This window comes from Dendrobates tinctorius, unplaced genomic scaffold, assembly GCF_039654945.1.
Source record: "Dendrobates tinctorius isolate UK_male_01 unplaced genomic scaffold, ASM3965494v1 ptg000125l, whole genome shotgun sequence".
Lineage (NCBI taxonomy): Eukaryota > Metazoa > Chordata > Amphibia > Anura > Dendrobatidae > Dendrobates > Dendrobates tinctorius.
Window position 1 is genome coordinate 33,302,968 of NW_027361793.1, and position 144,179 is coordinate 33,447,146.

Below are 144,179 nucleotides of genomic sequence, written 5' to 3' on the forward strand. Positions count from 1 at the left end.
TTTGCTATTGGGCTCTATTGAATAATGAATGTTTTGAATTTTCTCCAAAAGTAAAGTAGTTGCAAACTCATGCTTTTAGAGACTTGTTTGGGCTCATGAGAGGAGTAGAAAAACATCAAAAATTTCAGTCCTGCATGATTCTACCAAGAAATGTGTGTTCATTCAAACCGCTGGTTTTTGATAGTTTGGGCCCTATTGAATAATGAATGTTTTGAATTTTCTCCAAAAGTAAAGTAGTTGCAAACTCATCCTTTTAGAAACTTGTTTGGGCTGTTGAGAGGAGTAAAAAACCATCAAAAATTTCAATCCTGCATGATTTTACCAAGAAATGTGATTCTTCATTCAAAACCTGATTTTTGCTATTGGGCTCTATTGAATAGTGAATGTTTTGAATTTTCTCCAAAAGTAAAGTAGTTGCAAACTCATGCTTTTAGAGACTTGTTTGGGCTCATGAGAGGAGTAGAAAAACATCAAAAATTTCAGTCCTGCATGATTCTACCAAGAAATGTGTTCATTCAAACCGCTGGTTTTTGATAGTTTGGGCCCTATTGAATAATGAATGTTTTGAATTTTCTCCAAAAGTAAAGTAGTTGCAAACTCATCCTTTTAGAAACTTGTTTGGGCTGTTGAGAGGAGTAAAAAACCATCAAAAATTTCAATCCTGCATGATTTTACCAAGAAATGTGATTCTTCATTCAAAACGCTGGTTTTTGCTATTGGGCTCTATTGAATAATGAATGTTTTGAATTTTCTCCAAAAGTAAAGTAGTTGCAAACTCATGCTTTTAGAGACTTGTTTGGGCTCATGAGAGGAGTAGAAAAACATCAAAAATTTCAGTCCTGCATGATTCTACCAAGAAATGTGTGTTCATTCAAACCGCTGGTTTTTGATAGTTTGGGCCCTATTGAATAATGAATGTTTTGAATTTTCTCCAAAAGTAAAGTAGTTGCAAACTCATGCTTTTAGAGACTTGTTTGGGCTCATGAGAGGAGTAGAAAAACATCAAAAATTTCAGTCCTGCATGATTCTACCAAGAAATGTGTGTTCATTGAAACCGCTGGTTTTTGATAGTTTGGGCCCTATTGAATAATGAATGTTTTGAATTTTCTCCAAAAGTAAAGTAGTTGCAAACTCATCCTTTTAGAAACTTGTTTGGGCTGTTGAGAGGAGTAAAAAACCATCAAAAATTTCAATCCTGCATGATTCTACCAAGAAATGTGATTCTTCATTCAAAACGCTGGTTTTTGCTATTGGGCTCTATTGAATAATGAATGTTTTGAATTTTCTCCAAAAGTAAAGTAGTTGCAAACTCATGCTTTTAGAGACTTGTTTGGGCTCATGAGAGGAGTAGAAAAACATCAAAAATTTCAGTCCTGCATGATTCTACCAAGAAATGTGTGTTCATTGAAACCGCTGGTTTTTGATAGTTTGGGCCCTATTGAATAAGGAATGTTTTGAATTTTCTCCAAAAGTAAAGTAGTTGCAAACTCATCCTTTTAGAAACTTGTTTGGGCTGTTGAGAGGAGTAAAAAACCATCAAAAATTTCAATCCTGCATGATTTTACCAAGAAATGTGATTCTTCATTCAAAACCTGATTTTTGCTATTGGGCTCTATTGAACAGTGAATGTTTTGAATTTTCTCCAAAAGTAAAGTAGTTGGAAACTCATGCTTTTAGAGACTTGTTTGGGCTCATGAGAGGAGTAGAAAAACATCAAAAATTTCAGTCCTGCATGATTCTACCAAGAAATGTGTGTTCATTGAAACCGCTGGTTTTTGATAGTTTGGGCCCTATTGAATAATGAATGTTTTGAATTTTCTCCAAAAGTAAAGTAGTTGCAAACTCATCCTTTTAGAAACTTGTTTGGGCTGTTGAGAGGAGTAAAAAACCATCAAAAATTGCAATCCTGCATGATTCTACCAAGAAATGTGATTCTTCATTCAAAACGCTGGTTTTTGCTATTGGGCTCTATTGAATAATGAATGTTTTGAATTTTCTCCAAAAGTAAAGTAGTTGCAAACTCATGCTTTTAGAGACTTGTTTGGGCTCATGAGAGGAGTAGAAAAACATCAAAAATTTCAGTCCTGCATGATTCTACCAAGAAATGTGTGTTCATTGAAACCGCTGGTTTTTGATAGTTTGGGCCCTATTGAATAATGAATGTTTTGAATTTTCTCCAAAAGTAAAGTAGTTGCAAACTCATCCTTTTAGAAACTTGTTTGGGCTGTTGAGAGGAGTAAAAAACCATCAAAAATTTCAATCCTGCATGATTCTACCAAGAAATGTGATTCTTCATTCAAAACGCTGGTTTTTGCTATTGGGCTCTATTGAATAGTGAATGTTTTGAATTTTCTCCAAAAGTAAAGTAGTTGCAAACTCATGCTTTTAGAGACTTGTTTGGGCTCATGAGAGGAGTAGAAAAACATCAAAAATTTCAGTCCTGCATGATTCTACCAAGAAATGTGTGTTCATTGAAACCGCTGGTTTTTGATAGTTTGGGCCCTATTGAATAATGAATGTTTTGAATTTTCTCCAAAAGTAAAGTAGTTGCAAACTCATCCTTTTAGAAACTTGTTTGGGCTTTTGAGAGGATTAAAAACCATCAAAAATTTCAATCCTGCATGATTTTACCAAGAAATGTGATTCTTCATTCAAAACCTGATTTTTGCTATTGGGCTCTATTGAATAGTGAATGTTTTGAATTTTCTCCAAAAGTAAAGTAGTTGCAAACTCATGCTTTTAGAGACTTGTTTGGGCTCATGAGAGGAGTAGAAAAACATCAAAAATTTCAGTCCTGCATGATTCTACCAAGAAATGTGTGTTCATTCAAACCGCTGGTTTTTGATAGTTTGGGCCCTCTTGAATAATGAATGTTTTGAATTTTCTCCAAAAGTAAAGTAGTTGCAAACTCATCCTTTTAGAAACTTGTTTGGGCTGTTGAGAGGAGTAAAAAACCATCAAAAATTTCAATCCTGCATGATTCTACCAAGAAATGTGATTCTTCATTCAAAACCTGATTTTTGCTATTGGGCTCTATTGAATAATGAATGTTTTGAATTTTCTCCAAAAGTGAAGTAGTTGCAAACTCATGCTTTTAGAGACTTGTTTGGGCTCATGAGAGGAGTAGAAAAACATCAAAAATTTCAGTCCTGCATGATTCTACTAAGAAATGTGTGTTCATTCAAACCGCTGGTTTTTGATAATTTGGGCCCTATTGAATAATGAATGTTTTGAATTTTCTCCAAAAGTAAAGTAGTTGCAAACTCATCCTTTTAGAAACTTGTTTGGGCTGTTGAGAGTAGTAAAAAACCATCAAAAATTTCAATCCTGCATGATTCTACCAAGAAATGTGATTCTTCATTCAAAACCTGATTTTTGCTATTGGGCTCTATTGAATAATGAATGTTTTGAATTTTCTCCAAAAGTGAAGTAGTTGCAAACTCATGCTTTTAGTGACTTGTTTGGGCTCAGGAGAGGAGTAGAAAAACATCAAAAATTTCAGTCCTGCATGATTCTACCAAGAAATGTGTGTTCATTGAAACCGCTGGTTTTTGATAGTTTGGGCCCTATTGAATAATGAATGTTTTGAATTTTCTCCAAAAGTAAAGTAGTTGCAAACTCATCCTTTTAGAAACTTGTTTGGGCTGTTGAGAGGAGTAAAAAACCATCAAAAATTTCAATCCTGCATGATTCTACCAAGAAATGTGATTCTTCATTCAAAACGCTGGTTTTTGCTATTGGGCTCTATTGAATAATGAATGTTTTGAATTTTCTCCAAAAGTAAAGTAGTTGCAAACTCATCCTTTTAGAGACTTGTTTGGGCTCATGAGAGAAGTAGAAAAACATCAAAAATTTCAGTCCTGCACGATTCTACCAAGAAATGTGTGTTCATTCAAACCGCTGGTTTTTGATATTTTGGGCCCTATTGAATAATGAATGTTTTGAATTTTCTCCAAAAGTAAAGTAGTTGCAAACTCATCCTTTTAGAAACTTGTTTGGGCTGTTGAGAGGAGTAAAAAACCATCAAAAATTTCAATCCTGCATGATTCTACCAAGAAATGTGATTCTTCATTCAAAACCTGATTTTTGCTATTGGGCTCTATTGAATAATGAATGTTTTGAATTTTCTCCAAAAGTAAAGTAGTTGCAAACTCATGCTTTTAGAGACTTGTTTGGGCTCATGAGAGGAGTAGAAAAACATCAAAAATTTCAGTCCTGCATGATTCTACCAAGAAATGTGTGTTCTTTGAAACCGCTGGTTTTTGATAGTTTGGGCCCTATTGAATAATGAATGTTTTGAATTTTCTCCAAAAGTAAAGTAGTTGCAAACTCATCCTTTTAGAAACTTGTTTGGGCTGTTGAGAGGAGTAAAAAATCATCAAAAATTTCAATCCTGCATGATTCTACCAAGAAATGTGATTCTTCATTCAAAACGCTGGTTTTTGCTATTGGGCTCTATTGAATAATGAATGTTTTGAATTTTCTCCAAAAGTAAAGTAGTTGCAAACTCATGCTTTTAGAGACTTGTTTGGGCTCATGAGAGGAGTAGAAAAACATCAAAAATTTCAGTCCTGCATGATTCTACCAAGAAATGTGTGTTCATTGAAACCGCTGGTTTTTGATAGTTTGGGCCCTATTGAATAAGGAATGTTTTGAATTTTCTCCAAAAGTAAAGTAGTTGCAAACTCATCCTTTTAGAAACTTGTTTGGGCTGTTGAGAGGAGTAAAAAACCATCAAAAATTTCAATCCTGCATGATTTTACCAAGAAATGTGATTCTTCATTCAAAACCTGATTTTTGCTATTGGGCTCTATTGAATAGTGAATGTTTTGAATTTTCTCCAAAAGTAAAGTAGTTGCAAACTCATGCTTTTATAGACTTGTTTGGGCTCATGAGAGGAGTAGAGAAACATCAAAAATTTCAGTCCTGCATGATTCTACCAAGAAATGTGTGTTCATTGAAACCGCTGGTTTTTGATAGTTTGGGCCCTATTGAATAATGAATGTTTTGAATTTTCTCCAAAAGTAAAGTAGTTGCAAACTCATCCTTTTAGAAACTTGTTTGGGCTGTTGAGAGGAGTAAAAAACCATCAAAAATTTCAATCCTGCATGATTCTACCAAGAAATGTGATTCTTCATTCAAAACCTGATTTTTGCTATTGGGCTCTATTGAATAATGAATGTTTTGAATTTTCTCCAAAAGTAAAGTAGTTGCAAACTCATGCTTTTAGAGACTTGTTTGGGCTCATGAGAGGAGTAGAAAAACATCAAAAATTTCAGTCCTGCATGATTCTACCAAGAAATGTGTGTTCATTCAAACCGCTGGTTTTTGATATTTTGGGCCCTATTGAATAATGTATGTTTTGAATTTTCTCCAAAAGTAAAGTAGTTGCAAACTCATCCTTTTATAAACTTGTTTGCGCTGTTGAGCGGAGTAAAAACCCATCAAAAATTTCAATCCTGCATGATTCTACCAAGAAATGTGATTCTTCATTCAAAACCTGATTTTTGCTATTGGGCTCTATTGAATAATGAATGTTTTGAATTTTCTCCAAAAGTAAAGTAGTTGCAAACTCATGCTTTTAGAGACTTGTTTGGGCTCATGAGAGGAGTAGAAAAACATCAAAAATTTCAGTCCTGCATGATTCTACCAAGAAATGTGTGTTCATTGAAACCGCTGGTTTTTGATAGTTTGGGCCCTATTGAATAATGAATGTTTTGAATTTTCTCCAAAAGTAAAGTAGTTGCAAACTCATCCTTTTAGAAACTTGTTTGGGCTGTTGAGAGGAGTAAAAAACCATCAAAAATTTCAATCCTGCATGATTCTACCAAGAAATGTGATTCTTCATTCAAAACGCTGGTTTTTGCTATTGGGCTCTATTGAATAATGAATGTTTTGAATTTTCTCCAAAAGTAAAGTAGTTGCAAACTCATGCTTTTAGAGACTTGTTTGGGCTCATGAGAGGAGTAGAAAAACATCAAAAATTTCAGTCCTGCATGATTCTACCAAGAAATGTGTGTTCATTGAAACCGCTGGTTTTTGATAGTTTGGGCCCTATTGAATAATGAATGTTTTGAATTTTCTCCAAAAGTAAAGTAGTTGCAAACTCATCCTTTTAGAAACTTGTTTGGGCTGTTGAGAGGAGTAAAAAACCATCAAAAATTTCAATCCTGCATGATTCTACCAGGAAATGTGATTCTTCATTCAAAACGCTGGTTTTTGCTATTGGGCTCTATTGAATAATGAATGTTTTGAATTTTCTCCAAAAGTAAAGTAGTTGCAAACTCATGCTTTTAGAGACTTGTTTGGGCTCATGAGAGGAGTAGAAAAACATCAAAAATTTCAGTCCTGCATGATTCTACCAAGAAATGTGTGTTCATTCAAACCGCTGGTTTTTGATAGTTTGGGCCCTATTGAATAATGAATGTTTTGAATTTTCTCCAAAAGTAAAGTAGTTGCAAACTCATCCTTTTAGAAACTTGTTTGGGCTGTTGAGAGGAGTAAAAAACCATCAAAAATTTCAATCCTGCATGATTCTACCAAGAAATGTGATTCTTCATTCAAAACGCTGGTTTTTGCTATTGGGCTCTATTGAATAATGAATGTTTTGAATTTTCTTTAACAATAATTTTTATTAGAATTTTCAGAATAGTAGGCAGAATGTAAAATTTACACTTGTACAGACTCATCTAAGTAAGTTATTGTACTGATGTAAAAAAAAAAAAAAAATATGAATACATCACAATATGATGACAATTCAATAATATATCAACATTGAGAGTAAATGTAGTAAACATTAAACAAATAGTACCAGAAAGAAACAATAAAAAGAAAGGTAAATTTAGGCACTTGAATATGTGAAATATTGGCACATCATAAACCATAAGAAATAAAATATGAGTTCAGGATATGAAATCCTTTTCTATTTTAGACTTTAGTTCCATCCATTTATACCATCTGTCATCAAATATTTTAATTAAGCCTTTATTAATATAGTGAATCTTCTCGTAGACACAATGTTTGTCTACCAGTAAAATGAGGGTGACAATGTCTGGAGGTTGCTTCCTGTTCCAACCCTTCGCTACAAGGAAGGCTGCAGACATAAGGATATGAGCCGCCAGAAATTTATTTCTTTTAAATCTATGTATGTCTATTAGTAACAAGGCTAGAGCAGGTTGTGGTTGAATACACCAATTGCATATGAGTGAAAGCAAATCGAACACCCTGGACCAGTACAACTTCAGCACAGGGCATCCCCAAAAAACATGTAATAAATCTGCCTGAGATCCACAGTTACGCCAACACATTCCAGATCCCCCCCCTCCAAAATGTTTCAATCTATTTGGAGTAAGGTAATATCTATGAATTAATTTGTAATGCGTTTCTAGTATATTCATACATCTTGTGGATTTGATTGCAATTTTAAGAGAGGAGATCCACTGGGGACCATATATCTGTCTCTGTAATGTGGTTTCCCATTTTTCAAAGCATCCTTCATTGGTGAAGGTGTCTTTGTTGGTCAGGCTATTATATAAGGGTCTAAGATAACTCTTATGTCTAGATGACATATTAAATAGAAAATTGTTAATAGTAAGGTCAATTGGAACCACTCTAAAAAGGTATTTCTTATATTTGTTGTATTCTTCCTTGAGTAGGAGATATGTCATATACTCCGAATTGGGAACCCCAAATCTGTTCTTTAATAACTCAAAGGGTATGACTCTGTTTTTGTCTATCAAGTCATCTACAAAGGTGATCGGAAATTTGGTCCAGCTGTCAAATATAGGTCTTAGAGAAGTCCTGACAGGAGACAGATAAGGGAGTCTCAACCTCTCGAGTGAAAAAGAGGAAGAGCTAGTCTTTCTTTTGCATACATACGACCAGCACAACATAGAGGCCTTAAGTATGGGATTATCTATTTTCATAATTTCCCTTCTATGTAGAAGGAAGTAGGTTATGAATAAAACTGGTTCCCTATTGGGCATCATATCCCTTTCAATATTTGGCCACCCCAGGTCTGTCTGTTCCACAAACCAGCCTTTTGTCAGTTCAGTCATAGTGGCATAATAATATGCCTCAAGATCCGGTATGGCCACCCCCCCTTTCTCCTTGGATTTAAGTAGAGTGCGCTTTTTCACTCTAGGTTTCCCATTGTTCCAAATAAATTTATTCATCTGGTGTGTTAGTTTTTGTATATACTGTACAGATATAGGCAGAGGGACGTTCCTGTATAAAAATAGGACTTTGGGTAGGCAGAACATCTTATATAGCACTATTCTGCCCATCCATGTGGCTGGGGTCTTCGACAGTTCCTTCAACTTAATGTCGAGAGACTGTAGAAGGTGATCCATGTTTACCTCACTCATATGCATGGGGTTACCTGTGAGCCAAATTCCTAAGTACGGTATCCTGGTACAGTCCCAATTAAAGGGATACTTGTCTCTTAGTTGCTGTTTCGTAGAGGCTGAAAGGAAAAGTGATAGAACATTAGTCTTTTTTACATTTAATTTATAGTATGAAACTGAGCCAAATAAATTTATGATATCCCATATCTTTTCCAGGGAATCAATTGGATTTGTGAGTGTGAGTATAATGTCATCTGCATAGAGGTTAATCTTATGCTCTGAATCTTTCAATTGTACACCGTGTACTTCACCAGAATCCCTTATCATTTGAGCCAAGGGTTCCAGGCCCAGGATAAAAATTATTGGGGATAGAGGACATCCCTGTCTTGTCCCATTAGTTATAAAAAATGTATCTGACATCGTGTTGTTGACCAGCACAGAGGCAGATGGCCGAGAGTATAAAGCTCGAATACTTCTCATCATCTCCCCACCAAAACCCATTTTCTCCAAAACTGTAAAGGCATAGGCCCAATTGATCCGGTCAAAGGCCTTTTCAGCGTCAAGAGCCACAAACAAACTGGAAATCCTATTTTTGTAGCATGAATATAAGTGATGCAGGACACTTCTAGAACTGTCTGAAGTTTGCCTAGATTTTACAAAACCGACTTGATCGGGATGTATAAGGAATGGAACAACGTCCTGTAATCTTTCTGCTAATATTTTTGCGTAGATCTTGATATCCACATTTAGGAGAGAAATAGGCCTATAGTTTTCGATTTTGGTCAAATCTTTATCTGGTTTGGGAATCACCACTATCGTGGCTCTCAGCATATCTGTGCTGCACTTTCCTTCTGATTTAATAAAATTCAGGGCATTAGTTAAGTGTGGGATGAGTTCCTTTGTAAATTCTTTATAATACTCTATAGGAAAGCCATCTGGACCTGGAGCCTTGTCATTTTTAAGATTATTCATCGCAAAAGAGACCTCACCCTCAGTAAAGGGTGCGTCAAGTGACTCCTTCTGCTTTAGAGACAAAGATCCCAGCTTTACTTTTTCCAAAAAATTATTTATCATCTCTGGTGAAGGAGAGGGATGAGCTCCATTGTTTCCTATGTTATATAATTTAGAATAGTAGCTCTCAAAGGCTAGGGCTATCTCTTTGGGTTTTTCTATAGTCTTTGAGCTTTGGGTTATTTTTTTGATTGGATGTTTTTTATTTATGGGTTTAAACCTATTTGCCATATTTTTGGAGAACTTATTATTATTAACATAAAACCCTGCCCTATTAAATAAAGTCTTTTTCTCATATAAGTTGATGAGGAGATTCCTAAGTTCCAGTCTGAGGGAGTACAATTCATTATATTTAGCAAAATTTTTGTCTGCTTTAGCTTGGGATTCTAATTTTTGGATCTGTTCTAACAACATCCTCTGTTGGCTCTCTCTTGCCCTTTTTTGTCTCGAAGCAACTTGGATCAGATGACCCCTAATGACACATTTGTGTGCTAGCCACAATGTTTCAGGTGTAATTTCTTGGGAACAGTTCTCTTTGAAGTAGTTCATTAAGACATTCTTTGCTAATGATATGTTTTCTGGGGAGTCAACAGTGAATTTACTATATCTCCAATTGTATTGTTTTGGGATCATGGAGGAAGTATGTAAGGTCAGTAGGATTGGGGCATGGTCTGACCATGTAATAGGACCAGTCTGGAAGTCTATGTATGAGTCTAGTAGCGAGAAGCTAGTGAACACATGATCAATCCTAGTGTAAGACTTGTTATGTGGACAAAATCTTGTGTATTCTTTTGAGGTAGAGTTCAATATCTTACAGCTGTCATGCAAATTAGAATCTCCCAACCATCTTCCCAGATTCACGCTTCTATAATATGGGGCATCAGATGAGCAATCAGTATTTGGGTCAACTATACAATTAAAATCTCCTCCCCAGATTATGTGACCTCTACTAAAATTGGACAATTTCTTCTTGACCTTATTTAGAAAACTAATTTGCCGGACATTAGGGGTATATACGTTTACCACTGTATATTCCACACCCTCCAAAGTAAAATTAATAGCAAGTTGTCTACCATTGCTGTCCCTATATATATCTGAGACCACTATTGGCAAATCTTTGTGGAAGGCGATGGCCACCCCAGCTTTTTTCTTTCCCTCAGTGTTAGAAAAGAAAATCTGAGGGAAGTCCTTATTTTTGAGTCTTGTGTTATCAATTTCTAAAAGGTGTGTTTCTTGTATCATTGCTATGTTGGCCTTCAATTTTTTAATCTCCTTCCACAAAGCAAATCTCTTGAATGGGCTATTGAGCCCATTTACATTAAATGACAGTACCCTCAATTCCATAATGTGTCAGGAAGGAAAAAAAGCATTAGATGATTCACTGAAACAGAACATTTCACCCGAAAATACATCCAAAAGACAGTGGGTTTCCTTAGTGATTTTTTGTTAGTGCCTGGTGTGCCTGTAAACAAAAACATGTTACAACCTAGAACAGAACAAAACTTATAAACTAGACAAATTTAGATTTCTCAAAAGAAATGGTACCGAGAGAATGTCTCTCAGTTATCACGTGGGGAGTGAAAAAGAGAAAGTTCAGGCCTAAAGCCAGGGTCAGTACCCACCAAGTCTATTTTCTTTACTTTTGCGTATTCCAGGACTGGGAAAGGCGTCTTTGCTGCTGCAAGGGGATATTCCTTTCTTGATTGTAGAATGATGATGATGGTGGAGTCTCCAGTGGAGGGATACCTAAATCTTGGAAAAAACTATTACAGTTATCAATATTAGACAAGGCAAAAGTGGTATTCTCTTTCATGACTAGAATTTTTGTAGGGAAACCCCATCTGTATAAAATCTTGTGTTTCCTCAGATGTGCAGTGATTGGAAAGAAGTCTCTCCTTTTCTGTAGGGTAGCTTTTGAGAAGTCTGCAAAAATCTTGATATCCTCGTATGGCCTTGGTAATATAGGTGATTGCTTACTTCTCCTCAGAATGTCCTCCTTTGTCAGGAAATAATGAAAATATGCAATGACATCTCTTGGGGCTCTGTCTGGGGCATATTTGGACTTGGGGAGTCTGTGTATACGTTCCATCAATAGGTCCCCTTTAGAGGCCCCTGGAAGTATTGTATGGAGCATCTTTTGCACATATGCATTAAGGTCTCTGTCTTTGACATTTTCAGGTATTCCCCTGAATTTAAGGTTGTTCCTTCTACTTCTGTCTTCTTGCTCTATCAACCTTGATTTTAAGAAGACAACCTCTTTTTCTAGGGCATAGTGTTCATCTATCAAATTATTATGGGATTTAACCAATTCTTCCATTTTAGATTCAAGATGGTCCACTCTCTGGCCTAGACCGTCTATGTTATTTTGGAGATTTGTATTATAGCCCTCCAGTTGTTTCTGAAATGTCTTTGCTAGAAGGCATAGCATGTTTTTAATAAATATTTCTGAGGCTGTATTACTGGTAGCCTCCACCTCTGTTAAAACGTGTAAAATGTTCTCCGGTATGGGATTATCAGAAGGACAGGAGTCCTCAATTTGTAATTCCTGTTGCATCTCAGCTGAGCTGCTGCTAAATCTGCGGCTAGTCACTGAGAAAGGAGACATTTCCCTCTGTAATGGCGTTAGAGGAGTATCTGACACATTGGAGATGTCAGGACAGGATGAGGAACCCCTTAATACATTTGTCTCCTCCATATCAGCGGTCAGCGGTGCTGCTGCACCATAATTCACAAGCTGCGCTGTATTTTTGCTTAATTTACGCAAATTGCGTATCTGTTGCGTAGTCTCGCTTGTCCCCCGGTCACTCTCGCGAGATCTCGCTCCTTTCACCTCAGCGCTACTTTTAATGTGTAAATTAGCGCTTCTATTAGCCTGCAGAGCGGCGGTTTTAGCTGGGGCAGGGGTAGACTTACCCCCTGACTTGAATGCTGCATGCTTCAGCCGCTGTGGCGTCCTTTGCCGCTGTGTACCGCTCAGGCTGGGGCTGCAGGCTGTGGCTGCTGCTGTGAGGCGGGCGCCATCTTGGCTCCTCAGCATGAGGGGAGAGCGCTCTGTTTTCTTTCCTTTTTCTGCTTTTTTACTGAGCAGATTCATAGTGTGGGGGCACCGCTGGTGTCTATGGAGGTTCCCACAAGTTTTCAGCCAGTCCTGGCTTGTAAATCGCTTGTTAATAGCGCTTGGTAGGCTGTCCTGTGGAGGAGCTCAGAGCTCAGGCTTCCATTCAGCTCAGACGCTGGCCACGCCCCCAATGTTTTGAATTTTCTCCAAAAGTAAAGTAGTTGCAAACTCATGCTTTTAGAGACTTGTTTGGGCTCATGAGAGGAGTAGAAAAACATCAAAAATTTCAGTCCTGCATGATTCTACCAAGAAATGTGTGTTCATTGAAACCGCTGGTTTTTGATAGTTTGGGCCCTATTGAATAATGAATGTTTTGAATTTTCTCCAAAAGTAAAGTAGTTGCAAACTCATCCTTTTAGAAACTTGTTTGGGCTGTTGAGAGGAGTAAAAAACCATCAAAAATTTCAATCCTGCATGATTTTACCAAGAAATGTGATTCTTCATTCAAAACCTGATTTTTGCTATTGGGCTCTATTGAATAGTGAATGTTTTGAATTTTCTCCAAAAGTAAAGTAGTTGCAAACTCATGCTTTTAGAGACTTGTTTGGGCTCATGAGAGGAGTAGAAAAACATCAAAAATTTCAGTCCTGCATGATTCTACCAAGAAATGTGTGTTCATTCAAACCGCTGGTTTTTGATAGTTTGGGCCCTATTGAATAATGAATGTTTTGAATTTTCTCCAAAAGTAAAGTAGTTGCAAACTCATCCTTTTAGAAACTTGTTTGGGCTGTTGAGAGGAGTAAAAAACCATCAAAAATTTCAATCCTGCATGATTCTACCAAGAAATGTGATTCTTCATTCAAAACGCTGGTTTTTGCTATTGGGCTCTATTGAATAATGAATGTTTTGAATTTTCTCCAAAAGTAAAGTAGTTGCAAACTCATGCTTTTAGAGACTTGTTTGGGCTCATGAGATGAGTAGAAAAACATCAAAAATTTCAGTCCTGCATGATTCTACCAAGACATGTGTGTTCATTGAAACGGCTGGTTTTTGATAGTTTGGGCCCTATTGAATAATGAATGTTTTGAATTTTCTCCAAAAGTAAAGTAGTTGCAAACTCATCCTTTTAGAAACTTGTTTGGGCTGTTGAGAGGAGTAAAAAACCATCAAAAATTTCAATCCTGCATGATTCTACCAAGAAATGTGATTCTTCATTCAAAACGCTGGTTTTTGCTATTGGGCTCGATTGAATAATGAATGTTTTGAATTTTCTCCAAAAGTAAAGTAGTTGCAAACTCATGCTTTTAGAGACTTGTTTGGGCTCATGAGAGGAGTAGAAAAACATCAAAAATTTCAGTCCTGCATGATTCTACCAAGAAATGTGTGTTCATTGAAACCGCTGGTTTTTGATAGTTTGGGCCCTATTGAATAATGAATGTTTTGAATTTTCTCCAAAAGTAAAGTAGTTGCAAACTCATCCTTTTAGAAACTTGTTTGGGCTGTTGAGAGGAGTAAAAAACCATCAAAAATTTCAATCCTGCATGATTTTACCAAGAAATGTGATTCTTCATTCAAAACCTGATTTTTGCTATTGGGCTCTATTGAATAGTGAATGTTTTGAATTTTCTCCAAAAGTAAAGTAGTTGCAAACTCATGCTTTTAGAGACTTGTTTGGGCTCATGAGAGGAGTAGAAAAACATCAAAAATTTCAGTCCTGCATGATTCTACCAAGAAATGTGTGTTCATTCAAACCGCTGGTTTTTGATAGTTTGGGCCCTATTGAATAATGAATGTTTTGAATTTTCTCCAAAAGTAAAGTAGTTGCAAACTCATCCTTTTAGAAACTTGTTTGGGCTGTTGAGAGGAGTAAAAAACCATCAAAAATTTCAATCCTGCATGATTCTACCAAGAAATGTGATTCTTCATTCAAAACGCTGGTTTTTGCTATTGGGCTCTATTGAATAATGAATGTTTTGAATTTTCTCCAAAAGTAAAGTAGTTGCAAACTCATGCTTTTAGAGACTTGTTTGGGCTCATGAGATGAGTAGAAAAACATCAAAAATTTCAGTCCTGCATGATTCTACCAAGACATGTGTGTTCATTGAAACGGCTGGTTTTTGATAGTTTGGGCCCTATTGAATAATGAATGTTTTGAATTTTCTCCAAAAGTAAAGTAGTTGCAAACTCATCCTTTTAGAAACTTGTTTGGGCTGTTGAGAGGAGTAAAAAACCATCAAAAATTTCAATCCTGCATGATTCTACCAAGAAATGTGATTCTTCATTCAAAACGCTGGTTTTTGCTATTGGGCTCGATTGAATAATGAATGTTTTGAATTTTCTCCAAAAGTAAAGTAGTTGCAAACTCATGCTTTTAGAGACTTGTTTGGGCTCATGAGAGGAGTAGAAAAACATCAAAAATTTCAGTCCTGCATGATTCTACCAAGAAATGTGTGTTCATTCAAACCGCTGGTTTTTGATAGTTTGGGCCCTATTGAATAATGAATGTTTTGAATTTTCTCCAAAAGTAAAGTAGTTGCAAACTCATGCTTTTAGAGACTTGTTTGGGCTCATGAGAGGAGTAGAAAAACATCAAAAATTTCAGTCCTGCATGATTCTACCAAGAAATGTGTGTTCATTGAAACCACTGGTTTTTGATAGTTTGGGCCCTATTGAATAATGAATGTTTTGAATTTTCTCCAAAAGTAAAGTAGTTTCAAACTCATCCTTTTAGAAACTTGTTTGGGCTGTTGAGAGGAGTAAAAAACCATAAAATATTTCAATCCTGCATGATTCTACCAAGAAATGTGATTCTTCATTCAAAACGCTCGTTTTTGCTATTGGGCTCTATTGAATAATGAATGTTTTGAATTTTCTCCAAATGTAAAGTAGTTGCAAACTCATGCTTTTAGAGACTTGTTTGGGCTCATGAGAGGAGTAGAAAAACATCAAAAATTTCAGTCCTGCATGATTCTACCAAGAAATGTGTGTTCATTGAAACCGCTGGTTTTTGATAGTTTGGGCCCTATTGAATAATGAATGTTTTGAATTTTCTCCAAAAGTAAAGTAGTTGCAAACTCATCCTTTTAGAAACTTGTTTGGGCTGTTGAGAGGAGTAAAAAACCATCAAAAATTTCAATCCTGCATGATTTTACCAAGAAATGTGATTCTTCATTCAAAACCTGATTTTTGCTATTGGGCTCTATTGAATAGTGAATGTTTTGAATTTTCTCCAAAAGTAAAGTAGTTGCAAACTCATGCTTTTAGAGACTTGTTTGGGCTCATGAGAGGAGTAGAAAAACATCAAAAATTTCAGTCCTGCATGATTCTACCAAGAAATGTGTGTTCATTGAAACCGCTGGTTTTTGATAGTTTGGGCCCTATTGAATAATGAATGTTTTGAATTTTCTCCAAAAGTAAAGTAGTTGCAAACTCATCCTTTTAGAAACTTGTTTGGGCTGTTGAGAGGAGTAAAAAACCATCAAAAATTTCAATCCTGCATGATTCTACCAAGAAATGTGATTCTTCATTCAAAACGCTGGTTTTTGCTATTGGGCTCGATTGAATAATGAATGTTTTGAATTTTCTCCAAAAGTAAAGTAGTTGCAAACTCATGCTTTTAGAGACTTGTTTGGGCTCATGAGAGGAGTAGAAAAACATCAAAAATTTCAGTCCTGCATGATTCTACCAAGAAATGTGTGTTCATTCAAACCGCTGGTTTTTGATAGTTTGGGCCCTATTGAATAATGAATGTTTTGAATTTTCTCCAAAAGTAAAGTAGTTGCAAACTCATCCTTTTAGAAACTTGTTTGGGCTGTTGAGAGGAGTAAAAAACCATCAAAAATTTCAATCCTGCATGATTCTACCAAGAAATGTGATTCTTCATTCAAAACGCTGGTTTTTGCTATTGGGCTCTATTGAATAATGAATGTTTTGAATTTTCTCCAAAAGTAAAGTAGTTGCAAACTCATGCTTTTAGAGACTTGTTTGGGCTCATGAGATGAGTAGAAAAACATCAAAAATTTCAGTCCTGCATGATTCTACCAAGAAATGTGTGTTCATTGAAACCACTGGTTTTTGATAGTTTGGGCCCTATTGAATAATGAATGTTTTGAATTTTCTCCAAAAGTAAAGTAGTTTCAAACTCATCCTTTTAGAAACTTGTTTGGGCTGTTGAGAGGAGTAAAAAACCATAAAATATTTCAATCCTGCATGATTCTACCAAGAAATGTGATTCTTCATTCAAAACGCTCGTTTTTGCTATTGGGCTCTATTGAATAATGAATGTTTTGAATTTTCTCCAAATGTAAAGTAGTTGCAAACTCATGCTTTTAGAGACTTGTTTGGGCTCATGAGAGGAGTAGAAAAACATCAAAAATTTCAGTCCTGCATGATTCTACCAAGAAATGTGTGTTCATTGAAACCGCTGGTTTTTGATAGTTTGGGCCCTATTGAATAATGAATGTTTTGAATTTTCTCCAAAAGTAAAGTAGTTGCAAACTCATCCTTTTAGAAACTTGTTTGGGCTGTTGAGAGGAGTAAAAAACCATCAAAAATTTCAATCCTGCATGATTTTACCAAGAAATGTGATTCTTCATTCAAAACCTGATTTTTGCTATTGGGCTCTATTGAATAGTGAATGTTTTGAATTTTCTCCAAAAGTAAAGTAGTTGCAAACTCATGCTTTTAGAGACTTGTTTGGGCTCATGAGAGGAGTAGAAAAACATCAAAAATTTCAGTCCTGCATGATTCTACCAAGAAATGTGTGTTCATTGAAACCGCTGGTTTTTGATAGTTTGGGCCCTATTGAATAATGAATGTTTTGAATTTTCTCCAAAAGTAAAGTAGTTGCAAACTCATCCTTTTAGAAACTTGTTTGGGCTGTTGAGAGGAGTAAAAAACCATCAAAAATTTCAATCCTGCATGATTCTACCAAGAAATGTGATTCTTCATTCAAAACGCTGGTTTTTGCTATTGGGCTCGATTGAATAATGAATGTTTTGAATTTTCTCCAAAAGTAAAGTAGTTGCAAACTCATGCTTTTAGAGACTTGTTTGGGCTCATGAGAGGAGTAGAAAAACATCAAAAATTTCAGTCCTGCATGATTCTACCAAGAAATGTGTGTTCATTCAAACCGCTGGTTTTTGATAGTTTGGGGCCTATTGAATAATGAATGTTTTGAATTTTCTCCAAAAGTAAAGTAGTTGCAAACTCATCCTTTTAGAAACTTGTTTGGGCTGTTGAGAGGAGTAAAAAACCATCAAAAATTTCAATCCTGCATGATTCTACCAAGAAATGTGATTCTTCATTCAAAACGCTGGTTTTTGCTATTGGGCTCTATTGAATAATGAATGTTTTGAATTTTCTCCAAAAGTAAAGTAGTTGCAAACTCATGCTTTTAGAGACTTGTTTGGGCTCATGAGATGAGTAGAAAAACATCAAAAATTTCAGTCCTGCATGATTCTACCAAGACATGTGTGTTCATTGAAACGGCTGTTTTTTGATAGTTTGGGCCCTATTGAATAATGAATGTTTTGAATTTTCTCCAAAAGTAAAGTAGTTGCAAACTCATCCTTTTAGAAACTTGTTTGGGCTGTTGAGAGGAGTAAAAAACCATCAAAAATTTCAATCCTGCATGATTCTACCAAGAAATGTGATTCTTCATTCAAAACGCTGGTTTTTGCTATTGGGCTCGATTGAATAATGAATGTTTTGAATTTTCTCCAAAAGTAAAGTAGTTGCAAACTCATGCTTTTAGAGACTTGTTTGGGCTCATGAGAGGAGTAGAAAAACATCAAAAATTTCAGTCCTGCATGATTCTACCAAGAAATGTGTGTTCATTCAAACCGCTGGTTTTTGATAGTTTGGGCCCTATTGAATAATGAATGTTTTGAATTTTCTCCAAAAGTAAAGTAGTTGCAAACTCATGCTTTTAGAGACTTGTTTGGGCTCATGAGAGGAGAAGAAAAACATCAAAAATTTCAGTCCTGCATGATTCTACCAAGAAATGTGTGTTCATTGAAACCACTGGTTTTTGATAGTTTGGGCCCTATTGAATAATGAATGTTTTGAATTTTCTCCAAAAGTAAAGTAGTTTCAAACTCATCCTTTTAGAAACTTGTTTGGGCTGTTGAGAGGAGTAAAAAACCATAAAATATTTCAATACTGCATGATTCTACCAAGAAATGTGATTCTTCATTCAAAACGCTCGTTTTTGCTATTGGGCTCTATTGAATAATGAATGTTTTGAATTTTCTCCAAATGTAAAGTAGTTGCAAACTCATGCTTTTAGAGACTTGTTTGGGCTCATGAGAGGAGTAGAAAAACATAAAAAATTTCAGTCCTGCATGATTCTACCAAGAAATGTGTGTTCATTGAAACCGCTGGTTTTTGATAGTTTGGGCCCTATTGAATAATGAATGTTTTGAATTTTCTCCAAAAGTAAAGTAGTTGCAAACTCATCCTTTTAGAAACTTGTTTGGGCTGTTGAGAGGAGTAAAAAACCATCAAAAATTTCAATCCTGCATGATTTTACCAAGAAATGTGATTCTTCATTCAAAACCTGATTTTTGCTATTGGGCTCTATTGAATAGTGAATGTTTTGAATTTTCTCCAAAAGTAAAGTAGTTGCAAACTCATGCTTTTAGAGACTTGTTTGGGCTCATGAGAGGAGTAGAAAAACATCAAAAATTTCAGTCCTGCATGATTCTACCAAGAAATGTGTGTTCATTGAAACCGCTGGTTTTTGATAGTTTGGGCCCTATTGAATAATGAATGTTTTGAATTTTCTCCAAAAGTAAAGTAGTTGCAAACTCATCCTTTTAGAAACTTGTTTGGGCTGTTGAGAGGAGTAAAAAACCATCAAAAATTTCAATCCTGCATGATTCTACCAAGAAATGTGATTCTTCATTCAAAACGCTGGTTTTTGCTATTGGGCTCTATTGAATAATGAATGTTTTGAATTTTCTCCAAAAGTAAAGTAGTTGCAAACTCATGCTTTTAGAGACTTGTTTGGGCTCATGAGATGAGTAGAAAAACATCAAAAATTTCAGTCCTGCATGATTCTACCAAGACATGTGTGTTCATTGAAACGGCTGGTTTTTGATAGTTTGGGCCCTATTGAATAATGAATGTTTTGAATTTTCTCCAAAAGTAAAGTAGTTGCAAACTCATCCTTTTAGAAACTTGTTTGGGCTGTTGAGAGGAGTAAAAAACCATCAAAAATTTCAATCCTGCATGATTCTACCAAGAAATGTGATTCTTCATTCAAAACGCTGGTTTTTGCTATTGGGCTCGATTGAATAATGAATGTTTTGAATTTTCTCCAAAAGTAAAGTAGTTGCAAACTCATGCTTTTAGAGACTTGTTTGGGCTCATGAGAGGAGTAGAAAAACATCAAAAATTTCAGTCCTGCATGATTCTACCAAGAAATGTGTGTTCATTCAAACCGCTGGTTTTTGATAGTTTGGGCCCTATTGAATAATGAATGTTTTGAATTTTCTCCAAAAGTAAAGTAGTTGCAAACTCATGCTTTTAGAGACTTGTTTGGGCTCATGAGAGGAGTAGAAAAACATCAAAAATTTCAATCCTGCATGATTCTACCAAGAAATGTGTGTTCATTGAAACCACTGGTTTTTGATAGTTTGGGCCCTATTGAATAATGAATGTTTTGAATTTTCTCCAAAAGTAAAGTAGTTTCAAACTCATCCTTTTAGAAACTTGTTTGGGCTGTTGAGAGGAGTAAAAAACCATAAAATATTTCAATCCTGCATGATTCTACCAAGAAATGTGATTCTTCATTCAAAACGCTCGTTTTTGCTATTGGGCTCTATTGAATAATGAATGTTTTGAATTTTCTCCAAATGTAAAGTAGTTGCAAACTCATGCTTTTAGAGACTTGTTTGGGCTCATGAGAGGAGTAGAAAAACATCAAAAATTTCAGTCCTGCATGATTCTACCAAGAAATGTGTGTTCATTGAAACCGCTGGTTTTTGATAGTTTGGGCCCTATTGAATAATGAATGTTTTGAATTTTCTCCAAAAGTAAAGTAGTTGCAAACTCATCCTTTTAGAAACTTGTTTGGGCTGTTGAGAGGAGTAAAAAACCATCAAAAATTTCAATCCTGCATGATTTTACCAAGAAATGTGATTCTTCATTCAAAACCTGATTTTTGCTATTGGGCTCTATTGAATAGTGAATGTTTTGAATTTTCTCCAAAAGTAAAGTAGTTGCAAACTCATGCTTTTAGAGACTTGTTTGGGCTCATGAGAGGAGTAGAAAAACATCAAAAATTTCAGTCCTGCAAGATTCTACCAAGAAATGTGTGTTCATTGAAACCGCTGGTTTTTGATAGTTTGGGCCCTATTGAATAATGAATGTTTTGAATTTTCTCCAAAAGTAAAGTAGTTGCAAACTCATCCTTTTAGAAACTTGTTTGGGCTGTTGAGAGGAGTAAAAAACCATCAAAAATTTCAATCCTGCATGATTCTACCAAGAAATGTGATTCTTCATTCAAAACGCTGGTTTTTGCTATTGGGCTCTATTGAATAATAAATGTTTTGAATTTTCTCCAAAAGTAAAGTAGTTGCAAACTCATGCTTTTAGAGACTTGTTTGGGCTCATGAGATGAGTAGAAAAACATCAAAAATTTCAGTCCTGCATGATTCTACCAAGACATGTGTGTTCATTGAAACGGCTGGTTTTTGATAGTTTGGGCCCTATTGAATAATGAATGTTTTGAATTTTCTCCAAAAGTAAAGTAGTTGCAAACTCATCCTTTTAGAAACTTGTTTGGGCTGTTGAGAGGAGTAAAAAACCATCAAAAATTTCAATCCTGCATGATTCTACCAAGAAATGTGATTCTTCATTCAAAACCTGATTTTTGCTATTGGGCTCTATTGAATAATGAATGTTTTGAATTTTCTCCAAAAGTGAAGTAGTTGCAAACTCATGCTTTTAGTGACTTGTTTGGGCTCATGAGAGGAGTAGAAAAACATCAAAAATTTCAGTCCTGCATGATTCTACCAAGACATGTGTGTTCATTGAAACGGCTGGTTTTTGATAGTTTGGGCCCTATTGAATAATGAATGTTTTGAATTTTCTCCAAAAGTAAAGTAGTTGCAAACTCATCCTTTTAGAAACTTGTTTGGGCTGTTGAGAGGAGTAAAAAACCATCAAAAATTTCAATCCTGCATGATTCTACCAAGAAATGTGATTCTTCATTCAAAAAGCTGGTTTTTGCTATTGGGCTCTATTGAATAATGAATGTTTTGAATTTTCTCCAAAAGTAAAGTAGTTGCAAACTCATGCTTTTAGAGACTTGTTTGGGCTCATGAGAGGAGTAGAAAAACATCAAAAATTTCAGTCCTGCATGATTCTACCAAGAAATGTGTGTTCATTGAAACCGCTGGTTTTTGATAGTTTGGGCCCTATTGAATAATGAATGTTTTGAATTTTCTCCAAAAGTAAAGTAGTTGCAAACTCATCCTTTTAGAAACTTGTTTGGGCTGTTGAGAGGAGTAAAAAACCATCAAAAATTTCAATCCTGCATGATTCTACCAAGAAATGTGATTCTTCATTCAAAACCTGATTTTTGCTATTGGGCTCTATTGAATAATGAATGTTTTGAATTTTCTCCAAAAGTAAAGTAGTTGCAAACTCATGCTTTTATAGACTTGTTTGGGCTCATGAGAGGAATAGAAAAACATCAAAAATTTCAGTCCTGCACGATTCTACCAAGAAATGTGTGTTCATTCAAACCGCTGGTTTTTGATATTTTGGGCCCTATTGAATAATGAATGTTTTGAATTTTCTCCAAAAGTAAAGTAGTTGCAAACTCATCCTTTTAGAAACTTGTTTGCGCTGTTGAGAGGAGTAAAAACCCATCAAAAATTTCAATCCTGCATGATTCTACCAAGAAATGTGATTCTTCATTCAAAACCTGATTTTTGCTATTGGGCTCTATTGAATAATGAATGTTTTGAATTTTCTCCAAAAGTAAAGTAGTTGCAAACTCATGCTTTTAGAGACTTGTTTGGGCTCATGAGAGGAGTAGAAAAACATCAAAAATTTCAGTCCTGCATGATTCTACCAAGAAATGTGTGTTCATTGAAACCGCTGGTTTTTGATAGTTTGGGCCCTATTGAATAATGAATGTTTTGAATTTTCTCCAAAAGTAAAGTAGTTGCAAACTCATCCTTTTAGAAACTTGTTTGGGCTGTTGAGAGGAGTAAAAAACCATCAAAAATTTCAATCCTGCATGATTTTACCAAGAAATGTGATTCTTCATTCAAAACGCTGGTTTTTGCTATTGGGCTCTATTGAATAATGAATGTTTTGAATTTTCTCCAAAAGTAAAGTAGTTGCAAACTCATCCTTTTAGAGACTTGTTTGGACTCATGAGAGAAGTAGAAAAACATCAAAAATTTCAGTCCTGCACGATTCTACCAAGAAATGTGTGTTCATTCAAACCGCTGGTTTTTGATATTTTGGGCCCTATTGAATAATGAATGTTTTGAATTTTCTCCAAAAGTAAAGTAGTTGCAAACTCATCCTTTTAGAAACTTGTTTGGGCTGTTGAGAGGAGTAAAAAACCATCAAAAATTTCAATCCTGCATGATTCTACCAAGAAATGTGATTCTTCATTCAAAACCTGATTTTTGCTATTGGGCTCTATTGAATAATGAATGTTTTGAATTTTCTCCAAAAGTAAAGTAGTTGCAAACTCATGCTTTTAGAGACTTGTTTGGGCTCATGAGAGGAGTAGAAAAACATCAAAAATTTCAGTCCTGCATGATTCTACCAAGAAATGTGTGTTCTTTGAAACCGCTGGTTTTTGATAGTTTGGGCCCTATTGAATAATGAATGTTTTGAATTTTCTCCAAAAGTAAAGTAGTTGCAAACTCATCCTTTTAGAAACTTGTTTGGGCTGTTGAGAGGAGTAAAAAATCATCAAAAATTTCAATCCTGCATGATTCTACCAAGAAATGTGATTCTTCATTCAAAACGCTGGTTTTTGCTATTGGGCTCTATTGAATAATGAATGTTTTGAATTTTCTCCAAAAGTAAAGTAGTTGCAAACTCATGCTTTTAGAGACTTGTTTGGGCTCATGAGAGGAGTAGAAAAACATCAAAAATTTCAGTCCTGCATGATTCTACCAAGAAATGTGTGTTCATTCAAACCGCTGGTTTTTGATAGTTTGGGCCCTATTGAATAATGAATGTTTTGAATTTTCTCCAAAAGTAAAGTAGTTGCAAACTCATCCTTTTAGAAACTTGTTTGGGTTGTTGAGAGGAGTAAAAAACCATCAAAAATTTCAATCCTGCATGATTCTACCAAGAAATGTGATTCTTCATTCAAAACCTGATTTTTGCTATTGGGCTCTATTGAATAATGAATGTTTTGAATTTTCTCCAAAAGTGAAGTAGTTGCAAACTCATGCTTTTAGAGACTTGTTTGGGCTCATGAGAGGAGTAGAAAAACATCAAAAATTTCAGTCCTGCATGATTCTACCAAGAAATGTGTGTTCATTGAAACCACTGGTTTTTGATAGTTTGGGCCCTATTGAATAATGAATGTTTTGAATTTTCTCCAAAAGTAAAGTAGTTGCAAACTCATCCTTTTAGAAACTTGTTTGGGCTGTTGAGAGGAGTAAAAAACCATCAAAAATTTCAATCCTGCATGATTCTACCAAGAAATGTGATTCTTCATTCAAAACCTGATTTTTGCTATTGGGCTCTATTGAATAATGAATGTTTTGAATTTTCTCCAAAAGTAAAGTAGTTGCAAACTCATGCTTTTAGAGACATGTTTGGGCTCATGAGAGGAGTAGCAAAAACATCAAAAATTTCAGTCCTGCATGATTCTACCAAGAAATGTGTGTTCATTGAAACCGCTGGTTTTTGATAGTTTGGGCCCTATTGAATAATTAATGTTTTGAATTTTCTCCAAAAGTAAAGTAGTTGCAAACTCATCCTTTTAGAAAGTTGTTTGGGCTGTTGAGAGGAGTAAAAAACCATCAAAAATTTCAATCCTGCATGATTTTACCAAGAAATGTGATTCTTCATTCAAAACCTGATTTTTGCTATTGGGCTCTATTGAATAGTGAATGTTTTGAATTTTCTCCAAAACTAAAGTAGTTGCAAACTCATGCTTTTAGAGACTTGTTTGGGCTCATGAGAGGAGTAGAAAAACATCAAAAATTTCAGTCCTGCATGATTCTACCAAGAAATGTGTGTTCATTGAAACCGCTGGTTTTTGATAGTTTGGGCCCTATTGAATAATGAATGTTTTGAATTTTCTCCAAAAGTAAAGTAGTTGCAAACTCATCCTTTTAGAAACTTGTTTGGGCTGTTGAGAGGAGTAAAAAACCATCAAAAATTTCAATCCTGCATGATTCTACCAAGAAATGTGATTCTTCATTCAAAACGCTGGTTTTTGCTATTGGGCTCTATTGAATAATGAATGTTTTGAATTTTCTCCAAAAGTAAAGTAGTTGCAAACTCATGCTTTTAGAGACTTGTTTGGGCTCATGAGAGGAGTAGAAAAACATCAAAAATTTCAGTCCTGCATGATTCTACCAAGAAATGTGTGTTCATTGAAACCGCTGGTTTTTGATAGTTTGGGCCCTATTGAATAATGAATGTTTTGAATTTTCTCCAAAAGTAAAGTAGTTGCAAACTCATCCTTTTAGAAACTTGTTTGGGCTTTTGAGAGGAGTAAAAAACCATCAAAAATTTCAATCCTGCATGATTTTACCAAGAAATGTGATTCTTCATTCAAAACCTGATTTTTGCTATTGGGCTCTATTGAATAGTGAATGTTTTGAATTTTCTCCAAAAGTAAAGTAGTTGCAAACTCATGCTTTTAGAGACTTGTTTGGGCTCATGAGAGGAGTAGAAAAACATCAAAAATTTCAGTCCTGCATGATTCTACCATGAAATGTGTGTTCATTCAAACCGCTGGTTTTTGATAGTTTGGGCCCTATTGAATAATGAATGTTTTGAATTTTCTCCAAAAGTAAAGTAGTTGCAAACTCATCCTTTTAGAAACTTGTTTGGGCTGTTGAGAGGAGTAAAAAACCATCAAAAATTTCAATCCTGCATGATTCTACCAAGAAATGTGATTCTTCATTCAAAACCTCATTTTTGCTATTGGGCTCTATTGAATAATGAATGTTTTGAATTTTCTCCAAAAGTGAAGTAGTTGCAAACTCATGCTTTTAGAGACTTGTTTGGGCTCATGAGAGGAGTAGAAAAACATCAAAAATTTCAGTCCTGCATGATTCTACCAAGAAATGTGTGTTCATTGAAACCACTGGTTTTTGATAGTTTGGGCCCTATTGAATAATGAATGTTTTGAATTTTCTCCAAAAGTAAAGTAGTTGCAAACTCATCCTTTTAGAAACTTGTTTGGGCTGTTGAGCGGAGTAAAAAACCATCAAAAATTTCAATCCTGCATGATTCTACCAAGAAATGTGATTCTTCATTCAAAACCTGATTTTTGCTATTGGGCTCTATTGAATAATGAATGTTTTGAATTTTCTCCAAAAGTAAAGTAGTTGCAAACTCATGCTTTTAGAGACTTGTTTGGGCTCATGAGAGGAGTAGCAAAAACATCAAAAATTTCAGTCCTGCATGATTCTACCAAGAAATGTGTGTTCATTGAAACCGCTGGTTTTTGATAGTTTGGGCCCTATTGAATAATGAATGTTTTGAATTTTCTCCAAAAGTAAAGTAGTTGCAAACTCATGCTTTTAGAGACTTGTTTGGGCTCATGAGATGAGTAGTAAAACATCAAAAATTTCAGTCCTGCATGATTCTACCAAGACATGTGTGTTCATTGAAACCGCTGGTTTTTGATAGTTTGGGCCCTATTGAATAATGAATGTATTGAATTTTCTCCAAAAGTAAAGTAGTTGCAAACTCATCCTTTTAGAAACTTGTTTGGGCTGTTGAGAGGAGTAAAAAACCATCAAAAATTTCAATCCTGCATGATTCTACCAAGAAATGTGATTCTTCATTCAAAACGCTGGTTTTTGCTATTTGGCTCTATTGAATAATGAATGTTTTGAATTTTCTCCAAAAGTAAAGTAGTTGCAAACTCATGCTTTTAGAGACTTGTTTGGGCTCATGAGAGGAGAAGAAAAACATCAAAAATTTCAGTCCTGCATGATTCTACCAAGACATGTGTGTTCATTGAAACGGCTGGTTTTTGATAGTTTGGGCCCTACTGAATAATGAATGTTTTGAATTTTCTCCAAAAGTAAAGTAGTTGCAAACTCATCCTTTTAGAAACTTGTTTGGGCTGTTGAGAGGAGTAAAAAACCATCAAATATTTCAATCCTGCATGATTCTACCAAGAAATGTGATTCTTCATTCAAAACGCTGGTTTTTGCCATTGGGCTCTATTGAATAATGAATGTTTTGAATTTTCTCCAAAAGTAAAGTAGTTGCAAACTCATGCTTTTAGAGACTTGTTTGAGCTCATGAGAGGAGTAGAAAAACATCAAAAATTTCAGTCCTGCATGATTCTACCAAGAAATGTGTGTTTATTCAAACCGCTGGTTTTTGATAGTTTGGGCCCTATTGAATAATGAATGTTTTGAATTTTCTCCAAAAGTAAAGTAGTTGCAAACTCATCCTTTTAGAAACTTGTTTGGGCTGTTGAGAGGAGTAAAAAAAAATCAAAAATTTCAATCCTGCATGATTTTACCAAGAAATGTGATTCTTCATTCAAAACCTGATTTTTGCTATTGGGCTCTATTGAATAGTGAATGTTTTGAATTTTCTCCAAAAGTAAAGTAGTTGCAAACTCATGCTTTTAGAGACTTGTTTGGGCTCATGAGAGGAGTAGAAAAACATCAAAAATTTCAGTCTTGCATGATTCTACCAAGAAATGTGTGTTCATTGAAACCGCTGGTTTTTGATAGTTTGGGCCCTATTGAATAATGAATGTTTTGAATTTTCTCCAAAAGTAAAGTAGTTGCAAACTCATCCTCTTAGAAACTTGTTTGGGCTGTTGAGAGGAGTAAAAAACCATCAAAAATTTCAATCCTGCATGATTCTACCAATAAATGTGATTCTTCATTCAAAACGCTGGTTTTTGCTATTGGGCTCTATTGAATAATGAATGTTTTGAATTTTCTCCAAATGTAAAGTAGTTGCAAACTCATGCTTTTAGAGACTTGTTTGGGCTCATGAGAGGAGTAGAAAAACATCAAAAATTTCAGTCCTGCATGATTCTATCAAGAAATGTGTGTTCATTCAAACCGCTGGTTTTTGATAGTTTGGGCCCTATTGAATAATGAATGTTTTGAATTTTCTCCAAAAGTAAAGTAGTTGCAAACTCATGCTTTTAGAGACTTGTTTGGGCTCATGAGAGGAGTAGAAAAACATCAAAAATTTCAGTCCTGCATGATTCTACCAAGAAATGTGTGTTCATTGAAACCGCTGGTTTTTGATAGTTTGGGCCCTATTGAATAATGAATGTTTTGAATTTTCTCCAAAAGTAAAGTAGTTGCAAACTCATCCTTTTAGAAACTTGTTTGGGCTGTTGAGAGGAGTAAAAAAAAATCAAAAATTTCAATCCTGCATGATTTTACCAAGAAATGTGATTCTTCATTCAAAACGCTGGTTTTTGCTATTGGGCTCTATTGAATAATGAATGTTTTGAATTTTCTCCAAAAGTAAAGTAGTTGCAAACTCATGCTTTTAGAGACTTGTTTGGGCTCATGAGAGGGGTAGAAAAACATCAAAAATTTCAGTCCTGCATGATTCTACCAAGAAATGTGTGTTCATTGAAACCGCTGGTTTTTGATAGTTTGGGCCCTATTGAATAATGAATGTTTTGAATTTTCTCCAAAAGTAAAGTAGTTGCAAACTCATGCTTTTAGAAACTTGTTTGGGCTGTTGAGAGGAGTAAAAAACCATCAAAAATTTCAATCCTGCATGATTCTACCAAGAAATGTGATTCTTCATTCAAAACGCTGGTTTTTGCTATTGGGCTCTATTGAATAATGAATGTTTTGAATTTTCTCCAAAAGTAAAGTAGTTGCAAACTCATGCTTTTAGAGACTTGTTTGGGCTCATGAGAGGAGTAGAAAAACATCAAAAATTTCAGTCCTGCATGATTCTACCAAGAAATGTGTGTTCATTGAAACCGCTGGTTTTTGATAGTTTGGGCCCTATTGAATAATGAATGTTTTGAATTTTCTCCAAAAGTAAAGTAGTTGCAAACTCATCCTTTTAGAAACTTGTTTGGGCTGTTGAGAGGAGTAAAAAACCATCAAAAATTTCAATCCTGCATGATTTTACCAAGAAATGTGATTCTTCATTCAAAACCTGATTTTTGCTATTGGGCTCTATTGAATAGTGAATGTTTTGAATTTTCTCCAAAAGTAAAGTAGTTGCAAACTCATGCTTTTAGAGACTTGTTTGGGTTCATGAGAGGAGTAGAAAAACATCAAAAATTTCAGTCCTGCATGATTCTACCAAGAAATGTGTTCATTCAAACCGCTGGTTTTTGATAGTTTGGGCCCTATTGAATAATGAATGTTTTGAATTTTCTCCAAAAGTAAAGTAGTTGCAAACTCATCCTTTTAGAAACTTGTTTGGGCTGTTGAGAGGAGTAAAAAACCATCAAAAATTTCAATCCTGCATGATTCTACCAAGAAATGTGATTCTTCATTCAAAACGCTGGTTTTTGCTATTGGGCTCTATTGAATAATGAATGTTTTGAATTTTCTCCAAAAGTAAAGTAGTTGCAAACTCATGCTTTTAGAGACTTGTTTGGGCTCATGAGAGGAGTAGAAAAAAATCAAAAATTTCAGTCCTGCATGATTCTACCAAGAAATGTGTGTTCATTGAAACCGCTGGTTTTTGATAGTTTGGGCCCTATTGAATAATGAATGTTTTGAATTTTCTCCAAAAGTAAAGTAGTTGCAAACTCATCCTTTTAGAAACTTGTTTGGGCTGTTGAGAGGAGTAAAAAACCATCAAAAATTTCAATCCTGCATGATTCTACCAAGAAATGTGATTCTTCATTCAAAACGCTGGTTTTTGCTATTGGGCTCTATTGAATAATGAATGTTTTGAATTTTCTCCAAAAGTAAAGTAGTTGCAAACTCATGCTTTTAGAGACTTGTTTGGGCTCATGAGAGGAGTAGAAAAACATCAAAAATTTCAGTCCTGCATGATTCTACCAAGAAATGTGTGTTCATTCAAACCGCTGGTTTTTGATAGTTTGGGCCCTATTGAATAATGAATGTTTTGAATTTTCTCCAAAAGTAAAGTAGTTGCAAACTCATGCTTTTAGAGACTTGTTTGGGCTCATGAGAGGAGTAGAAAAACATCAAAAATTTCAGTCCTGCATGATTCTACCAAGAAATGTGTGTTCATTGAAACCGCTGGTTTTTGATAGTTTGGGCCCTATTGAATAATGAATGTTTTGAATTTTCTCCAAAAGTAAAGTAGTTGCAAACTCATCCTTTTAGAAACTTGTTTGAGCTGTTGAGAGGAGTAAAAAACCATCAAAAATTTCAATCCTGCATGATTCTACCAAGAAATGTGATTCTTCATTCAAAACGCTGGTTTTTGCTATTGGGCTCTATTGAATAATGAATGTTTTGAATTTTCTCCAAAAGTAAAGTAGTTGCAAACTCATGCTTTTAGAGACTTGTTTGGGCTCATGAGAGGAGTAGAAAAACATCAAAAATTTCAGTCCTGCATGATTCTACCAAGAAATGTGTGTTCATTCAAACCACTGGTTTTTGATAGTTTGGGCCCTATTGAATAATGAATGTTTTGAATTTTCTCCAAAAGTAAAGTAGTTGCAAACTCATCCTTTTAGAAACTTGTTTGGGCTGTTGAGAGGAGTAAAAAACCATCAAAAATTTCAATCCTGCATGATTCTACCAAGAAATGTGATTCTTCATTCAAAACGCTGGTTTTTGCTATTGGGCTCTATTGAATAATGAATGTTTTGAATTTTCTCCAAAATTAAAGTAGTTGCAAACTCATGCTTTTAGAGACTTGTTTGAGCTCATTAGAGGAGTAGAAAAACATCAAAAATTTCAGTCCTGCATGATTCTACCAAGAAATGTGTGTTCATTGAAACCGCTGGTTTTTGATAGTTTGGGCCCTATTGAATAATGAATGTTTTGAATTTTCTCCAAAAGTAAAGTAGTTGCAAACTCATCCTTTTAGAAACTTGTTTGGGCTGTTGAGAGGAGTAAAAAACCATCAAAAATTTCAATCCTGCATGATTTTACCAAGAAATGTGATTCTTCATTCAAAACCTGATTTTTGCTATTGGGCTCTATTGAATAGTGAATGTTTTGAATTTTCTCCAAAAGTAAAGTAGTTGCAAACTCATGCTTTTAGAGACTTGTTTGGGCTCATGAGAGGAGTAGAAAAACATCAAAAATTTCAGTCCTGCATGTTTCTACCAAGAAATGTGTTCATTCAAACCGCTGGTTTTTGATAGTTTGGGCCCTATTGAATAATGAATGTTTTGAATTTTCTCCAAAAGTAAAGTAGTTGCAAACTCATCCTTTTAGAAACTTGTTTGGGCTGTTGAGAGGAGTAAAAAATCATCAAAAATTTCAATCCTGCATGATTCTACCAAGAAATGTGATTCTTCATTCAAAACGCTGGTTTTTGCTATTGGGCTCTATTGAATAATGAATGTTTTGAATTTTCTCCAAAAGTAAAGTAGTTGCAAACTCATGCTTTTAGAGACTTGTTTGGGCTCATGAGAGGAGTAGAAAAACATCAAAAATTTCAGTCCTGCATGATTCTACCAAGAAATGTGTGTTCATTGAAACCGCTGGTTTTTGATAGTTTGGGCCCTATTGAATAAGGAATGTTTTGAATTTTCTCCAAAAGTAAAGTAGTTGCAAACTCATCCTTTTAGAAACTTGTTTGGGCTGTTGAGAGGAGTAAAAAACCATCAAAAATTTCAATCCTGCATGATTTTACCAAGAAATGTGATTCTTCATTCAAAACCTGATTTTTGCTATTGGGCTCTATTGAATAGTGAATGTTTTGAATTTTCTCCAAAAGTAAAGTAGTTGCAAACTCATGCTTTTAGAGACTTGTTTGGGCTCATGAGAGGAGTAGAAAAACATCAAAAATTTCAGTCCTGCATGATTCTACCAAGAAATGTGTGTTCATTGAAACCGCTGGTTTTTGATAGTTTGGGCCCTATTGAATAATGAATGTTTTGAATTTTCTCCAAAAGTAAAGTAGTTGCAAACTCATCCTTTTAGAAACTTGTTTGGGCTGTTGAGAGGAGTAAAAAACCATCAAAAATTTCAATCCTGCATGATTCTACCAAGAAATGTGATTCTTCATTCAAAACGCTGGTTTTTGCTATTGGGCTCTATTGAATAATGAATGTTTTGAATTTTCTCCAAAAGTAAAGTAGTTGCAAACTCATGCTTTTAGAGACTTGTTTGGGCTCATGAGAGGAGTAGAAAAACATCAAAAATTTCAGTCCTGCATGATTCTACCAAGAAATGTGTGTTCATTGAAACCGCTGGTTTTTGATAGTTTGGGCCCTATTGAATAAGGAATGTTTTGAATTTTCTCCAAAAGTAAAGTAGTTGCAAACTCATCCTTTTAGAAACTTGTTTGGGCTGTTGAGAGGAGTAAAAAACCATCAAAAATTTCAATCCTGCATGATTTTACCAAGAAATGTGATTCTTCATTCAAAACCTGATTTTTGCTATTGGGCTCTATTGAATAGTGAATGTTTTGAATTTTCTCCAAAAGTAAAGTAGTTGCAAACTCATGCTTTTAGAGACTTGTTTGGGCTCATGAGAGGAGTAGAAAAACATCAAAAATTTCAGTCCTGCATGATTCTACCAAGAAATGTGTGTTCATTCAAACCGCTGGTTTTTGATAGTTTGGGCCCTTTTGAATAATGAATGTTTTGAATTTTCTCCAAAAGTAAAGTAGTTGCAAACTCATCCTTTTAGAAACTTGTTTGGGCTGTTGAGAGGAGTAAAAAACCATCAAAAATTTCAATCCTGCATGATTCTACCAAGAAATGTGATTCTTCATTCAAAACCTGATTTTTGCTATTGGGCTCTATTGAATAATGAATGTTTTGAATTTTCTCCAAATGTAAAGTAGTTGCAAACTCATGCTTTTAGAGACTTGTTTGGGCTCATGAGAGGAGTAGAAAAACATCAAAAATTTCAGTCCTGCATGATTCTATCAAGAAATGTGTGTTCATTCAAACCGCTGGTTTTTGATAGTTTGGGCCCTATTGAATAATGAATGTTTTGAATTTTCTCCAAAAGTAAAGTAGTTGCAAACTCATGCTTTTAGAGACTTGTTTGGGCTCATGAGAGGAGTAGAAAAACATCAAAAATTTCAGTCCTGCATGATTCTACCAAGAAATGTGTGTTCATTGAAACCGCTGGTTTTTGATAGTTTGGGCCCTATTGAATAATGAATGTTTTGAATTTTCTCCAAAAGTAAAGTAGTTGCAAACTCATCCTTTTAGAAACTTGTTTGGGCTGTTGAGAGGAGTAAAAAAAAATCAAAAATTTCAATCCTGCATGATTTTACCAAGAAATGTGATTCTTCATTCAAAACGCTGGTTTTTGCTATTGGGCTCTATTGAATAATGAATGTTTTGAATTTTCTCCAAAAGTAAAGTAGTTGCAAACTCATGCTTTTAGAGACTTGTTTGGGCTCATGAGAGGGGTAGAAAAACATCAAAAATTTCAGTCCTGCATGATTCTACCAAGAAATGTGTGTTCATTGAAACCGCTGGTTTTTGATAGTTTGGGCCCTATTGAATAATGAATGTTTTGAATTTTCTCCAAAAGTAAAGTAGTTGCAAACTCATGCTTTTAGAAACTTGTTTGGGCTGTTGAGAGGAGTAAAAAACCATCAAAAATTTCAATCCTGCATGATTCTACCAAGAAATGTGATTCTTCATTCAAAACGCTGGTTTTTGCTATTGGGCTCTATTGAATAATGAATGTTTTGAATTTTCTCCAAAAGTAAAGTAGTTGCAAACTCATGCTTTTAGAGACTTGTTTGGGCTCATGAGAGGAGTAGAAAAACATCAAAAATTTCAGTCCTGCATGATTCTACCAAGAAATGTGTGTTCATTGAAACCGCTGGTTTTTGATAGTTTGGGCCCTATTGAATAATGAATGTTTTGAATTTTCTCCAAAAGTAAAGTAGTTGCAAACTCATCCTTTTAGAAACTTGTTTGGGCTGTTGAGAGGAGTAAAAAACCATCAAAAATTTCAATCCTGCATGATTTTACCAAGAAATGTGATTCTTCATTCAAAACCTGATTTTTGCTATTGGGCTCTATTGAATAGTGAATGTTTTGAATTTTCTCCAAAAGTAAAGTAGTTGCAAACTCATGCTTTTAGAGACTTGTTTGGGTTCATGAGAGGAGTAGAAAAACATCAAAAATTTCAGTCCTGCATGATTCTACCAAGAAATGTGTTCATTCAAACCGCTGGTTTTTGATAGTTTGGGCCCTATTGAATAATGAATGTTTTGAATTTTCTCCAAAAGTAAAGTAGTTGCAAACTCATCCTTTTAGAAACTTGTTTGGGCTGTTGAGAGGAGTAAAAAACCATCAAAAATTTCAATCCTGCATGATTCTACCAAGAAATGTGATTCTTCATTCAAAACGCTGGTTTTTGCTATTGGGCTCTATTGAATAATGAATGTTTTGAATTTTCTCCAAAAGTAAAGTAGTTGCAAACTCATGCTTTTAGAGACTTGTTTGGGCTCATGAGAGGAGTAGAAAAAAATCAAAAATTTCAGTCCTGCATGATTCTACCAAGAAATGTGTGTTCATTGAAACCGCTGGTTTTTGATAGTTTGGGCCCTATTGAATAATGAATGTTTTGAATTTTCTCCAAAAGTAAAGTAGTTGCAAACTCATCCTTTTAGAAACTTGTTTGGGCTGTTGAGAGGAGTAAAAAACCATCAAAAATTTCAATCCTGCATGATTCTACCAAGAAATGTGATTCTTCATTCAAAACGCTGGTTTTTGCTATTGGGCTCTATTGAATAATGAATGTTTTGAATTTTCTCCAAAAGTAAAGTAGTTGCAAACTCATGCTTTTAGAGACTTGTTTGGGCTCATGAGAGGAGTAGAAAAACATCAAAAATTTCAGTCCTGCATGATTCTACCAAGAAATGTGTGTTCATTCAAACCGCTGGTTTTTGATAGTTTGGGCCCTATTGAATAATGAATGTTTTGAATTTTCTCCAAAAGTAAAGTAGTTGCAAACTCATGCTTTTAGAGACTTGTTTGGGCTCATGAGAGGAGTAGAAAAACATCAAAAATTTCAGTCCTGCATGATTCTACCAAGAAATGTGTGTTCATTGAAACCGCTGGTTTTTGATAGTTTGGGCCCTATTGAATAATGAATGTTTTGAATTTTCTCCAAAAGTAAAGTAGTTGCAAACTCATCCTTTTAGAAACTTGTTTGAGCTGTTGAGAGGAGTAAAAAACCATCAAAAATTTCAATCCTGCATGATTCTACCAAGAAATGTGATTCTTCATTCAAAACGCTGGTTTTTGCTATTGGGCTCTATTGAATAATGAATGTTTTGAATTTTCTCCAAAAGTAAAGTAGTTGCAAACTCATGCTTTTAGAGACTTGTTTGGGCTCATGAGAGGAGTAGAAAAACATCAAAAATTTCAGTCCTGCATGATTCTACCAAGAAATGTGTGTTCATTCAAACCGCTGGTTTTTGATAGTTTGGGCCCTATTGAATAATGAATGTTTTGAATTTTCTCCAAAAGTAAAGTAGTTGCAAACTCATCCTTTTAGAAACTTGTTTGGGCTGTTGAGAGGAGTAAAAAACCATCAAAAATTTCAATCCTGCATGATTCTACCAAGAAATGTGATTCTTCATTCAAAACGCTGGTTTTTGCTATTGGGCTCTATTGAATAATGAATGTTTTGAATTTTCTCCAAAATTAAAGTAGTTGCAAACTCATGCTTTTAGAGACTTGTTTGAGCTCATTAGAGGAGTAGAAAAACATCAAAAATTTCAGTCCTGCATGATTCTACCAAGAAATGTGTGTTCATTGAAACCGCTGGTTTTTGATAGTTTGGGCCCTATTGAATAATGAATGTTTTGAATTTTCTCCAAAAGTAAAGTAGTTGCAAACTCATCCTTTTAGAAACTTGTTTGGGCTGTTGAGAGGAGTAAAAAACCATCAAAAATTTCAATCCTGCATGATTTTACCAAGAAATGTGATTCTTCATTCAAAACCTGATTTTTGCTATTGGGCTCTATTGAATAGTGAATGTTTTGAATTTTCTCCAAAAGTAAAGTAGTTGCAAACTCATGCTTTTAGAGACTTGTTTGGGCTCATGAGAGGAGTAGAAAAACATCAAAAATTTCAGTCCTGCATGTTTCTACCAAGAAATGTGTTCATTCAAACCGCTGGTTTTTGATAGTTTGGGCCCTATTGAATAATGAATGTTTTGAATTTTCTCCAAAAGTAAAGTAGTTGCAAACTCATCCTTTTAGAAACTTGTTTGGGCTGTTGAGAGGAGTAAAAAACCATCAAAAATTTCAATCCTGCATGATTCTACCAAGAAATGTGATTCTTCATTCAAAACGCTGGTTTTTGCTATTGGGCTCTATTGAATAATGAATGTTTTGAATTTTCTCCAAAAGTAAAGTAGTTGCAAACTCATGCTTTTAGAGACTTGTTTGGGCTCATGAGAGGAGTAGAAAAACATCAAAAATTTCAGTCCTGCATGATTCTACCAAGAAATGTGTGTTCATTGAAACCGCTGGTTTTTGATAGTTTGGGCCCTATTGAATAAGGAATGTTTTGAATTTTCTCCAAAAGTAAAGTAGTTGCAAACTCATCCTTTTAGAAACTTGTTTGGGCTGTTGAGAGGAGTAAAAAACCATCAAAAATTTCAATCCTGCAAGATTTTACCAAGAAATGTGATTCTTCATTCAAAACCTGATTTTTGCTATTGGGCTCTATTGAATAGTGAATGTTTTGAATTTTCTCCAAAAGTAAAGTAGTTGCAAACTCATGCTTTTAGAGACTTGTTTGGGCTCATGAGAGGAGTAGAAAAACATCAAAAATTTCAGTCCTGCATGATTCTACCAAGAAATGTGTGTTCATTGAAACCGCTGGTTTTTGATAGTTTGGGCCCTATTGAATAATGAATGTTTTGAATTTTCTCCAAAAGTAAAGTAGTTGCAAACTCATCCTTTTAGAAACTTGTTTGGGCTGTTGAGAGGAGTAAAAAACCATCAAAAATTTCAATCCTGCATGATTCTACCAAGAAATGTGATTCTTCATTCAAAACGCTGGTTTTTGCTATTGGGCTCTATTGAATAATGAATGTTTTGAATTTTCTCCAAAAGTAAAGTAGTTGCAAACTCATGCTTTTAGAGACTTGTTTGGGCTCATGAGAGGAGTAGAAAAACATCAAAAATTTCAGTCCTGCATGATTCTACCAAGAAATGTGTGTTCATTGAAACCGCTGGTTTTTGATAGTTTGGGCCCTATTGAATAAGGAATGTTTTGAATTTTCTCCAAAAGTAAAGTAGTTGCAAACTCATCCTTTTAGAAACTTGTTTGGGCTGTTGAGAGGAGTAAAAAACCATCAAAAATTTCAATCCTGCATGATTTTACCAAGAAATGTGATTCTTCATTCAAAACCTGATTTTTGCTATTGGGCTCTATTGAATAGTGAATGTTTTGAATTTTCTCCAAAAGTAAAGTAGTTGCAAACTCATGCTTTTAGAGACTTGTTTGGGCTCATGAGAGGAGTAGAAAAACATCAAAAATTTCAGTCCTGCATGATTCTACCAAGAAATGTGTGTTCTTTGAAACCGCTGGTTTTTGATAGTTTGGGCCCTATTGAATAATGAATGTTTTGAATTTTCTCCAAAAGTAAAGTAGTTGCAAACTCATCCTTTTAGAAACTTGTTTGGGCTGTTGAGAGGAGTAAAAAATCATCAAAAATTTCAATCCTGCATGATTCTACCAAGAAATGTGATTCTTCATTCAAAACGCTGGTTTTTGCTATTGGGCTCTATTGAATAGTGAATGTTTTGAATTTTCTCCAAAAGTAAAGTAGTTGCAAACTCATGCTTTTAGAGACTTGTTTGGGCTCATGAGAGGAGTAGAAAAACATCAAAAATTTCAGTCCTGCATGATTCTACCAAGAAATGTGTGTTCATTCAAACCGCTGGTTTTTGATAGTTTGGGCCCTATTGAATAATGAATGTTTTGAATTTTCTCCAAAAGTAAAGTAGTTGCAAACTCATCCTTTTAGAAACTTGTTTGGGTTGTTGAGAGGAGTAAAAAACCATCAAAAATTTCAATCCTGCATGATTCTACCAAGAAATGTGATTCTTCATTCAAAACCTGATTTTTGCTATTGGGCTCTATTGAATAATGAATGTTTTGAATTTTCTCCAAAAGTGAAGTAGTTGCAAACTCATGCTTTTAGAGACTTGTTTGGGCTCATGAGAGGAGTAGAAAAACATCAAAAATTTCAGTCCTGCATGATTCTACCAAGAAATGTGTGTTCATTGAAACCACTGGTTTTTGATAGTTTGGGCCCTATTGAATAATGAATGTTTTGAATTTTCTCCAAAAGTAAAGTAGTTGCAAACTCATCCTTTTAGAAACTTGTTTGGGCTGTTGAGAGGAGTAAAAAACCATCAAAAATTTCAATCCTGCATGATTCTACCAAGAAATGTGATTCTTCATTCAAAACCTGATTTTTGCTATTGGGCTCTATTGAATAATGAATGTTTTGAATTTTCTCCAAAAGTAAAGTAGTTGCAAACTCATGCTTTTAGAGACTTGTTTGGGCTCATGAGAGGAGTAGAAAAACATCAAAAATTTCAGTCCTGCATGATTCTACCAAGAAATGTGTGTTCATTGAAACCGCTGGTTTTTGATAGTTTGGGCCCTATTGAATAATGAATGTTTTGAATTTTCTCCAAAAGTAAAGTAGTTGCAAACTCATCCTTTTAGAAACTTGTTTGGGCTGTTGAGAGGAGTAAAAAACCATCAAAAATTTCAATCCTGCATGATTTTACCAAGAAATGTGATTCTTCATTCAAAACCTGATTTTTGCTATTGGGCTCTATTGAAGTGAATGTTTTGAATTTTCTCCAAAAGTAAAGTAGTTGCAAACTCATGCTTTTAGAGACTTGTTTGGGTTCATGAGAGGAGTAGAAAAACATCAAAAATTTCAGTCCTGCATGATTCTACCAAGAAATGTGTTCATTCAAACCGCTGGTTTTTGATAGTTTGGGCCCTATTGAATAATGAATGTTTTGAATTTTCTCCAAAAGTAAAGTAGTTGCAAACTCATCCTTTTAGAAACTTGTTTGGGCTGTTGAGAGGAGTAAAAAACCATCAAAAATTTCAATCCTGCATGATTCTACCAAGAAATGTGATTCTTCATTCAAAACGCTGGTTTTTGCTATTGGGCTCTATTGAATAATGAATGTTTTGAATTTTCTCCAAAAGTAAAGTAGTTGCAAACTCATGCTTTTAGAGACTTGTTTGGGCTCATGAGAGGAGTAGAAAAACATCAAAAATTTCAGTCCTGCATGATTCTACCAAGAAATGTGTGTTCATTGAAACCGCTGGTTTTTGATAGTTTGGGCCCTATTGAATAATGAATGTTTTGAATTTTCTCCAAAAGTAAAGTAGTTGCAAACTCATCCTTTTAGAAACTTGTTTGGGCTGTTGAGAGGAGTAAAAAACCATCAAAAATTTCAATCCTGCATGATTCTACCAAGAAATGTGATTCTTCATTCAAAACGCTGGTTTTTGCTATTGGGCTCTATTGAATAATGAATGTTTTGAATTTTCTCCAAAAGTAAAGTAGTTGCAAACTCATGCTTTTAGAGACTTGTTTGGGCTCATGAGAGGAGTAGAAAAACATCAAAAATTTCAGTCCTGCATGATTCTACCAAGAAATGTGTGTTCATTCAAAACGCTGGTTTTTGATAGTTTGGGCCCTATTGAATAATGAATGTTTTGAATTTTCTCCAAAAGTAAAGTAGTTGCAAACTCATGCTTTTAGAGACTTGTTTGGGCTCATGAGAGGAGTAGAAAAACATCAAAAATTTCAGTCCTGCATGATTCTACCAAGAAATGTGTGTTCATTGAAACCGCTGGTTTTTGATAGTTTGAGCCCTATTGAATAATGAATGTTTTGAATTTTCTCCAAAAGTAAAGTAGTTGCAAACTCATCCTTTTAGAAACTTGTTTGGGCTGTTGAGAGGAGTAAAAAACCATCAAAAATTTCAATCCTGCATGATTCTACCAAGAAATGTGATTCTTCATTCAAAACGCTGGTTTTTGCTATTGGGCTCTATTGAATAATGAATGTTTTGAATTTTCTCCAAAAGTAAAGTAGTTGCAAACTCATGCTTTTAGAGACTTGTTTGGGCTCATGAGAGGAGTAGAAAAACATCAAAAATTTCAGTCCTGCATGATTCTACCAAGAAATGTGTGTTCATTGAAACCGCTGGTTTTTGATAGTTTGGGCCCTATTGAATAATGAATGTTTTAAATTTTCTCCAAAAGTAAAGTAGTTGCAAACATCCTTTTAGAAACTTGTTTGGGCTGTTGAGAGGAGTAAAAAACCATCAAAAATTTCAATCCTGCATGATTTTACCAAGAAATGTGATTCTTCATTCAAAACCTGATTTTTGCTATTGGGCTCTATTGAATAGTGAATGTTTTGAATTTTCTCCAAAAGTAAAGTAGTTGCAAACTCATGCTTTTAGAGACTTGTTTGGGCTCATGAGAGGAGTAGAAAAACATCAAAAATTTCAGTCCTGCATGATTCTACCAAGAAATGTGTGTTCATTCAAACCGCTGGTTTTTGATAGTTTGGGCCCTTTTGAATAATGAATGTTTTGAATTTTCTCCAAAAGTAAAGTAGTTGCAAACTCATCCTTTTAGAAACTTGTTTGGGCTGTTGAGAGGAGTAAAAAACCATCAAAAATTTCAATCCTGCATGATTCTACCAAGAAATGTGATTCTTCATTCAAAACCTGATTTTTGCTATTGGGCTCTATTGAATAATGAATGTTTTGAATTTTCTCCAAAAGTGAAGTAGTTGCAAACTCATGCTTTTAGTGACTTGTTTGGGCTCATGAGAGGAGTAGAAAAACATCAAAAATTTCAGTCCTGCATGATTCTACCAAGACATGTGTGTTCATTGAAACGGCTGGTTTTTGATAGTTTGGGCCCTATTGAATAATGAATGTTTTGAATTTTCTCCAAAAGTAAAGTAGTTGCAAACTCATCCTTTTAGAAACTTGTTTGGGCTGTTGAGAGGAGTAAAAAACCATCAAAAATTTCAATCCTGCATGATTCTACCAAGAAATGTGATTCTTCATTCAAAAAGCTGGTTTTTGCTATTGGGCTCTATTGAATAATGAATGTTTTGAATTTTCTCCAAAAGTAAAGTAGTTGCAAACTCATGCTTTTAGAGACTTGTTTGGGCTCATGAGAGGAGTAGAAAAACATCAAAAATTTCAGTCCTGCATGATTCTACCAAGAAATGTGTGTTCATTGAAACCGCTGGTTTTTGATAGTTTGGGCATTATTGAATAATGAATGTTTTGAATTTTCTCCAAAAGTAAAGTAGTTGCAAACTCATCCTTTTAGAAACTTGTTTGGGCTGTTGAGAGGAGTAAAAAACCATCAAAAATTTCAATCCTGCATGATTTTACCAAGAAATGTGATTCTTCATTCAAAACGCTGGTTTTTGCTATTGGGCTCTATTGAATAATGAATGTTTTGAATTTTCTCCAAAAGTAAAGTAGTTGCAAACTCATCCTTTTAGAGACTTGTTTGGACTCATGAGAGAAGTAGAAAAACATCAAAAATTTCAGTCCTGCACGATTCTACCAAGAAATGTGTGTTCATTCAAACCGCTGGTTTTTGATATTTTGGGCCCTATTGAATAATGAATGTTTTGAATTTTCTCCAAAAGTAAAGTAGTTGCAAACTCATCCTTTTAGAAACTTGTTTGGGCTGTTGAGAGGAGTAAAAAACCATCAAAAATTTCAATCCTGCATGATTCTACCAAGAAATGTGATTCTTCATTCAAAACCTGATTTTTGCTATTGGGCTCTATTGAATAATGAATGTTTTGAATTTTCTCCAAAAGTAAAGTAGTTGCAAACTCATGCTTTTAGAGACTTGTTTGGGCTCATGAGAGGAGTAGAAAAACATCAAAAATTTCAGTCCTGCATGATTCTACCAAGAAATGTGTGTTCTTTGAAACCGCTGGTTTTTGATAGTTTGGGCCCTATTGAATAATGAATGTTTTGAATTTTCTCCAAAAGTAAAGTAGTTGCAAACTCATCCTTTTAGAAACTTGTTTGGGCTGTTGAGAGGAGTAAAAAATCATCAAAAATTTCAATCCTGCATGATTCTACCAAGAAATGTGATTCTTCATTCAAAACGCTGGTTTTTGCTATTGGGCTCTATTGAATAGTGAATGTTTTGAATTTTCTCCAAAAGTAAAGTAGTTGCAAACTCATGCTTTTAGAGACTTGTTTGGGCTCATGAGAGGAGTAGAAAAACATCAAAAATTTCAGTCCTGCATGATTCTACCAAGAAATGTGTGTTCATTCAAACCGCTGGTTTTTGATAGTTTGGGCCCTATTGAATAATGAATGTTTTGAATTTTCTCCAAAAGTAAAGTAGTTGCAAACTCATCCTTTTAGAAACTTGTTTGGGTTGTTGAGAGGAGTAAAAAACCATCAAAAATTTCAATCCTGCATGATTCTACCAAGAAATGTGATTCTTCATTCAAAACCTGATTTTTGCTATTGGGCTCTATTGAATAATGAATGTTTTGAATTTTCTCCAAAAGTGAAGTAGTTGCAAACTCATGCTTTTAGAGACTTGTTTGGGCTCATGAGAGGAGTAGAAAAACATCAAAAATTTCAGTCCTGCATGATTCTACCAAGAAATGTGTGTTCATTGAAACCACTGGTTTTTGATAGTTTGGGCCCTATTGAATAATGAATGTTTTGAATTTTCTCCAAAAGTAAAGTAGTTGCAAACTCATCCTTTTAGAAACTTGTTTGGGCTGTTGAGAGGAGTAAAAAACCATCAAAAATTTCAATCCTGCATGATTCTACCAAGAAATGTGATTCTTCATTCAAAACCTGATTTTTGCTATTGGGCTCTATTGAATAATGAATGTTTTGAATTTTCTCCAAAAGTAAAGTAGTTGCAAACTCATGCTTTTAGAGACTTGTTTGGGCTCATGAGAGGAGTAGAAAAACATCAAAAATTTCAGTCCTGCATGATTCTACCAAGAAATGTGTGTTCATTGAAACCGCTGGTTTTTGATAGTTTGGGCCCTATTGAATAATGAATGTTTTGAATTTTCTCCAAAAGTAAAGTAGTTGCAAACTCATCCTTTTAGAAACTTGTTTGGGCTGTTGAGAGGAGTAAAAAACCATCAAAAATTTCAATCCTGCATGATTCTACCAAGAAATGTGATTCTTCATTCAAAACGCTGGTTTTTGCTATTGGGCTCTATTGAATAATGAATGTTTTGAATTTTCTCCAAAAGTAAAGTAGTTGCAAACTCATGCTTTTAGAGACTTGTTTGGGCTCATGAGAGGAGTAGAAAAACATCAAAAATTTCAGTCCTGCATGATTCTACCAAGAAATGTGTGTTCATTCAAAACGCTGGTTTTTGATAGTTTGGGCCCTATTGAATAATGAATGTTTTGAATTTTCTCCAAAAGTGAAGTAGTTGCAAACTCATGCTTTTAGAGACTTGTTTGGGCTCATGAGAGGAGTAGAAAAACATCAAAAATTTCAGTCCTGCATGATTCTACCAAGAAATGTGTGTTCATTGAAACCACTGGTTTTTGATAGTTTGGGCCCTATTGAATAATGAATGTTTTGAATTTTCTCCAAAAGTAAAGTAGTTGCAAACTCATCCTTTTAGAAACTTGTTTGGGCTGTTGAGAGGAGTAAAAAACCATCAAAAATTTCAATCCTGCATGATTCTACCAAGAAATGTGATTCTTCATTCAAAACCTGATTTTTGCTATTGGGCTCTATTGAATAATGAATGTTTTGAATTTTCTCCAAAAGTAAAGTAGTTGCAAACTCATGCTTTTAGAGACTTGTTTGGGCTCATGAGAGGAGTAGAAAAACATCAAAAATTTCAGTCCTGCATGATTCTACCAAGAAATGTGTGTTCATTGAAACCGCTGGTTTTTGATAGTTTGGGCCCTATTGAATAATGAATGTTTTGAATTTTCTCCAAAAGTAAAGTAGTTGCAAACTCATCCTTTTAGAAACTTGTTTGGGCTGTTGAGAGGAGTAAAAAACCATCAAAAATTTCAATCCTGCATGATTCTACCAAGAAATGTGATTCTTCATTCAAAACGCTGGTTTTTGCTATTGGGCTCTATTGAATAATGAATGTTTTGAATTTTCTCCAAAAGTAAAGTAGTTGCAAACTCATGCTTTTAGAGACTTGTTTGGGCTCATGAGAGGAGTAGAAAAACATCAAAAATTTCAGTCCTGCATGATTCTACCAAGAAATGTGTGTTCATTCAAAACGCTGGTTTTTGATAGTTTGGGCCCTATTGAATAATGAATGTTTTGAATTTTCTCCAAAAGTAAAGTAGTTGCAAACTCATGCTTTTAGAGACTTGTTTGGGCTCATGAGAGGAGTAGAAAAACATCAAAAATTTCAGTCCTGCATGATTCTACCAAGAAATGTGTGTTCATTGAAACCGCTGGTTTTTGATAGTTTGGGCCCTATTGAATAATGAATGTTTTGAATTTTCTCCAAAAGTAAAGTAGTTGCAAACTCATCCTTTTAGAAACTTGTTTGGGCTGTTGAGAGGAGTAAAAAACCATCAAAAATTTCAATCCTGCATGATTCTACCAAGAAATGTGATTCTTCATTCAAAACGCTGGTTTTTGCTATTGGGCTCTATTGAATAATGAATGTTTTGAATTTTCTCCAAAAGTAAAGTAGTTGCAAACTCATGCTTTTAGAGACTTGTTTGGGCTCATGAGAGTAGAAAAACATCAAAAATTTCAGTCCTGCATGATTCTACCAAGAAATGTGTGTTCATTGAAACCGCTGTTTTTTGATAGTTTGGGCCCTATTGAATAAGGAATGTTTTGAATTTTCTCCAAAAGTAAAGTAGTTGCAAACTTATCCTTTTAGAAACTTGTTTGGGCTGTTGAGAGGAGTAAAAAACCATCAAAAATTTCAATCCTGCATGATTTTACCAAGAAATGTGATTCTTCATTCAAAACCTGATTTTTGCTATTGGGCTCTATTGAATAGTGAATGTTTTGAATTTTCTCCAAAAGTAAAGTAGTTGCAAACTCATGCTTTTAGAGACTTGTTTGGGCTCATGAGAGGAGTAGAAAAACATCAAAAATTTCAGTCCTGCATGATTCTACCAAGAAATGTGTGTTCATTGAAACCGCTGGTTTTTGATAGTTTGGGCCCTATTGAATAATAAATGTTTTGAATTTTCTCCAAAAGTAAAGTAGTTGCAAACTCATCCTTTTAGAAACTTGTTTGGGCTGTTGAGAGGAGTAAAAAACCATCAAAAATTTCAATCCTGCATGATTTTACCAAGAAATGTGATTCTTCATTCAAAACCTGATTTTTGCTATTGGGCTCTATTGAATAGTGAATGTTTTGAATTTTCTCCAAAAGTAAAGTAGTTGCAAACTCATGCTTTTAGAGACTTGTTTGGGCTCATGAGAGGAGTAGAAAAACATCAAAAATTTCAGTCCTGCATGATTCTACCAAGAAATGTGTGTTCATTGAAACGGCTGGTTTTTGATAGTTTGGGCCCTATTGAATAATGAATGTTTTGAATTTTCTCCAAAAGTAAAGTAGTTGCAAACTCATCCTTTTAGAAACTTGTTTGGGCTGTTGAGAGGAGTAAAAAACCATCAAAAATTTCAATCCTGCATGATTCTACCAAGAAATGTGATTCTTCATTCAAAAAGCTGGTTTTTGCTATTGGGCTCTATTGAATAATGAATGTTTTGAATTTTCTCCAAAAGTAAAGTAGTTGCAAACTCATGCTTTTAGAGACTTGTTTGGGCTCATGAGAGGAGTAGAAAAACATCAAAAATTTCAGTCCTGCATGATTCTACCAAGAAATGTGTGTTCATTGAAACCGCTGGTTTTTGATAGTTTGGGCCCTATTGAATAATGAATGTTTTGAATTTTCTCCAAAAGTAAAGTAGTTGCAAACTCATCCTTTTAGAAACTTGTTTGGGCTGTTGAGAGGAGTAAAAAACCATCAAAAATTTCAATCCTGCATGATTTTACCAAGAAATGTGATTCTTCATTCAAAACGCTGGTTTTTGCTATTGGGCTCTATTGAATAATGAATGTTTTGAATTTTCTCCAAAAGTAAAGTAGTTGCAAACTCATCCTTTTAGAGACTTGTTTGGACTCATGAGAGAAGTAGAAAAACATCAAAAATTTCAGTCCTGCACGATTCTACCAAGAAATGTGTGTTCATTCAAACCGCTGGTTTTTGATATTTTGGGCCCTATTGAATAATGAATGTTTTGAATTTTCTCCAAAAGTAAAGTAGTTGCAAACTCATCCTTTTAGAAACTTGTTTGGGCTGTTGAGAGGAGTAAAAAACCATCAAAAATTTCAATCCTGCATGATTCTACCAAGAAATGTGATTCTTCATTCAAAACGCTGGTTTTTGCTATTGGGCTCTATTGAATAATGAATGTTTTGAATTTTCTCCAAAAGTAAAGTAGTTGCAAACTCATCCTTTTAGAAACTTGTTTGGGCTGTTGAGAGGAGTAAAAAACCATCAAAAATTTCAATCCTGCATGATTCTACCAAGAAATGTGATTCTTCATTCAAAACGCTGGTTTTTGCTATTGGGCTCTATTGAATAATGAATGTTTTGAATTTTCTCCAAAAGTAAAGTAGTTGCAAACTCATGCTTTTAGAGACTTGTTTGGGCTCATGAGAGGAGTAGAAAAACATCAAAAATTTCAGTCCTGCATGATTCTACCAAGAAATGTGTGTTCATTCATAACGCTGGTTTTTGATAGTTTGGGCCCTATTGAACAATGAATGTTTTGAATTTTCTCCAAAAGTAAAGTAGTTGCAAACTCATGCTTTTAGAGACTTGTTTGGGCTCATGAGAGGAGTAGAAAAACATCAAAAATTTCAGTCCTGCATGATTCTACCAAGAAATGTGTGTTCATTGAAACCGCTGGTTTTTGATAGTTTGGGCCCTATTGAATAATGAATGTTTTGAATTTTCTCCAAAAGTAAAGTAGTTGCAAACTCATCCTTTTAGAAACTTGTTTGGGCTGTTGAGAGGAGTAAAAAACCATCAAAAATTTCAATCCTGCATGATTCTACCAAGAAATGTGATTCTTCATTCAAAACGCTGGTTTTTGCTATTGGGCTCTATTGAATAATAAATGTTTTGAATTTTCTCCAAAAGTAAAGTAGTTGCAAACTCATGCTTTTAGAGACTTGTTTGGGCTCATGAGAGGAGTAGAAAAACATCAAAAATTTCAGTCCTGCATGATTCTACCAAGAAATGTGTGTTCATTCAAAACGCTGGTTTTTGATAGTTTGGGCCCTATTGAACAATGAATGTTTTGAATTTTCTCCAAAAGTAAAGTAGTTGCAAACTCATGCTTTTAGAGACTTGTTTGGGCTCATGAGAGGAGTAGAAAAACATCAAAAATTTCAGTCCTGCATGATTCTACCAAGAAATGTGTGTTCATTGAAACCGCTGGTTTTTGATAGTTTGGGCCCTATTGAATAATGAATGTTTTGAATTTTCTACAAAAGTAAAGTAGTTGCAAACTCATCCTTTTAGAAACTTGTTTGGGCTGTTGAGAGGAGTAAAAAACCATCAAAAATTTCAATCCTGCATGATTCTACCAAGAAATGTGATTCTTCATTCAAAACGCTGGTTTTTGCTATTGGGCTCTATTGAATAATGAATGTTTTGAATTTTCTCCAAAAGTAAAGTAGTTGCAAACTCATGCTTTTAGAGACTTGTTTGGGCTGTTGAGAGGAGTAAAAAACCATCAAAAATTTCAATCCTGCATGATTCTACCAAGAAATGTGATTCTTCATTCAAAACGCTGGTTTTTGCTATTGGGCTCTATTGAATAATGAATGTTTTGAATTTTCTCCAAAAGTAAAGTAGTTGCAAACTCATGCTTTTAGAGACTTGTTTGGGCTCATGAGAGTAGAAAAACATCAAAAATTTCAGTCCTGCATGATTCTACCAAGAAATGTGTGTTCATTGAAACCGCTGTTTTTTGATAGTTTGGGCCCTATTGAATAAGGAATGTTTTGAATTTTCTCCAAAAGTAAAGTAGTTGCAAACTCATCCTTTTAGAAACTTGTTTGGGCTGTTGAGAGGAGTAAAAAACCATCAAAAATTTCAATCCTGCATGATTTTACCAAGAAATGTGATTCTTCATTCAAAACCTGATTTTTGCTATTGGGCTCTATTGAATAGTGAATGTTTTGAATTTTCTCCAAAAGTAAAGTAGTTGCAAACTCATGCTTTTAGAGACTTGTTTGGGCTCATGAGAGGAGTAGAAAAACATCAAAAATTTCAGTCCTGCATGATTCTACCAAGAAATGTGTGTTCATTGAAACCGCTGGTTTTTGATAGTTTGGGCCCTATTGAATAATGAATGTTTTGAATTTTCTCCAAAAGTAAAGTAGTTGCAAACTCATCCTTTTAGAAACTTGTTTGGGCTGTTGAGAGGAGTAAAAAACCATCAAAAATTTCAATCCTGCATGATTCTACCAAGAAATGTGATTCTTCATTCAAAACGCTGGTTTTTGCTATTGGGCTCTATTGAATAATGAATGTTTTGAATTTTCTCCAAAAGTAAAGTAGTTGCAAACTCATGCTTTTAGAGACTTGTTTGGGCTCATGAGAGGAGTAGAAAAACATCAAAAATTTCAGTCCTGCATGATTCTACCAAGAAATGTGTGTTCATTGAAACCGCTGGTTTTTGATAGTTTGGGCCCTATTGAATAATGAATGTTTTAAATTTTCTCCAAAAGTAAAGTAGTTGCAAACATCCTTTTAGAAACTTGTTTGGGCTGTTGAGAGGAGTAAAAAACCATCAAAAATTTCAATCCTGCATGATTTTACCAAGAAATGTGATTCTTCATTCAAAACCTGATTTTTGCTATTGGGCTCTATTGAATAGTGAATGTTTTGAATTTTCTCCAAAAGTAAAGTAGTTGCAAACTCATGCTTTTAGAGACTTGTTTGGGCTCATGAGAGGAGTAGAAAAACATCAAAAATTTCAGTCCTGCATGATTCTACCAAGAAATGTGTGTTCATTCAAACCGCTGGTTTTTGATAGTTTGGGCCCTTTTGAATAATGAATGTTTTGAATTTTCTCCAAAAGTAAAGTAGTTGCAAACTCATCCTTTTAGAAACTTGTTTGGGCTGTTGAGAGGAGTAAAAAGCCATCAAAAATTTCAATCCTGCATGATTCTACCAAGAAATGTGATTCTTCATTCAAAACCTGATTTTTGCTATTGGGCTCTATTGAATAATGAATGTTTTGAATTTTCTCCAAAAGTGAAGTAGTTGCAAACTCATGCTTTTAGAGACTTGTTTGGGCTCATGAGAGGAGTAGAAAAACATCAAAAATTTCAGTCCTCCATGATTCTACCAAGAAATGTGTGTTCATTGAAACCGCTGGTTTTTGATAGTTTGGGCCCTATTGAATAATGAATGTTTTGAATTTTCTCCAAAAGTAAAGTAGTTGCAAACTCATCCTTTTAGAAACTTGTTTGGGCTGTTGAGAGGAGTAAAAAACCATCAAAAATTTCAATCCTGCATGATTCTACCAAGAAATGTGATTCTTCATTCAAAACGCTGGTTTTTGCTATTGGGCTCTATTGAATAATGAATGTTTTGAATTTTCTCCAAAAGTAAAGTAGTTGCAAACTCATGCTTTTAGAGACTTGTTTGGGCTCATGAGAGGAGTAGAAAAACATCAAAAATTTCAGTCCTGCATGATTCTACCAAGAAATGTGTGTTCATTGAAACCGCTGGTTTTTGATAGTTTGGGCCCTATTGAATAATGAATGTTTTGAATTTTCTCCAAAAGTAAAGTAGTTGCAAACTCATCCTTTTAGAAACTTGTTTGGGCTGTTGAGAGGAGTAAAAAACCATCAAAAATTTCAATCCTGCATGATTTTACCAAGAAATGTGATTCTTCATTCAAAACCTGATTTTTGCTATTGGGCTCTATTGAATAGTGAATGTTTTGAATTTTCTCCAAAAGTAAAGTAGTTGCAAACTCATGCTTTTAGAGACTTGTTTGGGTTCATGAGAGGAGTAGAAAAACATCAAAAATTTCAGTCCTGCATGATTCTACCAAGAAATGTGTTCATTCAAACCGCTGGTTTTTGATAGTTTGGGCCCTATTGAATAATGAATGTTTTGAATTTTCTCCAAAAGTAAAGTAGTTACAAACTCATCCTTTTAGAAACTTGTTTGGGCTGTTGAGAGGAGTAAAAAACCATCAAAAATTTCAATCCTGCATGATTCTACCAAGAAATGTGATTCTTCATTCAAAACGCTGGTTTTTGCTATTGGGCTCTATTGAATAATGAATGTTTTGAATTTTCTCCAAAAGTAAAGTAGCTGCAAACTCATGCTTTTAGAGACTTGTTTGGGCTCATGAGAGGAGTAGAAAAAAATCAAAAATTTCAGTCCTGCATGATTCTACCAAGAAATGTGTGTTCATTGAAACCGCTGGTTTTTGATAGTTTGGGCCCTATTGAATAATGAATGTTTTGAATTTTCTCCAAAAGTAAAGTAGTTGCAAACTCATCCTTTTAGAAACTTGTTTGGGCTGTTGAGAGGAGTAAAAAACCATCAAAAATTTAAATCCTGCATGATTCTACCAAGAAATGTGATTCTTCATTCAAAACGCTGGTTTTTGCTATTGGGCTCTATTGAATAATGAATGTTTTGAATTTTCTCCAAAAGTAAAGTAGTTGCAAACTCATGCTTTTAGAGACTTGTTTGGGCTCATGAGAGGAGTAGAAAAACATCAAAAATTTCAGTCCTGCATGATTCTACCAAGAAATGTGTGTTCATTCAAACCGCTGGTTTTTGATAGTTTGGGCCCTATTGAATAATGAATGTTTTGAATTTTCTCCAAAAGTAAAGTAGTTGCAAACTCATGCTTTTAGAGACTTGTTTGGGCTCATGAGAGGAGTAGAAAAACATCAAAAATTTCAGTCCTGCATGATTCTACCAAGAAATGTGTGTTCATTGAAACCGCTGGTTTTTGATAGTTTGGGCCCTATTGAATAATGAATGTTTTGAATTTTCTCCAAAAGTAAAGTAGTTGCAAACTCATCCTTTTAGAAACTTGTTTGGGCTGTTGAGAGGAGTAAAAAACCATCAAAAATTTCAATCCTGCATGATTCTACCAAGAAATGTGATTCTTCATTCAAAACGCTGGTTTTTGCTATTGGGCTCTATTGAATAATGAATGTTTTGAATTTTCTCCAAAAGTAAAGTAGTTGCAAACTCATGCTTTTAGAGACTTGTTTGGGCTCATGAGAGTAGAAAAACATCAAAAATTTCAGTCCTGCATGATTCTACCAAGAAATGTGTGTTCATTCAAACCGCTGGTTTTTGATAGTTTGGGCCCTATTGAATAATGAATGTTTTGAATTTTCTCCAAAAGTAAAGTAGTTGCAAACTCATCCTTTTAGAAACTTGTTTGGGCTGTTGAGAGGAGTAAAAAACCATCAAAAATTTCAATCCTGCATGATTCTACCAAGAAATGTGATTCTTCATTCAAAACGCTGGTTTTTGCTATTGGGCTCTATTGAATAATGAATGTTTTGAATTTTCTCCAAAAGTAAAGTAGTTGCAAACTCATGCTTTTAGAGACTTGTTTGAGCTCATTAGAGGAGTAGAAAAACATCAAAAATTTCAGTCCTGCATGATTCTACCAAGAAATGTGTGTTCATTGAAACCGCTGGTTTTTGATAGTTTGGGCCCTATTGAATAATGAATGTTTTGAATTTTCTCCAAAAGTAAAGTAGTTGCAAACTCATCCTTTTAGAAACTTGTTTGGGCTGTTGAGAGGAGTAAAAAACCATCAAAAATTTCAATCCTGCATGATTTTACCAAGAAATGTGATTCTTCATTCAAAACCTGATTTTTGCTATTGGGCTCTATTGAATAGTGAATGTTTTGAATTTTCTCCAAAAGTAAAGTAGTTGCAAACTCATGCTTTTAGAGACTTGTTTGGGCTCATGAGAGGAGTAGAAAAACATCAAAAATTTCAGTCCTGCATGTTTCTACCAAGAAATGTGTTCATTCAAACCGCTGGTTTTTGATAGTTTGGGCCCTATTGAATAATGAATGTTTTGAATTTTCTCCAAAAGTAAAGTAGTTGCAAACTCATCCTTTTAGAAACTTGTTTGGGCTGTTGAGAGGAGTAAAAAACCATCAAAAATTTCAATCCTGCATGATTCTACCAAGAAATGTGATTCTTCATTCAAAACGCTGGTTTTTGCTATTGGGCTCTATTGAATAATGAATGTTTTGAATTTTCTCCAAAAGTAAAGTAGTTGCAAACTCATGCTTTTAGAGACTTGTTTGGGCTCATGAGAGGAGTAGAAAAACATCAAAAATTTCAGTCCTGCATGATTCTACCAAGAAATGTGTGTTCATTCAAACCGCTGGTTTTTGATAGTTTGGGCCCTATTGAATAATGAATGTTTTGAATTTTCTCCAAAAGTAAAGTAGTTGCAAACTCATCCTTTTAGAAACTTGTTTGGGCTGTTGAGAGGAGTAAAAAACCATCAAAAATTTCAATCCTGCATGATTTTACCAAGAAATGTGATTCTTCATTCAAAACCTGATTTTTGCTATTGGGCTCTATTGAATAGTGAATGTTTTGAATTTTCTCCAAAAGTAAAGTAGTTGCAAACTCATGCTTTTAGAGACTTGTTTGGGCTCATGAGAGGAGTAGAAAAACATCAAAAATTTCAGTCCTGCATGATTCTACCAAGAAATGTGTGTTCATTCAAACCGCTGGTTTTTGATAGTTTGGGCCCTTTTGAATAATGAATGTTTTGAATTTTCTCCAAAAGTAAAGTAGTTGCAAACTCATCCTTTTAGAAACTTGTTTGGGCTGTTGAGAGGAGTAAAAAACCATCAAAAATTTCAATCCTGCATGATTCTACCAAGAAATGTGATTCTTCATTCAAAACCTGATTTTTGCTATTGGGCTCTATTGAATAATGAATGTTTTGAATTTTCTCCAAAAGTGAAGTAATTGCAAACTCATGCTTTTAGAGACTTGTTTGGGCTCATGAGAGGAGTAGAAAAACATCAAAAATTTCAGTCCTGCATGATTCTACCAAGAAATGTGTGTTCATTCAAACCGCTGGTTTTTGATAGTTTGGGCCCTATTGAATAATGAATGTTTTGAATTTTCTCCAAAAGTAAAGTAGTTGCAAACTCATCCTTTTAGAAACTTGTTTGGGCTGTTGAGAGGAGTAAAAAACCATCAAAAATTTCAATCCTGCATGATTCTACCAAGAAATGTGATTCTTCATTCAAAACCTGATTTTCGCTATTGGGCTCTATTGAATAATGAATGTTTTGAATTTTCTCCAAAAGTAAAGTAGTTGCAAACTCATGCTTTTAGAGACTTGTTTGGGCTCATGAGAGGAGTAGAAAAACATCAAAAATTTCAGTCCTGCATGATTCTACCAAGAAATGTGTGTTCATTGAAACCGCTGGTTTTTGATAGTTTGGGCCCTATTGAATAATGAATGTTTTGAATTTTCTCCAAAAGTAAAGTAGTTGCAAACTCATGCTTTTAGAGACTTGTTTGGGCTCATGAGATGAGTAGTAAAACATCAAAAATTTCAGTCCTGCATGATTCTACCAAGACATGTGTGTTCATTGAAACAGCTGGTTTTTGATAGTTTGGGCCCTATTGAATAATGAATGTTTTGAATTTTCTCCAAAAGTAAAGTAGTTGCAAACTCATCCTTTTAGAAACTTGTTTGGGCTGTTGAGAGGAGTAAAAAACCATCAAAAATTTCAATCCTGCATGATTCTACCAAGAAATGTGATTCTTCATTCAAAACGCTGGTTTTTGCTATTGGGCTCTATTGAATAATGAATGTTTTGAATTTTCTCCAAAAGTAAAGTAGTTGCAAACTCATGCTTTTAGAGACTTGTTTGGGCTCATGAGAGGAGTAGAAAAACATCAAAAATTTCAGTCCTGCATGATTCTACCAAGAAATGTGTGTTCATTGAAACCGCTGGTTTTTGATAGTTTGGGCTCTATTGCATAATGAATGTTTTGAATTTTATCCAAAAGTAAAGTAGTTGCAAACTCATCCTTTTAGAAACTTGTTTGGGCTGTTGAGTGGAGTAAAAAATCATCAAAAATTTCAATCCTGCATGATTCTACCAAGAAATGTGATTCTTCATTCAAAACCTGATTTTTGCTATTGGGCTCTATTGAATAATGAATGTTTTGAATTTTCTCCAAAAGTAAAGTAGTTGCAAACTCATGCTTTTGGAGACTTGTTTGGGCTCATGAGAGGAGTAGAAAAACATCAAAAATTTCAGTCCTGCACGATTCTACCAAGAAATGTGTGTTCATTCAAACCGCTGGTTTTTGATATTTTGGGCCCTATTGAATAATGAATGTTTTGAATTTTCTCCAAAAGTAAAGTAGTTGCAAACTCATCCTTTTAGAAACTTGTTTGGGCTGTTGAGAGGAGTAAAAAACCATCAAAAATTTCAATCCTGCATGATTCTACCAAGAAATGTGATTCTTCATTCAAAACGCTGGTTTTTGCTATTGGGCTCTATTGAATAATGAATGTTTTGAATTTTCTCCAAAAGTAAAGTAGTTGCAAACTCATCCATTTAGAAACTTGTTTGGGCTGTTGAGAGGAGTAAAAAACCATCAAAAATTTCAATCCTGCATGATTCTACCAAGAAATGTGAATCTTCATTCAAAACCTGATTTTTGCTATTGGGCTCTATTGAATAGTGAATGTTTTGAATTTTCTCCAAAAGTAAAGTAGTTGCAAACTCATGCTTTTAGAGACTTGTTTGGGCTCATGAGAGGAGTAGAAAAACATCAAAAATTTCAGTCCTGCATGATTCTACCAAGAAATGTGTTCATTCAAACCGCTGGTTTTTGATAGTTTGGGCCCTATTGAATAATGAATGTTTTGAATTTTCTCCAAAAGTAAAGTAATTGCAAACTCATCCTTTTAGAAACTTGTTTGGGCTGTTGAGAGGAGTAAAAAACCATCAAAAATTTCAATCCTGCATGATTCTACCAAGAAATGTGATTCTTCATTCAAAACGCTGGTTTTTGCTATTGGGCTCTATTGAATAATGAATGTTTTGAATTTTCTCCAAAAGTAAAGTAGTTGCAAACTCATGCTTTTAGAGACTTGTTTGGGCTCATGAGAGGAGTAGAAAAACATCAAAAATTTCAGTCCTGCATGATTCTACCAAGAAATGTGTGTTCATTGAAACCGCTGGTTTTTGATAGTTTGGGCCCTATTGAATAATGAATGTTTTGAATTTTCTCCAAAAGTAAAGTAATTGCAAACTCATCCTTTTAGAAACTTGTTTGGGCTGTTGAGAGGAGTAAAAAACCATCAAAAATTTCAATCCTGCATGATTCTACCAAGAAATGTGATTCTTCATTCAAAACGCTGGTTTTTGCTATTGGGCTCTATTGAATAATGAATGTTTTGAATTTTCTCCAAAAGTAAAGTAGTTGCAAACTCATGCTTTTAGAGACTTGTTTGGGCTCATGAGAGGAGTAGAAAAACATCAAAAATTTCAGTCCTGCATGATTCTACCAAGAAATGTGTGTTCATTGAAACCGCTGGTTTTTGATAGTTTGGGCCCTATTGAATAATGAATGTTTTGAATTTTCTCCAAAAGTAAAGTAGTTGCAAACTCATCCTTTTAGAAACTTGTTTGGGCTGTTGAGAGGAGTAAAAAACCATCAAAAATTTCAATCCTGCATGATTCTACCAAGAAATGTGATTCTTCATTCAAAACCTGATTTTTGCTATTGGGCTCTATTGAATAATGAATGTTTTGAATTTTCTCCAAAAGTAAAGTAGTTGCAAACTCATGCTTTTAGAGACTTGTTTGGGCTCATGAGAGGAGTAGAAAAACATCAAAAATTTCAGTCCTGCATGATTCTACCAAGAAATGTGTGTTCATTGAAACCGCTGGTTTTTGATAGTTTGGGCCCTATTGAATAAGGAATGTTTTGAATTTTCTCCAAAAGTAAAGTAGTTGCAATATCATCCTTTTAGAAACTTGTTTGGGCTGTTGAGAGGAGTAAAAAACCATCAAAAATTTCAATCCTGCATGATTTTACCAAGAAATGTGATTCTTCATTCAAAACCTGATTTTTGCTATTGGGCTCTATAGAATAGTGAATGTTTTGAATTTTCTCCAAAAGTAAAGTAGTTGCAAACTCATGCTTTTAGAGACTTGTTTGGGCTCATGAGAGGAGTAGAAAAACATCAAAAATTTCAGTCCTGCATGATTCTACCAAGAAATGTGTGTTCATTGAAACCGCTGGTTTTTTATAGTTTGGGCCCTATTGAATAATGAATGTTTTGAATTTTCTCCAAAAGTAAAGTAGTTGCAAACTCATCCTTTTAGAAACTTGTTTGGGCTGTTGAGAGGAGTAAAAAACCATCAAAAATTTCAATCCTGCATGATTCTACCAAGAAATGTGATTCTTCATTCAAAACGCTGGTTTTTGCTATTGGGCTCTATTGAATAATGAATGTTTTGAATTTTCTCCAAAAGTAAAGTAGTTGCAAACTCATGCTTTTAGAGACTTGTTTGGGCTCATGAGAGGAGTAGAAAAACATCAAAAATTTCAGTCCTGCATGATTCTACCAAGAAATGTGTGTTCATTGAAACCGCTGGTTTTTGATAGTTTGGGCCCTATTGAATAATGAATGTTTTGAATTTTCTCCAAAAGTAAAGTAGTTGCAAACTCATCCTTTTAGAAACTTGTTTGGGCTGTTGAGAGGAGTAAAAAACCATCAAAAATTTCAATCCTGCATGATTTTACCAAGAAATGTGATTCTTCATTCAAAACCTGATTTTTGCTATTGGGCTCTATTGAATAGTGAATGTTTTGAATTTTCTCCAAAAGTAAAGTAGTTGCAAACTCATGCTTTTAGAGACTTGTTTGGGCTCATGAGAGGAGTAGAAAAACATCAAAAATTTCAGTCCTGCATGATTCTACCAAGAAATGTGTGTTCATTCAAACCGCTGGTTTTTGATAGTTTGGGCCCTTTTGAATAATGAATGTTTTGAATTTTCTCCAAAAGTAAAGTAGTTGCAAACTCATCCTTTTAGAAACTTGTTTGGGCTGTTGAGAGGAGTAAAAAACCATCAAAAATTTCAATCCTGCATGATTCTACCAAGAAATGTGATTCTTCATTCAAAACGCTGGTTTTTGCTATTGGGCTCTATTGAATAATGAATGTTTTGAATTTTCTCCAAAAGTAAAGTAGTTGCAAACTCATGCTTTTAGAGACTTGTTTGGGCTCATGAGAGGAGTAGAAAAACATCAAAAATTTCAGTCCTGCATGATTCTACCAAGAAATGTGTGTTCATTCAAACCGCTGGTTTTTGATAGTTTGGGCCCTATTGAATAATGAATGTTTTGAATTTTCTCCAAAAGTAAAGTAGTTGCAAACTCATCCTTTTAGAAACTTGTTTGGGCTGTTGAGAGGAGTAAAAAACCATCAAAAATTTCAATCCTGCATGATTCTACCAAGAAATGTGATTCTTCATTCAAAACGCTGGTTTTTGCTATTGGGCTCTATTGAATAATGAATGTTTTGAATTTTCTCCAAAAGTAAAGTAGTTGCAAACTCATGCTTTTAGAGACTTGTTTGAGCTCATTAGAGGAGTAGAAAAACATCAAAAATTTCAGTCCTGCATGATTCTACCAAGAAATGTGTGTTCATTGAAACCGCTGGTTTTTGATAGTTTGGGCCCTATTGAATAATGAATGTTTTGAATTTTCTCCAAAAGTAAAGTAGTTGCAAACTCATCCTTTTAGAAACTTGTTTGGGCTGTTGAGAGGAGTAAAAAACCATCAAAAATTTCAATCCTGCATGATTCTACCAAGAAATGTGATTCTTCATTCAAAACCTGATTTTTGCTATTGGGCTCTATTGAATAATGAATGTTTTGAATTTTCTCCAAAAGTAAAGTAGTTGCAAACTCATGCTTTTAGAGACTTGTTTGGGCTCATGAGAGGAGTAGAAAAACATCAAAAATTTCAGTCCTGCATGATTCTACCAAGAAATGTGTGTTCATTGAAACCGCTGGTTTTTGATAGTTTGGGCCCTATTGAATAATGAATGTTTTGAATTTTCTCCAAAAGTAAAGTAGTTGCAAACTCATGCTTTTAGAGACTTGTTTGGGCTCATGAGATGAGTAGTAAAACATCAAAAATTTCAGTCCTGCATGATTCTACCAAGACATGTGTGTTCATTGAAACCGCTGGTTTTTGATAGTTTGGGCCCTATTGAATAATGAATGTTTTGAATTTTCTCCAAAAGTAAAGTAGTTGCAAACTCATCCTTTTAGAAACTTGTTTGGGCTGTTGAGAGGAGTAAAAAACCATCAAAAATTTCAATCCTGCATGATTCTACCAAGAAATGTGATTCTTCATTCAAAACGCTGGTTTTTGCTATTGGGCTCTATTGAATAATGAATGTTTTGAATTTTCTCCAAAAGTAAAGTAGTTGCAAACTCATGCTTTTAGAGACTTGTTTGGGCTCATGAGAGTAGAAAAACATCAAAAATTTCAGTCCTGCATGATTCTACCAAGAAATGTGTGTTCATTCAAACCGCTGGTTTTTGATAGTTTGGGCCCTATTGAATAATGAATGTTTTGAATTTTCTCCAAAAGTAAAGTAGTTGCAAACTCATCCTTTTAGAAACTTGTTTGGGCTGTTGAGAGGAGTAAAAAACCATCCAAAATTTCAATCCTGCATGATTCTACCAAGAAATGTGATTCTTCATTCAAAACGCTGGTTTTTGCTATTGGGCTCTATTGAATAATGAATGTTTTGAATTTTCTCCAAAAGTAAAGTAGTTGCAAACTCATGCTTTTAGAGACTTGTTTGAGCTCATTAGAGGAGTAGAAAAACATCAAAAATTTCAGTCCTGCATGATTCTACCAAGAAATGTGTGTTCATTGAAACCGCTGGTTTTTGATAGTTTGTGCCCTATTGAATAATGAATGTTTTGAATTTTCTCCAAAAGTAAAGTAGTTGCAAACTCATCCTTTTAGAAACTTGTTTGGGCTGTTGAGAGGAGTAAAAAACCATCAAAAATTTCAATCCTGCATGATTTTACCAAGAAATGTGATTCTTCATTCAAAACCTGATTTTTGCTATTGGGCTCTATTGAATAGTGAATGTTTTGAATTTTCTCCAAAAGTAAAGTAGTTGCAAACTCATGCTTTTAGAGACTTGTTTGGGCTCATGAGAGGAGTAGAAAAACATCAAAAATTTCAGTCCTGCATGTTTCTACCAAGAAATGTGTTCATTGAAACCGCTGGTTTTTGATAGTTTGGGCCCTATTGAATAATGAATGTTTTGAATTTTCTCCAAAAGTAAAGTAGTTGCAAACTCATCCTTTTAGAAACTTGTTTGGGCTATTGAGAGGAGTAAAAAACCATCAAAAATTTCAATCCTGCATGATTCTACCAAGAAATGTGATTCTTCTTTCAAAACGCTGGTTTTTGCTATTGGGCTCTATTGAATAATGAATGTTTTGAATTTTCTCCAAAAGTAAAGTAGTTGCAAACTCATGCTTTTAGAGACTTGTTTGGGCTCATGAGAGGAGTAGAAAAACATCAAAAATTTCAGTCCTGCATGATTCTACCAAGAAATGTGTGTTCATTCAAACCGCTGGTTTTTGATAGTTTGGGCCCTATTGAATAAGGAATGTTTTGAATTTTCTTCAAAAGTAAAGTAGTTGCAAACTCATCCTTTTAGAAACTTGTTTGGGCTGTTGAGAGGAGTAAAAAACCATCAAAAATTTCAATCCTGCATGATTTTACCAAGAAATGTGATTCTTCATTCAAAACCTGATTTTTGCTATTGGGCTCTATTGAATAGTGAATGTTTTGAATTTTCTCCAAAAGTAAAGTAGTTGCAAACTCATGCTTTTAGAGACTTGTTTGGGCTCATGAGAGTAGAAAAACATCAAAAATTTCAGTCCTGCATGATTCTACCAAGAAATGTGTGTTCATTGAAACCGCTGGTTTTTGATAGTTTGGGCCCTATTGAATAATGAATGTTTTGAATTTTCTCCAAAAGTAAAGTAGTTGCAAACTCATCCTTTTAGAAACTTGTTTGGGCTGTTGAGAGGAGTAAAAAACCATCAAAAATTTCAATCCTGCATGATTTTACCAAGAAATGTGATTCTTCATTCAAAACCTGATTTTTGCTATTGGGCTCTATTGAATAGTGAATGTTTTGAATTTTCTCCAAAAGTAAAGTAGTTGCAAACTCATGCTTTTAGAGACTTGTTTGGGCTCATGAGAGGAGTAGAAAAACATCAAAAATTTCAGTCCTGCATGATTCTACCAAGAAATGTGTGTTCATTCAAACCGCTGGTTTTTGATAGTTTGGGCCCTTTGAATAATGAATGTTTTGAACATTCTCCAAAAGTAAAGTAGTTGCAAACTCATGCTTTTATTTTCCAATAATTTTTATTAGAATTTTCCAAGTTTTAAACAAACATAAAAGGAAGGGAGGATAGGAAGGGTAACAGAGGAAAGAAAGGGAAGGGAAAACAATAGAAAACTCAATGAGAGTACCTTGTTTATGCATGAATATAAAAAATGTCAGTACATTTAAACAATGGCGTGAAGCCACATAATCATCATCCAAAACTTAAGCTAAATTCTAATTTAAAGCTATACTTAAAAACTAAACACCAGACTCTAAAATATGAAATATGAAGTATAGTCTCACCTGGATTCGTCAAAGCCTAAAAGCAGATTTCTAGAGGTATCAGTTAAGTAATGAAAAGCTTGTTCCATACGCCCCATTTCTTATTGTACTTGACCAAATAATTGTTTTGTACGGCAAAGCGCCTTTCTAGTGCACTGTGAACCAAAAGATTATGGAATATATCATCAAATTTTGGAGGATCAATTTTCCTCCAATGTGCTGCTATGGAGTTTTTTACTACTGATATAATATGTGCTATCATAAGATTCGATGGAAAATCTAGATGTTCCAGATCCAGGAGCAAAAGAGCCATACTAGGAGATATAACTAACCTTCTACCTAAAAAAGTATTTATATGAGCCGAAACCTTTCCCCACAAGCTCCTAAGGTTTGGGCATCCCCAAAATATGTGGAATAAATTCCCTACCGATCCACACTCTCTCCAGCATAAGTTGGAAGTGCCACGATTTATAAAAAACAATCTCGATGGAGTATAATACCATCTTGCAACTAGTTTATAGTAGGATTCGCGTAACGACATCGAGAATGATGAGGTATAAGAAAGTTTGAGGGCATCTTGCCATTTTTCTAGTGAGGGAGATATGTTTAAATCAGTCTCCCAACGTTTCATATATGCTGTTTTTAATATAACTGTATCTCTATTAAAAATTTTGTATATATTTTTTAAGTTCCAGACGCTTCTCTTTTCTAAGTTTCCGATGAATAAGGCCAATAAGTCCAAATTTAGTGGTTTAAGGTTAATGAATTTTTTAATATGATCTTTAAGAACAATGAAGAAAAAGATTTCTGAAGAAGGAAGATTAAACTTTAATTTAATTTCACTGAATGAACAGAAAGTCCCATTATACAAGTCTCCTATTTTCTTAATGTTGCATGTAGACCAGATATCTGGAATTGAAAGCTTATAGATGATTGACAGTAAGGATAACGGTACATTATTTAATTGTCTTATTTTATTCCAATTCCTTCCCGGCCGAATAAAGCTTTTCCAGGCCAAAAGTATAGCTTGGAATATGGGATGTGAAGGTAGATTTTGCTTATAGCCAAGAATATTATTATAAAAAATATCATAAAGTAGGTTATTGTTACTTTGATTCTCTTCCAATACCACCCACGCCGGAGACTTAGTTTGTTTAAACCAAAGAAGGCTGGCTTTAATTAACAAGGCATGGTAATATGCCATAATATTCGGCAATCCCAGACCTCCATTTTCTTTGTTTTTATAAAGAACGTTTGAGGCAATTCTGGGTTTTTTATCATCCCAAATAAAAGAGTTGATTAAAGCCTGGATTTTAGACAAATGGGCTGATGGAATATTGATAGGGAGGGTTCTAAATAAATATAATATTTTAGGCAAAATGAAAGACTTTACGGCCAGTATCCTTCCAAATAAGGATAGAGTAATTCGCTTAAAATTTGTAAAGTCTATAGTAATAGTTTTGATTAGGTTATTAATATTGATTGGGATAATTGACTGGAATTTATTTGTCAATATTATCCCTAAGTATCCAACTTCTTCCTCTTTTCCTGAAAAGTTTGAGAGACTCTCAAGCCGGTCTTTTTCCTGACAATTTAAATTAAAAGACAGAATCTTTGACTTTGAGTGATTGATTTTAAAATATGAGATATTCGAGAATTCCTTCAAATCCACCATCAATGCCACAATAGAGATCTCTGGGTTCAAAAGAGTCAATACTATATCGTCTGCGAACAAACTGATTTTAAAAGAACGTTTTAACATTTCAAGGCCATGGATATTTGGATTAGATCTAATTTTTTCTGCTAATGGTTCTATTGCTAAAACAAATAGAAGTGGGGAAAGGGGACACCCCTGTCTCGTACCATTTGAGATGGAAAATAACTTTGACAGGTGGTTGTTAGTATAAACTTTTACGCATGGTTCTGAGTATAAGGCCATAATCGAGGATATGAGTGTATCATTAAATCCAAACTTCAAAAGCACCCTTACGAGATAGTTCCAATCTAGCCTATCAAAAGCTTTCTCGGCGTCTAATGTAACCAGAACCGAAGGAGCAGTAGAGAATTTTGCAGCGCTCAATATATTCAAAATCCTTCTGGTCCCATCAGACGCCTGGCGACCCTCAACGAATCCAATCTGGTCATCTTTAACTAAGGAAGGAAGAATCTTCTTTAATCTCTCGGCCCATATTTTTGAGTATAACTTGACATCCCCATTGATAAGTGAGATTGGCCTGTAACTTTGAACCCTATCAGGGTCCCCCCCTTCCTTAGGTATCATAACTATAGTCGCTTCCAACATTTCCTTTGGGAAGGAACCCTGACAGGAAGCCAAATTGAATATATTTACCAAATGGGGAGTCAGAAGCTGTTGAAAGGTCTTATAGTACTCATTAATGAATCCATCAGGCCCTGGTGACTTTTGAGCCTTGAGTTTATTAATTGCATCAACGATTTCATCTGTGGAGATAGGCCTATTTATATGTTCTAATTCCAGAGAATCAATCTGGGGAAGATTTAATTTATCTAAGAATGCGCCTATTGATACAATATCGGGTTGTGGTGTATCAGAATCTGTAGATAGATTGTACAGACCTTGAAAGAAATCTGCGAAGGTATTCGCAATGTCAGAAGGATGAGTTTTGATATCCCCACTATTGGATTTGACTCTAATTATTCTCTTACTAATCCTATCTTGTTTAAATCTTCTCATCATATAAGCAGTCGGTTTATTAATAGATGAATAAAGTTTGAATTTCGAGTTTCTGATAGCCGCGTCATATTCAGTCATAATTAAAATTTTCAATTCTTGTCTTAATTTCAAGATTTCTAGTTGGACCTCCGAAGATGGAACCGATAAACTATGTTGGGAATCCTCTTTTAATTTTATTTGAGATTGGAGGTTTTTAATTTTCTGTCTCCTAATTTTTTTTAATTTGGATGAAAGTTGGATTAAGTGTCCCCTCAACACTGCCTTATGGGCGTTCCAGAGAATAAACGGGTTCACATCATCAATATCATTTTCTTTAAAAAAATTGGAAATTGTATCTGAAATAATTGTTCTATGTTCCGGATTCTTAAACAGAGAAGAATTGGCCTTCCAAAGGAATGTATTTTCTGAGTATGCTCCTATTTCAAATTCTGCTATAATAGGAACATGATCCGATATAGATTTCCCCAGAATATTGATACTTTTAAATTTGGAGATAGCAAAGACATCAGTAAGTATTAGATCTATTCTAGACGATGTCTTGTGCGTATCTGAGTAATGGGTATATTCGCATGAGGAAGTGTTCAAACAGCGAAATATGTCAAAGAACTCGTGTGAAACTAACCAGTTGTTAAGGGAAGGTGCTTTATAACGGACCAGAGAAGAGGAATCCATTTTGCTATCAGGGACTATATTGAAATCCCCCGCAAGGATAATCATCCCTCTCCTAACTTTGTCGATCTTGCCCATTAACCTGTTCAGATATGATATAGTCTTTTTGTTTGGTGCGTATATATTGACTATTGTGCAGAGTGTATGATTTAAATGGCAGACTAAAATATGGTATCTTCCTTGTGGATCTATAAATTCTTCTATCAACTCAAATGGGATATTGTTTTTTATGAGCGTAATAACCCCCGCTTTCTTTTTTCCTTGAAGAGATTGGAACATGTGTGGGAATTTCTTATCCTGAAAATAAGGATGATTTCCCCTAGCAAACTTAACTTCTTGCAGACATACAATGTCTGCTTTATTATATTCAATTTCTTTCCATAGAGCATGTCTCTTATAAGGGATATTTAAACCCCTAACATTAAAGGACAGAATTTTAAGTTTCATGCTATTACTACTTTAATACAAGAGAAAAGGTAGGCCGAATCCAAGTGAGACCCTTGACAAACACACAACAGGTACCAAACAGTAGAAGTGTAACTACAATACGAATAAAGAATAAAGAACAAGTAAAAATCAAAATAAAAAGTTCAAAAATAAACTCAAATGAGTTTCCCTGGAGGAATCCAATCTAGAAGGATTCTCACCTAGTTTGGGGTTAATAAAAAAAGTGGTTAAACTCCTACTCAAACACCTATGTTTATGAAATCTTCCCATTTTTAAGGATCATGGAGGCACCAAAAGATAGTAATACGAGAAAAGAAAAAGAAACTATGTCCTATTACTAATAAGCTCAACCAATACCCTCTTGAAATGATTGGACAAATAACATAGCTTCATCTGGCGTGAAAAAAGGAATTGTTTTCCCTCTATACCAGACCAAAAGCTTAGCAGGGAAGCCCCATCTGTACGATATCCCAAGATCCTTTATTTTTGTGTTTACTTCTCTAAAAGATCTCCTAAAATCCATAGTTGCCTTGGAAAAATCTCCGAAAACCTTTATGTTGGCATAGGGATCTGGAAAACTTCCACTATCTTTAATGTAAGATAATATTTTTTCCTTAGTTTCATAATAGTGCATATGGAGGATAGTGTCTCTTGGTTTATCAACGGACAGGCCTCTAGGACGAGGAATGCGATGAATTCTATCAATCCTAAATTCCGAGTCCGGTAAGTCAGGAAGAGCCTTTCTAAATATTGTTTTTGTGTATCCCAAAAGGTCATCCTGCAGAATATTCTCAGGGATGCCTCTTATTTTAAGGTTGTTCCTCCTACTCCTATCCTCCACATCCATCAACTTAGTCTTCACTGTCTGTAATTCCATTTTGAGTTCGGAGTTCTGTTTGAGTAGGGTATCCGTTTTATTCTCAACTACCAAAATTCTATTTTCACTCTTTTCTAATCTCTGAGTAAAGGTTTTACTTATTTCGCTGAGTGTCTTATTTTGATCCTCAAACCCCCGAGTAATAGATTCATTAAACATTTTACAGAATCTGGCCATAAAACCTTCTGTCACTCCTTTCTCGGAGGCCAGGAGTTCATCTGGTTCAATAGGAGTGAATCCTTTTTGTGAAATCTGTGGGGATAACGAGCGATCTTTTTTAGAGCGCTGTCTATTAGGGCTGCTGTCCGGTGAGGAATAATCTGAATTATCCTCAGATCCAGCTGTTATCGATCTCCCTTCATCGTCCCTTGAGTTAGGACCTTTTCTTTTGGCAGACCTAGAGGTGTCCATTTCCTCTGGATTAAGTTCCCTATTCATGGGGATCTGTATGGGATGATTTAAATCTAAATTTTTACTTTCTACTTCCTTCTTTGAAGGTTTATTTGGGGGTGCTATGAGAGATTGAGTATTCTGTGGGTTTCTCTTTAATGGAGACCTTGATTTAATAGGACTTAGCAGATTAGGTAAATCCTCAAAGGTCCTATTATATGACTTATTTTGATTTTGTTTTCCCTTTTGATTTTTATTTATGGAAGGTTCATCCATCTTAAAAACGGGTTTAAATTTAACTCCCCCTCCTGCCATCTTATCACTAAGGTGATTAAGTGTGTGAAGAGTTGATACCAGATCTAGTGTGTATATAATGCTTAACACTAAAAGAATACAGAAAATTATCTGAACCCCACACCAGTACTCTTAGTAATAATTTAGGATTCTCTCATACGCAACCTTATGTTATATTCTTGAAATATTCTGATATTTTAATAAAGTATTAACCGTTATTCTCTTTTGATTCTTCCCCCTTCTTGAAATATACTAACAGATCTAAACCAAGATCTCCTCTTTGACCTCACCAAATCAGCAGCAGTATTGAAGAGGCATAGAATTAACCAATTATCTGCAAGGTTATTCCTAAAAACCTTCCCCCTATGTCCGAATTTTAATTAAGCTCCAGAAACTTTGGAGCAGTTTCACAGAATCCTCCCCACACCTCTCCCACTTTAAGCTCCAAATAGATAACAGTATTAATATATATATATAGAAAAAAAAAAACGATTTGTGTCAGTAAAGCAATTCACCCCTTAATTTACCTCAATCAACTAAACGTACCAATATGACCAGACACACCAGATTAATAGTCAGATACCAGTAAGCTTCCAATTTGTAGACCACTTACTCTAAATAAACAAATAGAAAGAAAGGAATAGCGTCACAGATCTTCCACCGAAACACTGCAGACCTCCGTTTACCAGCCGCTGAAATCTACAGTAGAAGTCTTATATAGTAGCTAAAAAAGAGTATAAAACATATGGGCCAGACTGCTAACTAAGTAGCTAAAGAAAAATATAATGTGATTTAAATTATTAACATAAAATATACTACCCGTACTTCTCACGTGTCACGACTAATATTTAGTCATTAAGTGAACGGGCATAAAACATATATTGCCTACACCTTATACATAAAATATATTACTAATAAAATAACCAAAATTAAAAATTATTATATGTGGCTTAGGTTGTTAATTATGAGGATAGAGGTACCGCGTAGTACCTGCAGTTTTTATTGTCAAGGAAGAATCTACGAATAATATATATTATATACTGCTCATATTCTGCACATTAATTAACTTATTAATCGTAAAACATATATAGCTTATGCCGCTACCCGGTGTCAAAGTATAAACACTAATATAGGGTCTATATTATTTCTTAGTACCTATAGCTCCAAAACCTCAGTGCCTGTTAGTAACATATGACAGCGTTGAATATATCTTTCCTGGATCACCGATGAGTCCTGCCGGAGCCCTTATCTCCAACACCGCCGGTAATCCTAGGTGTATTCTTCGCCAATCCTCGACTTAGCCCACTGCACCAGTTCCAGAACCACTCAAAATAAGTTCCGGTACTTGCTCCCACTGATCAGGTCCACAGGAGAAACGTAGCACCGCAGGGGGATCGCAGCACTGCAAGATCGCGATGGTCAACAGACAAGCAATCAAGTCCAGCTCCAGACTCTCTTTCTCCCCAAAATCCACACCAGGAAGGTCCCAGGAATCCGACCTAGCAGCGCCACACAATAATCCAAAATCCGCAGTGAGCCCAAGCGCCGGCCACGGCTGTCAATCAAACACCCGCTCCTGCTTCTTCAACCCCGCCAAGGATTTTAGGCGATAACTCCTCCAATTTTCCACGGATCTCTGCGTGCCAGGTCTCGATCTTTTCAGGATGAGCCTCCAGATCCTACCAAACAGGCTCCCCCGGGATCAGGACCACCAGTGGAGTACCGCAAAATGAAAACCGCAGAGGGTCCAATATTACCGCGGCCGCTGCAGACACACTTCAAGTCCTGTTCTTCTCCCTCCCCGATCGTCACTCACCACTGCAGAATATAGGAGTGGAGCCAGGCACCGATGATTTTATGCTTTCCTCCTGAGTTCCTCTCTTCTCTTACAGGCAAACAGCAGTTTAAAACATGGCCAGTGATAAGATCTGACCGGGAATTCCCCTATTCAGCTTAACACAGGAAAACAGCAGCCTCTCCTCATAAGCTGTAGCGCTGTTAATCTGATTCAATCTTCAGTGTTAATTGTTGATAATCTTCTTCTAAAGCCTCCTCTTCTTTAAAGCAGATGGCTGATTGCATACAGACCTGATATGGATCTCCAGGGGATGATAAGAGCCGCCATAGTATCACCAGTCTCTGAGACTTGACCGGGATTTCCCCTCCTCTGCTCAGCGCGGGAAAACAATGCCACTTTTCCTTATCTGCTGTATCTCTGCTGTCTGTGGCTCAAACTCATTGTTCTTGGTGTCAAAGTAATCAAGGCAGCGTCCAGAGTCTTAATCCAATTAAGGTTTCTTGATTGAAGAATTTCTGTCGCTTTAATGTTGCTTCAAGAAGGTGGTTGAGCAGGAGCCCCAAGCTAACACGTCCTCACTCCTTCATAGCTCAGGCCACGCCCCCCAAACTCATGCTTTTAGAGACTTGTTTCGGCTCATGAGAGGAGTAGAAAAACATCAAAAATTTCTGTCATGCATGATTCTACCAAGAAATGTGTGTTCATTGAAACCGCTGGTTTTTGATAGTTTGGGCCCTATTGAATAATGAATGTTTTGAATTTTCTCCAAAAGTAAAGTAGTTGCAAACTCATCCTTTTAGAAACTTGTTTGGGCTGTTGAGAGGAGTAAAAAACCATCAAAAATTTCAATCCTGCATGATTCTACCAAGAAATGTGATTCTTCATTCAAAACGCTGGTTTTTGCTATTGGGCTCTATTGAATAATGAATGTTTTGAATTTTCTCCAAAAGTAAAGTAGTTGCAAACTCATGCTTTTAGAGACTTGTTTGGGCTCATGAGAGGAGTAGAAAAACATCAAAAATTTCAGTCCTGCATGATTCTACCAAGAAATGTGTGTTCATTGAAACCGCTGGTTTTTGATAGTTTGGGCCCTATTGAATAATGAATGTTTTGAATTTTCTCCAAAAGTAAAGTAGTTGCAAACTCATCCTTTTAGAAACTTGTTTGGGCTGTTGAGAGGAGTAAAAAACCATCAAAAATTTCAATCCTGCATGATTCTACCAAGAAATGTGATTCTTCATTCAAAACCTGATTTTTGCTATTGGGCTCTATTGAATAATGAATGTTTTGAATTTTCTCCAAAAGTAAAGTAGTTGCAAACTCATGCTTTTAGAGACTTGTTTGGGCTCATGAGAGGAGTAGAAAAACATCAAAAATTTCAGTCCTGCATGATTCTACCAAGAAATGTGTGTTCATTGAAACCGCTGGTTTTTGATAGTTTGGGCCCTATTGAATAAGGAATGTTTTGAATTTTCTCCAAAAGTAAAGTAGTTGCAATATCATCCTTTTAGAAACTTGTTTGGGCTGTTGAGAGGAGTAAAAAACCATCAAAAATTTCAATCCTGCATGATTTTACCAAGAAATGTGATTCTTCATTCAAAACCTGATTTTTGCTATTGGGCTCTATAGAATAGTGAATGTTTTGAATTTTCTCCAAAAGTAAAGTAGTTGCAAACTCATGCTTTTAGAGACTTGTTTGGGCTCATGAGAGGAGTAGAAAAACATCAAAAATTTCAGTCCTGCATGATTCTACCAAGAAATGTGTGTTCATTGAAACCGCTGGTTTTTTATAGTTTGGGCCCTATTGAATAATGAATGTTTTGAATTTTCTCCAAAAGTAAAGTAGTTGCAAACTCATCCTTTTAGAAACTTGTTTGGGCTGTTGAGAGGAGTAAAAAACCATCAAAAATTTCAATCCTGCATGATTCTACCAAGAAATGTGATTCTTCATTCAAAACGCTGGTTTTTGCTATTGGGCTCTATTGAATAATGAATGTTTTGAATTTTCTCCAAAAGTAAAGTAGTTGCAAACTCATGCTTTTAGAGACTTGTTTGGGCTCATGAGAGGAGTAGAAAAACATCAAAAATTTCAGTCCTGCATGATTCTACCAAGAAATGTGTGTTCATTGAAACCGCTGGTTTTTGATAGTTTGGGCCCTATTGAATAATGAATGTTTTGAATTTTCTCCAAAAGTAAAGTAGTTGCAAACTCATCCTTTTAGAAACTTGTTTGGGCTGTTGAGAGGAGTAAAAAACCATCAAAAATTTCAATCCTGCATGATTTTACCAAGAAATGTGATTCTTCATTCAAAACCTGATTTTTGCTATTGGGCTCTATTGAATAGTGAATGTTTTGAATTTTCTCCAAAAGTAAAGTAGTTGCAAACTCATGCTTTTAGAGACTTGTTTGGGCTCATGAGAGGAGTAGAAAAACATCAAAAATTTCAGTCCTGCATGATTCTACCAAGAAATGTGTGTTCATTCAAACCGCTGGTTTTTGATAGTTTGGGCCCTTTTGAATAATGAATGTTTTGAATTTTATCCAAAAGTAAAGTAGTTGCAAACTCATCCTTTTAGAAACTTGTTTGGGCTGTTGAGAGGAGTAAAAAACCATCAAAAATTTCAATCCTGCATGATTCTACCAAGAAATGTGATTCTTCATTCAAAACGCTGGTTTTTGCTATTGGGCTCTATTGAATAATGAATGTTTTGAATTTTCTCCAAAAGTAAAGTAGTTGCAAACTCATGCTTTTAGAGACTTGTTTGGGCTCATGAGAGGAGTAGAAAAACATCAAAAATTTCAGTCCTGCATGATTCTACCAAGAAATGTGTGTTCATTCAAACCGCTGGTTTTTGATAGTTTGGGCCCTATTGAATAATGAATGTTTTGAATTTTCTCCAAAAGTAAAGTAGTTGCAAACTCATCCTTTTAGAAACTTGTTTGGGCTGTTGAGAGGAGTAAAAAACCATCAAAAATTTCAATCCTGCATGATTCTACCAAGAAATGTGATTCTTCATTCAAAACGCTGGTTTTTGCTATTGGGCTCTATTGAATAATGAATGTTTTGAATTTTCTCCAAAAGTAAAGTAGTTGCAAACTCATGCTTTTAGAGACTTGTTTGAGCTCATTAGAGGAGTAGAAAAACATCAAAAATTTCAGTCCTGCATGATTCTACCAAGAAATGTGTGTTCATTGAAACCGCTGGTTTTTGATAGTTTGGGCCCTATTGAATAATGAATGTTTTGAATTTTCTCCAAAAGTAAAGTAGTTGCAAACTCATCCTTTTAGAAACTTGTTTGGGCTGTTGAGAGGAGTAAAAAACCATCAAAAATTTCAATCCTGCATGATTCTACCAAGAAATGTGATTCTTCATTCAAAACCTGATTTTTGCTATTGGGCTCTATTGAATAATGAATGTTTTGAATTTTCTCCAAAAGTAAAGTAGTTGCAAACTCATGCTTTTAGAGACTTGTTTGGGCTCATGAGAGGAGTAGAAAAACATCAAAAATTTCAGTCCTGCATGATTCTACCAAGAAATGTGTGTTCATTGAAACCGCTGGTTTTTGATAGTTTGGGCCCTATTGAATAATGAATGTTTTGAATTTTCTCCAAAAGTAAAGTAGTTGCAAACTCATGCTTTTAGAGACTTGTTTGGGCTCATGAGATGAGTAGTAAAACATCAAAAATTTCAGTCCTGCATGATTCTACCAAGACATGTGTGTTCATTGAAACCGCTGGTTTTTGATAGTTTGGGCCCTATTGAATAATGAATGTTTTGAATTTTCTCCAAAAGTAAAGTAGTTGCAAACTCATCCTTTTAGAAACTTGTTTGGGCTGTTGAGAGGAGTAAAAAACCATCAAAAATTTCAATCCTGCATGATTCTACCAAGAAATGTGATTCTTCATTCAAAACGCTGGTTTTTGCTATTGGGCTCTATTGAATAATGAATGTTTTGAATTTTCTCCAAAAGTAAAGTAGTTGCAAACTCATGCTTTTAGAGACTTGTTTGGGCTCATGAGAGTAGAAAAACATCAAAAATTTCAGTCCTGCATGATTCTACCAAGAAATGTGTGTTCATTCAAACCGCTGGTTTTTGATAGTTTGGGCCCTATTGAATAATGAATGTTTTGAATTTTCTCCAAAAGTAAAGTAGTTGCAAACTCATCCTTTTAGAAACTTGTTTGGGCTGTTGAGAGGAGTAAAAAACCATCCAAAATTTCAATCCTGCATGATTCTACCAAGAAATGTGATTCTTCATTCAAAACGCTGGTTTTTGCTATTGGGCTCTATTGAATAATGAATGTTTTGAATTTTCTCCAAAAGTAAAGTAGTTGCAAACTCATGCTTTTAGAGACTTGTTTGAGCTCATTAGAGGAGTAGAAAAACATCAAAAATTTCAGTCCTGCATGATTCTACCAAGAAATGTGTGTTCATTGAAACCGCTGGTTTTTGATAGTTTGTGCCCTATTGAATAATGAATGTTTTGAATTTTCTCCAAAAGTAAAGTAGTTGCAAACTCATCCTTTTAGAAACTTGTTTGGGCTGTTGAGAGGAGTAAAAAACCATCAAAAATTTCAATCCTGCATGATTTTACCAAGAAATGTGATTCTTCATTCAAAACCTGATTTTTGCTATTGGGCTCTATTGAATAGTGAATGTTTTGAATTTTCTCCAAAAGTAAAGTAGTTGCAAACTCATGCTTTTAGAGACTTGTTTGGGCTCATGAGAGGAGTAGAAAAACATCAAAAATTTCAGTCCTGCATGTTTCTACCAAGAAATGTGTTCATTGAAACCGCTGGTTTTTGATAGTTTGGGCCCTATTGAATAATGAATGTTTTGAATTTTCTCCAAAAGTAAAGTAGTTGCAAACTCATCCTTTTAGAAACTTGTTTGGGCTATTGAGAGGAGTAAAAAACCATCAAAAATTTCAATCCTGCATGATTCTACCAAGAAATGTGATTCTTCTTTCAAAACGCTGGTTTTTGCTATTGGGCTCTATTGAATAATGAATGTTTTGAATTTTCTCCAAAAGTAAAGTAGTTGCAAACTCATGCTTTTAGAGACTTGTTTGGGCTCATGAGAGGAGTAGAAAAACATCAAAAATTTCAGTCCTGCATGATTCTACCAAGAAATGTGTGTTCATTCAAACCGCTGGTTTTTGATAGTTTGGGCCCTATTGAATAAGGAATGTTTTGAATTTTCTTCAAAAGTAAAGTAGTTGCAAACTCATCCTTTTAGAAACTTGTTTGGGCTGTTGAGAGGAGTAAAAAACCATCAAAAATTTCAATCCTGCATGATTTTACCAAGAAATGTGATTCTTCATTCAAAACCTGATTTTTGCTATTGGGCTCTATTGAATAGTGAATGTTTTGAATTTTCTCCAAAAGTAAAGTAGTTGCAAACTCATGCTTTTAGAGACTTGTTTGGGCTCATGAGAGGAGTAGAAAAACATCAAAAATTTCAGTCCTGCATGATTCTACCAAGAAATGTGTGTTCATTGAAACCGCTGGTTTTTGATAGTTTGGGCCGTATTGAATAATGAATGTTTTGAATTTTCTCCAAAAGTAAAGTAGTTGCAAACTCATCCTTTTAGAAACTTGTTTGGGCTGTTGAGAGGAGTAAAAAACCATCAAAAATTTCAATCCTGCATGATTCTACCAAGAAATGTGATTCTTCATTCAAAACGCTGGTTTTTGCTATTGGGCTCTATTGAATAATGAATGTTTTGAATTTTCTCCAAAAGTAAAGTAGTTGCAAACTCATGCTTTTAGAGACTTGTTTGGGCTCATGAGAGTAGAAAAACATCAAAAATTTCAGTCCTGCATGATTCTACCAAGAAATGTGTGTTCATTGAAACCGCTGGTTTTTGATAGTTTGGGCCCTATTGAATAATGAATGTTTTGAATTTTCTCCAAAAGTAAAGTAGTTGCAAACTCATCCTTTTAGAAACTTGTTTGGGCTGTTGAGAGGAGTAAAAAACCATCAAAAATTTCAATCCTGCATGATTTTACCAAGAAATGTGATTCTTCATTCAAAACCTGATTTTTGCTATTGGGCTCTATTGAATAGTGAATGTTTTGAATTTTCTCCAAAAGTAAAGTAGTTGCAAACTCATGCTTTTAGAGACTTGTTTGGGCTCATGAGAGGAGTAGAAAAACATCAAAAATTTCAGTCCTGCATGATTCTACCAAGAAATGTGTGTTCATTCAAACCTCTGGTTTTTGATAGTTTGGGCCCTTTTGAATAATGAATGTTTTGAATTTTCTCCAAAAGTAAAGTAGTTGCAAACTCATCCTTTTAGAAACTTGTTTGGGCTGTTGAGAGGAGTAAAAAACCATCAAAAATTTCAATCCTGCATGATTCTACCAAGAAATGTGATTCTTCATTCAAAACCTGATTTTTGCTATTGGGCTCTATTGAATAATGAATGTTTTGAATTTTCTCCAAAAGTGAAGTAATTGCAAACTCATGCTTTTAGAGACTTGTTTGGGCTCATGAGAGGAGTAGAAAAACATCAAAAATTTCAGTCCTGCATGATTCTACCAAGAAATGTGTGTTCATTGAAACCGCTGGTTTTTGATAGTTTGGGCCCTATTGAATAATGAATGTTTTGAATTTTCTCCAAAAGTAAAGTAGTTGCAAACTCATGCTTTTAGAGACTTGTTTGGGCTCATGAGATGAGTAGTAAAACATCAAAAATTTCAGTCCTGCATGATTCTACCAAGACATGTGTGTTCATTGAAACCGCTGGTTTTTGATAGTTTGGGCCCTATTGAATAATGAATGTTTTGAATTTTCTCCAAAAGTAAAGTAGTTGCAAACTCATCCTTTTAGAAACTTGTTTGGGCTGTTGAGAGGAGTAAAAAACCATCAAAAATTTCAATCCTGCATGATTCTACCAAGAAATGTGATTCTTCATTCAAAACGCTGGTTTTTGCTATTGGGCTCTATTGAATAATGAATGTTTTGAATTTTCTCCAAAAGTAAAGTAGTTGCAAACTCATGCTTTTAGAGACTTGTTTGGGCTCATGAGAGGAGTAGAAAAACATCAAAAATTTCAGTCCTGCATGATTCTACCAAGAAATGTGTGTTCATTGAAACCGCTGGTTTTTGATAGTTTGGGCCCTATTGCATAATGAATGTTTTGAATTTTATCCAAAAGTAAAGTAGTTGCAAACTCATCCTTTTAGAAACTTGTTTGGGCTGTTGAGTGGAGTAAAAAACCATCAAAAATTTCAATCCTGCATGATTCTACCAAGAAATGTGATTCTTCATTCAAAACCTGATTTTTGCTATTGGGCTCTATTGAATAATGAATGTTTTGAATTTTCTCCAAAAGTAAAGTAGTTGCAAACTCATGCTTTTGGAGACTTGTTTGGGCTCATGAGAGGAGTAGAAAAACATCAAAAATTTCAGTCCTGCACGATTCTACCAAGAAATGTGTGTTCATTCAAACCGCTGGTTTTTGATATTTTGGGCCCTATTGAATAATGAATGTTTTGAATTTTCTCCAAAAGTAAAGTAGTTGCAAACTCATCCTTTTAGAAACTTGTTTGGGCTGTTGAGAGGAGTAAAAAACCATCAAAAATTTCAATCCTGCATGATTCTACCAAGAAATGTGATTCTTCATTCAAAACGCTGGTTTTTGCTATTGGGCTCTATTGAATAATGAATGTTTTGAATTTTCTCCAAAAGTAAAGTAGTTGCAAACTCATCCTTTTAGAAACTTGTTTGGGCTGTTGAGAGGAGTAAAAAACCATCAAAAATTTCAATCCTGCATGATTCTACCAAGAAATGTGATTCTTCATTCAAAACCTGATTTTTGCTATTGGGCTCTATTGAATAGTGAATGTTTTGAATTTTCTCCAAAAGTAAAGTAGTTGCAAACTCATGCTTTTAGAGACTTGTTTGGGCTCATGAGAGGAGTAGAAAAACATCAAAAATTTCAGTCCTGCATGATTCTACCAAGAAATGTGTTCATTCAAACCGCTGGTTTTTGATAGTTTGGGCCCTATTGAATAATGAATGTTTTGAATTTTCTCCAAAAGTAAAGTAATTGCAAACTCATCCTTTTAAAAACTTGTTTGGGCTGTTGAGAGGAGTAAAAAACCATCAAAAATTTCAATCCTGCATGATTCTACCAAGAAATGTGATTCTTCATTCAAAACGCTGGTTTTTGCTATTGGGCTCTATTGAATAATGAATGTTTTGAATTTTCTCCAAAAGTAAAGTAGTTGCAAACTCATGCTTTTAGAGACTTGTTTGGGCTCATGAGAGGAGTAGAAAAACATCAAAAATTTCAGTCCTGCATGATTCTACCAAGAAATGTGTGTTCATTCAAACCGATGGTTTTTGATAGTTTGGGCCCTTTGAATAATGAATGTTTTGAACATTCTCCAAAAGTAAAGTAGTTGCAAACTCATGCTTTTAGAGACTTGTTTCGGCTCATGAGAGGAGTAGAAAAACATCAAAAATTTCTGTCCTGCATGATTCTACCAAGAAATGTTTGTTCATTGAAACCGCTGGTTTTTGATAGTTTGGGCCCTATTGAATAATGAATGTTTTGAATTTTCTCCAAAAGTAAAGTAGTTGCAAACTCATCCTTTTAGAAACTTGTTTGGGCTGTTGAGAGGAGTAAAAAACCATCAAAAATTTCAATCCTGCATGATTCTACCAAGAAATGTGATTCTTCATTCAAAACGCTGGTTTTTGCTATTGGGCTCTATTGAATAATGAATGTTTTGAATTTTCTCCAAAAGTAAAGTAGTTGCAAACTCATGCTTTTAGAGACTTGTTTGGGCTCATGAGAGGAGTAGAAAAACATCAAAAATTTCAGTCCTGCATGATTCTACCAAGAAATGTGTGTTCATTGAAACCGCTGGTTTTTGATAGTTTGGGCCCTATTGAATAATGAATGTTTTGAATTTTCTCCAAAAGTAAAGTAGTTGCAAACTCATCCTTTTAGAAACTTGTTTGGGCTGTTGAGAGGAGTAAAAAACCATCAAAAATTTCAATCCTGCATGATTCTACCAAGAAATGTGATTCTTCATTCAAAACCTGATTTTTGCTATTGGGCTCTATTGAATAATGAATGTTTTGAATTTTCTCCAAAAGTAAAGTAGTTGCAAACTCATGCTTTTAGAGACTTGTTTGGGCTCATGAGAGGAGTAGAAAAACATCAAAAATTTCAGTCCTGCATGATTCTACCAAGAAATGTGTGTTCATTGAAACCGCTGGTTTTTGATAGTTTGGGCCCTATTGAATAAGGAATGTTTTGAATTTTCTCCAAAAGTAAAGTAGTTGCAATATCATCCTTTTAGAAACTTGTTTGGGCTGTTGAGAGGAGTAAAAAACCATCAAAAATTTCAATCCTGCATGATTTTACCAAGAAATGTGATTCTTCATTCAAAACCTGATTTTTGCTATTGGGCTCTATTGAATAGTGAATGTTTTGATTTTTCTCCAAAAGTAAAGTAGTTGCAAACTCATGCTTTTAGAGACTTGTTTGGGCTCATGAGAGGAGTAGAAAAACATCAAAAATTTCAGTCCTGCATGATTCTACCAAGAAATGTGTGTTCATTGAAACCGCTGGTTTTTGATAGTTTGGGCCCTATTGAATAATGAATGTTTTGAATTTTCTCCAAAAGTAAAGTAGTTGCAAACTCATCCTTTTAGAAACTTGTTTGGGCTGTTGAGAGGAGTAAAAAACCATCAAAAATTTCAATCCTGCATGATTCTACCAAGAAATGTGATTCTTCATTCAAAACGCTGGTTTTTGCTATTGGGCTCTATTGAATAATGAATGTTTTGAATTTTCTCCAAAAGTAAAGTAGTTGCAAACTCATGCTTTTAGAGACTTGTTTGGGCTCATGAGAGGAGTAGAAAAACATCAAAAATTTCAGTCCTGCATGATTCTACCAAGAAATGTGTGTTCATTGAAACCGCTGGTTTTTGATAGTTTGGGCCCTATTGAATAATGAATGTTTTGAATTTTCTCCAAAAGTAAAGTAGTTGCAAACTCATCCTTTTAGAAACTTGTTTGGGCTGTTGAGAGGAGTAAAAAACCATCAAAAATTTCAATCCTGCATGATTCTACCAAGAAATGTGATTCTTCATTCAAAACGCTGGTTTTTGCTATTGGGCTCTATTGAATAATGAATGTTTTGAATTTTCTCCAAAAGTAAAGTAGTTGCAAACTCATCCTTTTAGAAACTTGTTTGGGCTGTTGAGAGGAGTAAAAAACCATCAAAAATTTCAATCCTGCATGATTCTACCAAGAAATGTGATTCTTCATTCAAAACCTGATTTTTGCTATTGGGCTCTATTGAATAGTGAATGTTTTGAATTTTCTCCAAAAGTAAAGTAGTTGCAAACTCATGCTTTTAGAGACTTGTTTGGGCTCATGAGAGGAGTAGAAAAACATCAAAAATTTCAGTCCTGCATGATTCTACCAAGAAATGTGTTCATTCAAACCGCTGGTTTTTGATAGTTTGGGCCCTATTGAATAATGAATGTTTTGAATTTTCTCCAAAAGTAAAGTAATTGCAAACTCATCCTTTTAAAAACTTGTTTGGGCTGTTGAGAGGAGTAAAAAACCATCAAAAATTTCAATCCTGCATGATTCTACCAAGAAATGTGATTCTTCATTCAAAACGCTGGTTTTTGCTATTGGGCTCTATTGAATAATGAATGTTTTGAATTTTCTCCAAAAGTAAAGTAGTTGCAAACTCATGCTTTTAGAGACTTGTTTGGGCTCATGAGAGGAGTAGAAAAACATCAAAAATTTCAGTCCTGCATGATTCTACCAAGAAATGTGTGTTCATTCAAACCGATGGTTTTTGATAGTTTGGGCCCTTTGAATAATGAATGTTTTGAACATTCTCCAAAAGTAAAGTAGTTGCAAACTCATGCTTTTAGAGACTTGTTTCGGCTCATGAGAGGAGTAGAAAAACATCAAAAATTTCTGTCCTGCATGATTCTACCAAGAAATGTTTGTTCATTGAAACCGCTGGTTTTTGATAGTTTGGGCCCTATTGAATAATGAATGTTTTGAATTTTCTCCAAAAGTAAAGTAGTTGCAAACTCATCCTTTTAGAAACTTGTTTGGGCTGTTGAGAGGAGTAAAAAACCATCAAAAATTTCAATCCTGCATGATTCTACCAAGAAATGTGATTCTTCATTCAAAACGCTGGTTTTTGCTATTGGGCTCTATTGAATAATGAATGTTTTGAATTTTCTCCAAAAGTAAAGTAGTTGCAAACTCATGCTTTTAGAGACTTGTTTGGGCTCATGAGAGGAGTAGAAAAACATCAAAAATTTCAGTCCTGCATGATTCTACCAAGAAATGTGTGTTCATTGAAACCGCTGGTTTTTGATAGTTTGGGCCCTATTGAATAATGAATGTTTTGAATTTTCTCCAAAAGTAAAGTAGTTGCAAACTCATCCTTTTAGAAACTTGTTTGGGCTGTTGAGAGGAGTAAAAAACCATCAAAAATTTCAATCCTGCATGATTCTACCAAGAAATGTGATTCTTCATTCAAAACCTGATTTTTGCTATTGGGCTCTATTGAATAATGAATGTTTTGAATTTTCTCCAAAAGTAAAGTAGTTGCAAACTCATGCTTTTAGAGACTTGTTTGGGCTCATGAGAGGAGTAGAAAAACATCAAAAATTTCAGTCCTGCATGATTCTACCAAGAAATGTGTGTTCATTGAAACCGCTGGTTTTTGATAGTTTGGGCCCTATTGAATAAGGAATGTTTTGAATTTTCTCCAAAAGTAAAGTAGTTGCAATATCATCCTTTTAGAAACTTGTTTGGGCTGTTGAGAGGAGTAAAAAACCATCAAAAATTTCAATCCTGCATGATTTTACCAAGAAATGTGATTCTTCATTCAAAACCTGATTTTTGCTATTGGGCTCTATTGAATAGTGAATGTTTTGATTTTTCTCCAAAAGTAAAGTAGTTGCAAACTCATGCTTTTAGAGACTTGTTTGGGCTCATGAGAGGAGTAGAAAAACATCAAAAATTTCAGTCCTGCATGATTCTACCAAGAAATGTGTGTTCATTGAAACCGCTGGTTTTTGATAGTTTGGGCCCTATTGAATAATGAATGTTTTGAATTTTCTCCAAAAGTAAAGTAGTTGCAAACTCATCCTTTTAGAAACTTGTTTGGGCTGTTGAGAGGAGTAAAAAACCATCAAAAATTTCAATCCTGCATGATTCTACCAAGAAATGTGATTCTTCATTCAAAACGCTGGTTTTTGCTATTGGGCTCTATTGAATAATGAATGTTTTGAATTTTCTCCAAAAGTAAAGTAGTTGCAAACTCATGCTTTTAGAGACTTGTTTGGGCTCATGAGAGGAGTAGAAAAACATCAAAAATTTCAGTCCTGCATGATTCTACCAAGAAATGTGTGTTCATTGAAACCGCTGGTTTTTGATAGTTTGGGCCCTATTGAATAATGAATGTTTTGAATTTTCTCCAAAAGTAAAGTAGTTGCAAACTCATCCTTTTAGAAACTTGTTTGGGCTGTTGAGAGGAGTAAAAAACCATCAAAAATTTCAATCCTGCATGATTTTACCAAGAAATGTGATTCTTCATTCAAAACCTGATTTTTGCTATTGGGCTCTATTGAATAGTGAATGTTTTGAATTTTCTCCAAAAGTAAAGTAGTTGCAAACTCATGCTTTTAGAGACTTGTTTGGGCTCATGAGAGGAGTAGAAAAACATCAAAAATTTCAGTCCTGCATGATTCTACCAAGAAATGTGTGTTCATTCAAACCGCTGGTTTTTGATAGTTTGGGCCCTTTTGAATAATGAATGTTTTGAATTTTCTCCAAAAGTAAAGTAGTTGCAAACTCATCCTTTTAGAAACTTGTTTGGGCTGTTGAGAGGAGTAAAAAACCATCAAAAATTTCAATCCTGCATGATTCTACCAAGAAATGTGATTCTTCATTCAAAACCTGGTTTTTGCTATTGGGCTCTATTGAATAATGAATGTTTTGAATTTTCTCCTAAAGTAAAGTAATTGCAAACTCATGCTTTTAGAGACTTGTTTGGGCTCATGAGAGGAGTAGAAAAACATCAAAAATTTCAGTCCTGCATGATTCTACCAAGAAATGTGTGTTCATTCAAACCGCTGGTTTTTGATAGTTTGGGCCCTATTGAATAATGAATGTTTTGAATTTTCTCCAAAAGTAAAGTAGTTGCAAACTCATCCTTTTAGAAACTTGTTTGGGCTGTTGAGAGGAGTAAAAAACCATCAAAAATTTCAATCCTGCATGATTCTACCAAGAAATGTGATTCTTCATTCAAAACGCTGGTTTTTGCTATTGGGCTCTATTGAATAATGAATGTTTTGAATTTTCTCCAAAAGTAAAGTAGTTGCAAACTCATGCTTTTAGAGACTTGTTTGGGCTCATGAGAGGAGTAGAAAAACATCAAAAATTTCAGTCCTGCATGATTCTACCAAGAAATGTGTGTTCATTCAAACCGCTGGTTTTTGATAGTTTGGGCCCTTTGAATAATGAATGTTTTGAACATTCTCCAAAAGTAAAGTAGTTGCAAACTCATGCTTTTAGAGACTTGTTTCGGCTCATGAGAGGAGTAGAAAAACATCAAAAATTTCTGTCCTGCATGATTCTACCAAGAAATGTTTGTTCATTGAAACCGCTGGTTTTTGATAGTTTGGGCCCTATTGAATAATGAATGTTTTGAATTTTCTCCAAAAGTAAAGTAGTTGCAAACTCATCCTTTTAGAAACTTGTTTGGGCTGTTGAGAGGAGTAAAAAACCATCAAAAATTTCAATCCTGCATGATTCTACCAAGAAATGTGATTCTTCATTCAAAACGCTGGTTTTTGCTATTGGGCTCTATTGAATAATGAATGTTTTGAATTTTCTCCAAAAGTAAAGTAGTTGCAAACTCATGCTTTTAGAGACTTGTTTGGGCTCATGAGAGGAGTAGAAAAACATCAAAAATTTCAGTCCTGCATGATTCTACCAAGAAATGTGTGTTCATTGAAACCGCTGGTTTTTGATAGTTTGGGCCCTATTGAATAATGAATGTTTTGAATTTTCTCCAAAAGTAAAGTAGTTGCAAACTCATCCTTTTAGAAACTTGTTTGGGCTGTTGAGAGGAGTAAAAAACCATCCAAAATTTCAATCCTGCATGATTCTACCAAGAAATGTGATTCTTCATTCAAAACCTGATTTTTGCTATTGGGCTCTATTGAATAATGAATGTTTTGAATTTTCTCCAAAAGTAAAGTAGTTGCAAACTCATGCTTTTAGAGACTTGTTTGGGCTCATGAGAGGAGTAGAAAAACATCAAAAATTTCAGTCCTGCATGATTCTACCAAGAAATGTGTGTTCATTGAAACCGCTGGTTTTTGATAGTTTGGGCCCTATTGAATAAGGAATGTTTTGAATTTTCTCCAAAAGTAAAGTAGTTGCAATATCATCCTTTTAGAAACTTGTTTGGGCTGTTGAGAGGAGTAAAAAACCATCAAAAATTTCAATCCTGCATGATTTTACCAAGAAATGTGATTCTTCATTCAAAACCTGATTTTTGCTATTGGGCTCTATTGAATAGTGAATGTTTTGATTTTTCTCCAAAAGTAAAGTAGTTGCAAACTCATGCTTTTAGAGACTTGTTTGGGCTCATGAGAGGAGTAGAAAAACATCAAAAATTTCAGTCCTGCATGATTCTACCAAGAAATGTGTGTTCATTGAAACCGCTGGTTTTTGATAGTTTGGGCCCTATTGAATAATGAATGTTTTGAATTTTCTCCAAAAGTAAAGTAGTTGCAAACTCATCCTTTTAGAAACTTGTTTGGGCTGTTGAGAGGAGTAAAAAACCATCAAAAATTTCAATCCTGCATGATTCTACCAAGAAATGTGATTCTTCATTCAAAACGCTGGTTTTTGCTATTGGGCTCTATTGAATAATGAATGTTTTGAATTTTCTCCAAAAGTAAAGTAGTTGCAAACTCATGCTTTTAGAGACTTGTTTGGGCTCATGAGAGGAGTAGAAAAACATCAAAAATTTCAGTCCTGCATGATTCTACCAAGAAATGTGTGTTCATTGAAACCGCTGGTTTTTGATAGTTTGGGCCCTATTGAATAATGAATGTTTTGAATTTTCTCCAAAAGTAAAGTAGTTGCAAACTCATCCTTTTAGAAACTTGTTTGGGCTGTTGAGAGGAGTAAAAAACCATCAAAAATTTCAATCCTGCATGATTTTACCAAGAAATGTGATTCTTCATTCAAAACCTGATTTTTGCTATTGGGCTCTATTGAATAGTGAATGTTTTGAATTTTCTCCAAAAGTAAAGTAGTTGCAAACTCATGCTTTTAGAGACTTGTTTGGGCTCATGAGAGGAGTAGAAAAACATCAAAAATTTCAGTCCTGCATGATTCTACCAAGAAATGTGTGTTCATTCAAACCGCTGGTTTTTGATAGTTTGGGCCCTTTTGAATAATGAATGTTTTGAATTTTCTCCAAAAGTAAAGTAGTTGCAAACTCATCCTTTTAGAAACTTGTTTGGGCTGTTGAGAGGAGTAAAAAACCATCAAAAATTTCAATCCTGCATGATTCTACCAAGAAATGTGATTCTTCATTCAAAACCTGGTTTTTGCTATTGGGCTCTATTGAATAATGAATGTTTTGAATTTTCTCCTAAAGTAAAGTAATTGCAAACTCATGCTTTTAGAGACTTGTTTGGGCTCATGAGAGGAGTAGAAAAACATCAAAAATTTCAGTCCTGCATGATTCTACCAAGAAATGTGTGTTCATTCAAACCGCTGGTTTTTGATAGTTTGGGCCCTATTGAATAATGAATGTTTTGAATTTTCTCCAAAAGTAAAGTAGTTGCAAACTCATCCTTTTAGAAACTTGTTTGGGCTGTTGAGAGGAGTAAAAAACCATCAAAAATTTCAATCCTGCATGATTCTACCAAGAAATGTGATTCTTCATTCAAAACCTGATTTTTGCTATTGGGCTCTATTGAATAATGAATGTTTTGAATTTTCTCCAAAAGTGAAGTAGTTGCAAACTCATGCTTTTAGAGACTTGTTTGGGCTCATGAGAGGAGTAGAAAAACATCAAAAATTTCAGTCCTCCATGATTCTACCAAGAAATGTGTGTTTATTGAAACCGCTGGTTTTTGATAGTTTGGGCCCTATTGAATAATGAATGTTTTGAATTTTCTCCAAAAGTAAAGTAGTTGCAAACTCATCCTTTTAGAAACTTGTTTGGGCTGTTGAGAGGAGTAAAAAACCATCAAAAATTTCAATCCTGCATGATTCTACCAAGAAATGTGATTCTTCATTCAAAACGCTGGTTTTTGCTATTGGGCTCTATTGAATAATGAATGTTTTGAATTTTCTCCAAAAGTAAAGTAGTTGCAAACTCATGCTTTTAGAGACTTGTTTGGGCTCATGAGAGGAGTAGAAAAACATCAAAAATTTCAGTCCTGCATGATTCTACCAAGAAATGTGTGTTCATTGAAACCGCTGGTTTTTGATAGTTTGGGCCCTATTGAATAATGAATGTTTTGAATTTTCTCCAAAAGTAAAGTTGTTGCAAACTCATCCTTTTAGAAACTTGTTTGGGCTGTTGAGAGGAGTAAAAAACCATCAAAAATTTCAATCCTGCATGATTTTACCAAGAAATGTGATTCTTCATTCAAAACCTGATTTTTGCTATTGGGCTCTATTGAATAGTGAATGTTTTGAATTTTCTCCAAAAGTAAAGTAGTTGCAAACTCATGCTTTTAGAGACTTGTTTGGGTTCATGAGAGGAGTAGAAAAACATCAAAAATTTCAGTCCTGCATGATTCTACCAAGAAATGTGTTCATTCAAACCGCTGGTTTTTTATAGTTTGGGCCCTATTGAATAATGAATGTTTTGAATTTTCTCCAAAAGTAAAGTAGTTGCAAACTCATCCTTTTAGAAACTTGTTTGGGCTGTTGAGAGGAGTAAAAAACCATCAAAAATTTCAATCCTGCATGATTCTACCAAGAAATGTGATTCTTCATTCAAAACGCTGGTTTTTGCTATTGGGCTCTATTGAATAATGAATGTTTTGAATTTTCTCCAAAAGTAAAGTAGTTGCAAACTCATCCTTTTAGAAACTTGTTTGGGCTGTTGAGAGGAGTTAAAAACCATCAAAAATTTCAATCCTGCATGATTCTACCAAGAAATGTGATTCTTCATTCAAAACCTGATTTTTGCTATTGGGCTCTATTGAATAATGAATGTTTTGAATTTTCTCCAAAAGTGAAGTAGTTGCAAACTCATGCTTTTAGAGACTTGTTTGGGCTCATGAGAGGAGTAGAAAAACATCAAAAATTTCAGTCCTCCATGATTCTACCAAGAAATGTGTGTTCATTGAAACCGCTGGTTTTTGATAGTTTGGGCCCTATTGAATAATGAATGTTTTGAATTTTCTCCAAAAGTAAAGTAGTTGCAAACTCATCCTTTTAGAAACTTGTTTGGGCTGTTGAGAGGAGTAAAAAACCATCAAAAATTTCAATCCTGCATGATTTTACCAAGAAATGTGATTCTTCATTCAAAACCTGATTTTTGCTATTGGGCTCTATTGAATAGTGAATGTTTTGAATTTTCTCCAAAAGTAAAGTAGTTGCAAACTCATGCTTTTAGAGACTTGTTTGGGTTCATGAGAGGAGTAGAAAAACATCAAAAATTTCAGTCCTGCATGATTCTACCAAGAAATGTGTTCATTCAAACCGCTGGTTTTTTATAGTTTGGGCCCTATTGAATAATGAATGTTTTGAATTTTCTCCAAAAGTAAAGTAGTTGCAAACTCATCCTTTTAGAAACTTGTTTGGGCTGTTGAGAGGAGTAAAAAACCATCAAAAATTTCAATCCTGCATGATTCTACCAAGAAATGTGATTCTTCATTCAAAACGCTGGTTTTTGCTATTGGGCTCTATTGAATAATGAATGTTTTGAATTTTCTCCAAAAGTAAAGTAGTTGCAAACTCATCCTTTTAGAAACTTGTTTGGGCTGTTGAGAGGAGTAAAAAACCATCAAAAATTTCAATCATGCATGATTCTACCAAGAAATGTGATTCTTCATTCAAAACCTGATTTTTGCTATTGGGCTCTATTGAATAATGAATGTTTTGAATTTTCTCCAAAAGTGAAGTAGTTGCAAACTCATGCTTTTAGAGACTTGTTTGGGCTCATGAGAGGAGTAGAAAAACATCAAAAATTTCAGTCCTGCATGATTCTACCAAGAAATGTGTGTTCATTCAAACCGCTGGTTTTTGATAGTTTGGGCCCTATTGAATAAGGAATGTTTTGAATTTTCTCCAAAAGTAAAGTAGTTGCAAACTCATCCTTTTAGAAACTTGTTTGGGCTGTTGAGAGGAGTAAAAAACCATCAAAAATTTCAATCCTGCATGATTTTACCAAGAAATGTGATTCTTCATTCAAAACCTGATTTTTGCTATTGGGCTCTATTGAATAGTGAATGTTTTGAATTTTCTCCAAAAGTAAAGTAGTTGCAAACTCATGCTTTTAGAGACTTGTTTGGGCTCATGAGAGGAGTAGAAAAACATCAAAAATTTCAGTCCTGCATGATTCTACCAAGAAATGTGTGTTCATTGAAACCGCTGGTTTTTGATAGTTTGGGCCGTATTGAATAATGAATGTTTTGAATTTTCTCCAAAAGTAAAGTAGTTGCAAACTCATCCTTTTAGAAACTTGTTTGGGCTGTTGAGAGGAGTAAAAAACCATCAAAAATTTCAATCCTGCATGATTCTACCAAGAAATGTGATTCTTCATTCAAAACGCTGGTTTTTGCTATTGGGCTCTATTGAATAATGAATGTTTTGAATTTTCTCCAAAAGTAAAGTAGTTGCAAACTCATGCTTTTAGAGACTTGTTTGGGCTCATGAGAGTAGAAAAACATCAAAAATTTCAGTCCTGCATGATTCTACCAAGAAATGTGTGTTCATTGAAACCGCTGGTTTTTGATAGTTTGGGCCCTATTGAATAATGAATGTTTTGAATTTTCTCCAAAAGTAAAGTAGTTGCAAACTCATCCTTTTAGAAACTTGTTTGGGCTGTTCAGAGGAGTAAAAAACCATCAAAAATTTCAATCCTGCATGATTTTACCAAGAAATGTGATTCTTCATTCAAAACCTGATTTTTGCTTTTGGGCTCTATTGAATAGTGAATGTTTTGAATTTTCTCCAAAAGTAAAGTAGTTGCAAACTCATGCTTTTAGAGACTTGTTTGGGCTCATGAGAGGAGTAGAAAAACATCAAAAATTTCAGTCCTGCATGATTCTACCAAGAAATGTGTGTTCATTCAAACCTCTGGTTTTTGATAGTTTGGGCCCTTTTGAATAATGAATGTTTTGAATTTTCTCCAAAAGTAAAGTAGTTGCAAACTCATCCTTTTAGAAACTTGTTTGGGCTGTTGAGAGGAGTAAAAAACCATCAAAAATTTCAATCCTGCATGATTCTACCAAGAAATGTGATTCTTCATTCAAAACCTGATTTTTGCTATTGGGCTCTATTGAATAATGAATGTTTTGAATTTTCTCCAAAAGTGAAGTAATTGCAAACTCATGCTTTTAGAGACTTGTTTGGGCTCATGAGAGGAGTAGAAAAACATCAAAAATTTCAGTCCTGCATGATTCTACCAAGAAATGTGTGTTCATTGAAACCGCTGGTTTTTGATAGTTTGGGCCCTATTGAATAATGAATGTTTTGAATTTTCTCCAAAAGTAAAGTAGTTGCAAACTCATGCTTTTGGAGACTTGTTTGGGCTCATGAGAGGAGTAGAAAAACATCAAAAATTTCAGTCCTGCACGATTCTACCAAGAAATGTGTGTTCATTCAAACCGCTGGTTTTTGATATTTTGGGCCCTATTGAATAATGAATGTTTTGAATTTTCTCCAAAAGTAAAGTAGTTGCAAACTCATCCTTTTAGAAACTTGTTTGGGCTGTTGAGAGGAGTAAAAAACCATCAAAAATTTCAATCCTGCATGATTCTACCAAGAAATGTGATTCTTCATTCAAAACGCTGGTTTTTGCTATTGGGCTCTATTGAATAATGAATGTTTTGAATTTTCTCCAAAAGTAAAGTAGTTGCAAACTCATCCTTTTAGAAACTTGTTTGGGCTGTTGAGAGGAGTAAAAAACCATCAAAAATTTCAATCCTGCATGATTCTACCAAGAAATGTGATTCTTCATTCAAAACCTGATTTTTGCTATTGGGCTCTATTGAATAGTGAATGTTTTGAATTTTCTCCAAAAGTAAAGTAGTTGCAAACTCATGCTTTTAGAGACTTGTTTGGGCTCATGAGAGGAGTAGAAAAACATCAAAAATTTCAGTCCTGCATGATTCTACCAAGAAATGTGTTCATTCAAACCGCTGGTTTTTGATAGTTTGGGCCCTATTGAATAATGAATGTTTTGAATTTTCTCCAAAAGTAAAGTAATTGCAAACTCATCCTTTTAGAAACTTGTTTGGGCTGTTGAGAGGAGTAAAAAACCATCAAAAATTTCAATCCTGCATGATTCTACCAAGAAATGTGATTCTTCATTCAAAACGCTGGTTTTTGCTATTGGGCTCTATTGAATAATGAATGTTTTGAATTTTCTCCAAAAGTAAAGTAGTTGCAAACTCATGCTTTTAGAGACTTGTTTGGGCTCATGAGAGGAGTAGAAAAACATCAAAAATTTCAGTCCTGCATGATTCTACCAAGAAATGTGTGTTCATTGAAACCGCTGGTTTTTGATAGTTTGGGCCCTATTGAATAATGAATGTTTTGAATTTTCTCCAAAAGTAAAGTAGTTGCAAACTCATCCTTTTAGAAACTTGTTTGGGCTGTTGAGAGGAGTAAAAAACCATCAAAAATTTCAATCCTGCATGATTCTACCAAGAAATGTGATTCTTCATTCAAAACCTGATTTTTGCTATTGGGCTCTATTGAATAATGAATGTTTTGAATTTTCTCCAAAAGTAAAGTAGTTGCAAACTCATGCTTTTAGAGACTTGTTTGGGCTCATGAGAGGAGTAGAAAAACATCAAAAATTTCAGTCCTGCATGATTCTACCAAGAAATGTGTGTTCATTGAAACCGCTGGTTTTTGATAGTTTGGGCCCTATTGAATAAGGAATGTTTTGAATTTTCTCCAAAAGTAAAGTAGTTGCAAACTCATCCTTTTAGAAACTTGTTTGGGCTGTTGAGAGGAGTAAAAAACCATCAAAAATTTCAATCCTGCATGATTTTACCAAGAAATGTGATTCTTCATTCAAAACCTGATTTTTGCTATTGGGCTCTATTGAATAGTGAATGTTTTGAATTTTCTCCAAAAGTAAAGTAGTTGCAAACTCATGCTTTTAGAGACTTGTTTGGGCTCATGAGAGGAGTAGAAAAACATCAAAAATTTCAGTCCTGCATGATTCTACCAAGAAATGTGTGTTCATTGAAACCGCTGGTTTTTGATAGTTTGGGCCGTATTGAATAATGAATGTTTTGAATTTTCTCCAAAAGTAAAGTAGTTGCAAACTCATCCTTTTAGAAACTTGTTTGGGCTGTTGAGAGGAGTAAAAAACCATCAAAAATTTCAATCCTGCATGATTCTACCAAGAAATGTGATTCTTCATTCAAAACGCTGGTTTTTGCTATTGGGCTCTATTGAATAATGAATGTTTTGAATTTTCTCCAAAAGTAAAGTAGTTGCAAACTCATGCTTTTAGAGACTTGTTTGGGCTCATGAGAGTAGAAAAACATCAAAAATTTCAGTCCTGCATGATTCTACCAAGAAATGTGTGTTCATTGAAACCGCTGGTTTTTGATAGTTTGGGCCCTATTGAATAATGAATGTTTTGAATTTTCTCCAAAAGTAAAGTAGTTGCAAACTCATCCTTTTAGAAACTTGTTTGGGCTGTTGAGAGGAGTAAAAAACCATCAAAAATTTCAATCCTGCATGATTTTACCAAGAAATGTGATTCTTCATTCAAAACCTGATTTTTGCTTTTGGGCTCTATTGAATAGTGAATGTTTTGAATTTTCTCCAAAAGTAAAGTAGTTGCAAACTCATGCTTTTAGAGACTTGTTTGGGCTCATGAGAGGAGTAGAAAAACATCAAAAATTTCAGTCCTGCATGATTCTACCAAGAAATGTGTGTTCATTCAAACCTCTGGTTTTTGATAGTTTGGGCCCTTTTGAATAATGAATGTTTTGAATTTTCTCCAAAAGTAAAGTAGTTGCAAACTCATCCTTTTAGAAACTTGTTTGGGCTGTTGAGAGGAGTAAAAAACCATCAAAAATTTCAATCCTGCATGATTCTACCAAGAAATGTGATTCTTCATTCAAAACCTGATTTTTGCTATTGGGCTCTATTGAATAATGAATGTTTTGAATTTTCTCCAAAAGTGAAGTAATTGCAAACTCATGCTTTTAGAGACTTGTTTGGGCTCATGAGAGGAGTAGAAAAACATCAAAAATTTCAGTCCTGCATGATTCTACCAAGAAATGTGTGTTCATTGAAACCGCTGGTTTTTGATAGTTTGGGCCCTATTGAATAATGAATGTTTTGAATTTTCTCCAAAAGTAAAGTAGTTGCAAACTCATGCTTTTAGAGACTTGTTTGGGCTCATGAGATGAGTAGTAAAACATCAAAAATTTCAGTCCTGCATGATTCTACCAAGACATGTGTGTTCATTGAAACCGCTGGTTTTTGATAGTTTGGGCCCTATTGAATAATGAATGTTTTGAATTTTCTCCAAAAGTAAAGTAGTTGCAAACTCATCCTTTTAGAAACTTGTTTGGGCTGTTGAGAGGAGTAAAAAACCATCAAAAATTTCAATCCTGCATGATTCTACCAAGAAATGTGATTCTTCATTCAAAACGCTGGTTTTTGCTATTGGGCTCTATTGAATAATGAATGTTTTGAATTTTCTCCAAAAGTAAAGTAGTTGCAAACTCATGCTTTTAGAGACTTGTTTGGGCTCATGAGAGGAGTAGAAAAACATCAAAAATTTCAGTCCTGCATGATTCTACCAAGAAATGTGTGTTCATTGAAACCGCTGGTTTTTGATAGTTTGGGCCCTATTGCATAATGAATGTTTTGAATTTTATCCAAAAGTAAAGTAGTTGCAAACTCATCCTTTTAGAAACTTGTTTGGGCTGTTGAGTGGAGTAAAAAACCATCAAAAATTTCAATCCTGCATGATTCTACCAAGAAATGTGATTCTTCATTCAAAACCTGATTTTTGCTATTGGGCTCTATTGAATAATGAATGTTTTGAATTTTCTCCAAAAGTAAAGTAGTTGCAAACTCATGCTTTTGGAGACTTGTTTGGGCTCATGAGAGGAGTAGAAAAACATCAAAAATTTCAGTCCTGCACGATTCTACCAAGAAATGTGTGTTCATTCAAACCGCTGGTTTTTGATATTTTGGGCCCTATTGAATAATGAATGTTTTGAATTTTCTCCAAAAGTAAAGTAGTTGCAAACTCATCCTTTTAGAAACTTGTTTGGGCTGTTGAGAGGAGTAAAAAACCATCAAAAATTTCAATCCTGCATGATTCTACCAAGAAATGTGATTCTTCATTCAAAACGCTGGTTTTTGCTATTGGGCTCTATTGAATAATGAATGTTTTGAATTTTCTCCAAAAGTAAAGTAGTTGCAAACTCATCCTTTTAGAAACTTGTTTGGGCTGTTGAGAGGAGTAAAAAACCATCAAAAATTTCAATCCTGCATGATTCTACCAAGAAATGTGATTCTTCATTCAAAACCTGATTTTTGCTATTGGGCTCTATTGAATAGTGAATGTTTTGAATTTTCTCCAAAAGTAAAGTAGTTGCAAACTCATGCTTTTAGAGACTTGTTTGGGCTCATGAGAGGAGTAGAAAAACATCAAAAATTTCAGTCCTGCATGATTCTACCAAGAAATGTGTTCATTCAAACCGCTGGTTTTTGATAGTTTGGGCCCTATTGAATAATGAATGTTTTGAATTTTCTCCAAAAGTAAAGTAATTGCAAACTCATCCTTTTAGAAACTTGTTTGGGCTGTTGAGAGGAGTAAAAAACCATCAAAAATTTCAATCCTGCATGATTCTACCAAGAAATGTGATTCTTCATTCAAAACGCTGGTTTTTGCTATTGGGCTCTATTGAATAATGAATGTTTTGAATTTTCTCCAAAAGTAAAGTAGTTGCAAACTCATGCTTTTAGAGACTTGTTTGGGCTCATGAGAGGAGTAGAAAAACATCAAAAATTTCAGTCCTGCATGATTCTACCAAGAAATGTGTGTTCATTGAAACCGCTGGTTTTTGATAGTTTGGGCCCTATTGAATAATGAATGTTTTGAATTTTCTCCAAAAGTAAAGTAGTTGCAAACTCATCCTTTTAGAAACTTGTTTGGGCTGTTGAGAGGAGTAAAAAACCATCAAAAATTTCAATCCTGCATGATTCTACCAAGAAATGTGATTCTTCATTCAAAACCTGATTTTTGCTATTGGGCTCTATTGAATAATGAATGTTTTGAATTTTCTCCAAAAGTAAAGTAGTTGCAAACTCATGCTTTTAGAGACTTGTTTGGGCTCATGAGAGGAGTAGAAAAACATCAAAAATTTCAGTCCTGCATGATTCTACCAAGAAATGTGTGTTCATTGAAACCGCTGGTTTTTGATAGTTTGGGCCCTATTGAATAAGGAATGTTTTGAATTTTCTCCAAAAGTAAAGTAGTTGCAATATCATCCTTTTAGAAACTTGTTTGGGCTGTTGAGAGGAGTAAAAAACCATCAAAAATTTCAATCCTGCATGATTTTACCAAGAAATGTGATTCTTCATTCAAAACCTGATTTTTGCTATTGGGCTCTATTGAATAGTGAATGTTTTGATTTTTCTCCAAAAGTAAAGTAGTTGCAAACTCATGCTTTTAGAGACTTGTTTGGGCTCATGAGAGGAGTAGAAAAACATCAAAAATTTCAGTCCTGCATGATTCTACCAAGAAATGTGTGTTCATTGAAACCGCTGGTTTTTGATAGTTTGGGCCCTATTGAATAATGAATGTTTTGAATTTTCTCCAAAAGTAAAGTAGTTGCAAACTCATCCTTTTAGAAACTTGTTTGGGCTGTTGAGAGGAGTAAAAAACCATCAAAAATTTCAATCCTGCATGATTCTACCAAGAAATGTGATTCTTCATTCAAAACGCTGGTTTTTGCTATTGGGCTCTATTGAATAATGAATGTTTTGAATTTTCTCCAAAAGTAAAGTAGTTGCAAACTCATGCTTTTAGAGACTTGTTTGGGCTCATGAGAGGAGTAGAAAAACATCAAAAATTTCAGTCCTGCATGATTCTACCAAGAAATGTGTGTTCATTGAAACCGCTGGTTTTTGATAGTTTGGGCCCTATTGAATAATGAATGTTTTGAATTTTCTCCAAAAGTAAAGTAGTTGCAAACTCATCCTTTTAGAAACTTGTTTGGGCTGTTGAGAGGAGTAAAAAACCATCAAAAATTTCAATCCTGCATGATTTTACCAAGAAATGTGATTCTTCATTCAAAACCTGATTTTTGCTATTGGGCTCTATTGAATAGTGAATGTTTTGAATTTTCTCCAAAAGTAAAGTAGTTGCAAACTCATGCTTTTAGAGACTTGTTTGGGCTCATGAGAGGAGTAGAAAAACATCAAAAATTTCAGTCCTGCATGATTCTACCAAGAAATGTGTGTTCATTCAAACCGCTGGTTTTTGATAGTTTGGGCCCTTTTGAATAATGAATGTTTTGAATTTTCTCCAAAAGTAAAGTAGTTGCAAACTCATCCTTTTAGAAACTTGTTTGGGCTGTTGAGAGGAGTAAAAAACCATCAAAAATTTCAATCCTGCATGATTCTACCAAGAAATGTGATTCTTCATTCAAAACCTGGTTTTTGCTATTGGGCTCTATTGAATAATGAATGTTTTGAATTTTCTCCAAAAGTAAAGTAATTGCAAACTCATGCTTTTAGAGACTTGTTTGGGCTCATGAGAGGAGTAGAAAAACATCAAAAATTTCAGTCCTGCATGATTCTACCAAGAAATGTGTGTTCATTCAAACCGCTGGTTTTTGATAGTTTGGGCCCTATTGAATAATGAATGTTTTGAATTTTCTCCAAAAGTAAAGTAGTTGCAAACTCATCCTTTTAGAAACTTGTTTGGGCTGTTGAGAGGAGTAAAAAACCATCAAAAATTTCAATCCTGCATGATTCTACCAAGAAATGTGATTCTTCATTCAAAACCTGATTTTTGCTATTGGGCTCTATTGAATAATGAATGTTTTGAATTTTCTCCAAAAGTGAAGTAGTTGCAAACTCATGCTTTTAGAGACTTGTTTGGGCTCATGAGAGGAGTAGAAAAACATCAAAAATTTCAGTCCTCCATGATTCTACCAAGAAATGTGTGTTTATTGAAACCGCTGGTTTTTGATAGTTTGGGCCCTATTGAATAATGAATGTTTTGAATTTTCTCCAAAAGTAAAGTAGTTGCAAACTCATCCTTTTAGAAACTTGTTTGGGCTGTTGAGAGGAGTAAAAAACCATCAAAAATTTCAATCCTGCATGATTCTACCAAGAAATGTGATTCTTCATTCAAAACGCTGGTTTTTGCTATTGGGCTCTATTGAATAATGAATGTTTTGAATTTTCTCCAAAAGTAAAGTAGTTGCAAACTCATGCTTTTAGAGACTTGTTTGGGCTCATGAGAGGAGTAGAAAAACATCAAAAATTTCAGTCCTGCATGATTCTACCAAGAAATGTGTGTTCATTGAAACCGCTGGTTTTTGATAGTTTGGGCCCTATTGAATAATGAATGTTTTGAATTTTCTCCAAAAGTAAAGTAGTTGCAAACTCATCCTTTTAGAAACTTGTCTGGGCTGTTGAGAGGAGTAAAAAACCATCAAAAATTTCAATCCTGCATGATTTTACCAAGAAATGTGATTCTTCATTCAAAACCTGATTTTTGCTATTGGGCTCTATTGAATAGTGAATGTTTTGAATTTTCTCCAAAAGTAAAGTAGTTGCAAACTCATGCTTTTAGAGACTTGTTTGGGTTCATGAGAGGAGTAGAAAAACATCAAAAATTTCAGTCCTGCATGATTCTACCAAGAAATGTGTTCATTCAAACCGCTGGTTTTTTATAGTTTGGGCCCTATTGAATAATGAATGTTTTGAATTTTCTCCAAAAGTAAAGTAGTTGCAAACTCATCCTTTTAGAAACTTGTTTGGGCTGTTGAGAGGAGTAAAAAACCATCAAAAATTTCAATCCTGCATGATTCTACCAAGAAATGTGATTCTTCATTCAAAACGCTGGTTTTTGCTATTGGGCTCTATTGAATAATGAATGTTTTGAATTTTCTCCAAAAGTAAAGTAGTTGCAAACTCATCCTTTTAGAAACTTGTTTGGGCTGTTGAGAGGAGTTAAAAAACATCAAAAATTTCAATCCTGCATGATTCTACCAAGAAATGTGATTCTTCATTCAAAACCTGATTTTTGCTATTGGGCTCTATTGAATAATGAATGTTTTGAATTTTCTCCAAAAGTGAAGTAGTTGCAAACTCATGCTTTTAGAGACTTGTTTGGGCTCATGAGAGGAGTAGAAAAACATCAAAAATTTCAGTCCTCCATGATTCTACCAAGAAATGTGTGTTCATTGAAACCGCTGGTTTTTGATAGTTTGGGCCCTATTGAATAATGAATGTTTTGAATTTTCTCCAAAAGTAAAGTAGTTGCAAACTCATCCTTTTAGAAACTTGTTTGGGCTGTTGAGAGGAGTAAAAAACCATCAAAAATTTCAATCATGCATGATTCTACCAAGAAATGTGATTCTTCATTCAAAACCTGATTTTTGCTATTGGGCTCTATTGAATAATGAATGTTTTGAATTTTCTCCAAAAGTGAAGTAGTTGCAAACTCATGCTTTTAGAGACTTGTTTGGGCTCATGAGAGGAGTAGAAAAACATCAAAAATTTCAGTCCTGCATGATTCTACCAAGAAATGTGTGTTCATTGAAACCGCTGGTTTTTGATAGTTTGGGCCCTATTGCATAATGAATGTTTTGAATTTTATCCAAAAGTAAAGTAGTTGCAAACTCATCCTTTTAGAAACTTGTTTGGGCTGTTGAGTGGAGTAAAAAACCATCAAAAATTTCAATCCTGCATGATTCTACCAAGAAATGTGATTCTTCATTCAAAACCTGATTTTTGCTATTGGGCTCTATTGAATAATGAATGTTTTGAATTTTCTCCAAAAGTAAAGTAGTTGCAAACTCATGCTTTTGGAGACTTGTTTGGGCTCATGAGAGGAGTAGAAAAACATCAAAAATTTCAGTCCTGCACGATTCTACCAAGAAATGTGTGTTCATTCAAACCGCTGGTTTTTGATATTTTGGGCCCTATTGAATAATGAATGTTTTGAATTTTCTCCAAAAGTAAAGTAGTTGCAAACTCATCCTTTTAGAAACTTGTTTGGGCTGTTGAGAGGAGTAAAAAACCATCAAAAATTTCAATCCTGCATGATTCTACCAAGAAATGTGATTCTTCATTCAAAACGCTGGTTTTTGCTATTGGGCTCTATTGAATAATGAATGTTTTGAATTTTCTCCAAAAGTAAAGTAGTTGCAAACTCATCCTTTTAGAAACTTGTTTGGGCTGTTGAGAGGAGTAAAAAACCATCAAAAATTTCAATCCTGCATGATTCTACCAAGAAATGTGATTCTTCATTCAAAACCTGATTTTTGCTATTGGGCTCTATTGAATAGTGAATGTTTTGAATTTTCTCCAAAAGTAAAGTAGTTGCAAACTCATGCTTTTAGAGACTTGTTTGGGCTCATGAGAGGAGTAGAAAAACATCAAAAATTTCAGTCCTGCATGATTCTACCAAGAAATGTGTTCATTCAAACCGCTGGTTTTTGATAGTTTGGGCCCTATTGAATAATGAATGTTTTGAATTTTCTCCAAAAGTAAAGTAATTGCAAACTCATCCTTTTAGAAACTTGTTTGGGCTGTTGAGAGGAGTAAAAAACCATCAAAAATTTCAATCCTGCATGATTCTACCAAGAAATGTGATTCTTCATTCAAAACGCTGGTTTTTGCTATTGGGCTCTATTGAATAATGAATGTTTTGAATTTTCTCCAAAAGTAAAGTAGTTGCAAACTCATGCTTTTAGAGACTTGTTTGGGCTCATGAGAGGAGTAGAAAAACATCAAAAATTTCAGTCCTGCATGATTCTACCAAGAAATGTGTGTTCATTGAAACCGCTGGTTTTTGATAGTTTGGGCCCTATTGAATAATGAATGTTTTGAATTTTCTCCAAAAGTAAAGTAGTTGCAAACTCATCCTTTTAGAAACTTGTTTGGGCTGTTGAGAGGAGTAAAAAACCATCAAAAATTTCAATCCTGCATGATTCTACCAAGAAATGTGATTCTTCATTCAAAACCTGATTTTTGCTATTGGGCTCTATTGAATAATGAATGTTTTGAATTTTCTCCAAAAGTAAAGTAGTTGCAAACTCATGCTTTTAGAGACTTGTTTGGGCTCATGAGAGGAGTAGAAAAACATCAAAAATTTCAGTCCTGCATGATTCTACCAAGAAATGTGTGTTCATTGAAACCGCTGGTTTTTGATAGTTTGGGCCCTATTGAATAAGGAATGTTTTGAATTTTCTCCAAAAGTAAAGTAGTTGCAATATCATCCTTTTAGAAACTTGTTTGGGCTGTTGAGAGGAGTAAAAAACCATCAAAAATTTCAATCCTGCATGATTTTACCAAGAAATGTGATTCTTCATTCAAAACCTGATTTTTGCTATTGGGCTCTATTGAATAGTGAATGTTTTGATTTTTCTCCAAAAGTAAAGTAGTTGCAAACTCATGCTTTTAGAGACTTGTTTGGGCTCATGAGAGGAGTAGAAAAACATCAAAAATTTCAGTCCTGCATGATTCTACCAAGAAATGTGTGTTCATTGAAACCGCTGGTTTTTGATAGTTTGGGCCCTATTGAATAATGAATGTTTTGAATTTTCTCCAAAAGTAAAGTAGTTGCAAACTCATCCTTTTAGAAACTTGTTTGGGCTGTTGAGAGGAGTAAAAAACCATCAAAAATTTCAATCCTGCATGATTCTACCAAGAAATGTGATTCTTCATTCAAAACGCTGGTTTTTGCTATTGGGCTCTATTGAATAATGAATGTTTTGAATTTTCTCCAAAAGTAAAGTAGTTGCAAACTCATGCTTTTAGAGACTTGTTTGGGCTCATGAGAGGAGTAGAAAAACATCAAAAATTTCAGTCCTGCATGATTCTACCAAGAAATGTGTGTTCATTGAAACCGCTGGTTTTTGATAGTTTGGGCCCTATTGAATAATGAATGTTTTGAATTTTCTCCAAAAGTAAAGTAGTTGCAAACTCATCCTTTTAGAAACTTGTTTGGGCTGTTGAGAGGAGTAAAAAACCATCAAAAATTTCAATCCTGCATGATTTTACCAAGAAATGTGATTCTTCATTCAAAACCTGATTTTTGCTATTGGGCTCTATTGAATAGTGAATGTTTTGAATTTTCTCCAAAAGTAAAGTAGTTGCAAACTCATGCTTTTAGAGACTTGTTTGGGCTCATGAGAGGAGTAGAAAAACATCAAAAATTTCAGTCCTGCATGATTCTACCAAGAAATGTGTGTTCATTCAAACCGCTGGTTTTTGATAGTTTGGGCCCTTTTGAATAATGAATGTTTTGAATTTTCTCCAAAAGTAAAGTAGTTGCAAACTCATCCTTTTAGAAACTTGTTTGGGCTGTTGAGAGGAGTAAAAAACCATCAAAAATTTCAATCCTGCATGATTCTACCAAGAAATGTGATTCTTCATTCAAAACCTGGTTTTTGCTATTGGGCTCTATTGAATAATGAATGTTTTGAATTTTCTCCAAAAGTAAAGTAATTGCAAACTCATGCTTTTAGAGACTTGTTTGGGCTCATGAGAGGAGTAGAAAAACATCAAAAATTTCAGTCCTGCATGATTCTACCAAGAAATGTGTGTTCATTCAAACCGCTGGTTTTTGATAGTTTGGGCCCTATTGAATAATGAATGTTTTGAATTTTCTCCAAAAGTAAAGTAGTTGCAAACTCATCCTTTTAGAAACTTGTTTGGGCTGTTGAGAGGAGTAAAAAACCATCAAAAATTTCAATCCTGCATGATTCTACCAAGAAATGTGATTCTTCATTCAAAACCTGATTTTTGCTATTGGGCTCTATTGAATAATGAATGTTTTGAATTTTCTCCAAAAGTGAAGTAGTTGCAAACTCATGCTTTTAGAGACTTGTTTGGGCTCATGAGAGGAGTAGAAAAACATCAAAAATTTCAGTCCTCCATGATTCTACCAAGAAATGTGTGTTTATTGAAACCGCTGGTTTTTGATAGTTTGGGCCCTATTGAATAATGAATGTTTTGAATTTTCTCCAAAAGTAAAGTAGTTGCAAACTCATCCTTTTAGAAACTTGTTTGGGCTGTTGAGAGGAGTAAAAAACCATCAAAAATTTCAATCCTGCATGATTCTACCAAGAAATGTGATTCTTCATTCAAAACGCTGGTTTTTGCTATTGGGCTCTATTGAATAATGAATGTTTTGAATTTTCTCCAAAAGTAAAGTAGTTGCAAACTCATGCTTTTAGAGACTTGTTTGGGCTCATGAGAGGAGTAGAAAAACATCAAAAATTTCAGTCCTGCATGATTCTACCAAGAAATGTGTGTTCATTGAAACCGCTGGTTTTTGATAGTTTGGGCCCTATTGAATAATGAATGTTTTGAATTTTCTCCAAAAGTAAAGTAGTTGCAAACTCATCCTTTTAGAAACTTGTCTGGGCTGTTGAGAGGAGTAAAAAACCATCAAAAATTTCAATCCTGCATGATTTTACCAAGAAATGTGATTCTTCATTCAAAACCTGATTTTTGCTATTGGGCTCTATTGAATAGTGAATGTTTTGAATTTTCTCCAAAAGTAAAGTAGTTGCAAACTCATGCTTTTAGAGACTTGTTTGGGTTCATGAGAGGAGTAGAAAAACATCAAAAATTTCAGTCCTGCATGATTCTACCAAGAAATGTGTTCATTCAAACCGCTGTTTTTTTATAGTTTGGGCCCTATTGAATAATGAATGTTTTGAATTTTCTCCAAAAGTAAAGTAGTTGCAAACTCATCCTTTTAGAAACTTGTTTGGGCTGTTGAGAGGAGTAAAAAACCATCAAAAATTTCAATCCTGCATGATTCTACCAAGAAATGTGATTCTTCATTCAAAACGCTGGTTTTTGCTATTGGGCTCTATTGAATAATGAATGTTTTGAATTTTCTCCAAAAGTAAAGTAGTTGCAAACTCATCCTTTTAGAAACTTGTTTGGGCTGTTGAGAGGAGTTAAAAACCATCAAAAATTTCAATCCTGCATGATTCTACCAAGAAATGTGATTCTTCATTCAAAACCTGATTTTTGCTATTGGGCTCTATTGAATAATGAATGTTTTGAATTTTCTCCAAAAGTGAAGTAGTTGCAAACTCATGCTTTTAGAGACTTGTTTGGGCTCATGAGAGGAGTAGAAAAACATCAAAAATTTCAGTCCTCCATGATTCTACCAAGAAATGTGTGTTCATTGAAACCGCTGGTTTTTGATAGTTTGGGCCCTATTGAATAATGAATGTTTTGAATTTTCTCCAAAAGTAAAGTAGTTGCAAACTCATCCTTTTAGAAACTTGTTTGGGCTGTTGAGAGGAGTAAAAAACCATCAAAAATTTCAATCATGCATGATTCTACCAAGAAATGTGATTCTTCATTCAAAACCTGATTTTTGCTATTGGGCTCTATTGAATAATGAATGTTTTGAATTTTCTCCAAAAGTGAAGTAGTTGCAAACTCATGCTTTTAGAGACTTGTTTGGGCTCATGAGAGGAGTAGAAAAACATCAAAAATTTCAGTCCTGCATGATTCTACCAAGAAATGCGTGTTCATTGAAACCGCTGGTTTTTGATAGTTTGGGCCCTATTGAATAAGGAATGTTTTGAATTTTCTCCAAAAGTAAAGTAGTTGCAATATCATCCTTTTAGAAACTTGTTTGGGCTGTTGAGAGGAGTAAAAAACCATCAAAAATTTCAATCCTGCATGATTTTACCAAGAAATGTGATTCTTCATTCAAAACCTGATTTTTGCTATTGGGCTCTATTGAATAGTGAATGTTTTGAATTTTCTCCAAAAGTAAAGTAGTTGCAAACTCATGCTTTTAGAGACTTGTTTGGGCTCATGAGAGGAGTAGAAAAACATCAAAAATTTCAGTCCTGCATGATTCTACCTAGAAATGTGTGTTCATTGAAACCGCTGGTTTTTTATAGTTTGGGCCCTATTGAATAATGAATGTTTTGAATTTTCTCCAAAAGTAAAGTAGTTGCAAACTCATCCTTTTAGAAACTTGTTTGGGCTGTTGAGAGGAGTAAAAAACCATCAAAAATTTCAATCCTGCATGATTCTACCAAGAAATGTGATTCTTCATTCAAAACGCTGGTTTTTGCTATTGGGCTCTATTGAATAATGAATGTTTTGAATTTTCTCCAAAAGTAAAGTAGTTGCAAACTCATGCTTTTAGAGACTTGTTTGGGCTCATGAGAGGAGTAGAAAAACATCAAAAATGTCATTCCTGCATGATTCTACCAAGAAATGTGTGTTCATTGAAACCGCTGGTTTTTGATAGTTTGGGCCCTATTGAATAAGGAATGTTTTGAATTTTCTCCAAAAGTAAAGTAGTTGCAAACGCATCCTTTTAGAAACTTGTTTGGGCTGTTGAGAGGAGTAAAAAACCATCAAAAATTTCAATCCTGCATGATTTTACCAAGAAATGTGATTCTTCATTCAAAACCTGATTTTTGCTATTGGGCTCTATTGAATAGTGAATGTTTTGAATTTTCTCCAAAAGTAAAGTAGTTGCAAACTCATGCTTTTAGAGACTTGTTTGGGCTCATGAGAGGAGTAGAAAAACATCAAAAATTTCAGTCCTGCATGATTCTACCAAGAAATGTGTGTTCATTGAAACCGCTGGTTTTTGATAGTTTGGGCCCTATTGAATAATGAATGTTTTGAATTTTCTCCAAAAGTAAAGTAGTTGCAAACTCATCCTTTTAGAAACTTGTTTGGGCTGTTGAGAGGAGTAAAAAACCATCAAAAATTTCAATCCTGCATGATTCTACCAAGAAATGTGATTCTTCATTCAAAACGCTGGTTTTTGCTATTGGGCTCTATTGAATAATGAATGTTTTGAATTTTCTCCAAAAGTAAAGTAGTTGCAAACTCATGCTTTTAGAGACTTGTTTGGGCTCATGAGAGGAGTAGAAAAACATCAAAAATTTCAGTCCTGCATGATTCTACCAAGAAATGTGTGTTCATTGAAACCGCTGGTTTTTGATAGTTTGGGCCCTATTGAATAATGAATGTTTTGAATTTTCTCCAAAAGTAAAGTAGTTGCAAACTCATCCTTTTAGAAACTTGTTTGGGCTGTTGAGAGGAGTAAAAAACCATCAAAAATTTCAATCCTGCATGATTCTACCAAGAAATGTGATTCTTCATTCAAAACCTGATTTTTGCTATTGGGCTCTATTGAATAATGAATGTTTTGAATTTTCTCCAAAAGTAAAGTAGTTGCAAACTCATGCTTTTAGAGACTTGTTTGGGCTCATGAGAGGAGTAGAAAAACATCAAAAATTTCAGTCCTGCATGATTCTACCAAGAAATGTGTGTTCATTGAAACCGCTGGTTTTTGATAGTTTGGGCCCTATTGAATAAGGAATGTTTTGAATTTTCTCCAAAAGTAAAGTAGTTGCAATATCATCCTTTTAGAAACTTGTTTGGGCTGTTGAGAGGAGTAAAAAACCATCAAAAATTTCAATCCTGCATGATTTTACCAAGAAATGTGATTCTTCATTCAAAACCTGATTTTTGCTATTGGGCTCTATTGAATAGTGAATGTTTTGATTTTTCTCCAAAAGTAAAGTAGTTGCAAACTCATGCTTTTAGAGACTTGTTTGGGCTCATGAGAGGAGTAGAAAAACATCAAAAATTTCAGTCCTGCATGATTCTACCAAGAAATGTGTGTTCATTGAAACCGCTGGTTTTTGATAGTTTGGGCCCTATTGAATAATGAATGTTTTGAATTTTCTCCAAAAGTAAAGTAGTTGCAAACTCATCCTTTTAGAAACTTGTTTGGGCTGTTGAGAGGAGTAAAAAACCATCAAAAATTTCAATCCTGCATGATTCTACCAAGAAATGTGATTCTTCATTCAAAACGCTGGTTTTTGCTATTGGGCTCTATTGAATAATGAATGTTTTGAATTTTCTCCAAAAGTAAAGTAGTTGCAAACTCATGCTTTTAGAGACTTGTTTGGGCTCATGAGAGGAGTAGAAAAACATCAAAAATTTCAGTCCTGCATGATTCTACCAAGAAATGTGTGTTCATTGAAACCGCTGGTTTTTGATAGTTTGGGCCCTATTGAATAATGAATGTTTTGAATTTTCTCCAAAAGTAAAGTAGTTGCAAACTCATCCTTTTAGAAACTTGTTTGGGCTGTTGAGAGGAGTAAAAAACCATCAAAAATTTCAATCCTGCATGATTTTACCAAGAAATGTGATTCTTCATTCAAAACCTGATTTTTGCTATTGGGCTCTATTGAATAGTGAATGTTTTGAATTTTCTCCAAAAGTAAAGTAGTTGCAAACTCATGCTTTTAGAGACTTGTTTGGGCTCATGAGAGGAGTAGAAAAACATCAAAAATTTCAGTCCTGCATGATTCTACCAAGAAATGTGTGTTCATTCAAACCGCTGGTTTTTGATAGTTTGGGCCCTTTTGAATAATGAATGTTTTGAATTTTCTCCAAAAGTAAAGTAGTTGCAAACTCATCCTTTTAGAAACTTGTTTGGGCTGTTGAGAGGAGTAAAAAACCATCAAAAATTTCAATCCTGCATGATTCTACCAAGAAATGTGATTCTTCATTCAAAACCTGGTTTTTGCTATTGGGCTCTATTGAATAATGAATGTTTTGAATTTTCTCCAAAAGTAAAGTAATTGCAAACTCATGCTTTTAGAGACTTGTTTGGGCTCATGAGAGGAGTAGAAAAACATCAAAAATTTCAGTCCTGCATGATTCTACCAAGAAATGTGTGTTCATTCAAACCGCTGGTTTTTGATAGTTTGGGCCCTATTGAATAATGAATGTTTTGAATTTTCTCCAAAAGTAAAGTAGTTGCAAACTCATCCTTTTAGAAACTTGTTTGGGCTGTTGAGAGGAGTAAAAAACCATCAAAAATTTCAATCCTGCATGATTCTACCAAGAAATGTGATTCTTCATTCAAAACCTGATTTTTGCTATTGGGCTCTATTGAATAATGAATGTTTTGAATTTTCTCCAAAAGTGAAGTAGTTGCAAACTCATGCTTTTAGAGACTTGTTTGGGCTCATGAGAGGAGTAGAAAAACATCAAAAATTTCAGTCCTCCATGATTCTACCAAGAAATGTGTGTTTATTGAAACCGCTGTTTTTTGATAGTTTGGGCCCTATTGAATAATGAATGTTTTGAATTTTCTCCAAAAGTAAAGTAGTTGCAAACTCATCCTTTTAGAAACTTGTTTGGGCTGTTGAGAGGAGTAAAAAACCATCAAAAATTTCAATCCTGCATGATTCTACCAAGAAATGTGATTCTTCATTCAAAACGCTGGTTTTTGCTATTGGGCTCTATTGAATAATGAATGTTTTGAATTTTCTCCAAAAGTAAAGTAGTTGCAAACTCATGCTTTTAGAGACTTGTTTGGGCTCATGAGAGGAGTAGAAAAACATCAAAAATTTCAGTCCTGCATGATTCTACCAAGAAATGTGTGTTCATTGAAACCGCTGGTTTTTGATAGTTTGGGCCCTATTGAATAATGAATGTTTTGAATTTTCTCCAAAAGTAAAGTAGTTGCAAACTCATCCTTTTAGAAACTTGTTTGGGCTGTTGAGAGGAGTAAAAAACCATCAAAAATTTCAATCCTGCATGATTTTACCAAGAAATGTGATTCTTCATTCAAAACCTGATTTTTGCTATTGGGCTCTATTGAATAGTGAATGTTTTGAATTTTCTCCAAAAGTAAAGTAGTTGCAAACTCATGCTTTTAGAGACTTGTTTGGGTTCATGAGAGGAGTAGAAAAACATCAAAAATTTCAGTCCTGCATGATTCTACCAAGAAATGTGTTCATTCAAACCGCTGGTTTTTGATAGTTTGGGCCCTATTGAATAATGAATGTTTTGAATTTTCTCCAAAAGTAAAGTAGTTGCAAACTCATCCTTTTAGAAACTTGTTTGGGCTGTTGAGAGGAGTAAAAAACCATCAAAAATTTCAATCCTGCATGATTCTACCAAGAAATGTGATTCTTCATTCAAAACGCTGGTTTTTGGTATTGGGCTCTATTGAATAATGAATGTTTTGAATTTTCTCCAAAAGTAAAGTAGTTGCAAACTCATCCTTTTAGAAACTTGTTTGGGCTGTTGAGAGGAGTTAAAAACCATCAAAAATTTCAATCCTGCATGATTCTACCAAGAAATGTGATTCTTCATTCAAAACATGATTTTTGCTATTGGGCTCTATTGAATAATGAATGTTTTGAATTTTCTCCAAAAGTGAAGTAGTTGCAAACTCATGCTTTTAGAGACTTGTTTGGGCTCATGAGAGGAGTAGAAAAACATCAAAAATTTCAGTCCTCCATGATTCTACCAAGAGATGTGTGTTCATTGAAACCGCTGGTTTTTGATAGTTTGGGCCCTATTGAATAATGAATGTTTTGAATTTTCTCCAAAAGTAAAGTAGTTGCAAACTCATCCTTTTAGAAACTTGTTTGGGCTGTTGAGAGGAGTAAAAAACCATCAAAAATTTCAATCATGCATGAATCTACCAAGAAATGTGATTCTTCATTCAAAACCTGATTTTTGCTATTGGGCTCTATTGAATAATGAATGTTTTGAATTTTCTCCAAAAGTGAAGTAGTTGCAAACTCATGCTTTTAGAGACTTGTTTGGGCTCATGAGAGGAGTAGAAAAACATCAAAAATTTCAGTCCTGCATGATTCTACCAAGAAATGTGTGTTCATTGAAACCGCTGGTTTTTGATAGTTTGGGCCCTATTGAATAATGAATGTTTTGAATTTTCTCCAAAAGTAAAGTAGTTGCAAACTCATGCTTTTAGAGACTTGTTTGGGCTCATGAGATGAGTAGTAAAACATCAAAAATTTCAGTCCTGCATGATTCTACCAAGACATGTGTGTTCATTGAAACCGCTGGTTTTTGATAGTTTGGGCCCTATTGAATAATGAATGTTTTGAATTTTCTCCAAAAGTAAAGTAGTTGCAAACTCATCCTTTTAGAAACTTGTTTGGGCTGTTGAGAGGAGTAAAAAACCATCAAAAATTTCAATCCTGCATGATTCTACCAAGAAATGTGATTCTTCATTCAAAACGCTGGTTTTTGCTATTGGGCTCTATTGAATAATGAATGTTTTGAATTTTCTCCAAAAGTAAAGTAGTTGCAAACTCATGCTTTTAGAGACTTGTTTGGGCTCATGAGAGGAGCAGAAAAACATCAAAAATTTCAGTCCTGCATGATTCTACCAAGAAATGTGTGTTCATTGAAACTGCTGGTTTTTGATAGTTTGGGCCCTATTGAATAAGGAATGTTTTGAATTTTCTCCAAAAGTAAAGTAGTTGCAATATCATCCTTTTAGAAACTTGTTTGGGCTGTTGAGAGGAGTAAAAAACCATCAAAAATTTCAATCCTGCATGATTTTACCAAGAAATGTGATTCTTCATTCAAAACCTGATTTTTGCTATTGGGCTCTGTTGAATAGTGAATGTTTTGAATTTTCTCCAAAGGTAAAGTAGTTGCAAACTCATGCTTTTAGAGACTTGTTTGGGCTCATGAGAGGAGTAGAAAAACATCAAAAATTTCAGTCCTGCATGATTCTACCTAGAAATGTGTGTTCATTGAAACCGCTGGTTTTTTATAGTTTGGGCCCTATTGAATAATGAATGTTTTGAATTTTCTCCAAAAGTAAAGTAGTTGCAAACTCATCCTTTTAGAAACTTGTTTGGGCTGTTGAGAGGAGTAAAAAACCATCAAAAATTTCAATCCTGCATGATTCTACCAAGAAATGTGATTCTTCATTCAAAACGCTGGTTTTTGCTATTGGGCTCTATTGAATAATGAATGTTTTGAATTTTCTCCAAAAGTAAAGTAGTTGCAAACTCATGCTTTTAGAGACTTGTTTGGGCTCATGAGAGGAGTAGAAAAACATCAAAAATGTCATTCCTGCATGATTCTACCAAGAAATGTGTGTTCATTGAAACCGCTGGTTTTTGATAGTTTGGGCCCTATTGAATAAGGAATGTTTTGAATTTTCTCCAAAAGTAAAGTAGTTGCAAACTCATCCTTTTAGAAACTTGTTTGGGCTGTTGAGAGGAGTAAAAAACCATCAAAAATTTCAATCCTGCATGATTCTACCAAGAAATGTGATTCTTCATTCAAAACGCTGGTTTTTGCTACTGGGCTCTATTGAATAATGAATGTTTTGAATTTTCTCCAAAAGTAAAGTAGTTGCAAACTCATGCTTTTAGAGACTTGTTTGGGCTCATGAGAGGAGTAGAAAAACATCAAAAATTTCAGTCCTGCATGATTCTACCAAGAAATGTGTGTTCATTGAAACCGCTGGTTTTTGATAGTTTGGGCCCTATTGAATAATGAATGTTTTGAATTTTCTCCAAAAGTAAAGTAGTTGCAAACTCATCCTTTTAGAAACTTGTTTGGGCTGTTGAGAGGAGTAAAAAACCATCAAAAATTTCAATCCTGCATGATTTTACCAAGAAATGTGATTCTTCATTCAAAACCTGATTTTTGCTATTGGGCTCTATTGAATAGTGAATGTTTTGAATTTTCTCCAAAAGTAAAGTAGTTGCAAACTCATGCTTTTAGAGACTTGTTTGGGCTCATGAGAGGAGTAGAAAAACATCAAAAATTTCAGTCCTGCATGATTCTACCAAGAAATGTGTGTTCATTCAAACCGCTGGTTTTTGAAAGTTTGGGCCCTATTGAATAATGAATGTTTTGAATTTTCTCCAAAAGTAAAGTAGTTGCAAACTCATCCTTTTAGAAACTTGTTTGGGCTGTTGAGAGGAGTAAAAAACCATCAAAAATTTCAATCCTGCATGATTCTACCAAGAAATGTGATTCTTCATTCAAAACGCTGGTTTTTGCTATTGGGCTCTATTGAATAATGAATGTTTTGAATTTTCTCCAAAAGTAAAGTAGTTGCAAACTCATGCTTTTAGAGACTTGTTTGGGCTCATGAGAGGAGTAGAAAAACATCAAAAATTTCAGTCCTGCATGATTCTACCAAGAAATGTGTGTTCATTGAAACCGCTGGTTTTTGATAGTTTGGGTCCTATTGAATAATGAATGTTTTGAATTTTCTCCAAAAGTAAAGTAGTTGCAAACTCATCCTTTTAGAAACTTGTTTGGGCTGTTGAGAGGAGTAAAAAACCATCAAAAATTTCAATCCTGCATGATTTTACCAAGAAATGTGATTCTTCATTCAAAACCTGATTTTTGCTATTGGGCTCTATTGAATAGTGAATGTTTTGAATTTTCTCCAAAAGTAAAGTAGTTGCAAACTCATGCTTTTAGAGACTTGTTTGGGTTCATGAGAGGAGTAGAAAAACATCAAAAATTTCAGTCCTGCATGATTCTACCAAGAAATGTGTTCATTCAAACCGCTGGTTTTTGATAGTTTGGGCCCTATTGAATAATGAATGTTTTGAATTTTCTCCAAAAGTAAAGTAGTTGCAAACTCATCCTTTTAGAAACTTGTTTGGGCTGTTGAGAGGAGTAAAAAACCATCAAAAATTTCAATCCTGCATGATTCTACCAAAAAATGTGATTCTTCATTCAAAACGCTGGTTTTTGCTATTGGGCTCTATTGAATAATGAATGTTTTGAATTTTCTCCAAAAGTAAAGTAGTTGCAAACTCATCCTTTTAGAAACTTGTTTGGGCTGTTGAGAGGAGTTAAAAACCATCAAAAATTTCAATCCTGCATGATTCTACCAAGAAATGTGATTCTTCATTCAAAACCTGATTTTTGCTATTGGGCTCTATTGAATAATGAATGTTTTGAATTTTCTCCAAAAGTGAAGTAGTTGCAAACTCATGCTTTTAGAGACTTGTTTGGGCTCATGAGAGGAGTAGAAAAACATCAAAAATTTCAGTCCTCCATGATTCTACCAAGAAATGTGTGTTCATTGAAACCGCTGGTTTTTGATAGTTTGGGCCCTATTGAATAATGAATGTTTTGAATTTTCTCCAAAAGTAAAGTAGTTGCAAACTCATCCTTTTAGAAACTTGTTTGGGCTGTTGAGAGGAGTAAAAAACCATCAAAAATTTCAATCCTGCATGATTCTACCAAGAAATGTGATTCTTCATTCAAAACCTGATTTTTGCTTTTGGGCTCTATTGAATAATGAATGTTTTGAATTTTCTCCAAAAGTGAAGTAGTTGCAAACTCATGCTTTTAGAGACTTGTTTGGGCTCATGAGAGGAGTAGAAAAACATCAAAAATTTCAGTCCTGCATGATTCTACCAAGAAATGTGTGTTCATTGAAACCGCTGGTTTTTGATAGTTTGGGCCCTATTGAATAATGAATTTTTTGAATTTTCTCCAAAAGTAAAGTAGTTGCAAACTCATGCTTTTAGAGACTTGTTTGGGCTCATGAGATGAGTAGTAAAACATCAAAAATTTCAGTCCTGCATGATTCTACCAAGACATGTGTGTTCATTGAAACCGCTGGTTTTTGATAGTTTGGGCCCTATTGAATAATGAATGTTTTGAATTTTCTCCAAAAGTAAAGTAGTTGCAAACTCATCCTTTTAGAAACTTGTTTGGGCTGTTGAGAGGAGTAAAAAACCATCAAAAATTTCAATCCTGCATGATTCTACCAAGAAATGTGATTCTTCATTCAAAACGCTGGTTTTTGCTATTGGGCTCTATTGAATAATGAATGTTTTGAATTTTCTCCAAAAGTAAAGTAGTTGCAAACTCATGCTTTTAGAGACTTGTTTGGGCTCATGAGAGGAGTAGAAAAACATCAAAAATTTCAATCCTGCATGATTCTACCAAGAAATGTGATTCTTCATTCAAAACGCTGGTTTTTGCTATTGGGCTCTATTGAATAATGAATGTTTTGAATTTTCTCCAAAAGTAAAGTATTTGCAAACTCATGCTTTTAGAGACTTGTTTGGGCTCATGAGAGGAGTAGAAAAACATCAAAAATTTCAGTCCTGCATGATTCTACCAAGAAATGTGTGTTCATTGAAACCGCTGGTTTTTGATAGTTTGGGCCCTATTGAATAATGAATGTTTTGAATTTTCTCCAAAAGTAAAGTAGTTGCAAACTCATCCTTTTAGAAACTTGTTTGGGCTGTTGAGAGGAGTAAAAAACCATCAAAAATTTCAATCCTGCATGATTTTACCAAGAAATGTGATTCTTCATTCAAAACCTGATTTTTGCTATTGGGCTCTATTGAATAGTGAATGTTTTGAATTTTCTCCAAAAGTAAAGTAGTTGCAAACTCATGCTTTTAGAGACTTGTTTGGGTTCATGAGAGGAGTAGAAAAACATCAAAAATTTCAGTCCTGCATGATTCTACCAAGAAATGTGTTCATTCAAACCGCTGGTTTTTGGTAGTTTGGGCCCTATTGAATAATGAATGTTTTGAATTTTCTCCAAAAGTAAAGTAGTTGCAAACTCATCCTTTTAGAAACTTGTTTGGGCTCATGAGAGGAGTAAAAAACCATCAAAAATTTCAATCCTGCATGATTTTACCAAGAAATGTGATTCTTCATTCAAAACCTGATTTTTGCTATTGGGCTCTATTGAATAATGAATGTTTTGAATTTTCTCCAAAAGTGAAGTAGTTGCAAACTCATGCTTTTAGAGACTTGTTTGGGCTCATGAGAGGAGTAGAAAAACATCAAAAATTTCAGTCCTGCATGATTCTACCAAGAAATGTGTGTTCATTGAAACCGCTGGTTTTTGATAGTTTGGGCCCTATTGAATAATGAATTTTTTGAATTTTCTCCAAAAGTAAAGTAGTTGCAAACTCATGCTTTTAGAGACTTGTTTGGGCTCATGAGATGAGTAGTAAAACATCAAAAATTTCAGTCCTGCATGATTCTACTAAGACATGTGTGTTCATTGAAACCGCTGGTTTTTGATAGTTTGGGCCCTATTGAATAATGAATGTTTTGAATTTTCTCCAAAAGTAAAGTAGTTGCAAACTCATCCTTTTAGAAACTTGTTTGGGCTGTTGAGAGGAGTAAAAAACCATCAAAAATTTCAATCCTGCATGATTCTACCAAGAAATGTGATTCTTCATTCAAAACGCTGGTTTTTGCTATTGGGCTCTATTGAATAATGAATGTTTTGAATTTTCTCCAAAAGTAAAGTAGTTGCAAACTCATGCTTTTAGAGACTTGTTTGGGCTCATGAGAGGAGTAGAAAAACATCAAAAATTTCAATCCTGCATGATTCTACCAAGAAATGTGATTCTTCATTCAAAACGCTGGTTTTTGCTATTGGGCTCTATTGAATAATGAATGTTTTGAATTTTCTCCAAAAGTAAAGTATTTGCAAACTCATGCTTTTAGAGACTTGTTTGGGCTCATGAGAGGAGTAGAAAAACATCAAAAATTTCAGTCCTGCATGATTCTACCAAGAAATGTGTGTTCATTGAAACCGCTGGTTTTTGATAGTTTGGGCCCTATTGAATAATGAATGTTTTGAATTTTCTCCAAAAGTAAAGTAGTTGCAAACTCATCCTTTTAGAAACTTGTTTGGGCTGTTGAGAGGAGTAAAAAACCATCAAAAATTTCAATCCTGCATGATTTTACCAAGAAATGTGATTCTTCATTCAAAACCTGATTTTTGCTATTGGGCTCTATTGAATAGTGAATGTTTTGAATTTTCTCCAAAAGTAAAGTAGTTGCAAACTCATGCTTTTAGAGACTTGTTTGGGTTCATGAGAGGAGTAGAAAAACATCAAAAATTTCAGTCCTGCATGATTCTACCAAGAAATGTGTTCATTCAAACCGCTGGTTTTTGGTAGTTTGGGCCCTATTGAATAATGAATGTTTTGAATTTTCTCCAAAAGTAAAGTAGTTGCAAACTCATCCTTTTAGAAACTTGTTTGGGCTCATGAGAGGAGTAAAAAAACATCAAAAATTTCAATCCTGCATGATTCTACCAAGAAATGTGATTCTTCATTCAAAACGCTGGTTTTTGCTATTGGGCTCTATTGAATAATGAATGTTTTGAATTTTCTCCAAAAGTAAAGTAGTTGCAAACTCATGCTTTTAGAGACTTGTTTGGGCTCATGAGAGGAGTAGAAAAACATCAAAAATTTCAGTCCTGCATGATTCTACCAAGAAATGTGTGTTTATTGAAACCGCTGGTTTTTGATAGTTTGGGCCGTATTGAATAATGAATGTTTTGAATTTTCTCCAAAAGTAAAGTAGTTGCAAACTCATCCTTTTAGAAACTTGTTTGGGCTGTTGAGAGGAGTAAAAAACCATCAAAAATTTCAATCCTGCATGATTCTACCAAGAAATGTGATTCTTCATTCAAAACGCTGGTTTTTGCTATTGGGCTCTATTGAATAATGAATGTTTTGAATTTTCTCCAAAAGTAAAGTAGTTGCAAACTCATGCTTTTAGAGACTTGTTTGGGCTCATGAGAGGAGTAGAAAAACATCAAAAATTTCAGTCCTGCATGATTCTACCAAGAAATGTGTGTTCATTCAAACCGCTGGTTTTTGATAGTTTGGGCCCTATTGAATAATGAATGTTTTGAATTTTCTCCAAAAGTAAAGTAGTTGCAAACTCATGCTTTTAGAGACTTGTTTGGGCTCATGAGAGGAGTAGAAAAACATCAAAAATTTCAGTCCTGCATGATTCTACCAAGAAATGTGTGTTCATTCAAACCGCTGGTTTTTGATAGTTTGGGCCCTATTGAATAATGAATGTTTTGAATTTTCTCCAAAAGTAAAGTAGTTGCAAACTCATCCTTTTAGAAACTTGTTTGGGCTGTTGAGAGGAGTAAAAAACCATCAAAAATTTCAATCCTGCATGATTCTACCAAGAAATGTGATTCTTTATTCAAAACCTGATTTTTGCTATTGGGCTCTATTGAATAATGAATGTTTTGAATTTTCTCCAAAAGTGAAGTAGTTGCAAACTCATGCTTTTAGAGACTTGTTTGGGCTCATGAGAGGAGTAGAAAAACATCAAAAATTTCAGTCCTGCATGATTCTACCAAGAAATGTGTGTTCATTGAAACCGCTGGTTTTTGATATTTTGGGCCCTATTGAATAATGAATGTTTTGAATTTTCTCCAAAAGTAAAGTAGTTGCAAACTCATCCTTTTAGAAACTTGTTTGGGCTGTTGAGAGGAGTAAAAAACCATCAAAAATTTCAATCCTGCATGATTCTACCAAGAAATGTGATTCTTCATTCAAAACCTGATTTTTGCTATTGGGCTCTATTGAATAATGAATGTTTTGAATTTTCTCCAAAAGTGAAGTAGTTGCAAACTCATGCTTTTAGAGACTTGTTTGGGCTCATGAGAGGAGTAGAAAAACATCAAAAATTTCAGTCCTGCATGATTCTACCAAGAAATGTGTGTTCATTGAAACCGCTGGTTTTTGATAGTTTGGGCCCTATTGAATAATGAATGTTTTGAATTTTCTCCAAAAGTAAAGTAGTTGCAAACTCATTCTTTTAGAGACTTGTTTGGGCTCATGAGATGAATAGTAAAACATCAAAAATTTCAGTCCTGCATGATTCTACCAAGACATGTGTGTTCATTGAAACCGCTGGTTTTTGATAGTTTGGGCCCTATTGAATAATGAATGTTTTGAATTTTCTCCAAAAGTAAAGTAGTTGCAAACTCATCCTTTTAGAAACTTGTTTGGGCTGTTGAGAGGAGTAAAAAACCATCAAAAATTTCAATCCTGCATGATTCTACCAAGAAATGTGATTCTTCATTCAAAACGCTGGTTTTTGCTATTTGGCTCTATTGAATAATGAATGTTTTGAATTTTCTCCAAAAGTAAAGTAGTTGCAAACTCATGCTTTTAGAGACTTGTTTGGGCTCATGAGAGGAGAAGAAAAACATCAAAAATTTCAGTCCTGCATGATTCTACCAAGACATGTGTGTTCATTGAAACGGCTGGTTTTTGATAGTTTGGGCCCTATTGAATAATGAATGTTTTGAATTTTCTCCAAAAGTAAAGTAGTTGCAAACTCATCCTTTTAGAAACTTGTTTGGGCTGTTGGAAGGAGTAAAAAACCATCAAAAATTTCAATCCTGCATGATTCTACCAAGAAATGTGATTCTTCATTCAAAACGCTGGTTTTTGCTATTGGGCTCTATTGAATAATGAATGTTTTGAATTTTCTCCAAAAGTAAAGTAGTTGCAAACTCATGCTTTTAGAGACTTGTTTGAGCTCATGAGAGGAGTAGAAAAACATCAAAAATTTCAGTCCTGCATGATTCTACCAAGAAATGTGTGTTTATTCAAACCGCTGGTTTTTGATAGTTTGGGCCCTATTGAATAATGAATGTTTTGAATTTTCTCCAAAAGTAAAGTAGTTGCAAACTCATCCTTTTAGAAACTTGTTTGGGCTGTTGAGAGGAGTAAAAAAAAATCAAAAATTTCAATCCTGCATGATTTTACCAAGAAATGTGATTCTTCATTCAAAACCTGATTTTTGCTATTGGGCTCTATTGAATAGTGAATGTTTTGAATTTTCTCCAAAAGTAAAGTAGTTGCAAACTCATGCTTTTAGAGACTTGTTTGGGCTCATGAGAGGAGTAGAAAAACATCAAAAATTTCAGTCCTGCATGATTCTACCAAGAAATGTGTTCATTCAAACCGCTTGTTTTTGATAGTTTGGGCCCTATTGAATAATGAATGTTTTGAATTTTCTCCAAAAGTAAAGTAGTTGCAAACTCATCCTTTTAGAAACTTGTTTGCGCTGTTGAGAGGAGTAAAAAACCATCAAAAATTTCAATCCTGCATGATTTTACCAAGAAATGTGATTCTTCATTCAAAACCTGATTTTTGCTATTGGGCTCTATTGAATAGTGAATGTTTTGAATTTTCTCCAAAAGTAAAGTAGTTGCAAACTCATGCTTTTAGAGACTTGTTTGGGCTCATGAGAGGAGTAGAAAAACATCAAAAATTTCAGTCCTGCATGATTCTACCAAGAAATGTGTGTTCATTCAAACCGCTGGTTTTTTGATAGTTTGGGCCCTATTGAATAATGAATGTTTTGAATTTTCTCCAAAAGTAAAGTAGTTGCAAACTCATCCTTTTAGAAACTTGTTTGGGCTGTTGAGAGGAGTAAAAAACCATCAAAAATTTCAATCCTGCATGATTCTACCAAGAAATGTGATTCTTCATTCAAAACGCTGGTTTTTGCTATTTGGCTCTATTGAATAATGAATGTTTTGAATTTTCTCCAAAAGTAAAGTCGTTGCAAACTCATGCTTTTAGAGACTTGTTTGGGCTCATGAGAGGAGAAGAAAAACATCAAAAATTTCAGTCCTGCATGATTCTACCAAGACATGTGTGTTCATTGAAACGGCTGGTTTTTGATAGTTTGGGCCCTATTGAATAATGAATGTTTTGAATTTTCTCCAAAAGTAAAGTAGTTGCAAACTCATCCTTTTAGAAACTTGTTTGGGCTGTTGAGAGGAGTAAAAAACCATCAAAAATTTCAATCCTGCATGATTTTACCAAGAAATGTGATTCTTCATTCAAAACCTGATTTTTGCTATTGGGCTCTATTGAATAGTGAATGTTTTGAATTTTCTCCAAAAGTAAAGTAGTTGCAAACTCATGCTTTTAGAGACTTGTTTGGGTTCATGAGAGGAGTAGAAAAACATCAAAAATTTCAGTCCTGCATGATTCTACCAAGAAATGTGTTCATTCAAACCGCTGGTTTTTGATAGTTTGGGCCCTATTGAATAATGAATGTTTTGAATTTTCTCCAAAAGTAAAGTAGTTGCAAACTCATCCTTTTAGAAACTTGTTTGGGCTGTTGAGAGGAGTAAAAAACCATCAAAAATTTCAATCCTGCATGATTCTACCAAGAAATGTGATTCTTCATTCAAAACGCTGGTTTTTGCTATTGGGCTCTATTGAATAATGAATGTTTTGAATTTTCTCCAAAAGTAAAGTAGTTGCAAACTCATCCTTTTAGAAACTTGTTTGGGCTGTTGAGAGGAGTTAAAAACCATCAAAAATTTCAATCCTGCATGATTCTACCAAGAAATGTGATTCTTCATTCAAAACATGATTTTTGCTATTGGGCTCTATTGAATAATGAATGTTTTGAATTTTCTCCAAAAGTGAAGTAGTTGCAAACTCATGCTTTTAGAGACTTGTTTGGGCTCATGAGAGGAGTAGAAAAACATCAAAAATTTCAGTCCTCCATGATTCTACCAAGAAATGTGTGTTCATTGAAACCGCTGGTTTTTGATAGTTTGGGCCCTATTGAATAATGAATGTTTTGAATTTTCTCCAAAAGTAAAGTAGTTGCAAACTCATCCTTTTAGAAACTTGTTTGGGCTGTTGAGAGGAGTAAAAAACCATCAAAAATTTCAATCATGCATGATTCTACCAAGAAATGTGATTCTTCATTCAAAACCTGATTTTTGCTATTGGGTTCTATTGAATAATGAATGTTTTGAATTTTCTCCAAAAGTGAAGTAGTTGCAAACTCATGCTTTTAGAGACTTGTTTGGGCTCATGAGAGGAGTAGAAAAACATCAAAAATTTCAGTCCTGCATGATTCTACCAAGAAATGTGTGTTCATTGAAACCGCTGGTTTTTGATAGTTTGGGCCCTATTGAATAATGAATGTTTTGAATTTTCTCCAAAAGTAAAGTAGTTGCAAACTCATGCTTTTAGAGACTTGTTTGAGCTCATGAGATGAGTAGTAAAACATCAAAAATTTCAGTCCTGCATGATTCTACCAAGACATGTGTGTTCATTGAAACCGCTGGTTTTTGATAGTTTGGGCCCTATTGAATAATGAATGTTTTGAGTTTTCTCCAAAAGTAAAGTAGTTGCAAACTCATCCTTTTAGAAACTTGTTTGGGCTGTTGACAGGAGTAAAAAACCATCAAAAATTTCAATCCTGCATGATTCTACCAAGAAATGTGATTCTTCATTCAAAACGCTGGTTTTTGCTATTGGGCTCTATTGAATAATGAATGTTTTGAATTTTCTCCAAAAGTAAAGTAGTTGCAAACTCATGCTTTTAGAGACTTGTTTGGGCTCATGAGAGGAGCAGAAAAACATCAAAAATTTCAGTCCTGCATGATTCTACCAAGAAATGTGTGTTCATTGAAACTGCTGGTTTTTGATAGTTTGGGCCCTATTGAATAAGGAATGTTTTGAATTTTCTCCAAAAGTAAAGTAGTTGCAATATCATCCTTTTAGAAACTTGTTTGGGCTGTTGAGAGGAGTAAAAAACCATCAAAAATTTCAATCCTGCATGATTTTACCAAGAAATGTGATTCTTCATTCAAAACCTGATTTTTGCTATTGGGCTCTATTGAATAGTGAATGTTTTGAATTTTCTCCAAAGGTAAAGTAGTTGCAAACTCATGCTTTTAGAGACTTGTTTGGGCTCATGAGAGGAGTAGAAAAACATCAAAAATTTCAGTCCTGCATGATTCTACCTAGAAATGTGTGTTCATTGAAACCGCTGGTTTTTTATAGTTTGGGCCCTATTGAATAATGAATGTTTTGAATTTTCTCCAAAAGTAAAGTAGTTGCAAACTCATCCTTTTAGAAACTTGTTTGGGCTGTTGAGAGGAGTAAAAAACCATCAAAAATTTCAATCCTGCATGATTCTACCAAGAAATGTGATTCTTCATTCAAAACGCTGGTTTTTGCTATTGGGCTCTATTCAATAATGAATGTTTTGAATTTTCTCCAAAAGTAAAGTAGTTGCAAACTCATGCTTTTAGAGACTTCTTTGGGCTCATGAGAGGAGTAGAAAAACATCAAAAATGTCATTCCTGCATGATTCTACCAAGAAATGTGTGTTCATTGAAACCGCTGGTTTTTGATAGTTTGGGCCCTATTGAATAAGGAATGTTTTGAATTTTCTCCAAAAGTAAAGTAGTTGCAAACTCATCCTTTTAGAAACTTGTTTGGGCTGTTGAGAGGAGTAAAAAACCATCAAAAATTTCAATCCTGCATGATTTTACCAAGAAATGTGATTCTTCATTCAAAACCTGATTTTTGCTATTGGGCTCTATTGAATAGTGAATGTTTTGAATTTTCTCCAAAAGTAAAGTAGTTGCAAACTCATGCTTTTAGAGACTTGTTTGGGCTCATGAGAGGAGTAGAAAAACATCAAAAATTTCAGTCCTGCATGATTCTACCAAGAAATGTGTGTTCATTGAAACCGCTGGTTTTTGATAGTTTGGGCCCTATTGAATAATGAATGTTTTGAATTTTCTCCAAAAGTAAAGTAGTTGCAAACTCATCCTTTTAGAAACTTGTTTGGGCTGTTGAGAGGAGTAAAAAACCATCAAAAATTTCAATCCTGCATGATTCTACCAAGAAATGTGATTCTTCATTCAAAACGCTGGTTTTTGCTACTGGGCTCTATTGAATAATGAATGTTTTGAATTTTCTCCAAAAGTAAAGTAGTTGCAAACTCATGCTTTTAGAGACTTGTTTGGGCTCATGAGAGGAGTAGAAAAACATCAAAAATTTCAGTCCTGCATGATTCTACCAAGAAATGTGTGTTCATTGAAACCGCTGGTTTTTGATAGTTTGGGCCCTATTGAATAATGAATGTTTTGAATTTTCTCCAAAAGTAAAGTAGTTGCAAACTCATCCTTTTAGAAACTTGTTTGGGCTGTTGAGAGGAGTAAAAAACCATCAAAAATTTCAATCCTGCATGATTTTACCAAGAAATGTGATTCTTCATTCAAAACCTGATTTTTGCTATTGGGCTCTATTGAATAGTGAATGTTTTGAATTTTCTCCAAAAGTAAAGTAGTTGCAAACTCATGCTTTTAGAGACTTGTTTGGGCTCATGAGAGGAGTAGAAAAACATCAAAAATTTCAGTCCTGCATGATTCTACCAAGAAATGTGTGTTCATTCAAACCGCTGGTTTTTGATAGTTTGGGCCCTATTGAATAATGAATGTTTTGAATTTTCTCCAAAAGTAAAGTAGTTGCAAACTCATCCTTTTAGAAACTTGTTTGGGCTGTTGAGAGGAGTAAAAAACCATCAAAAATTTCAATCCTGCATGATTCTACCAAGAAATGTGATTCTTCATTCAAAACGCTGGTTTTTGCTATTGGGCTCTATTGAATAATGAATGTTTTGAATTTTCTCCAAAAGTAAAGTAGTTGCAAACTCATGCTTTTAGAGACTTGTTTGGGCTCATGAGAGGAGTAGAAAAACATCAAAAATTTCAGTCCTGCATGATTCTACCAAGAAATGTGTGTTCATTGAAACCACTGGTTTTTGATAGTTTGGGCCCTATTGAATAATGAATGTTTTGAATTTTCTCCAAAAGTAAAGTAGTTGCAAAATCATCCTTTTAGAAACTTGTTTGGGCTGTTGAGAGGAGTAAAAAACCATCAAAAATTTCAATCCTGCATGATTTTACCAAGAAATGTGATTCTTCATTCAAAACCTGATTTTTGCTATTGGGCTCTATTGAATAGTGAATGTTTTGAATTTTCTCCAAAAGTAAAGTAGTTGCAAACTCATGCTTTTAGAGACTTGTTTGGGTTCATGAGAGGAGTAGAAAAACATCAAAAATTTCAGTCCTGCATGATTCTACCAAGAAATGTGTTCATTCAAACCGCTGGTTTTTGATAGTTTGGGCCCTATTGAATAATGAATGTTTTGAATTTTCTCCAAAAGTAAAGTAGTTGCAAACTCATCCTTTTAGAAACTTGTTTGGGCTGTTGAGAGGAGTAAAAAACCATCAAAAATTTCAATCCTGCATGATTCTACCAAAAAATGTGATTCTTCATTCAAAACGCTGGTTTTTGCTATTGGGCTCTATTGAATAATGAATGTTTTGAATTTTCTCCAAAAGTAAAGTAGTTGCAAACTCATCCTTTTAGAAACTTGTTTGGGCTGTTGAGAGGAGTTAAAAACCATCAAAAATTTCAATCCTGCATGATTCTACCAAGAAATGTGATTCTTCATTCAAAACCTGATTTTTGCTATTGGGCTCTATTGAATAATGAATGTTTTGAATTTTCTCCAAAAGTGAAGTAGTTGCAAACTCATGCTTTTAGAGACTTGTTTGGGCTCATGAGAGGAGTAGAAAAACATCAAAAATTTCAGTCCTCCATGATTCTACCAAGAAATGTGTGTTCATTGAAACCGCTGGTTTTTGATAGTTTGGGCCCTATTGAATAATGAATGTTTTGAATTTTCTCCAAAAGTAAAGTAGTTGCAAACTCATCCTTTTAGAAACTTGTTTGGGCTGTTGAGAGGAGTAAAAAACCATCAAAAATTTCAATCCTGCATGATTCTACCAAGAAATGTGATTCTTCATTCAAAACCTGATTTTTGCTTTTGGGCTCTATTGAATAATGAATGTTTTGAATTTTCTCCAAAAGTGAAGTAGTTGCAAACTCATGCTTTTAGAGACTTGTTTGGGCTCATGAGAGGAGTAGAAAAACATCAAAAATTTCAGTCCTGCATGATTCTACCAAGAAATGTGTGTTCATTGAAACCGCTGGTTTTTGATAGTTTGGGCCCTATTGAATAATGAATTTTTTGAATTTTCTCCAAAAGTAAAGTAGTTGCAAACTCATGCTTTTAGAGACTTGTTTGGGCTCATGAGATGAGTAGTAAAACATCAAAAATTTCAGTCCTGCATGATTCTACCAAGACATGTGTGTTCATTGAAACCGCTGGTTTTTGATAGTTTGGGCCCTATTGAATAATGAATGTTTTGAATTTTCTCCAAAAGTAAAGTAGTTGCAAACTCATCCTTTTAGAAACTTGTTTGGGCTGTTGAGAGGAGTAAAAAACCATCAAAAATTTCAATCCTGCATGATTCTACCAAGAAATGTGATTCTTCATTCAAAACGCTGGTTTTTGCTATTGGGCTCTATTGAATAATGAATGTTTTGAATTTTCTCCAAAAGTAAAGTATTTGCAAACTCATGCTTTTAGAGACTTGTTTGGGCTCATGAGAGGAGTAGAAAAACATCAAAAATTTCAGTCCTGCATGATTCTACCAAGAAATGTGTGTTCATTGAAACCGCTGGTTTTTGATAGTTTGGGCCCTATTGAATAATGAATGTTTTGAATTTTCTCCAAAAGTAAAGTAGTTGCAAACTCATCCTTTTAGAAACTTGTTTGGGCTGTTGAGAGGAGTAAAAAACCATCAAAAATTTCAATCCTGCATGATTTTACCAAGAAATGTGATTCTTCATTCAAAACCTGATTTTTGCTATTGGGCTCTATTGAATAGTGAATGTTTTGAATTTTCTCCAAAAGTAAAGTAGTTGCAAACTCATGCTTTTAGAGACTTGTTTGGGTTCATGAGAGGAGTAGAAAAACATCAAAAATTTCAGTCCTGCATGATTCTACCAAGAAATGTGTTCATTCAAACCGCTGGTTTTTGGTAGTTTGGGCCCTATTGAATAATGAATGTTTTGAATTTTCTCCAAAAGTAAAGTAGTTGCAAACTCATCCTTTTAGAAACTTGTTTGGGCTCATGAGAGGAGTAAAAAACCATCAAAAATTTCAATCCTGCATGATTTTACCAAGAAATGTGATTCTTCATTCAAAACCTGATTTTTGCTATTGGGCTCTATTGAATAATGAATGTTTTGAATTTTCTCCAAAAGTGAAGTAGTTGCAAACTCATGCTTTTAGAGACTTGTTTGGGCTCATGAGAGGAGTAGAAAAACATCAAAAATTTCAGTCCTGCATGATTCTACCAAGAAATGTGTGTTCATTGAAACCGCTGGTTTTTGATAGTTTGGGCCCTATTGAATAATGAATTTTTTGAATTTTCTCCAAAAGTAAAGTAGTTGCAAACTCATGCTTTTAGAGACTTGTTTGGGCTCATGAGATGAGTAGTAAAACATCAAAAATTTCAGTCCTGCATGATTCTACTAAGACATGTGTGTTCATTGAAACCGCTGGTTTTTGATAGTTTGGGCCCTATTGAATAATGAATGTTTTGAATTTTCTCCAAAAGTAAAGTAGTTGCAAACTCATCCTTTTAGAAACTTGTTTGGGCTGTTGAGAGGAGTAAAAAACCATCAAAAATTTCAATCCTGCATGATTCTACCAAGAAATGTGATTCTTCATTCAAAACGCTGGTTTTTGCTATTGGGCTCTATTGAATAATGAATGTTTTGAATTTTCTCCAAAAGTAAAGTAGTTGCAAACTCATGCTTTTAGAGACTTGTTTGGGCTCATGAGAGGAGTAGAAAAACATCAAAAATTTCAATCCTGCATGATTCTACCAAGAAATGTGATTCTTCATTCAAAACGCTGGTTTTTGCTATTGGGCTCTATTGAATAATGAATGTTTTGAATTTTCTCCAAAAGTAAAGTATTTGCAAACTCATGCTTTTAGAGACTTGTTTGGGCTCATGAGAGTAGAAAAACATCAAAAATTTCAGTCCTGCATGATTCTACCAAGAAATGTGTGTTCATTGAAACCGCTGGTTTTTGATAGTTTGGGCCCTATTGAATAATGAATGTTTTGAATTTTCTCCAAAAGTAAAGTAGTTGCAAACTCATCCTTTTAGAAACTTGTTTGGGCTGTTGAGAGGAGTAAAAAACCATCAAAAATTTCAATCCTGCATGATTTTACCAAGAAATGTGATTCTTCATTCAAAACCTGATTTTTGCTATTGGGCTCTATTGAATAGTGAATGTTTTGAATTTTCTCCAAAAGTAAAGTAGTTGCAAACTCATGCTTTTAGAGACTTGTTTGGGTTCATGAGAGGAGTAGAAAAACATCAAAAATTTCAGTCCTGCATGATTCTACCAAGAAATGTGTTCATTCAAACCGCTGGTTTTTGGTAGTTTGGGCCCTATTGAATAATGAATGTTTTGAATTTTCTCCAAAAGTAAAGTAGTTGCAAACTCATCCTTTTAGAAACTTGTTTGGGCTCATGAGAGGAGTAAAAAAACATCAAAAATTTCAATCCTGCATGATTCTACCAAGAAATGTGATTCTTCATTCAAAACGCTGGTTTTTGCTATTGGGCTCTATTGAATAATGAATGTTTTGAATTTTCTCCAAAAGTAAAGTAGTTGCAAACTCATGCTTTTAGAGACTTGTTTGGGCTCATGAGAGGAGTAGAAAAACATCAAAAATTTCAGTCCTGCATGATTCTACCAAGAAATGTGTGTTTATTGAAACCGCTGGTTTTTGATAGTTTGGGCCCTATTGAATAATGAATGTTTTGAATTTTCTCCAAAAGTAAAGTAGTTGCAAACTCATCCTTTTAGAAACTTGTTTGGGCTGTTGAGAGGAGTAAAAAACCATCAAAAATTTCAATCCTGCATGATTCTACCAAGAAATGTGATTCTTCATTCAAAACGCTGGTTTTTGCTATTGGGCTCTATTGAATAATGAATGTTTTGAATTTTCTCCAAAAGTAAAGTAGTTGCAAACTCATGCTTTTAGAGACTTGTTTGGGCTCATGAGAGGAGTAGAAAAACATCAAAAATTTCAGTCCTGCATGATTCTACCAAGAAATGTGTGTTCATTCAAACCGCTGGTTTTTGATAGTTTGGGCCCTATTGAATAATGAATGTTTTGAATTTTCTCCAAAAGTAAAGTAGTTGCAAACTCATGCTTTTAGAGACTTGTTTGGGCTCATGAGAGGAGTAGAAAAACATCAAAAATTTCAGTCCTGCATGATTCTACCAAGAAATGTGTGTTCATTCAAACCGCTGGTTTTTGATAGTTTGGGCCCCATTGAATAATGAATGTTTTGAATTTTCTCCAAAAGTAAAGTAGTTGCAAACTCATCCTTTTAGAAACTTGTTTGGGCTGTTGAGAGGAGTAAAAAACCATCAAAAATTTCAATCCTGCATGATTCTACCAAGAAATGTGATTCTTTATTCAAAACCTGATTTTTGCTATTGGGCTCTATTGAATAATGAATGTTTTGAATTTTCTCCAAAAGTGAAGTAGTTGCAAACTCATGCTTTTAGAGACTTGTTTGGGCTCATGAGAGGAGTAGAAAAACATCAAAAATTTCAGTCCTGCATGATTCTACCAAGAAATGTGTGTTCATTGAAACCGCTGGTTTTTGATATTTTGGGCCCTATTGAATAATGAATGTTTTGAATTTTCTCCAAAAGTAAAGTAGTTGCAAACTCATCCTTTTAGAAACTTGTTTGGGCTGTTGAGAGGAGTAAAAAACCATCAAAAATTTCAATCCTGCATGATTCTACCAAGAAATGTGATTCTTCATTCAAAACCTGATTTTTGCTATTGGGCTCTATTGAATAATGAATGTTTTGAATTTTCTCCAAAAGTGAAGTAGTTGCAAACTCATGCTTTTAGAGACTTGTTTGGGCTCATGAGAGGAGTAGAAAAACATCAAAAATTTCAGTCCTGCATGATTCTACCAAGAAATGTGTGTTCATTGAAACCGCTGGTTTTTGATAGTTTGGGCCCTATTGAATAATGAATGTTTTGAATTTTCTCCAAAAGTAAAGTAGTTGCAAACTCATTCTTTTAGAGACTTGTTTGGGCTCATGAGATGAATAGTAAAACATCAAAAATTTCAGTCCTGCATGATTCTACCAAGACATGTGTGTTCATTGAAACCGCTGGTTTTTGATAGTTTGGGCCGTATTGAATAATGAATGTTTTGAATTTTCTCCAAAAGTAAAGTAGTTGCAAACTCATCCTTTTAGAAACTTGTTTGGGCTGTTGAGAGGAGTAAAAAACCATCAAAAATTTCAATCCTGCATGATTCTACCAAGAAATGTGATTCTTCATTCAAAACGCTGGTTTTTGCTATTTGGCTCTATTGAATAATGAATGTTTTGAATTTTCTCCAAAAGTAAAGTAGTTGCAAACTCATGCTTTTAGAGACTTGTTTGGGCTCATGAGAGGAGAAGAAAAACATCAAAAATTTCAGTCCTGCATGATTCTACCAAGACATGTGTGTTCATTGAAACGGCTGGTTTTTGATAGTTTGGGCCCTATTGAATAATGAATGTTTTGAATTTTCTCCAAAAGTAAAGTAGTTGCAAACTCATCCTTTTAGAAACTTGTTTGGGCTGTTGGAAGGAGTAAAAAACCATCAAAAATTTCAATCCTGCATGATTCTACCAAGAAATGTGATTCTTCATTCAAAACGCTGGTTTTTGCTATTGGGCTCTATTGAATAATGAATGTTTTGAATTTTCTCCAAAAGTAAAGTAGTTGCAAACTCATGCTTTTAGAGACTTGTTTGGGCTCATGAGAGGAGTAGAAAAACATCAAAAATTTCAGTCCTGCATGATTCTACCAAGAAATGTGTGTTTATTGAAACCGCTGGTTTTTGATAGTTTGGGCCCTATTGAATAATGAATGTTTTGAATTTTCTCCAAAAGTAAAGTAGTTGCAAACTCATCCTTTTAGAAACTTGTTTGGGCTGTTGAGAGGAGTAAAAAACCATCAAAAATTTCAATCCTGCATGATTCTACCAAGAAATGTGATTCTTCATTCAAAACGCTGGTTTTTGCTATTGGGCTCTATTGAATAATGAATGTTTTGAATTTTCTCCAAAAGTAAAGTAGTTGCAAACTCATGCTTTTAGAGACTTGTTTGGGCTCATGAGAGGAGTAGAAAAACATCAAAAATTTCAGTCCTGCATGATTCTACCAAGAAATGTGTGTTCATTCAAACCGCTGGTTTTTGATAGTTTGGGCCCTATTGAATAATGAATGTTTTGAATTTTCTCCAAAAGTAAAGTAGTTGCAAACTCATGCTTTTAGAGACTTGTTTGGGCTCATGAGAGGAGTAGAAAAACATCAAAAATTTCAGTCCTGCATGATTCTACCAAGAAATGTGTGTTCATTCAAACCGCTGGTTTTTGATAGTTTGGGCCCCATTGAATAATGAATGTTTTGAATTTTCTCCAAAAGTAAAGTAGTTGCAAACTCATCCTTTTAGAAACTTGTTTGGGCTGTTGAGAGGAGTAAAAAACCATCAAAAATTTCAATCCTGCATGATTCTACCAAGAAATGTGATTCTTTATTCAAAACCTGATTTTTGCTATTGGGCTCTATTGAATAATGAATGTTTTGAATTTTCTCCAAAAGTGAAGTAGTTGCAAACTCATGCTTTTAGAGACTTGTTTGGGCTCATGAGAGGAGTAGAAAAACATCAAAAATTTCAGTCCTGCATGATTCTACCAAGAAATGTGTGTTCATTGAAACCGCTGGTTTTTGATATTTTGGGCCCTATTGAATAATGAATGTTTTGAATTTTCTCCAAAAGTAAAGTAGTTGCAAACTCATCCTTTTAGAAACTTGTTTGGGCTGTTGAGAGGAGTAAAAAACCATCAAAAATTTCAATCCTGCATGATTCTACCAAGAAATGTGATTCTTCATTCAAAACCTGATTTTTGCTATTGGGCTCTATTGAATAATGAATGTTTTGAATTTTCTCCAAAAGTGAAGTAGTTGCAAACTCATGCTTTTAGAGACTTGTTTGGGCTCATGAGAGGAGTAGAAAAACATCAAAAATTTCAGTCCTGCATGATTCTACCAAGAAATGTGTGTTCATTGAAACCGCTGGTTTTTGATAGTTTGGGCCCTATTGAATAATGAATGTTTTGAATTTTCTCCAAAAGTAAAGTAGTTGCAAACTCATTCTTTTAGAGACTTGTTTGGGCTCATGAGATGAATAGTAAAACATCAAAAATTTCAGTCCTGCATGATTCTACCAAGACATGTGTGTTCATTGAAACCGCTGGTTTTTGATAGTTTGGGCCGTATTGAATAATGAATGTTTTGAATTTTCTCCAAAAGTAAAGTAGTTGCAAACTCATCCTTTTAGAAACTTGTTTGGGCTGTTGAGAGGAGTAAAAAACCATCAAAAATTTCAATCCTGCATGATTCTACCAAGAAATGTGATTCTTCATTCAAAACGCTGGTTTTTGCTATTTGGCTCTATTGAATAATGAATGTTTTGAATTTTCTCCAAAAGTAAAGTAGTTGCAAACTCATGCTTTTAGAGACTTGTTTGGGCTCATGAGAGGAGAAGAAAAACATCAAAAATTTCAGTCCTGCATGATTCTACCAAGACATGTGTGTTCATTGAAACGGCTGGTTTTTGATAGTTTGGGCCCTATTGAATAATGAATGTTTTGAATTTTCTCCAAAAGTAAAGTAGTTGCAAACTCATCCTTTTAGAAACTTGTTTGGGCTGTTGGAAGGAGTAAAAAACCATCAAAAATTTCAATCCTGCATGATTCTACCAAGAAATGTGATTCTTCATTCAAAACGCTGGTTTTTGCTATTGGGCTCTATTGAATAATGAATGTTTTGAATTTTCTCCAAAAGTAAAGTAGTTGCAAACTCATGCTTTTAGAGACTTGTTTGAGCTCATGAGAGGAGTAGAAAAACATCAAAAATTTCAGTCCTGCATGATTCTACCAAGAAATGTGTGTTTATTCAAACCGCTGGTTTTTGATAGTTTGGGCCCTATTGAATAATGAATGTTTTGAATTTTCTCCAAAAGTAAAGTAGTTGCAAACTCATCCTTTTAGAAACTTGTTTGGGCTGTTGAGAGGAGTAAAAAAAAATCAAAAATTTCAATCCTGCATGATTTTACCAAGAAATGTGATTCTTCATTCAAAACCTGATTTTTGCTATTGGGCTCTATTGAATAGTGAATGTTTTGAATTTTCTCCAAAAGTAAAGTAGTTGCAAACTCATGCTTTTAGAGACTTGTTTGGGCTCATGAGAGGAGTAGAAAAACATCAAAAATTTCAGTCCTGCATGATTCTACCAAGAAATGTGTTCATTCAAACCGCTTGTTTTTGATAGTTTGGGCCCTATTGAATAATGAATGTTTTGAATTTTCTCCAAAAGTAAAGTAGTTGCAAACTCATCCTTTTAGAAACTTGTTTGCGCTGTTGAGAGGAGTAAAAAACCATCAAAAATTTCAATCCTGCATGATTTTACCAAGAAATGTGATTCTTCATTCAAAACCTGATTTTTGCTATTGGGCTCTATTGAATAGTGAATGTTTTGAATTTTCTCCAAAAGTAAAGTAGTTGCAAACTCATGCTTTTAGAGACTTGATTGGGCTCATGAGAGGAGTAGAAAAACATCAAAAATTTCAGTCCTGCATGATTCTACCAAGAAATGTGTGTTCATTCAAACCGCTGGTTTTTGATAGTTTGGGCCCTATTGAATAATGAATGTTTTGAATTTTCTCCAAAAGTAAAGTAGTTGCAAACTCATCCTTTTAGAAACTTGTTTGGGCTGTTGAGAGGAGTAAAAAACCATCAAAAATTTCAATCCTGCATGATTCTACCAAGAAATGTGATTCTTCATTCAAAACGCTGGTTTTTGCTATTGGGCTCTATTGAATAATGAATGTTTTGAATTTTCTCCAAAAGTAAAGTAGTTGCAAACTCATGCTTTTAGAGACTTGTTTGGGCTCATGAGAGGAGTAGAAAAACATCAAAAATTTCAGTCCTGCATGATTCTACCAAGAAATGTGTGTTCATTGAAACCGCTGGTTTTTGATAGTTTGGGCCCTATTGAATAATGAATGTTTTGAATTTTCTCCAAAAGTAAAGTAGTTGCAAACTCATCCTTTTAGAAACTTGTTTGGGCTGTTGAGAGGAGTAAAAAACCATCAAAAATTTCAATCCTGCATGATTTTACCAAGAAATGTGATTCTTCATTCAAAACCTGATTTTTGCTATTGGGCTCTATTGAATAGTGAATGTTTTGAATTTTCTCCAAAAGTAAAGTAGTTGCAAACTCATGCTTTTAGAGACTTGTTTGGGTTCATGAGAGGAGTAGAAAAACATCAAAAATTTCAGTCCTGCATGATTCTACCAAGAAATGTGTTCATTCAAACCGCTGGTTTTTGATAGTTTGGGCCCTATTGAATAATGAATGTTTTGAATTTTCTCCAAAAGTAAAGTAGTTGCAAACTCATCCTTTTAGAAACTTGTTTGGGCTGTTGAGAGGAGTAAAAAACCATCAAAAATTTCAATCCTGCATGATTTTACCAAAAAATGTGATTCTTCATTCAAAACGCTGGTTTTTGCTATTGGGCTCTATTGAATAATGAATGTTTTGAATTTTCTCCAAAAGTAAAGTAGTTGCAAACTCATCCTTTTAGAAACTTGTTTGGGCTGTTGAGAGGAGTTAAAAACCATCAAAAATTTCAATCCTGCATGATTCTACCAAGAAATGTGATTCTTCATTCAAAACCTGATTTTTGCTATTGGGCTCTATTGAATAATGAATGTTTTGAATTTTCTCCAAAAGTGAAGTAGTTGCAAACTCATGCTTTTAGAGACTTGTTTGGGCTCATGAGAGGAGTAGAAAAACATCAAAAATTTCAGTCCTGCATGATTCTACCAAGAAATGTGTGTTCATTGAAACCGCTGGTTTTTGATAGTTTGGGCCCTATTGAATAATGAATGTTTTGAATTTTCTCCAAAAGTAAAGTAGTTGCAAACTCATCCTTTTAGAAACTTGTTTGGGCTGTTGAGAGGAGTAAAAAACCATCAAAAATTTCAATCCTGCATGATTCTACCAAGAAATGTGATTCTTCATTCAAAACCTGATTTTTGCTATTGGGCTCTATTGAATAATGAATGTTTTGAATTTTCTCCAAAAGTGAAGTAGTTGCAAACTCATGCTTTTAGAGACTTGTTTGGGCTCATGAGAGGAGTAGAAAAACATCAAAAATTTCAGTCCTGCATGATTCTACCAAGAAATGTGTGTTCATTGAAACCGCTGGTTTTTGATAGTTTGGGCCCTATTGAATAATGAATGTTTTGAATTTTCTCCAAAAGTAAAGTAGTTGCAAACTCATTCTTTTAGAGACTTGTTTGGGCTCATGAGATGAATAGTAAAACATCAAAAATTTCAGTCCTGCATGATTCTACCAAGACATGTGTGTTCATTGAAACCGCTGGTTTTTGATAGTTTGGGCCCTATTGAATAATGAATGTTTTGAATTTTCTCCAAAAGTAAAGTAGTTGCAAACTCATCCTTTTAGAAACTTGTTTGGGCTGTTGAGAGGAGTAAAAAAACCATCAAAAATTTCAATCCTGCATGATTCTACCAAGAAATGTGATTCTTCATTCAAAACGCTGGTTTTTGCTATTTGGCTCTATTGAATAATGAATGTTTTGAATTTTCTCCAAAAGTAAAGTCGTTGCAAACTCATGCTTTTAGAGACTTGTTTGGGCTCATGAGAGGAGAAGAAAAACATCAAAAATTTCAGTCCTGCATGATTCTACCAAGACATGTGTGTTCATTGAAACGGCTGGTTTTTGATAGTTTGGGCCCTATTGAATAATGAATGTTTTGAATTTTCTCCAAAAGTAAAGTAGTTGCAAACTCATCCTTTTAGAAACTTGTTTGGGCTGTTGGAAGGAGTAAAAAACCATCAAAAATTTCAATCCTGCATGATTCTACCAAGAAATGTGATTCTTCATTCAAAACGCTGGTTTTTGCTATTGGGCTCTATTGAATAATGAATGTTTTGAATTTTCTCCAAAAGTAAAGTAGTTGCAAACTCATGCTTTTAGAGACTTGTTTGAGCTCATGAGAGGAGTAGAAAAACATCAAAAATTTCAGTCCTGCATGATTCTACCAAGAAATGTGTGTTTATTCAAACCGCTGGTTTTTGATAGTTTGGGCCCTATTGAATAATGAATGTTTTGAATTTTCTCCAAAAGTAAAGTAGTTGCAAACTCATCCTTTTAGAAACTTGTTTGGGCTGTTGAGAGGAGTAAAAAAAAATCAAAAATTTCAATCCTGCATGATTTTACCAAGAAATGTGATTCTTCATTCAAAACCTGATTTTTGCTATTGGGCTCTATTGAATAGTGAATGTTTTGAATTTTCTCCAAAAGTAAAGTAGTTGCAAACTCATGCTTTTAGAGACTTGTTTGGGCTCATGAGAGGAGTAGAAAAACATCAAAAATTTCAGTCCTGCATGATTCTACCAAGAAATGTGTTCATTCAAACCGCTTGTTTTTGATAGTTTGGGCCCTATTGAATAATGAATGTTTTGAATTTTCTCCAAAAGTAAAGTAGTTGCAAACTCATCCTTTTAGAAACTTGTTTGCGCTGTTGAGAGGAGTAAAAAACCATCAAAAATTTCAATCCTGCATGATTTTACCAAGAAATGTGATTCTTCATTCAAAACCTGATTTTTGCTATTGGGCTCTATTGAATAGTGAATGTTTTGAATTTTCTCCAAAAGTAAAGTAGTTGCAAACTCATGCTTTTAGAGACTTGTTTGGGCTCATGAGAGGAGTAGAAAAACATCAAAAATTTCAGTCCTGCATGATTCTACCAAGAAATGTGTGTTCATTCAAACCGCTGGTTTTTGATAGTTTGGGCCCTATTGATTAATGAATGTTTTGAATTTTCTCCAAAAGTAAAGTAGTTGCAAACTCATCCTTTTAGAAACTTGTTTGGGCTGTTGAGAGGAGTAAAAAACCATCAAAAATTTCAATCCTGCATGATTCTACCAAGAAATGTGATTCTTCATTCAAAACGCTGGTTTTTGCTATTGGGCTCTATTGAATAATGAATGTTTTGAATTTTCTCCAAAAGTAAAGTAGTTGCAAACTCATGCTTTTAGAGACTTGTTTGGGCTCATGAGAGGAGTAGAAAAACATCAAAAATTTCAGTCCTGCATGATTCTACCAAGAAATGTGTGTTCATTGAAACCGCTGGTTTTTGATAGTTTGGGCCCTATTGAATAATGAATGTTTTGAATTTTCTCCAAAAGTAAAGTAGTTGCAAACTCATCCTTTTAGAAACTTGTTTGGGCTGTTGAGAGGAGTAAAAAACCATCAAAAATTTCAATCCTGCATGATTTTACCAAGAAATGTGATTCTTCATTCAAAACCTGATTTTTGCTATTGGGCTCTATTGAATAGTGAATGTTTTGAATTTTCTCCAAAAGTAAAGTAGTTGCAAACTCATGCTTTTAGAGACTTGTTTGGGTTCATGAGAGGAGTAGAAAAACATCAAAAATTTCAGTCCTGCATGATTCTACCAAGAAATGTGTTCATTCAAACCGCTGGTTTTTGATAGTTTGGGCCCTATTGAATAATGAATGTTTTGAATTTTCTCCAAAAGTAAAGTAGTTGCAAACTCATCCTTTTAGAAACTTGTTTGGGCTGTTGAGAGGAGTAAAAAACCATCAAAAATTTCAATCCTGCATGATTCTACCAAAAAATGTGATTCTTCATTCAAAACGCTGGTTTTTGCTATTGGGCTCTATTGAATAATGAATGTTTTGAATTTTCTCCAAAAGTAAAGTAGTTGCAAACTCATCCTTTTAGAAACTTGTTTGGGCTGTTGAGAGGAGTTAAAAACCATCAAAAATTTCAATCCTGCATGATTCTACCAAGAAATGTGATTCTTCATTCAAAACCTGATTTTTGCTATTGGGCTCTATTGAATAATGAATGTTTTGAATTTTCTCCAAAAGTGAAGTAGTTGCAAACTCATGCTTTTAGAGACTTGTTTGGGCTCATGAGAGGAGTAGAAAAACATCAAAAATTTCAGTCCTCCATGATTCTACCAAGAAATGTGTGTTCATTGAAACCGCTGGTTTTTGATAGTTTGGGCCCTATTGAATAATGAATGTTTTGAATTTTCTCCAAAAGTAAAGTAGTTGCAAACTCATCCTTTTAGAAACTTGTTTGGGCTGTTGAGAGGAGTAAAAAACCATCAAAAATTTCAATCCTGCATGATTCTACCAAGAAATGTGATTCTTCATTCAAAACCTGATTTTTGCTATTGGGCTCTATTGAATAATGAATGTTTTGAATTTTCTCCAAAAGTGAAGTAGTTGCAAACTCATGCTTTTAGAGACTTGTTTGGGCTCATGAGAGGAGTAGAAAAACATCAAAAATTTCAGTCCTGCATGATTCTACCAAGAAATGTGTGTTCATTGAAACCGCTGGTTTTTGATAGTTTGGGCCCTATTGAATAATGAATTTTTTGAATTTTCTCCAAAAGTAAAGTAGTTGCAAACTCATCCTTTTAGAAACTTGTTTGGGCTGTTGAGAGGAGTAAAAAACCATCAAAAATTTCAATCCTGCATGATTCTACCAAGAAATGTGATTCTTCATTCAAAACGCTGGTTTTTGCTATTGGGCTCTATTGAATAATGAATGTTTTGAATTTTCTCCAAAAGTAAAGTAGTTGCAAACTCATGCTTTTAGAGACTTGTTTGGGCTCATGAGAGGAGTAGAAAAACATCAAAAATTTCAGTCCTGCATGATTCTACCAAGAAATGTGTGTTCATTGAAACCGCTGGTTTTTGATAGTTTGGGCCCTATTGCATAATGAATGTTTTGAATTTTATCCAAAAGTAAAGTAGTTGCAAACTCATCCTTTTAGAAAATTGTTTGGGCTGTTGAGTGGAGTAAAAAACCATCAAAAATTTCAATCCTGCATGATTCTACCAAGAAATGTGATTCTTCATTCAAAACCTGATTTTTGCTATTGGGCTCTATTGAATAATGAATGTTTTGAATTTTCTCCAAAAGTAAAGTAGTTGCAAACTCATGCTTTTGGAGACTTGTTTGGGCTCATGAGAGGAGTAGAAAAACATCAAAAATTTCAGTCCTGCACGATTCTACCAAGAAATGTGTGTTCATTCAAACCGCTGGTTTTTGATATTTTGGGCCCTATTGAATAATAAATGTTTTGAATTTTCTCCAAAAGTAAAGTAGTTGCAAACTCATCCTTTTAGAAACTTGTTTGGGCTGTTGAGAGGAGTAAAAACCCATCAAAAATTTCAATCCTGCATGATTCTACCAAGAAATGTGATTCTTCATTCAAAACCTGATTTTTGCTATTGGGCTCTATTGAATAATGAATGTTTTGAATTTTCTCCAAAAGTAAAGTAGTTGCAAACTCATGCTTTTAGAGACTTGTTTGGGCTCATGAGAGGAGTAGAAAAACATCAAAAATTTCAGTCCTGCATGATTCTACCAAGAAATGTGTGTTCATTGAAACCGCTGGTTTTTGATAGTTTGGGCCCTATTGAATAATGAATGTTTTGAATTTTCTCCAAAAGTAAAGTAGTTGCAAACTCATCCTTTTAGAAACTTGTTTGGGCTCATGAGATGAGTAGTAAAACATCAAAAATTTCAGTCCTGCATGATTCTACCAAGACATGTGTGTTCATTGAAACCGCTGGTTTTTGATAGTTTGGGCCCTATTGAATAATGAATGTTTTGAATTTTCTCCAAAAGTAAAGTAGTTGCAAACTCATCCTTTTAGAAACTTGTTTGGGCTGTTGAGAGGAGTAAAAAACCATCAAAAATTTCAATCCTGCATGATTCTACCAAGAAATGTGATTCTTCATTCAAAACGCTGGTTTTTGCTATTGGGCTCTATTGAATAATGAATGTTTTGAATTTTCTCCAAAAGTAAAGTAGTTGCAAACTCATGCTTTTAGAGACTTGTTTGGGCTCATGAGAGGAGTAGAAAAACATCAAAAATTTCAGTCCTGCGTGATTCTACCAAGAAATGTGTGTTCATTGAAACCGCTGGTTTTTGATAGTTTGGGCCCTATTGCATAATGAATGTTTTGAATTTTATCCAAAAGTAAAGTAGTTGCAAACTCATCCTTTTAGAAAATTGTTTGGGCTGTTGAGTGGAGTAAAAAACCATCAAAAATTTCAATCCTGCATGATTCTACCAAGAAATGTGATTCTTCATTCAAAACCTGATTTTTGCTATTGGGCTCTATTGAATAATGAATGTTTTGAATTTTCTCCAAAAGTAAAGTAGTTGCAAACTCATGCTTTTGGAGACTTGTTTGGGCTCATGAGAGGAGTAGAAAAACATCAAAAATTTCAGTCCTGCACGATTCTACCAAGAAATGTGTGTTCATTCAAACCGCTGGTTTTTGATATTTTGGGCCCTATTGAATAATAAATGTTTTGAATTTTCTCCAAAAGTAAAGTAGTTGCAAACTCATCCTTTTAGAAACTTGTTTGGGCTGTTGAGAGGAGTAAAAACCCATCAAAAATTTCAATCCTGCATGATTCTACCAAGAAATGTGATTCTTCATTCAAAACCTGATTTTTGCTATTGGGCTCTATTGAATAATGAATGTTTTGAATTTTCTCCAAAAGTAAAGTAGTTGCAAACTCATGCTTTTAGAGACTTGTTTGGGCTCATGAGAGGAGTAGAAAAACATCAAAAATTTCAGTCCTGCATGATTCTACCAAGAAATGTGTGTTCATTGAAACCGCTGGTTTTTGATAGTTTGGGCCCTATTGAATAATGAATGTTTTGAATTTTCTCCAAAAGTAAAGTAGTTGCAAACTCATCCTTTTAGAAACTTGTTTGGGATGTTGAGAGCAGTAAAAAACCATCAAAAATTTCAATCCTGCATGATTCTACCAAGAAATGTGATTCTTCATTGAAAACGCTGGTTTTTGCTATTGGGCTCTATTGAATAATGAATGTTTTGAATTTTCTCCAAAAGTAAAGTAGTTGCAAACTCATGCTTTTAGAGACTTGTTTGGGCTCATGAGAGGAGTAGAAAAACATCAAAAATTTCAGTCCTGCATGATTCTACCAAGAAATGTGTGTTCATTGAAACCGCTGGTTTTTGATAGTTTGGGCCCTATTGAATAATGAATGTTTTGAATTTTCTCCAAAAGTAAAGTAGTTGCAAACTCATCCTTTTAGAAACTTGTTTGGGCTGTTGAGAGGAGTAAAAAACCATCAAAAATTTCAATCCTGCATGATTCTACCAAGAAATGTGATTCTTCATTCAAAACGCTGGTTTTTGCTATTGGGCTCTATTGAATAATGAATGTTTTGAATTTTCTCCAAAAGTGAAGTAGTTGCAAACTCATGCTTTTAGAGACTTGTTTGGGCTCATGAGAGGAGTAGAAAAACATCAAAAATTTCAGTCCTGCATGATTCTACCAAGAAATGTGTGTTCATTCAAACCGCTGGTTTTTGATAGTTTGGGCCCTATTGAATAATGAATGTTTTGAATTTTCTCCAAAAGTAAAGTAGTTGCAAACTCATCCTTTTAGAAACTTGTTTGGGCTGTTGAGAGGAGTAAAAAACCATCAAAAATTTCAATCCTGCATGATTCTACCAAGAAATGTGATTCTTCATTCAAAACCTGATTTTTGCTATTGGGCTCTATTGAATAATGAATGTTTTGAATTTTCTCCAAAAGTAAAGTAGTTGCAAACTCATGCTTTTAGAGCCTTGTTTGGGCTCATGAGAGGAGTAGAATAACATCAAACATTTCAGTCCTGCATGATTCTACCAAGAAATGTGTGTTTATTGAAACCGCTGGTTTTTGATAGTTTGGGCCCTATTGAATAATGAATGTTTTGAATTTTCTCCAAAAGTAAAGTAGTTGCAAACTCATCCTTTTAGAAACTTGTTTGGGCTGTTGAGAGGAGTAAATAACCATCAAAAATTTCAATCCTGCATGATTCTACCAAGAAATGTGATTCTTCATTCAAAACGCTGGTTTTTGCTATTGGGCTCTATTGAATAATGAATGTTTTGAATTTTCTCCAAAAGTAAAGTAGTTGCAAACTCATGCTTTTAGAGACTTGTTTGGGCTCATGAGAGGAGTAGAAAAACATCAAAAATTTCAGTCCTGCGTGATTCTACCAAGAAATGTGTGTTCATTGAAACCGCTGGTTTTTGATAGTTTGGGCCCTATTGCATAATGAATGTTTTGAATTTTATCCAAAAGTAAAGTAGTTGCAAACTCATCCTTTTAGAAAATTGTTTGGGCTGTTGAGTGGAGTAAAAAACCATCAAAAATTTCAATCCTGCATGATTCTACCAAGAAATGTGATTCTTCATTCAAAACCTGATTTTTGCTATTGGGCTCTATTGAATAATGAATGTTTTGAATTTTCTCCAAAAGTAAAGTAGTTGCAAACTCATGCTTTTGGAGACTTGTTTGGGCTCATGAGAGGAGTAGAAAAACATCAAAAATTTCAGTCCTGCACGATTCTACCAAGAAATGTGTGTTCATTCAAACCGCTGGTTTTTGATATTTTGGGCCCTATTGAATAATAAATGTTTTGAATTTTCTCCAAAAGTAAAGTAGTTGCAAACTCATCCTTTTAGAAACTTGTTTGGGCTGTTGAGAGGAGTAAAAACCCATCAAAAATTTCAATCCTGCATGATTCTACCAAGAAATGTGATTCTTCATTCAAAACCTGATTTTTGCTATTGGGCTCTATTGAATAATGAATGTTTTGAATTTTCTCCAAAAGTAAAGTAGTTGCAAACTCATGCTTTTAGAGACTTGTTTGGGCTCATGAGAGGAGTAGAAAAACATCAAAAATTTCAGTCCTGCATGATTCTACCAAGAAATGTGTGTTCATTGAAACCGCTGGTTTTTGATAGTTTGGGCCCTATTGAATAATGAATGTTTTGAATTTTCTCCAAAAGTAAAGTAGTTGCAAACTCATCCTTTTAGAAACTTGTTTGGGATGTTGAGAGCAGTAAAAAACCATCAAAAATTTCAATCCTGCATGATTCTACCAAGAAATGTGATTCTTCATTCAAAACGCTGGTTTTTGCTATTGGGCTCTATTGAATAATGAATGTTTTGAATTTTCTCCAAAAGTAAAGTAGTTGCAAACTCATGCTTTTAGAGACTTGTTTGGGCTCATGAGAGGAGTAGAAAAACATCAAAAATTTCAGTCCTGCATGATTCTACCAAGAAATGTGTGTTCATTGAAACCGCTGGTTTTTGATAGTTTGGGCCCTATTGAATAATGAATGTTTTGAATTTTCTCCAAAAGTAAAGTAGTTGCAAACTCATCCTTTTAGAAACTTGTTTGGGCTGTTGAGAGGAGTAAAAAACCATCAAAAATTTCAATCCTGCATGATTCTACCAAGAAATGTGATTCTTCATTCAAAACGCTGGTTTTTGCTATTGGGCTCTATTGAATAATGAATGTTTTGAATTTTCTCCAAAAGTGAAGTAGTTGCAAACTCATGCTTTTAGAGACTTGTTTGGGCTCATGAGAGGAGTAGAAAAACATCAAAAATTTCAGTCCTGCATGATTCTACCAAGAAATGTGTGTTCATTCAAACCGCTGGTTTTTGATAGTTTGGGCCCTATTGAATAATGAATGTTTTGAATTTTCTCCAAAAGTAAAGTAGTTGCAAACTCATCCTTTTAGAAACTTGTTTGGGCTGTTGAGAGGAGTAAAAAACCATCAAAAATTTCAATCCTGCATGATTCTACCAAGAAATGTGATTCTTCATTCAAAACCTGATTTTTGCTATTGGGCTCTATTGAATAATGAATGTTTTGAATTTTCTCCAAAAGTAAAGTAGTTGCAAACTCATGCTTTTAGAGCCTTGTTTGGGCTCATGAGAGGAGTAGAATAACATCAAACATTTCAGTCCTGCATGATTCTACCAAGAAATGTGTGTTCATTCAAACCGCTGGTTTTTGATAGTTTGGGCCCTATTGAATAATGAATGTTTTGAATTTTCTCCAAAAGTAAAGTAGTTGCAAACTCATGCTTTTAGAGACTTGTTTGGGCTCATGAGAGGAGTAGAAAAACATCAAAAATTTCAGTCCTGCATGATTCTACCAAGAAATGTGTGTTCATTCAAACCGCTGGTTTTTGATAGTTTGGGCCCTATTGAATAATGAATGTTTTGAATTTTCTCCAAAAGTAAAGTAGTTGCAAACTCATCCTTTTAGAAACTTGTTTGGGCTGTTGAGAGGAGTAAAAAACCATCAAAAATTTCAATCCTGCATGATTCTACCAAGAAATGTGATTCTTCATTCAAAACGCTGGTTTTTGCTATTGGGCTCTATTGAATAATGAATGTTTTGAATTTTCTCCAAAAGTAAAGTAGTTGCAAACTCATGCTTTTAGAGACTTGTTTGGGTTCATGAGAGTAGAAAAACATCAAAAATTTCAGTCCTGCATGATTCTACCAAGAAATGTGTTCATTCAAACCGCTGGTTTTTGATAGTTTGGGCCCTATTGAATAATGAATGTTTTGAATTTTCTCCAAAAGTAAAGTAGTTGCAAACTCATCCTTTTAGAAACTTGTTTGGGCTCATGAGAGGAGTAAAAAACCATCAAAAATTTCAATCCTGCATGATTTTACCAAGAAATGTGATTCTTCATTCAAAACCTGATTTTTGCTATTGGGCTCTATTGAATAATGAATGTTTTGAATTTTCTCCAAAAGTGAAGTAGTTGCAAACTCATGCTTTTAGAGACTTGTTTGGGCTCATGAGAGGAGTAGAAAAACATCAAAAATTTCAGTCCTGCATGATTCTACCAAGAAATGTGTGTTCATTGAAACCGCTGGTTTTTGATAGTTTGGGCCCTATTGAATAATGAATTTTTTGAATTTTCTCCAAAAGTAAAGTAGTTGCAAACTCATGCTTTTAGAGACTTGTTTGGGCTCATGAGATGAGTAGTAAAACATCAAAAATTTCAGTCCTGCATGATTCTACTAAGACATGTGTGTTCATTGAAACCGCTGGTTTTTGATAGTTTGGGCCCTATTGAATAATGAATGTTTTGAATTTTCTCCAAAAGTAAAGTAGTTGCAAACTCATCCTTTTAGAAACTTGTTTGGGCTGTTGAGAGGAGTAAAAAACCATCAAAAATTTCAATCCTGCATGATTCTACCAAGAAATGTGATTCTTCATTCAAAACGCTGGTTTTTGCTATTGGGCTCTATTGAATAATGAATGTTTTGAATTTTCTCCAAAAGTAAAGTAGTTGCAAACTCATGCTTTTAGAGACTTGTTTGGGCTCATGAGAGGAGTAGAAAAACATCAAAAATTTCAATCCTGCATGATTCTACCAAGAAATGTGATTCTTCATTCAAAACGCTGGTTTTTGCTATTGGGCTCTATTGAATAATGAATGTTTTGAATTTTCTCCAAAAGTAAAGTATTTGCAAACTCATGCTTTTAGAGACTTGTTTGGGCTCATGAGAGGAGTAGAAAAACATCAAAAATTTCAGTCCTGCATGATTCTACCAAGAAATGTGTGTTCATTGAAACCGCTGGTTTTTGATAGTTTGGGCCCTATTGAATAATGAATGTTTTGAATTTTCTCCAAAAGTAAAGTAGTTGCAAACTCATCCTTTTAGAAACTTGTTTGGGCTGTTGAGAGGAGTAAAAAACCATCAAAAATTTCAATCCTGCATGATTTTACCAAGAAATGTGATTCTTCATTCAAAACCTGATTTTTGCTATTGGGCTCTATTGAATAGTGAATGTTTTGAATTTTCTCCAAAAGTAAAGTAGTTGCAAACTCATGCTTTTAGAGACTTGTTTGGGTTCATGAGAGGAGTAGAAAAACATCAAAAATTTCAGTCCTGCATGATTCTACCAAGAAATGTGTTCATTCAAACCGCTGGTTTTTGGTAGTTTGGGCCCTATTGAATAATGAATGTTTTGAATTTTCTCCAAAAGTAAAGTAGTTGCAAACTCATCCTTTTAGAAACTTGTTTGGGCTCATGAGAGGAGTAAAAAAACATCAAAAATTTCAATCCTGCATGATTCTACCAAGAAATGTGATTCTTCATTCAAAACGCTCGTTTTTGCTATTGGGCTCTATTGAATAATGAATGTTTTGAATTTTCTCCAAAAGTAAAGTAGTTGCAAACTCATGCTTTTAGAGACTTGTTTGGGCTCATGAGAGGAGTAGAAAAACATCAAAAATTTCAGTCCTGCATGATTCTACCAAGAAATGTGTGTTTATTGAAACCGCTGGTTTTTGATAGTTTGGGCCCTATTGAATAATGAATGTTTTGAATTTTCTCCAAAAGTAAAGTAGTTGCAAACTCATCCTTTTAGAAACTTGTTTGGGCTGTTGAGAGGAGTAAAAAACCATCAAAAATTTCAATCCTGCATGATTCTACCAAGAAATGTGATTCTTCATTCAAAACGCTGGTTTTTGCTATTGGGCTCTATTGAATAATGAATGTTTTGAATTTTCTCCAAAAGTAAAGTAGTTGCAAACTCATGCTTTTAGAGACTTGTTTGGGCTCATGAGAGGAGTAGAAAAACATCAAAAATTTCAGTCCTGCATGATTCTACCAAGAAATGTGTGTTCATTCAAACCGCTGGTTTTTGATAGTTTGGGCCCTATTGAATAATGAATGTTTTGAATTTTCTCCAAAAGTAAAGTAGTTGCAAACTCATGCTTTTAGAGACTTGTTTGGGCTCATGAGAGGAGTAGAAAAACATCAAAAATTTCAGTCCTGCATGATTCTACCAAGAAATGTGTGTTCATTCAAACCGCTGGTTTTTGATAGTTTGGGCCCTATTGAATAATGAATGTTTTGAATTTTCTCCAAAAGTAAAGTAGTTGCAAACTCATCCTTTTAGAAACTTGTTTGGGCTGTTGAGAGGAGTAAAAAACCATCAAAAATTTCAATCCTGCATGATTCTACCAAGAAATGTGATTCTTTATTCAAAACCTGATTTTTGCTATTGGGCTCTTTTGAATAATGAATGTTTTGAATTTTCTCCAAAAGTGTAGTTGCAAACTCATGCTTTTAGAGACTTGTTTGGGCTCATGAGAGGAGTAGAAAAACATCAAAAATTTCAGTCCTGCATGATTCTACCAAGAAATGTGTGTTCATTGAAACCGCTGGTTTTTGATATTTTGGGCCCTATTGAATAATGAATGTTTTGAATTTTCTCCAAAAGTAAAGTAGTTGCAAACTCATCCTTTTAGAAACTTGTTTGGGCTGTTGAGAGGAGTAAAAAACCATCAAAAATTTCAATCCTGCATGATTCTACCAAGAAATGTGATTCTTCATTCAAAACCTGATTTTTGCTATTGGGCTCTATTGAATAATGAATGTTTTGAATTTTCTCCAAAAGTGAAGTAGTTGCAAACTCATGCTTTTAGAGACTTGTTTGGGCTCATGAGAGGAGTAGAAAAACATCAAAAATTTCAGTCCTGCATGATTCTACCAAGAAATGTGTGTTCATTGAAACCGCTGGTTTTTGATAGTTTGGGCCCTATTGAATAATGAATGTTTTGAATTTTCTCCAAAAGTAAAGTAGTTGCAAACTCATTCTTTTAGAGACTTGTTTGGGCTCATGAGATGAATAGTAAAACATCAAAAATTTCAGTCCTGCATGATTCTACCAAGACATGTGTGTTCATTGAAACCGCTGGTTTTTGATAGTTTGGGCCCTATTGAATAATGAATGTTTTGAATTTTCTCCAAAAGTAAAGTAGTTGCAAACTCATCCTTTTAGAAACTTGTTTGGGCTGTTGAGAGGAGTAAAAAACCATCAAAAATTTCAATCCTGCATGATTCTACCAAGAAATGTGATTCTTCATTCAAAACGCTGGTTTTTGCTATTTGGCTCTATTGAATAATGAATGTTTTGAATTTTCTCCAAAAGTAAAGTAGTTGCAAACTCATGCTTTTAGAGACTTGTTTGGGCTCATGAGAGGAGAAGAAAAACATCAAAAATTTCAGTCCTGCATGATTCTACCAAGACATGTGTGTTCATTGAAACGGCTGGTTTTTGATAGTTTGGGCCCTATTGAATAATGAATGTTTTGAATTTTCTCCAAAAGTAAAGTAGTTGCAAACTCATCCTTTTAGAAACTTGTTTGGGCTGTTGGAAGGAGTAAAAAACCATCAAAAATTTCAATCCTGCATGATTCTACCAAGAAATGTGATTCTTCATTCAAAACGCTGGTTTTTGCTATTGGGCTCTATTGAATAATGAATGTTTTGAATTTTCTCCAAAAGTAAAGTAGTTGCAAACTCATGCTTTTAGAGACTTGTTTGAGCTCATGAGAGGAGTAGAAAAACATCAAAAATTTCAGTCCTGCATGATTCTACCAAAAAGATTTAAATAAACTGGAGCAGTGGGCAGCAACTAACAGAATGGTTTTTAACAGGGAGAAATGCAAAGTACTACATCTGGGCAATAAAAATGAAAAAAGCATATATAGAATGGGAGGAATAGGGCTAAGTGACAGCACATGTGAAAAAGACTTGGGTATACTAATAGATCACAGACTGAATATGAGTCAACAGTGTGATGCAGCAGCAAAAAAGGCAAATGCAATTCTAGGATGTATTAACAGAAGCATACAGTCTAGATCACGTGAAGTCATTATTTCCCTCTACTCCTCTTTGGTCAGACCTCATCTGGAATATTGTGTCCAGTTTTGGGCACCACATTTTAAAAAAGACATCAACAAACTGGAGCAAGTTCAGAAAAGAGCGACCAGAATGGTGACCGGTCTGCAAACCCTGTCTTATGAGGAAAGGTTGCAGGATTTGGGAATGTTTAGTTTGCAAAAGAGAAGACTGAGAGGAGACTTAATAGCTGTCTACAAATATCTAAAGGGCTGTCACATTGTAGAAGGATCAACTTTATTCTCATTTGCACAAGGAAAGACTAGAAGCAATGGGATGAAACTGAATGGGAAGAGACACAGATTAGATATTAGAAAAAACTTTTTGACAGTTAGAGTGATCAATGAGTGGAACAGGCTGCCACGAGAATTGGTGAGTTCTCCTTCAATGGAAGTCTTCAAACAGAGGCTGGACAGACATCTGACTGGGATGATTTAGCGAATCCTGCTTTGAGCAGGGGGTTGGACCAGATGGCCCAGGAGGTCCCTTCCAACTCTACGATTCTATGATTCTATGTGTGTTTATTCAAACCGCTGGTTTTTGATAGTTTGGGCCCTATTGAATAATGAATGTTTTGAATTTTCTCCAAAAGTAAAGTAGTTGCAAACTCATCCTTTTAGAAACTTGTTTGGGCTGTTGAGAGGAGTAAAAAAAAATCAAAAATTTCAATCCTGCATGATTTTACCAAGAAATGTGATTCTTCATTCAAAACCTGATTTTTGCTATTGGGCTCTATTGAATAGTGAATGTTTTGAATTTTCTCCAAAAGTAAAGTAGTTGCAAACTCATGCTTTTAGAGACTTGTTTGGGCTCATGAGAGGAGTAGAAAAACATCAAAAATTTCAGTCCTGCATGATTCTACCAAGAAATGTGTTCATTCAAACCGCTTGTTTTTGATAGTTT